General features: G+C 42.7%; 5 protein-coding genes across 11 annotated transcripts in view; 2 read left to right on the forward strand and 3 right to left on the reverse strand.

The window, feature by feature from the left end:
- LOC115166191 (glutaminase kidney isoform, mitochondrial) overlaps window positions 1-27,381 on the reverse strand; it is a 30,967-nt gene extending 3,586 nt beyond the window's left edge. Inside the window, exons 1-13 of the mRNA XM_029719964.1 lie at window positions 27,324-27,381; window positions 26,365-27,229; window positions 19,091-19,178; window positions 11,051-11,172; window positions 7,354-7,483; window positions 6,871-6,950; window positions 6,443-6,606; window positions 3,727-3,785; window positions 1,280-1,312; window positions 705-763; window positions 521-587; window positions 352-402; window positions 1-5 (exon numbers count right to left, since the gene is read on the reverse strand). The exon at window positions 1-5 is cut by the window's left edge and continues 172 nt beyond it. Of these exons, the coding sequence (XP_029575824.1) occupies window positions 1-5; window positions 352-402; window positions 521-587; window positions 705-763; window positions 1,280-1,312; window positions 3,727-3,785; window positions 6,443-6,606; window positions 6,871-6,950; window positions 7,354-7,483; window positions 11,051-11,172; window positions 19,091-19,178; window positions 26,365-26,579 (1,073 nt within the window). The 5' untranslated portion in view covers window positions 26,580-27,229; window positions 27,324-27,381. The remainder of the gene's footprint in view (window positions 6-351; window positions 403-520; window positions 588-704; window positions 764-1,279; window positions 1,313-3,726; window positions 3,786-6,442; window positions 6,607-6,870; window positions 6,951-7,353; window positions 7,484-11,050; window positions 11,173-19,090; window positions 19,179-26,364; window positions 27,230-27,323) is intronic.
- Window positions 27,382-36,719: 9,338 nt separating this feature from the next.
- On the forward strand, window positions 36,720-66,362 carry LOC115166193 (collagen alpha-1(II) chain). 2 transcript variants are annotated; one of them, XM_029719966.1, is made up of 54 exons: window positions 36,720-37,032; window positions 43,529-43,735; window positions 45,507-45,526; window positions 45,828-45,860; window positions 46,760-46,792; window positions 46,893-46,946; window positions 47,548-47,649; window positions 48,191-48,268; window positions 49,038-49,082; window positions 49,349-49,402; window positions 50,053-50,106; window positions 50,714-50,767; window positions 51,024-51,077; window positions 51,272-51,325; window positions 51,461-51,505; window positions 51,634-51,687; window positions 52,135-52,179; window positions 52,437-52,490; window positions 52,902-53,000; window positions 53,114-53,158; window positions 53,291-53,389; window positions 53,557-53,610; window positions 53,733-53,840; window positions 53,970-54,023; window positions 54,320-54,418; window positions 54,571-54,624; window positions 54,728-54,826; window positions 55,034-55,087; window positions 55,275-55,328; window positions 55,635-55,688; window positions 55,809-55,862; window positions 56,103-56,147; window positions 56,304-56,402; window positions 56,577-56,684; window positions 56,789-56,842; window positions 56,990-57,043; window positions 57,186-57,239; window positions 57,704-57,757; window positions 57,865-57,972; window positions 58,163-58,216; window positions 58,334-58,387; window positions 58,509-58,670; window positions 59,303-59,410; window positions 60,131-60,238; window positions 60,748-60,801; window positions 60,925-61,032; window positions 61,152-61,205; window positions 61,336-61,443; window positions 61,586-61,639; window positions 63,071-63,178; window positions 63,276-63,564; window positions 63,702-63,889; window positions 64,172-64,408; window positions 64,573-66,362. In XM_029719966.1, the coding sequence occupies exons 1-54, from the start codon at window positions 36,939-36,941 to the stop codon at window positions 64,717-64,719; spliced, it is 4,470 nt and encodes a 1,489-aa protein (XP_029575826.1). In that variant the 5' UTR covers window positions 36,720-36,938; the 3' UTR covers window positions 64,720-66,362. The 2 variants fall into 2 exon arrangements, with proteins under 2 accessions (XP_029575826.1, XP_029575827.1); XM_029719967.1 differs by lacking the exon at window positions 43,529-43,735.
- A 1,759-nt stretch (window positions 66,363-68,121) lies between these two features.
- On the reverse strand, window positions 68,122-77,100 carry LOC115166195 (achalasia, adrenocortical insufficiency, alacrimia). Its single transcript, XM_029719968.1, has 17 exons — window positions 77,005-77,100; window positions 76,693-76,804; window positions 75,999-76,126; window positions 75,859-75,914; window positions 72,694-72,785; window positions 72,521-72,567; window positions 72,211-72,309; window positions 70,374-70,517; window positions 70,132-70,252; window positions 69,808-69,932; window positions 69,638-69,698; window positions 69,449-69,539; window positions 69,209-69,302; window positions 69,050-69,117; window positions 68,869-68,947; window positions 68,667-68,751; window positions 68,122-68,384 (listed from the first exon to the last, which is right to left on the reverse strand). Exons 2-17 carry the CDS (start codon window positions 76,789-76,791, stop codon window positions 68,229-68,231), a joined length of 1,545 nt encoding a protein of 514 aa, XP_029575828.1. The 5' UTR covers window positions 76,792-76,804; window positions 77,005-77,100; the 3' UTR covers window positions 68,122-68,228.
- A 5,150-nt stretch (window positions 77,101-82,250) lies between these two features.
- On the forward strand, window positions 82,251-96,437 carry map3k12 (mitogen-activated protein kinase kinase kinase 12). Of its 3 annotated transcripts, none has more exons than XM_029719969.1 (14): window positions 82,252-82,523; window positions 86,092-86,654; window positions 87,694-87,877; window positions 88,111-88,302; window positions 88,681-88,839; window positions 88,935-89,093; window positions 89,304-89,412; window positions 89,648-89,757; window positions 90,155-90,271; window positions 90,551-90,685; window positions 90,867-91,578; window positions 91,683-91,750; window positions 92,909-93,206; window positions 95,295-96,437. In XM_029719969.1, exons 2-14 carry the CDS (start codon window positions 86,153-86,155, stop codon window positions 95,460-95,462), a joined length of 2,913 nt encoding a protein of 970 aa, XP_029575829.1. In that variant the 5' UTR covers window positions 82,252-82,523; window positions 86,092-86,152; the 3' UTR covers window positions 95,463-96,437. The 3 variants fall into 3 exon arrangements, with proteins under 3 accessions (XP_029575831.1, XP_029575829.1, XP_029575830.1); XM_029719970.1 differs by having other exon boundaries at window positions 86,092-86,645; XM_029719971.1 differs by lacking the exon at window positions 90,551-90,685 and having other exon boundaries at window positions 82,251-82,523.
- Window positions 96,438-96,722: 285 nt separating this feature from the next.
- On the reverse strand, window positions 96,723-121,574 carry LOC115166197 (poly(rC)-binding protein 2). Of its 4 annotated transcripts, none has more exons than XM_029719973.1 (13): window positions 121,409-121,574; window positions 120,213-120,330; window positions 108,019-108,042; window positions 107,891-107,923; window positions 107,536-107,652; window positions 107,163-107,294; window positions 106,881-107,012; window positions 106,608-106,682; window positions 105,725-105,784; window positions 98,550-98,622; window positions 98,383-98,438; window positions 98,001-98,170; window positions 96,723-97,873 (listed from the first exon to the last, which is right to left on the reverse strand). In XM_029719973.1, the coding sequence occupies exons 2-13, from the start codon at window positions 120,279-120,281 to the stop codon at window positions 97,837-97,839; spliced, it is 978 nt and encodes a 325-aa protein (XP_029575833.1). In that variant the 5' UTR covers window positions 120,282-120,330; window positions 121,409-121,574; the 3' UTR covers window positions 96,723-97,836. The 4 variants fall into 4 exon arrangements, with proteins under 4 accessions (XP_029575833.1, XP_029575836.1, XP_029575834.1 ...); XM_029719976.1 differs by having other exon boundaries at window positions 105,743-105,784; window positions 106,884-107,012; window positions 121,409-121,573; XM_029719974.1 differs by having other exon boundaries at window positions 106,884-107,012; window positions 121,409-121,573.
- Window positions 121,575-121,896: the final 322 nt, after the last annotated feature.

Here is a 121,896-nt window from a genome sequence, read left to right on the forward strand (position 1 = left end):
CACAGCTGAGAGGAAAACAGAGAATAGTTGAGACCTCTGGTTTACTGTACAGGGTAGTACTTTAGTCGAATACAGAGTGTTTCCACCAGGGACAGAAACTCGGAGATAGATTCAATCCGTAGCGCTGAAGGTCTGCGCTATAGCCCGATTGAAATTTAAAGGCAATGTTCCCGCGTTCGCAGAGACTGCATTCATGGTAAACGCTGCATATGTAGGTTCAATCGAAAATCACCTTTCAATTTCCATCGCGCTACAGCACAGACCTTCAGCGCTACGGATTGAATCTAAGCCTAGGAAAAAGCTAAAGACCTTGGATTCAACAGCAAATTTCTTTAAAAAAATTTGTCTCACCTGGAAGTAGAAGTCGAGGGCTGCAATCATATCTGCATTCTTAGGAAAGCACTGTCAGACAAAATGAGAGAGAGGCCACAGTTTTAGATCCCAATCAACATAGTCTAAGAGTTTAGGAATTGGTATAACTATTGGTAAGACTCCGTGAAGCTCAAACACCCAGACTCACTTTTTTCTCCTTCAGGTAGTAACCAATAGCAAAATTCCTATCTCCGGTCTCTTTCTCCGATTGGAAACTGTGAAGGCAAATACATATTACAAGCAGTTTATCGCACCACAAAGTGAAGTTACTGTGTGGGCTGCAATAATGGATAATTGCATTTGCATATTATAACGTTCAATTCGACACTCACGTAGCGTTGCTGAAGCCCACATACTCTGTGCCGGCCATCTTCTTTAAGTACTCCATTACCTACGATAAAAGATGTGTCAGTTGTGAGATGAAAGAATACACCGAGTGTACAAAACATTAAGAACACCTGCTCCTCCCATGACATAGACTGACCAGGTGAATCCAGTTGAAAGCTACGACCCCTTATTGATTGGGAGACATTGATTGTGTATGTGTGCCATTCAGAGGGTGAAGGAAAAGGTGCCAGGCGCACCAGTTTGTGTCAAGAACTGCAACACTGCTGGGTTTTTCATGCTTTACTGTGTCTATCAAGAATGGTCCACCACCCAAAGGACATCCAGCCAACTTGACACAACTGTGGGAAGCATTGGTGTCAACATGGGCCAGCATCCATGTGGAACGCTTTCTACAACTTGTAGAGTCCATGCCCCGACAAATTGAGGCTGTTTAGATGGCAAAAGGGGGTGCTACTCAATATTAGGAAGGTGTTCTTAATGTTTTGTACACTCAGTGTATAACATGTACATTGTTACTAATAAGACATGTCAGAAGTCTGAAATTTTAAAGGATACTCACATAATCAAACCTCTCTGCCTTGTTCGAGTTAGGCTGTAAAAAAAACAAAAACATTTTAGTACAGTGTTCTTATGCTGTAGTATTTCTGTATTGACACTATGCAGAGAGCTTTTCGGCCCCTAGGTGGCAGTGTTTGTGTATTCTGGCACCTGTCAGACAGATTCTTGGTGGGCGTGTGGGGTACATTTTGTCACGGTGTCTGTCTGTCCGCCTGTCTGTCCACGTGTGGTAATGTGATGAGTATGACATGGGCTTGCAGCTCCGAGGCAGATTATTGCCCTGCTTAGGTTTCAGGGTCCAGTGAAAAATCAGCGCCAAGTCGTTAAGTCACCAAAAAGGGCACAGACTGGTACTTCCCCTTACTGCTCTGAGCCACCCTGTCCTGAAAGGTCAGAGATGATCTGAAACATTACTGTGACTAGTTGAGTTGTCCACAAGGAATAGGTTTCTTCTGATGTGGTGCAACCCATGGCTTACTGATTAGTAATATTCTGAGGAAGTGTTTATGAGTAGTGACACGTTTTTCCACTCATAACTTCTGAGAGTTCTGCTCTCTCCGAAAGATCAACTGAAATTTGCACAACATTTATAAATCAATTGAATAAACTCTAAATAAAACGTGCTAGAGGTGCTACACTGACTTGGAAGAGTACAAGTAGTACAGTATGTGCAAACAACTATTAGCCAATTAAATCACTTTCAGCCATCTCTATCTGTTCTTGCTTCATGTACTTAAAGGCTCAGTGCAGTCAAAAAGTTGATGTTTCTGTTTTTATATATATTTCCACACTATGAGGTTGGAATAATGCTGTGAAATTGTGTACATTTTAAAAGATCGCTAAAAATTTCAGCCAGTTTTGGCCTGACTGGTGACGTCACCAGGTGGTAAATTAGTTAATAGACCAATAAGAAAGAGAGTTCCAAACCTCTCAGTCAATAACAGCTAGTTTTCAGTTTTCCCCTCCCCACTCAGACCACTCCCAGACAATCCTAGCAAACTTCTTGCGTAAGAAATTGACTCTTCGTTAAGCCCAGCCCCAACATTTCTTGATTAGCCAGGGGTGGTCTGTGTTTAATTTAATTGTTTATTAGAAACACAGTTTGAGATCATTGTGAGGGGATTTCACCATTGGTTGAATGGGGATGTGTTGTCCGAGGTTGCAACAGTAAGCAAGGGGGGCGTGGCTTAGGGAAGGGTCAATTGCCCTTTGATAAGAAGCTTTTTTTTTTTCTCTTTTTGACCATTTTAATTGAAAACAATCACGGTAAGGTACTTATTTGTTACCCAGAAATTATATGATATTGAGATAAAAACATCTGCATTGGACCTTTAAAGGACCCTATGTAGACATTTTAATTTCACTTTGTCATTATGGAGTATTGTGTGTAGATGGGTGAAAAAATAAATATTATTTAATCAACTTTGAATTCAGGCTGTAACACAACAAAATGTGGAATAAATCAAGGGTTATGAATACTTTCTGAAGGCACTGTAATTGTTACCCAGAAATGATATGATATTGAGATAACCATTAAAGAACCCTATGATTGTCAAAGACATAAAAAATAAACAAACACACCTTCTCTTCCCAGCTGTCTCATTGGCCCAACTCACCCCCGACAGTAACCCCCTCCCCCACTACTGTACGTGACCTGCATAGCCAAGAGGCATATCTCTCCAGTCAGCTGGTAAGGACAGGCAGCCAGGCAGGGAGAGAAAAACACAGTAGAATAGAGGTACATGTCTACATAAGGCAGAGGCCAGCCCTCTTTCCCCACTGCTTTAGCTGTTAGAATGAGGGCTATGCTGATTGATAGCGAGTCCGCTGGTGATAGCTTATTGACCGCTGTCCACACTATATTGAGCAATTGGGGGGGAATTGGTCAATGATTGACGGTAAAGTCTGACCGTGACACTTGGCTGTACGAGTTACGACAGTTTTCCTGATTTCTTGTATAACTGATGTTGGAGTGGATTTGGTGTATAGCAGTTTGCATTCATACAGTATATGCAAAGCAATGCTTAATCTGTGTGAATGTAATGTACTACTGATTTTGTTTCAGTTAGCGAGCAAAGAGTAGAGCTCTAATTCCAAAACCTCATGAAAATCTTATAAGAGATTATACAACGGGTGGGTCTAATCCTGAATGCTGATTGGTTAAAACCGCATTACAGCCGGTATCTATTCCACAAGTTACCACCGGCTAAATCTATGACGTTAAAATACCTATTTCCTCTGTTCAATCTGACTGCACAATCTACTGTCTCATCAGCCCAGCCAGGCAATTTATTAACTTGATCTCCACTATAAAAAGTAGCAAGACATTATCTCACATTTCTTTTAGAGTAAAACGCCTAACACCAGTGCCAATATATCCTCCAAACACCGGCTTCGAGGGCATTATCACTTAATTATAAACATCAGTGCACCCAGGAATCCCCTTACCTTGAGCAGAGAACTGATGACAATAGCCCCGGCATTCACCATAGGGTTGTGTGGTTTATCTGTCCAGAGAGAGAGAGGACAATGTTGTCACTGTCGTACACTCCACCACCACCATATAACCTAAAGATATGTCCACTAAAATAACTTCCACTAAGAAAGTTTACACATGCACGTGTGTGCCAGAGATGAACATATGTAACGGCACCTAGCCAGCTGAGAGGGAACCTGCAGATAAGATGTATTGAATTGCTTATGATCAGATGGCCTGTTTTTGCTTGTTCCTGCTCTATTGACTGTACCTACAGCTTGGTGCAATCATTGGTCAAGCTGATGGATATTTTCCCCTGTAGTTGCAGAGAGGTTGGCTCCCTTGTCTTGCCACAATTGTTTATTGAAATGTGTAATTGTTTGCTTCCACGGTGTAACATTGGAATGAACTATTTACTACCCTTACAACTGAGTTAGGTTAGATCAGGCGATAGTCAACGTTACCATTTGAGGGTTCAACGTAAGGAAGTTTTTCCCTCAGTACTCAGATGCATTCAAGTGTGGAGCATCTACATAGAAGTGGATAGAGAGACATGGGTCTTTCTATGAACTAGGGTACCACTGAGGATTTCCTACACTGGACAACTTGTTACAGTTGTTCATAAGTCATTAATAATAATTAGCTTTTTTTTTCTTGTCATTTCATTGAGATATAAGGAGGATCATGGCTTTAAAAAATATATATTTTAACCTTTATTTAACTAGGCAAGTCAGTTAAGAACAACTTCTTATTTACAATGAAGGCCTAGGAACAGTGGGTTATGACAGTGTAAGTTGTCATTATATCACATATAAGCATTAATCAGTTAAATTTGACATTGAACTTGAACCCTGTAAGAATCCTGGATCTAGCTGTCACAGTTGTTAATATAGGAGATCTCAGAAATGCATGTTATGGGGCTGAAAACAGTTTTCATGGGCACACATGTCCAAAAATAATAAATGTGTTGCGAAATCGAATCCTTCGAACCGAAAGTCACCTTACACTGAGAATTAAAACCTAAAATCGGTACTGTCATTCAAGTGGTTCTTGAGCATTTGGTGTCAAGCTGATTAGATATGCAGTGATATTTTCACACATCGTCATCTGATCTAGGAAGGAATTTTCCGAATGACAGTCAAGTGACGAACAGCTGTTGTGATAGTGCATGCGATGCAGCAACAGCCCAAGTGCTGGAGAAAAAAAAGCTGTTCGCAAGGAACGTCCAGAATATTTTGGTTCTCATTTGTTAAATTGGTGAAGACAGTTGTGCCTGGATCCACGTTGGATCTAATATCCCTAGAGAATTGAGGTTGATCATCTGTCGTCTGCTTGATTTACAACAGGGTCTCGTTAGATTTAACAGGGAAAGCATCAAGGTAATGTGTTCACGTTTTTGTGCCTTGGTTTGGACACCAAGTCTACTGTGCGCAATCGTGTAGGATAGACTATTGCGCAACACCCAAAACTAGTCCTATGGATTGTTCTGGATATAATGACAAATGACATAACCTAGTGGGTTTATTGACAAAATGATCTGGTAATGAAATAACATGACAGATACTTTTATTCATGTTACAACTGCAATTTTAAACACAGGGGCTTGAAGTTGCCTACTTGAAATTGAATTTGGAGCTCAGAAATGCAAGTACTGGAATAGGCCTTACCTTGAAAATCCGACATTTCCTCAATTTGGTGATTGAAAAGTCCTTGTAATTATTGTATCCAATTTACAAGTTCTCCTGCTCCCTTATAACTATCCGTAATTTCATTTTGTATCCGTTTTTGTGAGAGATGTGGCCACTTTCGTTTGTTTCCTGCGGCTTCAATTGAAGGGTGTCGCGCTACACTGTTGTGGTAAAACCACATGCGGTTATTATGAGAACGACAACATCTAATGTAGGATTCAATTTGACTTTCCATACAAGTCCTTCAATTAAAAAAGGAATCTGGTTTTTGGTAACTTTCTCATTATAAAAACAGCGATGGTGAGATTCAAATGGTGAGATGAATGCTACTGCTACATAAGCTACAGAAAAATCGCCAAATTTACATCCAATCTATTAAGTCAGGCAATGTCCACATTATTCTCACATATTTTAGAATGTAATAGTAGCTTGAATATCAATGCTAGGCCTATTGTCTTTTAACGCTTTTTTGTACAATTATATACACATTATACAACTGCATTACATCGAGGTCCTTGAAAATTAAAAGAAAGTGCTTGACAAAGTCTCTGAATTTGACTTGCCAATGTCTGTATGAACCCAGCTTAAACGATCCTTAGTCCTAGGCCTATGTTGTTGGATAGGTGGAGTTATGGGCCAATTTGAATATCTTCACTTTTATTCCTCTAAGTTCACATGTGGAACTGCTTAAAAACAACGCATTTAAAAAGGTTGATCCCAATGTCACACATTGGCCCCAATATTTTTTTAGAAAGATCCACGTTCTAGGTGTCTGAGTCTAGCAATACGCTCTAAGAGTCCCCATAGCAGAACCATTTTTGGTTCCAGGTAGAACCCTTTTGGGTTCAATGTATAACCCTACATACAACCCCAAATGGTTCTACCTGGAACCAAAAAGGGTTCTCCTACGAGGACAGCCGAAGAATCCTTTTAGGTTCTAGATAGCACCTTTCTAAGAGTGTAGACAGACAGGGTCAGGGTTACGGTAACAGTCTCTCACCCTCCTCATCCAGTGACAGCTGGTTGAATTTGAGTCCGCTGGGCTCTTTGCCCACGTAGCGATGCACATGCTCAGTGCCAATCTCGTGCACAGCGATGGCGTACTCCAGAGGCTTCACACATGATTGAAGACAGAATGGAACCTTGGTGTCACCTGCAGAATGTCTGCATCACGCCAGCAGGGCACAGGGGAGAGATCATGGGACAGTGAGAGGGAGGCTGAGGTGAAAGCAGATACAGAGGAGGATTCTACATGAACAGGTTAGGCAGACACTGACAAGGCAAGATGGGGGGGGGAAATGACATGCGGACTGCCTATACAATGCTCTTCATTTCAGTGACATGGGATATGTGTCTTAAGATGGAAACCAGTGGGGATAAAAGGAGACTATGTACATAGGGCAAATAACACAAATGCTGTAATCTCACCTCTGTCCATCCACGGTGCATAGTGACACCCCCCACAGATCAGGGCTGAATTTAGCCAGTTGAGGAATATAATCTGCCACCTGAGCAAAAGACACACAGAAAGGGATGGAGTGGATAAGTCACGTGTCATGTATGTCAAAGGCAGGTATGTACAGTACGTGTGTACAGTATATGCATGCATCTACGAATGTACAATGTGTGCATGCTTTATTCAGTACGTGCTTGTGAGTGAGTTTTCAGTGCGCTCTTGTCAGTGAGCTTACTTTAGCATGCGTGCGGTGATGTAACCTTTTCACAGTGTCCAAGCGAATGTTTTTTTTAATGCGCGCAAGCAAATGTTTGGTGGTGTGCTTATTTTAGCATGTCCTCATATGTGAACGTGAAGGTGTGCATGTGTACAGTATGTCAGAGAACGTTATTAACGTGGGAATGAATGTGTGTATAGTGTAGCCCACGGACCAAAGGTTTGAAAGCAGAACTCACGTGTCCGCCAACCTGCCTCTGAGTGCTGTAGTACAGCTGGTTGATGTTGGACGCAAACGCCTCAAAGTCTGGGATGATGAACTTCCTCCTGAACGCCTGGGTCAGCAGCAGGATGTTAGCACCCACACACCTGAAACACATACATAAATATCACACATATACTTTGTATACTCACTGTGGCTCAGTTGGTGGAGCGTGGTGCTTGCAAAGCTAGAGTTAAGAGTTTGATTCCTGCTGGGGTCAGCCGTACAAATGTATGCACACACACACATACTACGATCAGTCACTTTAGATAATTTTTTTAATAGTATAACTACTGTATTAGCACACAGTGTCAGTGACCTATAGCACTAATACAAGGCTGTTGACTGTTATGCGGTGTCTAGGAGTCAACAACCATGTATCACGGCTAAGTGACCTGTAACTGTGGAACAGATACACTACTGATCCTATGATGAAATCCTAATAAAAAACTGGACCCCAACTGTGACCAAATTAGACGCTGAGAATAGACAGCCTATCATATTGTAGATACACACCTGCCTTTAGCACTAGACAAAAATTGCGCTAAGTTTAGTAAGCACTGACGTGATCCCAAAGAACGGCATTGAAATTGCTCTCATAGCTGTGATGAGCTGAAAGATCCGTCGGGGCTTGTTAATACGCAACTTGGTTTAGAGTTTGGGCCACTGGGGAGGCGAATAGAAGGATCGCATCATTTATAGAAAATGGGATTTTTTTGTTGTTGTGGCTTATCGCTAGTGACCACCTCAGAGTGTTCCACAGAAGGAAAGACCAATGTCTAATCACAACACATTCTTATTCTGTTCTACATGACATTTTCTCTCTCTCTGTGTGTGTGTGTGTGTGTGTGTGTGTGTGTGTGTGTGTGTGTGTGTGTGTGTGTCTCTCTCTCTCTCTTTGGCCCTACTCTAGAAACAATACCAAGCACAATACCAAATCGCAATCTAAGATTTACAAAGGGACTGTAGATATGCAGTATTCATTCACTGGAATATAGTAATTCAATGTAAGAAGAAGTCTCCCAGACAGGACTCGGTGACCCGCTACTGTAGCAGGCCAGTGTCTGAATCATCGCTGCATTCATTAAGTTAGCTTTGCCACTTAGGAAGTAATACTGTTTGGACAGCAGTCTAGAGCCCATCAGACCTCGCTGATAAGCTGAGCTAATACAACCAGCACTGTCTGCAGTTCACCCACTGCGCTGGCCTTTCATTTGCTCCTGTCTAGCCTTAAGCCCTGCACAAATGTCATACTCTGTTCGCCAACAATTCCAGAACTATCGCTCTCTCTCTCTCTCGGCATGTGTTACGTTTACATGTGCATCAGTGAGGATCAGAGGAAGCTGTCGTCCATTAAAACGACAGACGCGGTCCATCTGTCTTCGCCTTACATTAACCGCAACAGAAACACTACTATACACCCACAATCAAAACATCCCTTCCATAACAAATCTCCACCTGTCCACTGTAGAGGTATGAAGAGCAGACAGAGAGAGTGGAAAACAATAGTCTTGGAAGTTTCTTTGGTGTGTGTGTGTGTGGTGTTTTGCCACATCAGCCAGAAGAATGAGAATACTCGATGTGGGATAGAGAGACACAATACATTATTCAAACTTTCTGAATTAAATAATCAGTGTTTACTAGTAAATACTCTCTAAACAATCTTACAAGAGAATATATATATGATAAAATGGCCAAGTAAGGATATATCCATTCCATCTTATCCCAAATCATTAGAGAAAGGAATAGAATAAAAACTTTGTCCATCCAGGATGGACATTTTTCCATTAAAAGAATCACATACACATACATTCTCACATCATACACATTTAAACCAGTCAGTCCACCATGTTGCGTATACTAACAGAGGACATTAATAAATTCACTCACAAACAGCCACTGTCCCAACTGCACTAGATAGATAAGTACATATAACGATACAATTTACTTTACATTTAGTAGTCCAACAGCACAAGGAACAAATAAATGTTTGAACACGTTCTTCTTGGCCATGGGCATACTGAAGCGCCGGCCAGAGGGTAGCCTCTCAAACTGAGGGTGTAGAAGGTGGGAGGGGTCGCCAATGATAGCCAGTGCCTTCTTTTTGGTTGCCTTGTGGAACATTTTGTTCCACAATGTGCCTGTGGTCGACCAATTACTTTGCTGGCTGTGTTTACTATGCTGGTCAGTTTGCTTTTGCCCCTCACGCTCAGATGACTACCAGACTGTCATATTGAATGTGAGGATGCTCTCTACCAAGCTGCTGTACACCCTCTCCAGAACATCCTGGCTGACCCCAAACCCATTTAATTTCCTGATTAAGAACAGGTGTTGGCTTGCTTTAAAAAATAAAAAAAATACAACCTGCATTCTCTGTAAAACTCAGATTGTTATCAAGCCACTGGTTGGTCGTTCAGAGAGAGTGGTTGGGACATTGGTAAGAATAGTAGCCCTTTTCACTCACAGATCCTGTCATCCTGTATACGGGTTGAAAACGATTTTGCCATTGATAAGCACCCAAATTGGAACCCAGTGGCTGTACAGTAAAATACTATACATGACGTCAGAGCTGAGGTTCTCCGGTTAACAGCGTTGTATGGGTTTTGACTGAGCGGTTCTAAACTTGAGCACCGCACACAACAAAAAGACTCCCCCATCCCTCCCGCTAAATTGGGCTAACTTTTGCACATTTGTTGTCGTCTGAGTGAGGGGAATGCTGTAAACGCAGAGGAGTCGATGTGTTCTGAAAGATGAGATTTCAATAAATATATCACTGATGTCACACAAGCAAACCGCACACCCATATGGGTCCAAACGTACACTTCGCATTTCTATATTTGATAACGTGTAATTTACACGATCAACGTTTATGATTGCTAGGTTTGATCCACAGTTACAAGGATGACATGCGTTACACCCTGGACAGAACGGGCCTGCATTTGTCGTACTGTGAAATTTTTTTTGCAGCAGAACACGCATTTGAACGCACGCCATTCTATGCACCAAAAAATTACAATCTGTTAGTCTGAAGTGCCTTTTAAAAGCCTAACCATGTATGATCGTATTTTATAACTTAGCTAGTCATGTTGGCAACAGAATAAACATTCAAATTATTCCCACCTGACTCAGATTGCGATTTCAAATGGACCGTTTTTTTGGATTGTGTAAACAACAACAGTAATTGTGTGACGGTGGGGACGCAGTGCTGTATTACAAATAAAAAAGTACAAGTGTGCTTGATTCAGTTCCTCAACGGCAAAGCTAGGAGAGCTCAAACAAGCACCTTCTAGTTGAAGGCTCTTTCCTCGAGTCATAAAAGTGCATTGAAATTATTAAGGAACTGTGCAAAGTTTGGAGAGGTGTGCGGCCACACCAGTTAGACCTTTTACTCAAACCCTTGTCATCTTTTCTCCTTATCTTGCAACTACTTCAAAATGTATGTTACTGAATGCATCTAAAGTATTTTGTTATTGACAAATGCTGTGAAAAGTACCGTACATGTAAAATGCACATACAATCAACAGTGTAATTTTGGGGATTCAGTCTTGTGTCCTCATCTCATAATTTCCCCATAATCTCCAAAGTGTTCCCTTTCAATTTCATGCATATTCTTATCCATATAGGCCAATTTCCACGAGTGTAAGGGGTTAACGTGAAAATAGAGCATCGCTCACTTCCTGAAGAGCGTCTGGTCCATCATGACTGTTCCGGCAGAGTCCTGCATTGACTGGCGCAGCTGACGCATACAGTCACTCAGCCTGGGATCCGATGTCAATAAACCTGTGCTCCTCAACGCCTGGAAGAAGGAGAGAGGAACATTTACAAAATGAGAGTGAGAAAGAGAGACAAAATTAGACCGAGAGAAATGAGAAGGGAGAGGGGGGGGAGAAAGGGGAATGGGATTGTGGTGAGCTGATCAACACTGACACAGCATCTCTAGGGTAGGGAGGTCCATATTTGAGCTCTCTCAGTAGACTGCTGAGCTAACCCCCATGCTGGTCCTGCAGATGCTGGGCCTAATAGAGTCGATATATATATTTGTACATAATGATAAGGACGTGTAGTACATTAAAAAGGTTAATAATAATTTAATTACTTTTATTTCGTTTTAGATAAACTGAGGATATACAGGACTACAATAATTGTTTTAGTGGGTCATATTCAATACCTGAATGGGATCCAACCCTGTTTCCCATTAAGTGAGCAGCCACAAGGGTTCAAGCAGTCCTGTAAACGACTCTGTAATGGAGGAAGGCACATACTGTACCTGCTGTATTGGAATCAGTGGTGTAGAGGTTTTTGTTGCCCACCTTTGGCGGAAAAATGCATTAAAACGGGAGCGTGACTTTTTTCCACCGCAACCAGCGATCAGAGTTTATCCACCTACTTTAGTTTTTTTCACCAGTACATCACTAATTGAAATCCCTCCCCTAAGCCAACTTCAAGTCATTCTGACATCTATATGCAACAAGTGTGCCTATTTCTGGGGCATCATATGCAGTGACAGCAGACTTGCCTCCTGGGAGGGTCCGGAAGGTTATTTTCAAGCCTGAGTGTCTGATCAATGCATTAATGAGCAACACACACACTGCTTCACTGAACTGTTGTGTTTAATTATCACATGTCAATACTTCACATCGGGCAGTGGCTTTCATGAGAGGCTGATATATTCAGACATACTGTATAGGACAGCAAGAGAAAGTACTTCAATGAAACTAGTTAAGAAACAGAATTGCTGGCCTCCCGAGTAGCACAGCGGTCTAAGGCACTGCATCGCGGTGTTGAGGCGTCACTACAGCCTGGGGTTGTAGTGACGGGCTGAGTCATTACCGTCTGTGACCGGGAGTCCCACAGACGGCGCACAATTGGCCCAGCGTCGTCCGGGTTAGGGGAGTGTTTGGGGGAGGGGAACTTTGCTTGGCTCATCTCGCTCTAGCGACTCCTTGTGGTGGGCCGGGCGCCTGCAGGCTGACATCGGTTGTCAGTTGATGGTGTATCCACCGACACACTGGTGCTGCTGGTTTCCGGGTTAAGCGAGCGGGTGTTAAGAAGCGCGGCTTGGCGGGTCATGTTTCGATGACTCGACCTTCGACTCTCCCGAGCCCGTTGGGGAATTGCAGCGATGAGACAAGATCGTAATCATGAAATTGGGGAGAAAAAAAGGGGGGGGGGGGGGGTAACCACAGCTACAGTTCAGTGACAGTCCTTTCAGATCACTGTGTGATACAGCCAACTCCTCTGCCATGTTACTGTTCCCTGTCATGCCAAACATATACAGCATAACATAACAAAACGGCTCCCTCCTCTAAACTGGCAGATCAATATAAGGTCAAAGCAGATATCATTATGTAAGAATATCAAGCATTGCACCATATTAAAATACAAGGTGGTAAGACATGTTGGTATGTGACATGCACACAAAGATAATACAGTGCTCAGAGAGGAAGAGGCAAAGCGAGAGGCTTGACTCTGCCCCAAAATCTGTCAGCACGAAAGAAAAAAACTGCGAGAAGCAGAGAAAGTGTAGCCTGACGACTCACAGTATATTCTTCCGCTGCTCTGTCGCACGCTACATACTTCAGTCGCGACTGCCATCATAAAAGTTGTTTGTGGGGATGAGGGGCACGATGGGTGTTGTACAAAACAAAGTCATTAGCGATTGGATCGTCTCTAACCAATTAGAGTATCAAAGCCAGTGACGAATTTTCAAACTGCCGCTTTACCCACGTGTGTTCTGGCTCTGGCCTAACCCATCGGGTTCTGGACCTAGACTAGCTGGCCTAGTTAACTTTAGCCACAACATTTTGGAATTTGTGTAATGTACACGAATGTGTTATGAAGAAAGAAAATGGTGTAATACGCATGAAATGCTTTGATGAAAATCGCATAATACAAACAAAAAAATTGTACTTTTCGTGTGCCTGTCACGAATTTCAAATAAGTAGTTTGTGTCTATTTCACAATAAGCTGTGATAATGTGTTGCATCCTTTCCCAGGTATTTTAAATCTTATTTCTAGCATAAAGCAAAACTAGCTGACCAAAGCACGGTAACAGATCACTTTATAGAATCGGATCCGTTTTTATTTTCTTAAAAATCTTAAGCTAACAAGGGGTAGGCCTGTGCTTTTTAAAAAAAATGAAAGGTAGGCCTATGCAATACCCTCTCATACCTCCTCAATTCGAGTCTTGGATTGAACTTAACAGCCATTCACTGACACGGAGGTAGCCTATTTAAAGAGTACATGGTGGGTGGAGGAATTATGAATATGGCAGCCTATTGCCTAATTTCATCTGTCAAACTGGTACGCCTACCTCTTAAATAGGAAGAAATAGGCTCCAACACAAAGCCCCCTTGTGGTTAGTAAAGTCTAATTAAAATGAAGACGTTGAAATGAATTATGCCTACTATAATTTGCCTACTTTCAGCACCATGAACTGTCCATTTCCCATTGATTATGCTGTAGCTGCTGCTTCAAGTTTCAGCACCATGAACTGTCCATTTCCCATTGATTATGCTGTAGCTGCTGCTTCAAGTTTCAGCACCATGAACTGTCCATTTCCCATTGATTATGCTGTAGCTGCTGCTTCAAGTTTCAGCACCACAACGTCATTTACTCTAATCTGGTTTTACTGTGAGGTCAATAACTCTGATAAATACATCATGGGCAAGAAATATTGTTTTTAATAAAAATCTATTATAGTAGTAGCAAGCTATCAAAGTTGACCTCCGGTCTTCCTCGCCTTCGCTCTCCGCTTCTCAAACAGAACATAGGCTATAAGGCTAGTCCGCTCACAAGATAATTCAGTCATTCGGAAGAAGCCTTTGACTCTCCTCCTGAACTGCCACCATAGCCCTGCACAGCACAGCCCTTGGTTAGGCAGCACAAAAAAAGGTTTGGATCAGCAAGATCAGAGCAGGGGCTCAGGGTTGGAATATCCATTGCGGTGTGTAATGCAGATTAGTTTTATTTACATCATCCCCAGCAGCTTTGTTAGAAATGCAACTTTGCTCTGTGCTTCTCCGAGCATGCACTTCATAGCCTATGGATCATTTGATTGAGAGCACACTAAAATGGCCTATAGGCGCGCTTGATATTGCGCGCCCAGTGAAGATTCAGAAATGAGAGGCGGCATCGGGCACACATCAATATATAGCCTAATAAGCAACTAATTCTAAAACACAGAGAAATCTAGAAATGTCATCGATTGAAAATGACATGTCCCTTCCCTGGACTGGATTTAAAAAAAATACTAAACATTCCCCATGACTGAAATTGAAAAAGCATGACCCTCCCCCATTTTCCTCCAGGTAACCATTCTGTATATTTGGAACCATCCCTAAGGATAATTTAGTCGCTAATGGCAGCCTGCCATACCCCGGTCGGCCTTCAACTTGAGATTCTAAATGAATGGTGGCAGCACTGAGCCGTGACTTCCTGGAGTAGCTCAAACTGCACTCTATGTCTCCATGAGACACCATCTTAAAAAGGTCCAATGCAGCCGTTATCGTAATATCAAATCATTTCTGGGTAACAATTAAGTACCTTACTGTGCTTGTTTTCAAACAAAGAATTAAAAATTGCTTCTTAGCAAAGAATTTAGCTAGGACTGTCTGGGAGTGATTCATAGTGGGTAAGAGAAAACTGAAAACTAGCTGTTATTGGCAGAGAGGTTTGGAACTTTATTTCTTATTGGTCTATTATCTAATTTTACCACCTGGTGATGTCACCAGGCAGGCCAAAACTCCATCCCACCAAAACAGGCTGAAATTTCACAGTGTGGAAATATAGGGGGCAGTATTCGGAAGTTTGGATGAATGAGGTGCCCAATGTACACTGGCTGTTACTCAGGCCCAGAAGCTAGGATATGCATATAATTGGTAGTATTGGATAGAAAACACTAAAGTTTCCAAAACTGTTAAAATAATGTCTGTGAGTATAACAGAACTGATACAGCAGGTGAAAACCCGAGGAGAATCCATCCGGGAAAATGTTGTTTTGGGCTCACCACTCATTATAATGGCTGTGTATGGGAATATAAAAGGAATACCTCCCAGATTACAGTTCCTAGGGCTTCCAGTAGATGTCAACAGTCTTTAGAAAGAGTTTCAGGCTTGTTTTTTGAAAAATGAGCTAGAATTTGTAGTTTTCTAAGTGGCTCCCATTTGGGCTGTAGTGTTTGTAGTGCGCTCTGGTGAGGGCGCGCACCTCGTTATTTATCTCCGGTAATGAACATACTATTCTCCGTGTTAAATTTGATCGTTTATTTACATATTAGGGTACCTGAGGATTGATTAGAAATGTTGTTTGACTTGTTTGGGCGAAGTTTATTGGTAACTTTCGGGATTCATTTGTATGCATTTTGAACGAGGGAAACCGGTGGATTACTGAGTCAAGTGTGCCAACTAAACAGACTTTTTTGGGATATAAAGAAGGACTTTATCGAACAAAAGGACCATTTGTTATGTAGCTGGGACCCTTGTGATTGCAACCAGAGGAAGATCTTCAAATGTAAGTGATTTATTTTATTGCTATTTCTGACTTTCGTGATGCCTCTGCTTGGTTGGAAAATGTATGTAAGGCTTTTGTGTGCTGGGCGCTGTCCTCAGATAATCGCATAGTGTGCTTTCGCCGTAAAGCCTTTTTGAAATCTGACAAAGTGGCTGGATTAACAAGAAGTTAAGCTTTTAAACGATGTATAACACTTGTATTTTCATGAATGTTTAATATTACAAATTTTTTATTTTGAATTTCGCGCTCTGCAATTTCACCGGATGTTGTCGAGGCTGGCGCTAGTGGCACGCCTATCCCAATTAAAGGTCCAATGCAGCTGTTATCTCAATATCAAATCATTTCTGGGTAACAATTAAGTACCTTACTGTGCTTGTTTTCCAAAAAATAATTAAAAATAGGTTCTTAGCAAAGAATTTAGCTAGGACTGTCTGGGAGTGGTTCATAGCGGGTAAAGGAAAAACTGAAAACTAGCTGTTATTGGCAGAGAGGTTTGGAAATGTATTTCTTATTGGTATATTAACTAATTTTACCACCTGGTGATGTCACCAGGCAGGCCAAAACTCCATCCCACCAAAACAGGCTGAAATTTCACAGTGTGGAAATGTATATAAAAACAGGAAATCACGTTTTTGACTGGACTGGGCCTTTAACCGACTTTCTTGGCTTCAAATGCACTATATGAGTCTTCGCATAGTAATGAATGGTGTCACGTGAGTGATGGCTTTGTTTATTCATATACAGTCATTGGTTAGAGCCATCTAAAAACCATTACCAGTGTTTCTTTGATTCAAAGCCATGATGATGATTCAAAGTTCATGAGACAATGGCCTGTCAAATGTCACGCCGTGCCACAACACCACCCAGTCTTTTAATAGACCCCGGTACCCTGTACTGTTCAGAGTTCATTTGAATATGCATATGAGGGGCACCAAGAAAGGCTCTGAAGGTATGAATTATGGTGTAAAAGCACTGGGAGGGGACACTGGACACAGAGTCTCTTCACACATCGTAAAATGCCAAGTTTAGCATGCATGGTGCTATGGATGACTGCGCTTGTATGACTTCTTCACCAACTGCGCTGAGACTTCTATGATGTTCTAAATCAGGGGATGGGCAACTCCAGTCCTCGGGGGCCTGATCGGTGTCACACTTTTCGCCCCCAGCTAAAACAACTAATAATGTAATTAGTTTAATCAGCTGTGTTTGCTAGGGATGGGGAAAAGTGTGACATCACTCAGTCCTCGAGGACTGGAGTTGCCCATCCCTGTTCTAAATTGTGTCGTAAAAGCCCTGGGAGGGAACACAGCAGGTGTTTCTCAGTATGCATACTTCCGCGCGCCACACTCTCATGCTCCGAGTTCGAGGAAGTTCTCTTGAGTACGTTCTGGTGAGGACAAGTGTCACGTCCTGACCATAGAGAGCTCTTATTTTTTATGGTAGAGTAGGTCAGGGCGTGACTGGGGGGGGGGGGGATTATCTAGTTCTATGTTGTTTGGTTCTAGTTTCTTTTTTCTATGTTGGGGTTTTTGTATGATCCCCTATTAGAGGCAGCTGGTTATCGTTTCTCTAATTGGGATCATATTTAAGTAGTTGTTTTTCCCACCTGTGTTTGTGGGAGATTATTTTGAGTTAGTGCATGTTGCACCACTTTCGTCACGGTTTGTGTTTTGTTTGTAGTTTGTTTGTTTTGCAAAGTTTCACATTAAAATAAAAGATGTGGAACGATACCAGCGCTGCGCTTTGGTCTCCTTCCTACGACGAACGTGACAACAAGAATGTGGAGAACGCATAGAAATGTACATTTGAGAAGCACTGCGCACTCCCCTGCTACTGCATTATCTTTGACCACTTCACACAAAATAAGACGCACTACATCTGATCTTGAGCACCGCACGCGGCGAGAAGAGACCTCCATCCCTCCCGCGAATTGGGAAACTTTTGCAAATGTTTTGTTGTCTGAGTGAGGGAAATGCTGTACATTTTGAGTAGTCTATTTATTTTTTCAAAGATGAGACGTTGATTATTATAATAAATACCGCTTTGATGTCATACAAGCCAAACGCCCATGAGTCCAAACGTGCACATCACATTTCCATATCATAAAAGCCCATGTCATACTGTATACAGTGTTTATGATCACTATGTTTGATGTACAGTTGACATGGCGTCATACCCTGGGTTGTTTTGAACAGAAATTGCCTGTTGTCTATTGTGTAAAAAAAAAAAAATTTGAATTACAAATAAAAAAAATCCCATGAGGGCCATAGTGAAAATGTGTTATATTTCCTTGCTTTCAAAATGTGCTAATAATAGTCCCATAACCATAGTTTATGGAATTATCGATGCGACCTGACTGTCTAGTGATTATTAATGAGCTGGACAGTCAAGAAACTGTATGAATATAGGCACATTATTATTTCTACACAGTTTTGATTTGGTTTTAGTCATTTTAAAGTAAATTGAGTCCCCCCCCCCAAAAATGTTTTACTTAGGCCGGATTGGACCCCCTTGATGCTCCTGATCCAAAATATTTTTAGATTTCGTTATCAACAAATGCGGCGAAAAGTACAGTAAATATAAAATGCACATAAAATCAACAGTGTCATTTTTGGATTCAGTCATGTGTCAGCTGAACTGTTGTGTCCTCCACTTTGGTCTAATAACGTTCCCACAATCTCCAAACGGTTCCCTTTCAATTGCTACAATGCTTATGCATTTCATATTTATTCTGTAAGAAACATTTCAATTTTGCCCTATCCACATAACCCTTTACACTCGTGGCAATTGGCCTAAGAGAATTCACTTCTAGCCTCATTAACAGCTACACCTGTCTGTTAGTCATAAAGTTACATAAGGCATTTCCCCAACACTTTTCAAACCTGAGCCTGGGCTTGTGACATGGTGTGATGGATTCCTGCCTTGGCTCGTCTTACACTTCCTGGGATTCCTTCGGTGTGCATTTAGCTCAAGTGAAAACAGCAAGCCCAAAGGCCACTTTAGGAACTACAATGTGTTGTGGTACAGTACATGTTGGGTCAACTTTAAAAGGACCTCACGGAAAGCCGGAGTAGTTGTCAATATGATCAATGCGCATTCCAGCAAAATAATTAATAAATAGGTTAAATTAAAAAAAACACTGTATGGGTTAGTGTTGTTTGGTGGCACACAGTGAGGGTGGATGTGATGAGATGGAGACTCACAGAGATGAACTGAGAGACAGGGATCATCTCTTTGCCCTCTGTAATGGTGTAGAAGAGAAGGTCCTCCATCCCAGAGATCAACCTGCTCCTGTGAAGACCAGACAACACAGTGCATCATGTCAATCAGTGGAGACTGCTGAGGGAAGGATGACTCATAATAACGGCTGGAATGGAGCCAATGGAATGGCATCAAACACATGGAAACCATGGAAACCATGTATTTAATACCATTCCCCTATTTCCGCTCCAGCCATTACCACGTGCCTGTCCTCCCCAATTAAGGTGCCACCAACTTCCTGTGATGTCAATACTACTGTAGGTCTGACAGAGTCATTGTTAAAGATTATCAGTGCATATATGTTGTAAACTGTGTTTTGATAGTTGACTCTCATCTGCATAACTTTTCTCAAAACATACAACGTGCAAAAGAGCACTTAACCACTAAAGACAAGTGTGTATGAACAATGTTCTATGTTTTTCTTTTCTCCCCAGCACCAGGAGAGTGTAGTAGTGTTTGTAGTGTAGGCCTAACGTACAGTAGTGTAGGCCTAACGTACAGTAGTGTAGGCCTAACGTACAGTAGTGTAGGCCTAACGTACAGTAGTGTAGGCCTAACGTACAGTAGTGTAGGCCTAATGTACAGTAGTGTAGTGTAGGCCTAATGCACAGTAGTATAGTGTAGGCCTAATGCACAGTAGTAAAGTGTAGGCCTAATGCACAGTAGTGTAGTGTAGTGATGGTCTAATGCACAGTAGTGTATTGTAGTGATGGTCTAATGCACAGTAGTGTATTGTAGTGATGGTCTAATGCACAGTAGTGTAGTGTAGTGATGGTCTAATGCACAGTAGTGTATTGTAGTGATGGTCTAATGCACAGTAGTGTATTGTAGTGATGGTCTAATGCACAGTAGTGTATTGTAGTGATGGTCTAATGCACAGTAGTGTAGTGTAGTGTAGGCCTAATGCACAGTAGTGTAGTGTAGTGTAGGCCTAATGCACAGTAGTGTAGTGTAGTGATGGTCTAATGCACAGTAGTATAGTGTAGTGTAGGCCTAATGCACAGTAGTGTATTGTAGTGATGGTCTAATGCACAGTAGTGTAGTGTAGGCCTAATGCACAGTAGTGTAGTGTAGTGATGGTCTAATGCACAGTAGTATAGTGTAGTGTAGGCCTAATGCACAGTAGTGTATTGTAGTGATGGTCTAATGCACAGTAGTGTAGTGATGGTCTAATGCACAGTAGTGTAGTGTAGTGATGGTCTAATGCACAGTAGTGTAGTGTAGTGACGGTCTAATGCACAGTAGTGTATTGTAGTGATGGTCTAATGCACAGTAGTGTAGTGAAGGTCTAATGCACTGTAGTGTAGTGAAGGTCTAATGCACAGTAGTATAGTGTAGGCCTAATGCACAGTAGTGTAGTGATGGTCTAATGCACAGTAGTGTAGTGAAGGTCTAATGCACAGTAGTATAGTGTAGGCCTAATGCACAGTAGTGTAGTGTAGTGATGGTCTAATGCACAGTAGTATAGTGTAGTGATGGTCTAATGCACAGTAGTGTAGTGAAGGTCTAATGTACAGTAGTGTAGTGAAGGTCAAATGTACAGTAGTGTAGTGAAGGTCTAATGTACAGTAGTATAGTGTAGGCCTAATGCACATTAGTATAGTGAAGGTCTAATGCACAGTAGTGTAGTGTAGTGATGGTCTAATGCACAGTAGTGTAGTGAAGGTCTAATGTACAGTAGTATAGTGTAGGTCTAATGCACAGTAGTGTAGTGTAGTGATGGTCTAATGCACAGTAGTATAGTGTAGTGAAGGTCTAATGCACAGTAGTATAGTGTAGTGTAGGCCTAATGCACAGTAGTATAGTGTAGGCCTAATGCACAGTAGTGTATTGTAGTGATGGTCTAATGCACAGTAGTGTAGTGTAGTGATGGTCTAATGCACAGTAGTGTAGTGTAGTGAAGGTCTAATGCACAGTAGTGTAGTGAAGGTCTAATGTACAGTAGTGTAGTGAAGGTCTAATGCACAGTGGTGTAGTGAAGGTCTAATGTACAGTGGTGTAGTGAAGGTCTAATGCACAGTAGTATAGTGAAGGTCTAATGTACAGTAGTATAGTGTAGGCCTAATGCACAGTAGTGTAGTGTAGTGATGGTCTAATGCACAGTAGTGTAGTGTAGTGATGGTCTAATGCACAGTAGTGTATTGTAGTGATGGTCTAATGCACAGTAGTGTATTGTAGTGATGGTCTAATGCACAGTAGTGTAGTGTAGTGTAGGCCTAATGCACAGTAGTGTAGTGTAGTGTAGGCCTAATGCACAGTAGTGTAGTGTAGGCCTAATGCACAGTAGTGTAGTGTAGTGATGGTCTAATGCACAGTAGTATAGTGTAGTGTAGGCCTAATGCACAGTAGTGTATTGTAGTGATGGTCTAATGCACAGTAGTGTAGTGTAGGCCTAATGCACAGTAGTGTAGTGATGGTCTAATGCACAGTAGTATAGTGTAGTGTAGGCCTAATGCACAGTAGTGTATTGTAGTGATGGTCTAATGCACAGTAGTGTAGTGTAGTGATGGTCTAATGCACAGTAGTGTAGTGTAGTGATGGTCTAATGCACAGTAGTGTATTGTAGTGATGGTCTAATGCACAGTAGTGTAGTGAAGGTCTAATGCACTGTAGTGTAGTGAAGGTCTAATGCACAGTAGTATAGTGTAGGCCTAATGCACAGTAGTGTAGTGATGGTCTAATGCACAGTAGTGTAGTGAAGGTCTAATGCACAGTAGTATAGTGTAGGCCTAATGCACAGTAGTGTAGTGTAGTGATGGTCTAATGCACAGTAGTATAGTGTAGTGATGGTCTAATGCACAGTAGTGTAGTGAAGGTCTAATGTACAGTAGTGTAGTGAAGGTCAAATGTACAGTAGTGTAGTGAAGGTCTAATGTACAGTAGTATAGTGTAGGCCTAATGCACAGTAGTATAGTGAAGGTCTAATGCACAGTAGTGTAGTGTAGTGAAGGTCTAATGCACGGTAGTGTAGTGTAGGTCTAATGCACAGTAGTGTAGTGTAGTGATGGTCTAATGCACAGTAGTGTAGTGAAGGTCTAATGTACAGTAGTATAGTGTAGGTCTAATGCACAGTAGTGTAGTGTAGTGATGGTCTAATGCACAGTAGTATAGTGTAGTGAAGGTCTAATGCACAGTAGTATAGTGTAGTTTAGGCCTAATGCACAGTAGTATAGTGTAGGCCTAATGCACAGTAGTGTATTGTAGTGATGGTCTAATGCACAGTAGTGTAGTGTAGTGATGGTCTAATGCACAGTAGTGTAGTGTAGTGAAGGTCTAATGCACAGTAGTGTAGTGAAGGTCTAATGTACAGTAGTGTAGTGAAGGTCTAATGCACAGTGGTGTAGTGAAGGTCTAATGTACTGTAGTGTAGTGAAGGTCTAATGCATTGTAGTGTAGTGATGGTCTAATGCACAGTAGTATAGTGTAGTGATGGTCTAATGCACAGTAGTATAGTGTAGTGAAGGTCTAATGCACAGTAGTATAGTGAAGGTCTAATGCACAGTAGTATAGTGAAGGTCTAATGCACAGTAGTATAGCGAAGGTCTAATGCACAGTAGTATAGCGAAGGTCTAATGCACAGTAGTATAGTGAAGGTCTAATGCACAGTAGTATAGTGAAGGTCTAATGCACAGTAGTGTAGTGAAGATCTAATGCACAGTAGTATAGTGAAGGTCTAATGCACAGTAGTGTAGTGAAGAACTAATGCACAGTAGTGTAGTGAAGATCTAATGCACAGTAGTATAGTGAAGGTCTAATGCACAGTAGTGTAGTGAAGAACTAATGCACAGTAGTGTAGTGAAGAACTAATGCACAATAGTGTAGTGAAGAACTAATGCACAATAGTGTAGTGAAGATTTAATGCACAGTAGTGTAGTGAAGATCTAATGCACAGTAGTGTAGTGAAGAACTAATGCACAGTAGTGTAGTGAAGATCTAATGCACAGTAGTGTAGTGAAGATCTAATGCACAGTAGTGTAGAAGTGTAGTTCATCTTAACATCTGCTTTCAAACCAATTCCACTGACTATTCAGCTCCATGTTCCTACATTTAGTCTGATTAAAGTAGTTGTTTGGATGGAGTATTATTGGGAATTTCGTTTGAAGTCCACTTTGTATGCATAACAAAATGTCTGAATCAAAAATAATAGCTTAATTTCATTTCCTGTGGACAAGCCTAATTTGAATAAAAAATCTGCAGTTATAGGGATGGTACTCCGAAATTATACCCTGACTGTACAAAACATTAGGAACAGCTGCTTTCTCCCTGACATATAGACTGACCAGGTGAATCCAGGTGAAAGCTATGATCCCTTATTGATATCACTTGTTATATCCACTTCAATCAGTGTAGATTAAGGGGAGGAGACAGGTTAAAGAAAGATTTTTAAGCCTTGACACAATTGAGACACAGTTCATGACGCCGATTTGAACTGCAACACTGCTGGGTTTTTCACGCTCAACAGTTTCCTGTGTGTATCAAGAATGGTCCACCACCCAAAGGACACCCATCCAACTTGACACAACTGTGGGAAGCATTGGAGTCAACATGGGCCAGCATCCCTGTGGAATTATTTCGACACCTTGTAGAGTCCGTGCACCGACCAATTAAGACTTTTCTGAGGGCAAAATGGGGTGCAACTCAATATTAGGAAGGTGTTCCTAATGTTTTGTACACTTAGTGGTTTACCAAGCTACCGATTACTTCACACTGGAAGAAGTTAAGCAACACTAAATCTAGAAACATATAGTTTACTTAAAGTTACTTTGAAAAAGTAGTTTACTACATCCAAACAACTTCGTGAAAAGTTATATTTAAATCTGAAACGTCATCAAATACAAATTGGAAGAATAGATCACTCTGGAGTCAGAAGTTAACATAATGTCATTTAGCCTATTAAACACAAAAACTGTTTCAAGTGAAAATTAGGCAGGTCTGATGGCGAAAAAGAAAGGAAATCTTGCCTACTTTAGCCATATTTTCTGTTATTTTTGTAAAAATGTAGTGTGTAGTTCCAGCAGTTAGATACACCACTACATGGCGAAACAAGTTCTTACCTACTGGACACACTGGTTGAATCAATGTCGCTTCCACATTATTACAATGAAATGACGTTGAACCAATTGAATTGACGTCTGTGCCCAGTGGGTAACTACTGAAAACACTACCAAGATTTGCAGTTAGTTCAACTTCCTCCACCAAGCTACAGCTACATGTATTTAAATGACTAGCTGATGGCCATGTAGTTCACTACTCCCCATCACTGAAAATCACTAACTCATTGTTATAGGGTCGTTCCATTTGGTTTCAATCCCTTTTTTTCCGCACCCCTTTTGATTTGAACAGCACTTCCCATACATATTTGCTTATGGGAGAAGCGGTAAGAAAGTGACCTGAATGCCAAAACATTTAGGTGATAAAGGTGCTCAAAGTTGACCTATTTTGCATACCCCACCCGACCATGAGACATTCATGTCTTCGTTACTGGAAAAAATAAACGGTTGAGTTTGATATCACTTAAATGCTTACAAAACAGGGTTGACAAACTATTTTAGAATTTCTTGAATTGTAATTCTTAATGACAATTATGTACTTTTTTTTAACTGATTATTTTGTTTTTCGCAAATGTTATAGCTTAGACCCTATTTGACATCATCTGAGGTGTTTGTGTTGTGCCCACCATCTGTTGAGACACAGCATGCTCTTGAATAAGGGTGCATGTCATTCAACCATAGAAATACAATTAATCGTGGAATATCATCATAAATGCAAATGTCTATTGTATTATCTATCTTTCTATGATTTCAATAGGTTTCCTATGGAGGATTGACAGTATATATATATATATATATTTAAAGTTGAAATGTACATTTCATTCCCGTTTCAGCCAACCAATCAAATGTATTTATAACGCCCTTTTTAGGTCAGCAGTTGTGACAAAGTGCTTATACAGGAACCGCGCCTAAAACCCTAGAGAGTACTCAATGGAGATGTAGAATCACAGTGGCTAGGAAAAACACCCTAGAAAGTCAGGGAACCTAGGAAGAAACCTAGAGGAACCAGGCTACGGGTGGCCAGTCCTCTTCTGGCTGTGCCGGGTGGAGATTATAAGAGTACATGGCCATTAAGGCCAGATTGTTCTTCAAGATGTTCAAACATTCATAGATGACCAGCAGGGTCAAGTAATAATCACAGTGGTTGTAGAGGGTGCAACAGGTCAGCACCTCAGGAGTAAATGTCAGTTGGCTTTTCATAGCCGAGCATTCAGAGGTCGAGACAGCAACATGACACCCACCCTGTATTCAAGAGCATGCTGTGTCTTAACCTATGATGGACACAACAAACACCGCCGATTATGTAAAATAGGGTCTAAGTTATGACATATGCGAAAATTAGATTATTTTTGATAATTTAAGTTAAAGGTTTAAAAATGACATGATTATATATATTTGTCTTATGTTTCAATAAATGATTAAATAGTTTGACAACCCTGTTTGTAAGCTTTTCAATGATATCAAACTTGACTGTTGATCTTTTCCAGTGATAAAGACATGAATGTCTCATGGTAGGTTAGTGTATGCAAAATGGGTCAACTTCGAGCACTTCCATTTTCGAAATGTTTTGGCATTCAGGTTCAAAAAGTTAGTTTCTGTCCACTTTACCATGGGCAAATATGTATAGAAAGTTTCGTTCAAATCAAAAAGGGGTGCGGTCAAAAAGTGATTGAAATTAAATGGAACGACCCTATAGGATCTCAACAGAAGAATATCATTTCACTCTTTGAGACAACTTGTCACCACTGTAGGCCAGGGTTCCCCAACTAAATTCAGATGTGGGCCGATTCTTTCTTGAGCAGATGGTCGGGGGGCTGGAACAATTATATAAATTGTTCCAGCTTGACATCAAGAAGCACAAAGATATAGTAATTGACAAAAAAATTATAATTTCAAACCTGTATTACATTAGGATACGATAACATATGTCTATATTTATGGGTGGGAATACTTGGGAAAATATTTCCTCAATTAAAATTGATATCTTGGTGATGTTAAAGTATTTTATGTCCAACAATGAAAATGTTGGACATAAGCCGCCAGTTGGGCAACCCTTCTGAGCCGCCAGTTGAGCCGAGTTGAGCCGCCAGTTGAGCAACCCTTCTGTAGGCACTGCATAGTCACATTATTCTACAGTACCAATTAGGGAAAGAGTATGTATTTACCTGCACTCTGCTTCGTCTGTGTCACTGACAGCTTGATGATGGAAGGGTTGCTGACGCTGGCTGTGTGACGCTGCGCTTGTGCATAACAGCTGAGATTGTTGCTCGATCCTGGATAAGCCATTGCCGTCGCTCCCAACCCGTGCGGAGTTGACAGCGTGTTTGAGCAGTTGTAAAACTCCCGCATTAGTAGTCCGCAGACGTTTCAGACAATGCATTATTAAAGGTGTGGATCGCAACCAAAAGAACAATACACTTAGAATATAATAAACACTGTAGAGAAATCAGATCTGTGTCCAGTGCTTCGTTCCTCAGAGGCTTTATGTCAGTTTTCATGCACGCGAGCGCACTTGAGGACTTGATACTATCGCGTGGGGGGTGGAGTTGTGACTGGCAGAAGTTGGTCGACAGATGAAATGGGCCAGTGACCAATGACAAGTGAATCCAGAACGGGAAGATGGCTGTGCTGTTACGGGATCCTTGGGACGTCCATAACCTAAACCTCAAACCTAACCTAACCTAACATAACCCCCTACCATTACCCCGACCTTTACCTAAACCCAATCTTAACTCTTACCTGGGTAGAGCTGTCAACCTCAATGGGGTGACGTCAGAGTTGTACGTCCCGAGGATACAGTTTAGATTCTTCCCCGGGAAGAGGGTGAGAAATTAACGATCCTTGGCACGCGTATGGGTATGATTTCAGTTACGTGATTCAGTGGCTAGGGGCACAGTACAAATCTAATTATAGGCTACTTTTCTGAGCAGTTTCTATGGAAAACGTTGCCAAAACCTTTAAATACCTTGCTGTAAGATGCAATATGATCTAACCTTCTTGCAACTGTTGAACAAGAAGTTGTATTATCACCTGTGAATAAATAAATAATACAATGACCTTCTTTTTTTAAATTCAACTACTTACAATTTCATGGTTACATTAGCTATGGTGAAATGAAGCATACCAATGAGCAGAGATGGCATTGGTGGATTTTCTAGTCATTTGTAGCTTGTGTAGCGACACATTGCTTTCAGAAAGTATTCTTGATTTATTCCACATTTTGTCGTGTTACAGCCTGAATTGAAAATTGATTAAATTGTTTTTCTCCCCAATCTACACACGATACCCCTCAATGACAAAGTGAAAACATGTTTTTAAACATTTTTGCACATGTAGGCTATTGAAAATGAAATACAGAAATATCTCATTTACATAAGTATTCCCAACCCTTTGCTATGACACTCCAAATTGAGCTCAGGTGCATCAAATTTTCGCTGATCATCCTAGAGACGTCACTACAACTTGACTGGAGTCCACCTGTGGCCAATTCAATTGTGTGGACTTCATTTATAAAGAAACACACCTGTCTATATAAGGTCCCACAGATGACAGTGCATGTCAGAGCAGAAACTATACCATGAAGTCCAAGGAACTGCCAGTAGATCAACGAGACAGAATTGTGATGAGGCATATATTTGGGGAAGGGTAAAAAACAATTTCTATAGTGTTGAAAGTTTCCAAGAGCACAGTGGTCTTCATCATTGGGAAATTGTAAAAATATGGAACTACCCAGACTCTGGCCGTCTGACCAAACAGGACCTTGTTAGGGAGGTGATCAAGAACACAATGACAGAACTACAGAGTTCCTTGGATGAAATGGAAACTACAGCTGTAACAATGTGTACTTTTAACAGTGGGTTAACTGCCTTGTTCAGGGGCAGACCAACAGATTTTTACCTTGTCAGCTCAGGGACTCAATCCAGCAACCTTTCGGTTACTGGCCCAACACTCTAACCGCTAGGCTACCTGCCACCCCAGGAAATGAATGGGGAAAGAATGGGGTTTTGGGATAAACGCCGAAAATAAGGTCTGAAGTTAACACACGCTTAGGAGATCTTAGATGTTTTGTTCAATGACGTAATATCAGTCAGTTAACTTAACATTTATGAATTTTGAAGCTTTCATGTGATTCATGTGCTTGTTTTGATTACATAAATGTCCCAAAAAGTGATGCTAGCTGATGAAAATCTCGTAGAACAAAACGTATAAGAACGCCCAAGCCAGTGTTTACCACAGACCTTATTCTCTGTGTTTATCCAGTTCCCCATAGGCTTTGGCCAATGAGCCATGCTGGAGTTAGTGCCTAAAAAAGACGTCATTGCTGTTACTCTATTGTTTGTTTAAAATAACAACCTGTCCCCCTATGCACTACCCTTTCAAATCCACAACCTTGAAAAACAGTAAATACACAACCGTTTTAAGATCAGTAGGGCAGTGCAGGTAGTGGTTTACCTTTCTAGGCTGAGGCAACTCGATGCTACTCCATCATAAACCTAGAAGACCTGTTCTGCTGTCTGTTTACGTCTCTGCCTGCAGGTGGCAGACTCACTCCAGATCTAGCGCCTCACATCCGGGCTGTGTCACTGTCTGTGTGTCTGTTGTATCCCATGAGAGGGCATCGCTCAGGGGTCCATCACGTGCAAGCACACTCTCTCTCTCTCGCACGCACGCACGCACGCACACACACAGGCCCAGTGTTCCTACCCACAAGCCTCTGAGTGAGGGGACAGGCTTCCTGTCTTGTTCTTCAGTCTCTGTCTGGGCAGCCTGCCCATACATCACTCCTCACCTCTCTGATCCTTCATGTGCTCAGTGCTTGTGTATAACACACTAACTGACCTTTTCTTCAGCATTATCAGCACACTGGTATAAATTAGCCTCTCCTGCTAAGGGGAAATGATTTGACTGGTTAATAAGACATTACGGGCTATTACAGTAAACATAAGATAATAGGAACCTACACAGGTGCATTTATCAACTTTTTCTCACATTTTTAAACAGTTACAATGTGTACCTTATTGGATATCTATCTCTCATGTAGTATGAAAAACCTCACTACGGAGAGGAATAAATTGGTGGATTACATTTACCAAGATTCTATCAAGAGGAGCTCACTTCAAGGCACTTCAAGGAATTCTTTCAGGAGACATGATTGTCATGCAGACAGTCAAGGCCCCCAATGGTCCCCAGACTCTCCATCCAAACGTCCTCGTAGTTGAAACGTTTCTGCACCCACCTGTATAAGGTTACGTGGGTTTTAGACTGTGTAGTCTGTACAGCTGTTGGGTAGAATGCTATAGTATCCACTTCCAAGTTGACTCTACGAGGTGACATAATATTACCTGCATTACCAAATAAACGAGGCCTCACCCGGTACTGGTGGAGCCTTTGGATTTGCCTCGCTAGGAATGTGACTGCTCCAAAGGGCCACACGCTAACCAATGGTCTCCCTACACTACCTCTCCCGGGTTGTAGCTTCTCTGTTTTCAGGAGAAAATGTTTTCCATTCCTCAGCCCATGAATGCCAGCTTTGTCCCCTCAGCCTCCATCTTGTGTGAGAAGCCCCCCATGCCCCACCCTCCCTGCCTGCACAAATTTAACTTCCCCCCCCCCGTCGTCTCACACGGGAAAAGAAATATACCGGTGCCTGCTGCTTTGATTCAGCCTCAGTAGTCTGAGAGCCTGGATAAAGCCCTGGAGCTTAGAAGAACCTACAATGGACAGTCAGTTTGAAAGACTTGGGGGTTGGAGATTCTGTATTTGGACAGGATTTTGGGTCAAAAAGTATTCTGGTGAAATATAGTGGTTAACAGACTCACCTAAAATGTCACCAAGATATCCTGCATTTAGGAGAAACTGCTATATATTTCTGTTGGGTCCAAATCTTGTCTGGGATTCCTTCAGCAGTTCAGGGCGTCTCAAAAATAGTGGTATCTACCCGGCCAGGGTTGGGGAGTAACTGATTATATGTTATTTGATTGCAAAAAAACCTAACTGTAATCAGTTACATTACCAGCTAAAATATTGTAATCAGATTACAGATACTTTAGAAAAACTTCATGATTACTTCTTGGATTACTTTTAAATTCAGAAAGGATGTTTGCGGAAATAAATAATGATGACACCTTTCTGTTTTCTCAATGACATTCAATTCAACATTGAAAAAAGGTTCAAAGTTAAGTTTGTTCCACATGAGCAAGTCTGACCACAAGTCAGAGACCACTATGATGACACACCAAATGCGTTTGATGGAACATTTTTGTCTCCTTCTAATGCCTGTTAAAGGGAAAGTAATCCAAAAGTAATGAAAAGTAATCAGGTTACGTTACTGAGTTTGGGTAATACAAAAGTTACGCTACTGATTACAATTTTGGACAAGTAACTAGTAGCTATAACGGATTAGATTTCGAAAGTAACCTACTAGTAACTGTAACAGATTACATTTAGAAAGTAACCTACCCAACCTTGTACCCAGCTAATATCATTGGACGATTTCACACAAGCACATATCTGTCACAACTTCCGCCAAAGTCGGCCCCTCTCCTTGTTCGGGCGGCGTTCGGCGGTCGACGTCACCGGCTTTCTAGCCATCGCCGCTCCATTCTTCGATTATCCATTTGTTTTGTCTTGTTCCATTCACACCTGGTTTGCATTCCCCAATCACACTACATGTATTTATTCCTCTGTTCCCCCTCATGTCTTTGTGTGAAATTGTTTGTGTGTTACGTGTTGTACGCACTAGGCTATGCGTTTGTTATTTTCCGTGTGTTTTCACGAAGCTTATTTGTATTGCTATACATTTATGTTGTGTGACATTTGTGCGCGCTATACACTTTGCCTTGTTGGCTGGAGGAGGTTTTTTGACACAGCTGCGTCCATCTGTATATCTCTCCTGCCGTAATAAAGTGTGCGCCTGTTCACAATTCTCTGCTCTCCTGCACCTGACTTCACCACAAGTACGCACACGCCTGACAATATCAGAGAGTGCACACAACCCCAGTATCACAACTACTTCATGAAGTGCTAAAGAAGAGATCAAAGAGAAGTGTTTTGTCCACAGTCCACAGTCCACAGTCCACAAAGAGAAGTGTTTTGTCCACAGTCAGGCTACTTCTCACTGGCATCTTTCTCCATTTACGCTGGTGTTCTCTGAGGAAGAGGGGGATGTTGTTTGGCGGGACTTTTCAACATATTACCACAATCATGACTACGTCGGTTGGTGGAAATACAAGTACAGGCTTTGCTGTTGGCAAAATCGTTCAAATACAGTATGAAGAAAAGTCTGCAAAAAGTTGCCGGTATGCTAAAATTGGCGGAAAAACGTCTTGGTTTGAAAGGTTTGTTTTTCTGACCCTCGCTAAACTCTCTTGGGTCTGAGAGGCATGCTTTCTACTTTGTAGGACAGAAGGTTAGAATGATGTTGGAAGAAAAGCCAATGAGGAAGGAAGTGTCTGCGACGTCTTCATTTTATGCTTTTACTATCCAAAGGGAATTGCTACTTTCCAATCTCAACATATCCTCTGCTTTCAATTTTAGATGACTTCTTAGACGTTAATTTGATATTGATCATAGCGAAAGGAACATTTTAATTGTGTGCGGAGTGGTGAAACAAAACTCCCTAATTAGAGAATTGTAGAGATTTGAGGCATCATTCATTTCGCTTCTCATTAAAGAACACGGTCCATTATCCATCTACCACCCAGCGTGAATGGAATTCTCACTCAATGCCAACTTTACTCTCTCCCACATTCCTCCCCATAATGACACAGACATACAGGCCTTACAGTGCAAACAGGCACACACGCACACACACACAAACAAGGCACACCGCTAAAGCTAAAGTAGCCAGACAGTTCTACCTTACTTCCACTGGAGGGAGTTTTTTCACCAAAACATCTTTACGCCAGAGATGTGCACTGAAATCCAAATATTCCACAGATTCTCCTCGTTCTCTTCAGCAGAAGTTAGAGTTCCTCTAGTTAAACACAGTGCAATTGTACAGCGTTGAGAAAAAAAAAGTAGATTATATTCTATCACCTTTCTGGTCCCATGGTCTCTGTGTTATCTACTATTTGGTAATCTGGGTAAACTGTCCAACTTTACAAATATTACCTCCTGCACCATTTATGAAATTAGAATAGAAAATGGATACAATAAGAAAAATATTTTATAGACTGAGAATGGCCCTGTCCTTTGCTCGACTTCCCCACGTTGAAGCAGACCCCCCCCCCCCCCCCTTCCTCTCTGTGTACTCAGCAAACCACAGCCACCCCTCCACAGTGGCCACCGTGCCGAAACCTAGACACCCTCTAGACCCATGGAGCCTCTTTGCAGTCATACAGTCCTGAATGATCAACCCCCCCAACCCCTCCATCCTCCCACCTTCCCCACCATTCCTCAACCCCCCCAGCCACCATCCTCATCAGGCAGCGATCCCCACTGCCCTGCCATCTCACAGCATTCCGTGGGCCCAGCACACAGAGGCCTATTGTGTGCTCAGGGAGACGGAGGCAGCGTACAGTCAGGGGAACGAGAGAAATGTCTAGAATGGACAGTTTTCTATCTCACGTTAAGTTCTATGGACCTTGGCTACCATTGTGGAGGTGCAGTTCAATTGATCTACTGTTGTGATCATAAGGCATGGTACGCTGAGTAATCCGGCAGAAGTTATCAGTAAAACAGAACATTCCAAATAAGTCCCCAAGATGGCCGTCTAGTAGGCATGCATTTGAGTGATGCTTTCGGCGCAGATTGCAGTTCTATGTACAGATAACTGCCAAAATAATGGAGACACTTGAGTAAATGAGGGATAGAAAATATATTGAAAGTAGGTGCTTCCACACAGGTGTGGTTCCTGAGTTAATTAAACAATTAACATCCCATCATGCTTCGGGTCATGTACAAAAATGCTGGGCAGGCCATTATTTTGGCTACCATGCCTATGCCCCAAAAGCATGACAATGCCGCCATCACAGGGCATCACAGAGTGGTCACCAAATGGTTTGATGAGCATGAAAACGATGTAAACCATCTGCCATGGCCGTCTCAGTCACCAGATCTCAACCCAAATGAACACTTATGGGAGATTCTGGGACGGCACCTGAGACAGCGTTTTCCACCACCATCAACAAAACACCAAATGATGGAATTTCTCATGGAAGAATGATGTCACATTACTCTGATAGAGTTCCAGACACCTACACCCAATTAAGACACTTTATGTTGCTATTTCCTTTATTTTGTCAGTTACCAGTATATTCCAGTTCTACAATGAGTACACCAAACATTAGGAACACCTTCCTAATATTGAGTTGCCCCCCCCAACCCCTTTTCCCCTCAGAACAGCCTCAGTTCGTCAGGGCATGGACTCTACAAGGTGTCGAAAGCATTCAACAGGGATGCTGGCCCATGTTGACTCCAACGCTTCCCACAGTTGTGTCAAGTTGCTGGATGTCCTTTGGGTGATGGACCATTCTTGACACACACAGGAAACTGCTGGCCGTGAAAAACCCAGCAGCGTTGCAGTTCTTGACACAAATCGGTGCGCCTGACACGTACTATCATACCCCGTTCAAAGGCACTTAAATATTTTGTCTTGACCATTCACCCTCAGAATGGCACACACACACAATCCATGTCTCAATTGTTTAAAGGCTTAAAAATCCTTCTTTAACCGGTCTCCTCCCCTTCATCTACACTGATTGAAGTGGATTTAACAGGTGAAATCAATAAGGGATCATAGCTTCCACCTGGATTCACCTGGTCAGTCTATGTCATTGAAAGAGCAGCTGTTCTTAATGTTTTGTACACTCAGTGTATGTACATACTGTCGGTCCTAGGATCTATCAATCTCCCATTTTCTCCTACAATGTTTCTCCTGGAAATCTGTCACAGTCAACTGATTAAAACCACCGTTGCAGTCTTTATCAACCACCTGCTTTACATGAATGGTAATGTGAGGGTGTGGGTTGTATTCTGAGAGGAAGCAAAATCGATGAATATTGTTGATGGGATATTAAGCGATAGAGGGATGCCGGTGTAGGTGGACCACCACCTATATATATAACTGCATGTATCATAAAACCCTGCTGTGAAGTACGGTAAGAAGTGATCAGTACCTCATCAGTTTCCCTAACAATTTACTAGAATTAATTTACAGTTACTGGAGTAATTACTGAATTACTACACAGGTCAAAGAGCAAGTTATTGTACAGTGGTATAATGAGATATATTGCAAGAAAAGGGCGTTTGACCATCCAATTTTCTATTCAAGCAGAATAAACATGCTTTGGGGCTATGCACATTTTGCTTTAGTCCAGCTTCTTGTTGTAACTGCCCAATAAGATTGGCCCTTAAATCAAGACACGGTCCTCTTAAACCTGTCAGATCTTCCATCTATTAATCTCCCATTTTCTGGGGCGGCAGGTAGCCTAGTGGTTAGAGTGTTGTCCTAGTAACCCAAAGGTTGCAAGATCGAATCCCGGAGCTGACAAGGTAAAAATCATTTTGTTCTGCCCCTGAACAAGGCAGTTAACCCACTGTTCCTAGGCCGTCATTGAAAATAAGAATGTGTTCTTAACTGACTTGCCTAGTTAAATAAAGGTCAAATAAAATAACCAGGCAACTTTAACCCAGTTTGACCTTGTAAATTGGAGAGGGTGTTAATGAGAAGGAGAGTGTGATGTGGTCTATTGTCTCAATAGAACATATTATTGGTTCAGCTAGGAAAGGCATGATGGTCATTTAAGACAACACTCTGACAGACATTCAGAGATCGCTAGTTGCTTTAGGAACAGATACGAGGACTGCATCGGTCAAGATTCTTCCTATGTTCTTCCAAATCAACTGATTTAGGATCAGCTTTCCCTTCCCCAATCCTAACCTTAACCAATATGCACCAAATAATAAAACTGTCCCTGGACCAGTGGTTACTGTATCTGCAGAAAGTGATCAGGGTTGTGATGGAGGGTTCAGACTCTTTCTTCCCTGTATGACAGGGCTCTCTAAAAGGTTATGGCCCCGGTGTGACTGTGCCTCTCCACTCAACAAAGACCCGCTTTCAGACCCTGTCACCTGGCCCTATCTGCCTCAGAAAGATACACGATAAAGATCATAGAGGCATTTCATCCCCTGGTTCACAACTTCTGAGCTTCACAATGAAGAGAGTCTGATATAAGTGTTGTCTTGTCTCGATCAGGAATGTTGTGGTACTGGAGAGGCAGGAAACCCTGTCAAAGCCCATTTTGTTTGCCTGGAGGGGACTGTTGGGCATCTGAACTGTTGTGACAGGTAAGTAGTATAACATTAGCAATAGCAACAAGCTCCATGTACCGGTGGACATTACTGTAATTTGAAGGGATACATTGTTGGTTTAGAATAGACAGTGCGGTGCTGCTTGCTGAGTAATTACAGTTGGTGTGTAATTTGTGTTCACAGTTACATTGAATCAAGCCAACACTATTACTGCATATGCAGGAAAGTTACTGGAAATGCCTACAACACGCCTTCAGTTTCCAGCCCCTTAATATCCATTGCAAACAGTCATGGCAGACATCTTCTTTTAGGTGGTTCTCACAGCCTCATGTCAACTGGTCTTTGCTCAAACAGACAGGCCTCTTGACGAAACTCTGACTGACCCTAAGTATGCAACGTGACCATGACATAACACTGTCATCAACTGGAGTGCTCTACACACCCAGAAGTAGCCTCAGATCCTGCAATAATTAGACACCCATAAAGCCATAATCCAAGAATCTCTGTAGAGTCAGACAGGTTTAGATTGAGTTAATCCTCAGAGACAGGCTGGCCGTTTCCCATGCCCTCAGTGCTCCCTACAGTAGTTCACACCATGGTCCACTTGGTCCACTTAAAACCCTTTGAATTGAATTGAGAGAGAGAGAGAGAGAATATTGAACTGTAGAGACTTTCTAAATATAGGCCTACAACATTTGCCAAGTGTGGGCACCTGTATAGGTGGACAGGTCGACAGCGTCATTCACTCTCAATGAGGAGATCTGTTTCCTCTTGGGGGAATCCATGGACTTCCATACAGTAACTGCATTACACAGTTGTTATAAACCCATATATAAAAGAGTTGCCTATTTTAAGTGCCAATAAAAAAAGTATATGAATAAGCATGAGGTGAATATGAATGTAGGCCTATCAGTGAAGGCCTAAATCCACTTGGCAAATGGTAAAATGGCAAATCTGTTATTGGTTATTGTAGCCTATTGAGAACATTCTGAAAAGGTCTACTTCAAGTATTGTAATGCAAAGTTGTGGTGAGTGGATATACTCCACGCTATTGTAATGGGGGTTCGAGAGAGAGAGAGAACCGATAAGTGTGATTTTTAGGTAGGCTACCTCGTCCTCGCAGCGCGTGGGAGGAATAGGAGAAAGAGGTCCCTGGGAGAATAGATTCTGGTGGTGCTGAGGGGAGGGAAATGTGGGTTGGGTTTCAAGCTTGACTGGGGGTCTGGGGGAGGTCTAGTATTTTGGAATATACGAAGATTCGTAGAAGGTACCGTGGACATAAAACCGCGGTTCTTGCTCTGACGCCGTGGGTGTTAAGTGCCGGCTAGGGCCCCGCGTTGGATTCCACTTCGATTTTGGAAGGTTGACTGCATGGTTCGGTTGTAGTCTCTGGGAACACACAAATACACTCCATTAAAAGAGAGCATCGTCTGATCCGACACCATCTTTTTCCTCACCCAAGGTCCTGCATGTCTAATATTTAGACATGTTCAGCTTTGTGGATTCACGGACTGTTCTGCTACTTGTAGCATCCCAAGTTGTTTTAATATCCATTGCCAGATGCCAGGGAGAGGATGACCGTAAGTTACATCATTCTGTTGAATTGTCTTTTGCAAAAGTTTCGATTCTTCTGATGATGCCTTTTTATCAACTTATATTTTACATTCTGCGCTTCTGTGGCACACTACCTTGGCATCTAAAGTTTCTGCGCAATTCTCACCTTCACAATGAATAGGGCAAGTGTTGGTAAAACTGCAGCAAACAAGACATGAGAATGGGATATGATTTTGTGAACCACTTGGGTACATTAGCATTGATGGAGGGGCACAAACTCATACACATATATCTGTCGGTCATTGGAGGAATTGCACAATTATGAATTAGAATTCTTGCCGATACAATTCAGAGATAAAATGTTCATTATCTGGACTGTTATACTGTACATGATATCAATTTAAGAAATTACTATTTAACTATTTAAGTATTGAATTGAACATTACCATCCTAATACTGGTTTGATATTGACATAGTTCATGGCTACATTTCGGTTAGATTGTAAGTGTTTGCAGATATAAGGGGCCTATGAAAGAGTTGACCTTCCTTTTGGGAGGATAGGTGAGGCTATCAAGGCACATCTGTGTGGGATGGAGAACCAGGTGAACAAGTGTCCGTTTGTTTCACTCCTGGATACTCACTGTGGATCCTGTCTCTGAACAAGCACACTTCAGTGTGTTCTCTCTAGCTGTGGTGCCAGCTTATTGGGCAATTTAGAAAACGTTTACTTTGGCATTTACCCCCCCCCCCTGAGAAAACATTCTGATTTCAAAAGAATAGTTGTATTGTTTAGGGTGACTATTTGTTAGACTAGGGTGATTAAGTGTAATTGTTTGTGTTTCGTGTTGTGGCTGAAATATTTGAAATGGTTAATTATATTCATAATTTAAAAAGACAGGGTCAGACACAGCTTGACCCCAGACTAGAAGGCTCAAAGGGTAGCAGGAAGTGAATGGCAGTTGGTCACTCAATAAGAGATTTTATTTTATGAAGAAACTATGGAACAAGATATGTCGCTAGAGAGATAAGCTACACCGCATTATGCAATGTGTAATGTATCATGTGCTGCTTTACAATCCCCATATTCATAGGCTTGTTCTACATAGCCTAAAATGTTTGATAAATGTCTCTTGAAGTACTCCAAAGAATAGATTTTAGGGGCCGCATGTCCATTGTGCTAGTAGTTTTAAGCATTTAGTAAGGAATTAGGGATTGTGCGTCCGTATACATATTGCCACAACTCAAGGAAAAGTTGTGGAACAACATGCCCCCAACCAACCAAACCTTTTGTAGAGAAAGCTTAAATGGCTTACTCACGTGTTATATAGTATAGTTTGGTAGCAGGTACGTGCTAATAACCACTTTCACATAAATGTTACATAAAGAAATAGCTGCATTTAGCCTAGTAGGCCCAACCTTAGACCCTGTGCATGAAAGCTACCCATTCTCAATTGTCCAATGTGTTTGAACTGGCGCCCGACACAGCTATGCGATCCAGATGGAGAATTTTAGAAGGACTCCCTGTTTACTTAAGGCAGCAGCTTGTCAATTGGGCACAGTCCCCCAGTGTGAGGGACTCATTCATACAGGTCCACTGGTCACCAGGGAGCGCAGTAGGCATACAGGTTAAATATACTAACTCCACCACGCAAAAGACCTATTTCCACTGGAAATGGCACCGTTAAATATATTGGTGGTCAGCTGCATATGATTACCTTGATCTGAATGGACGCTTTATCTTCCTTTGGAGTTCACAAATCTAGCGGTTTGAGTGCAGGAGAAATAAACCTGGGTGAGGCTTGTTGAGCTTTTATTTTTCACCAGGTAAGTTGACTGAGAACACATTCTCATTTACAGCAACGACCTGGGGAATAGTTACAGGGGATGAATGAGACAATTAGGTGGCCATGAAGGCCAGATTGGGAATTTAGCCAGGACACCAAGGTTAACACCCCTACTCCTACAATAAGTGCCATGGGATCTTTAGTGACGCAGAGAGTCAGGACACCCATTTAACATGCCATTGGAAAGTCAGCACCCTACACAGGGCAATGTCCCCAATCACTGCCCAGGAGCATTGGGATATTTCTTTTTTTAGACCACAGGAAAGGGTGCCTTCATACTGGTCCTCCAACACCACTTCCAGCAGCATCTGGTCTCCCATCCAGAAACTGACCAGGACTAATCCTGCTTAGCTTCAGAAGCCATCCAGCAGTGGGATGCATGGTGGTATGCTGCTAAGTTAAACTAAACCACAGACCGGTGGTTAGATTTTGTGAGACTGCGGCCCACAGGTAGAATCATCACCCACCCAGACCAGTACCTTGGACGATCCAGTCTGCCATACTGCCAATCCATGATGCATCGTGTTGAGATGAGTCTATTAGGCCTAATACCTGGATATGATGAACATAATGATGCCATACATCATTATAAATTATGCTGATATGCTTCTGTCTTTAATGTGGTTAATAATAAATGCTTTTGTGTGATTCTGGACATCTCTGTTCTTCTTTGATAAGGTCACTCCTACTTACTTTTAAAGAGCAGATCGGATCATGGCAAAAAGTGTTTTAGCTACTCGGCTCTGTGGCCTTGTATTTCTCTCCAGACCAGCTTGAAACTCCAGGATCCTCTTAGCTAGGAGGAGTTTAAAAGTTTGGTTGGCTCACATGCTATTGAGGAATGTGATTGTCATTAGGACTTGATGCAGTGGTACAGTTGAAGTCGGAAGTTTACATACACCTTAGCCAAATACATTTAAACTCAGTTTTTCACAATTCCTGACATTTAATCCTGGTAGAAATTCCCTATCTTAGGTCAGTTAGGATCACCACTTTATTTTAAGAATGTGAAATGTCAGAATAATAGTAGAGAGAATTATTTATTTCAGCTTTTATTTCTTTCATCACATTCCCAGTGGGTCAGAAGTTTACATACACTCAATAAGTGTTTGGTAGCATTGCCTTTAAATTGTTTAACTTGGGTCAAACGTTCCGGGTAACCTTCCACAAGCTTCCCACAATAAGTTGGGTGAATTTTGGCCCATTCCTCCTGACAGAACTGGTGTAACTGAGTCATGTTTGTAGGCCTCTCGACGCTTTTTCAGTTCTGCCCACAAATTTTCTATAGGATTAAGGTCAGGGCTTTGTGATGGCCACTCCAATACCTTGACTTTGTTGTCCTTAAGCCATTTTGCCACAACTTTGGAAGTATGCTTGGGGTCATTGTCCATTTGGAAGACCCATTTGCGACCAAGCTTTAACTTCCTGACTGATGTCTTGAGATGTTGCTTCAATATATCCACATCATTTTCCTCCCTCATGATGCCATCTATTTTGTGAAGTGCACCAGTCCCTCCTGCAGCAAAGCACCACCACAACATGATACTGCCACCCCGGTGCTTCACGTTTGGGATGGTGTTCTTCGGCTTGCAAGCCTTCCCCTTTTTCCTCCAAACATAACGATGGTCATTATGGCCAAACAGTTCTATTTTTGTTTCAACAGACCAGAGGACATTTTTCCAAAAAGTACAATCTTTGTCCCCATGTGCAGTTGCAAACCGTAGTCTGGCTTTTTAATGGCGGTTTTGGAGCAGTGGCTTCTTCCTTGCTGAGCGGCCTTTCAGATTATGTCGATATAGGACTCGTTTTACTGTGGATATAGATACTTTTGTACCCGTTTCCTCCAGCATCTTCACAAGGTCCTTTGCTGTTGTTCTGGGATAATTTGCACTTTTCGCACCAAAGTACATTCATCTCTAGGAGACAGAACGCGTCTCCTTCCTGAGCGGTATGACGGCTGCGTGGTCCCATGGTGTTTATACTTGCATACTATTGTTTGTACAGATGAACGTGGTACCTTCAGGCGTTTGGAAATCGCTCCCAAGGATGAACCAGACTTGTGGAGGTCTACAATTAATTTTCTGAGGTCTTCGCTGATTTCTTTTGATTTTCCCATGATGTCAAGCAAAGAGGCACTGAGTTTGAAGGTACTCTTTGAAATACATCCACAGGTACACCTCCAATTGATGCAAATTATGTCAATTAGTCTATCAGAAGCTTCTAAAGCCATGACATAATTTTCTGGAATGTTCCAAGCTGTTTAAAGGCACAGTCAACTTAATGTGTGTAAGCTTCTGACCCACTGGAATTGTGATACAGTGAATTATAAGTGAAATAATCTGTCTGTAAACAATTGTTGGAAAATTACTTATGTCATGCACAAAGTAGATGTCCTAACCGACTTGCCAAAACTATAGTTTGTTAACAAGAAATTTGTGGAGTGGTTGAAAAACGAGTTTTAATGACTCCAGCCTAAGTGTATGTAAACTTCCGACTTCAACTGTACATATGATAGATTTAAAAAAATCTATGACGTTTGTATATGTCTGTAATTTAAATGTATTTGCGTCTACGTCAAAACATAGAGTACGAGTCAAAAGTTTGGACAGACCTACTCATTCAAGGGTTTTTCTTTATTTTTACTATTTTCTACATTACTGAAGGCATCACAACTACAAAATAACACATATGGAATCATTTAGTAAGCAAAAAAGTGTTAAACAAATCAAAATATATTTTATATTTGAGATTCTTCAAAGTAGCCACCCTTTGCCTTGATGACAGCTTTGCACACTCTTGGCATTCTCTCAACCAGCATCACCTGGAATGCTTTTCCAACAGTCTTGAAGGAGTTCCCACATATGCTGAGCACTTGTTGGTTGCTTTTCCTTCACTCTGCGGTCCAACTCATCCCAAACCATCTCAATTGGGTGAGGTCAGGTGATTGTGGAGGCCAGGTCATCTGCTGCAGCAATCCATCCCTCTTCTCCTTGGTCAAATGGGCCTTACACAGCCTAGAGGTGTGTTGGGTCATTATCCTGTTGAAAACAAATGATAGTCCCACGCAAACCAGCTATTATGGTATATCGCTGCAGAATGCGGTGGTAGCCATGCTGGTTAAGTGTGCCTTGAATTCTAAATAAATCACCAACAGTGTCACCAGCAAAGCACCCCCACACCATCACACCTCTTCCTCCATTCTTCACGGTGGGAACCACACATGCGAAGATCATCCGTTCACCTACTTTGCGTCACACAAAGACACAGTGGTTGGAACCAAAGGTCAGATTTCCACTGGTCTAATGTCCATTGCTCGTGTTTCTTGGACCAAGCAATTCTCTTCTTATTATTGATGTCCTTTAATAGTGGTTTCTTTGCAGCAATTCGGCCATGAACACCTGATTAACACATTCTCCTTTGAACAGTTGATGTTGTGATGTGTCTGTTACTTGAACTCTGTGAAACATTTATCTGGGCTGCAATTTCTGAGGCTGGTGAACTTATCATCTGCAGCAGAGGTAACTCTAGGTCTTCCTTTCTTGTGGCGGTCCTCATGAGAGCCAGTTTGGTTTTTGATGGTTTTTGCGACTGCACTTGAAGAAACTTTCAAAGTTCTTGAAATGTTTTCACATTGACTGACCTTCATGTCTTAAAGTAATGATGGACTGTTGTTTCTCTTTACTTATTTGAGCTGTTCTTGACATAATATGGACTTGGTCTTTTACAAAATAGGGTAAAATCTGAATACCACCCCTACCTTGTCACAACACAATTGATTGGCTCAAATTAACTTGTAACAAGGCACACCTGTTAATTGAAATGCATTCCAGGTGACTACCTCATGAAGCTGGTTGAGAGAATGCCAAGAGTGTGCAAAGCTGTCATCAAGGAAAAGGGTGGCTACTTTGAAGAATCTCAAATCTAAAATATATTAGTATTTTTTTTAACACTTTTTTGCTTACTACATGATTTCATATGTGTTATTTCATAGTTTTGATGTCTTTAATATTATTCTACAATGTAACACATTTGACAAATTAAGAAAAACCCTTGAATGAGTAGGTGTGTCCAAACATTTGACTGGTACTGTATATACTTTGTATGGTGTGTCTGTGTAAGTTCTTACAGTCTGTCTGACATTTGTCTCAAATATTGTTCCACCCTGCTGCTGTCTTGGTTGGACCAGGTCTCTCTGGAAAAATAGATTTTATCGCAATGAGACTAACCTGGATAAATAAAGGTTAAATAAAATAAAAAATATGTGAAACCTGTTGATTGTCCCAAGCTGTGGGTGTAGTCGTGAGTGTGAGTGCTGTGATGCTGTGTGCTGTGCATGTGGTGTAAATGAGGCCTCATGCTAAGCTGATAACTTGTCTCTCCCCCCCTCCTCCCACCTGCCTCCACTCACCTTCACCCGTCTCACTCTGACCCCCACCCCATCTTGCACTCAATGCCCTTCCTGCTTGCCCTCCACCCTACCCTGCCATTTACACATGCGCCCCCTCATGCTTCCTCCCCCGCACCTATACACTATGATCACTGTCTTGCCCTCTTTGACGCCCACCCATCCCTATTTATCCCTCTCCTGCCACTTCTCACATCCACCACCACCCTCCACCCCGTCTCTGCCCCCTGCATGCCCCCTGCCCTCTGTACCACCTCCTGCCGGTGGTCACAGAGGCGGCAGGCAGCTGCATCCAGGATGCCCATCGCTATAACGATAAGGATGTGTGGAAGCCGGAGCCGTGTCGTATCTGTGTGTGTGACAGCGGGTCAGTGCTGTGTGACGAGATCATCTGCGAGGAGATCAGAGAGTGTGCCAACCCCATCATCCAACCTAGAGAGTGCTGCCCCATCTGCCCTGCGGACGCCAGCGCCCCCACTGGTTGTAATTTATTTATTGTCACAATCATGAATAAATTACTGTGCCCTTTTATCATGCCAACACTTTTGAATGGGGAACTAAATGGTAGTTAAGATGTTCGCTGGGCTTAACAGGTCCTCAGTAGCTTATGTTCATGACTTTGGTGTGCAGACATGAGTCTGGACAGGAGTCAGGACAGATTATGTGGCTCATAAATTGGTATTAAAGGGATTTATAAGTAGCTAGGTGTTCCCTATTCAAAAGTGTGCCCTTTTTCCCTGCTTGTTTTGGGTTGGAGACCTGCAACATCCTCTGGATAATCTCTCTCTATGGATGTACACTTCATGAGGAGTTTAATCCTACAGTTGTAGCATCTGGTTTCCACTTAAAACAACCAGGGTCAGTCTTGAAAACAAGACACTTCTAAGTTTGCTTTAACTAGTGGCGGGTGGCTAAAAAGCTATCCTGAGCTGCCAATCACTGTGTCATTTTGTCCAAATGGAAGCTCTTTTCCCACCACATCACAAAGCGATCCTATTGGGTGAAATCAGACAATGATTGACAAGACATGATAGTCCCACCCACTTTGGGGTTCTGAAGTCTCATTTCCTCCATCACTAGTGTCTACACGTGAACATTTTGACTGCTTTGCCTTCTTTATCATCACCGGTCACACTTTACTCCCATCACGTGTGGATATGATCCTGTTTCCAGTGACATACGCATGTGGGAGTCATTATTGTACGTCAATTTACCAGACTTGACCCAACCTACACTCTTCAAAAAAAGGGTTATTCGGCTGTCCCCATAGGATAACCCTTTTTTGGTTCCAGGTAGAACCCTTTTGGGTTCCATGTAGAACCCTCTTGTGGGAAGGGTTCTACCTGGAACCAAAAGTGTTCTACCTAGCACCAAAAATGGTTCTACAAAGGGTTCACCTATGGGGACAGCTGAAGAACCCTTTTAGCTTCTAGATAGCAGCTTTTGTTCTAAGAGCATACTCCCAGGCTCAACACACAGCAGATAACATATGCAAAGAGAAGAAAGGCAAACATATGATAATATAGAGTGCCAATGTACTATTACTATCAATATTCAAAAGATACATTATATTCACTTTGAACATAGAACAGTCATACTTGCTTTCCAAACAACACAAATACACCAAAGCTGCTTTCACATTTCAATCATTGTTCATGTTTTATGAATAAACAATGCGTATATATTCTGAGACATGGAATTTTCACGCATTTTTGAAAATTGTGTCTTCAAAAACGAAACATTTCCATGCGTCATGTTTTATTCTGTTAGGTATACTAAACTTTAAACTTTTGAGGAGATCTACATTTTGGTTCTAACAATCCATCTTCAAGCTATCATAATAACCATGTAATGTGCCATTTCATAGCATGATATGCTCCTCGCTAAAGCCATTTATTCAATGAACTCGGTTGTTAGCTCCAAAATACGCTATATTGACAAATATTTTTTTACACACAGAGGATTTGATCCAAACATCTGTCCCACCCCCATGCTTTGCTTGCTTTTGGCCCCATCCCCTCAACATGGAACTACAGCTAAACCTCAAACCCACTCTGGATGGGTTGTCAGGGTCTTGGAGTTTGGAGTTTGGTTTTTGGTTTCCATTGGTTTCCACAGGTGTTACTTTTAATCTGGAGTGTTCAAACACTGGAGGTTTGGCCCCCCCACACAGCTATCAGCAGTCTGAAGTTCACCCTTTTTAATGTTGTTTTCTCTCTCTCTTCCTCATCCACCTCATATGCAACATCAGAGGCGGTGATTGGTGCTAAGGTGAGACCGTGGGAAACGATGATCTGATATGCCACCCTGAAAGCTGTCATGAACCAATAACAATAACTTGGCAAAATGCAAGAATATTTTCTGTTGGACAAACAATGTGTCATTCAGACAATGCTTATCAGACTATCATCCACATGATCATCTAAACAGTGTGTAGAACCATCCACACACTCAGGCTCCAAAATACTTCAGACTTACATGATGTGAATATTATGTGTCTTTATACTGGTAAAGTCTTCATTAAGACCACAGACTTTCATTAAGACCACTGACTTTCATTTTTTCCTATTAGGGCCAGAAAGGGGAACCAGGCGAGATTGCAGATGTAAGTATGCACACTCAGATTTACTGTATAGTCAAATAATTGGGCTGGTATTCAGGGGACACGGGGGGTTTGTTATCTCATGCACTAATTTCTTCTCCGTCTTCTTCAAGCATACAGTAAATTATGAGCTGCTATATGCAAAGGCGGACACTACAGCTCACGCTCACGCAGAAAGAGATCAGAAGACTTGTTTGTCCATCAAATCAGAGCGATATAGGGATTTTTGGTCAATGAAGGCACTGACGCTCCTTTTTAGGTACCTATGCACGCCATTGCCAAGCAACAGTCAACAAGAGGCTACGGCACGTCTACTTAGAACGATAACACTTTAACACGTATTTATAATAGCCTCACTTAAAAGTCACATACATGCAGGATAGTTATCCAAGTCAGTTTGAAGTCATTATCAGGGTTGACTCTCTGGAGTGTAACGGACTATTCATTTGGCAATTTTTGTTCTTCTTCTTTTGGGGAATCATATGATTCCAAGAGAGCCAAGGCCTCCAGATGATAAGTGATTTAGCTACCATGCTTTGAACCTGGTGGTTTTAGACATCTTTTTTGTTGTTGTTGTGAAAACATGGAAGGAAGCCGACATTCCTAGGACATAATGGACCGAAACCAATCCTCTTACATCCATTTAGTAACTTTTTTTATTCATCGGTATGCAAGGCTTCTTGGGAAATGAACAAACCCTGACAAGCGGAAGATGTTTTTTCAGCTAAAGTAAATTGTCAATGGACTTCCTGCTATTTCAGGAAGGTACTTTCCCAGGTTCTTAGCAATTCAAATCAGTGCAATCCGAAACCTTATCAAAGACATCAGGGCTTTGAAAAGGCTACTTTCATCCCACTAAGTATTGAGAACTGAACAAGCTCTCTTTCTGTTCTGTTGTCCAGGTTGTAGGACCGAACGGACCAGCAGGCCCTATGGTAAACATATTCTCAAATATTTACTTGCTCATTTGTTTTATGAATAATGTACTCGTGTTTGTCAAGCATCTTGCTCATCCTAATATGTTTGTTTGCGCAGGGCCCCTCGGGCGAGCAGGGACCACGTGGAGAAGCTGGAGCTAAGGGGGATAAGGTAAGACAGTAAATCCCAGTCACCTTTGTGCAAGTAGGTTATGCTTAGGAATCCGTCTGTGGTATGGACTGAAATAAGGGCTAACCATTCAACAGCTCCAATTGTGGCCTAGTTTATCGTGTATGAGACTTTGAATTTACATCCACGATAGTAAGACGTACAGTATACGCTACCTCATTGTGGAAAATCCAATATATTCCAATTTATAAATAATACAATAAGATTGTAACGAAATAGTGGCATGCTCCGTAAAGCAGCAAATTGAAAGGTTAATTGATGCGTTCCAGTTGATTGATTGGTTAATTGGTTGATTGTTTGGGTGATGGACTGATTTGTTGATTGGTTGGTTGATTGATTAATGGATTGGTTGGTTGATTGATTCATGGATTGGTTGGTTGATTGATTCATGGATTGGTTGGTTGATTGATTGATTGCGAACAGAATTACATTCAGTAACACAGTCTCCTAAGGCAGACAACACCATCAAAGCCATGCAACAATATCGATCGCTCACTTTTCCCAATAAAAGCTGATAATACTGAACATGTTTATGTATTGAACCCGTTGTTGAATGCATTTGTCCCTCTCGCCTTTTCCCTAGGGAAATGTTGGCCCCAGAGGCAGAGATGGCGAGCCTGGAACCCCCGGGAACCCCGGACCCCCTGGCCCTCCAGGACCCAACGGACCCCCAGGTCTTGGCGGGGTATGTGGTAGAAAACAGAGGAGAGGACAGGAGAGTAGATGAGAGAGGATGTCACCACCACACATAATCTCTGTTTGTCATTTTAATGCAGAGAAGCACTCCCTGTTGATGCACTAGTAGTACAGTATCACTATATTCTCATCGTCAGATGTGTGTGTGTGTGTGTGTGTGTGTGTGTGTGTGTGTGTATTCGCACGCACACACACACACACACGTGTGTGAAAGAGACTAAGCCATTAGCCTATTTGTTCATCTATGTGTTAGTTAGTAGAATAGAGAGAGAATAGAGAGAGAAGAACGGACGACACATTGGTAAGCTACTGTACCACAGTCAATATCACCAATGTAATCCCTCCTGACAACTGCTAAGTGAATGTGCCACCATATTTTTTGTTTCCTCAGAGCCCTGGTGAGGTCATATATCCTGTATAGCAGAAATACAGGCTGTGAAAGCTTTGGTGGACACCAGGGGGCAGTGCATCTACTGTAGACACCGTCAACTCACGAACAATGTCTCTTTACCCGTGTTGTGTTTCTGCAGAACTTCGCTGCTCAGATGGCCGGTGGATTCGATGAGAAAGCTGGAGGCGCACAGATGGGAGTGATGCAAGGACCTATGGTTAGAGAACAAGAGATGTTACTGTAACGTTACATGAACTTAACGGAATCCAGAGGGGTTAAAAAGACTCAAAATGAATAATTGAAACAAATAAAATCCTAGGGGTAAGCTAAAGAGATAAATGGTATATGGTAAATGTAGGTCGGTAGTAGAATGCTGTGTTACAGACTTAAAGACAGTATTGACATCAGACTACAATCTTGTGCTGGAAATGAACCACTGAATGGAACATAATGTAGTATAGATTTTGGTATGCCAGCACATCGGTAGCTAATGCTGTCCTGTTGGTATGGGATATGAGGTATATTATAACGACAGTCGGTAACAAAGACATAGAAATGATCATGAAACATATTTTATTTATATTATCTATGGACTATGAATTGACGTATCTATGGACACGCCCTGCAGCATTTGGAAGCCTATGACCCCTTTCCCAATTCCCAAATAAGAGTCAACCTACAGTCTGTTATGCTACCCGACGACTCATTGAAATATACTGTATTTATTTTTTTCCTTCTTTTTTCTCATACGACCAGATAACCATGGCCTAAAACCTTTCTACACCACAATTCTAACTAATTATTGCACAACATCAGAAGACCCACATGCCATGTTATTTGAATTACAATGGGACATCTGACAATTCAAGTGTTTTTTTCCCCCTAAGACATGACTAAATAGCAAATACCCCAATAGTCTTTGAGCTATGAATTGCTATCAATATTATGCATTTCCTCTCATTATCTCTCTCCCTCTTCCCCTGTAGGGCCCTATGGGTCCCCGTGGTCCACCTGGCCCTTCTGGAGCCCCTGTAAGTATACACCACCTTCATAACTGTGGGCTGGACACCTCTCTAAGCCCTAGTAATAATCACAACAGAAGGAGAATGTGGACAGTGCTGTGGAATAGTGCTTGACCCTTTGACCTTGTGTATAGGATGGATAAACGAGATACATTTACGGTCTACCTGTATCCTAATATACTATGTTGATCCGTAATGTGGACACCCATACGCCTATAGAAATATGCAGATTATTAGGATGTCTTTGACTTGATGTTCCTTCTAATCAATTCCAGGGCCCACAAGGTTTCCAAGGTAACCCCGGAGAGACTGGAGAGCCAGGCCCTGCTGTGAGTAGCCAAAACTATCCCAGGGTGCACCATACATCTCTGTGCCACAACGCCAATATAGAACTATATTATGTAGAGCTTGGCAGCAGCACCAGAGCATTCTAGTATTGGCTATCTAGGGAGCCGTATTCGATTGAGGGCTATATGATTGCGTACTAACCACATGAAGTATAGAGAAATTAGTGTTTATTGCGAAAGTGTCTCATAAACCCACTCAACCCAGTTCGACCTCTAACCCCTGACCCCTAGAAGTGGTAGGAATGTCTATCCATGTGAGGATCACATGGAGCTCCGTCCCCCTCAGAGCTCAAGTGAAAATCACCAACATCATTACCCGTCATTAAAATCAAACCACTAGCAACAGGAAAATCCCCCCCTTCCTCGACATGCTGTGAATGTCAGATATAAATAGACAGGAATAGACAGGATACCTTTTTAACATGACTGCCTGCGACATAACATTTTCATTAGCGTTGGCAGTGAGAATTCAAAGACTAGGTGAAAGGCCCTGAAATCATGAAGTGAATGCGAAATTGCAATGATTTCATTTTAGTTTACTGTGGGAAGGTATCTTCTTGCACTAGTCTGTTCTTAGTCACAGCAATTAGGCCTACACATCAATGACAACAAGCTCTCTGCCCTTATGACAGGGTGCACTGGGACCCCAAGGACCCCCTGGACCTTCTGGCAAACCAGGAAGTGATGTAAGTATTGCCATCTTCAGCAACAAAACCAGAACCATGCCAGGCTTGAACCAGAACCATGCCAGGCTTGAACCAGATCCATCAGGCCTGAGCTCTGTTGTCAAAGCCATGCTCAAGTAGAGCGCGAGCTCTATCAGATGCAGAGCTCTGAACATGCTTTGTTACTTCAATTTCCTCATATGTAAATAGAGAGCATTTTCCTATGGAAAAAATAAAAAAACTCTTGCCACCTGCCCAAACTATCATTATCTTATTGAGTTAATCAGGCCAGACTCCAGTGCCCCTCGTTCCATCATGAAGAGCGGACCTTGTTTCTTCCCCCACTGTTTAAAAAACACAAGCATGATCCTCTTCGACACAGTACCACCGAAGCAGTCCACAAAGCACTTACCTACCATTTATAACTTATAATACAATTGTTTCATTGAATGTCCCTTTTGAAAATCCTAAACTCCTAGCCATTTACATTCCCACACTGAACCCCCCCCCCCACTAATTAGAATCTAAAATGTAAAACGTTAAGACATTTACTATTCAGTTGATAAACTCCTGATTTGAATCATATCTTCAATCATGATGATTAATGTCTCCCTTTCTTTATTGCTAGGGTGAGGCTGGCAAACCTGGAAAGGCTGGTGAACGTGGACCTGCAGGACCTCAGGTAAACACTGAAAGATTAGACTATAGTAGAAAGAAAATACAACTATCCATGTCCACAAGATCAGAGCACAATGCCATGGATAACCGTTCTCTAATGTACTACAGACTGAGGTTTTTATCATCAATTTCCTTTGTTACATCTTACTATATACGGATGAGTTCAATGTTCAATATCTTAAGATAGGAGTTCCTTTTACAGATGAATCCCACACAGAATCCTTTAGCATCCAACTTCCTCATTTATCTCTTTATTTCAGGGAGCTCGTGGATTCCCCGGAACTCCTGGTCTTCCCGGAATCAAAGGACACAGAGTGGGTGCTTCATCGTGCTTCATTTACAATCACAACTACCATCAGCAAGGATATTATGATGTTACACGTCCAGCATGATTAGCAACACAATAGATTAGCTAATTAGTGTTCATTAATCAGTCTAATGGGGCTGACGTAGGACTAATCGGTCCTGATGAAGTGGCTCACTGCTGTCTGTCCGTCCGTGTGTGTAGGGTCATCCTGGTCTTGATGGAGCTAAGGGAGAGGGTGGTGCTGCCGGAGCCAAGGTAAGACCTCTGGCCTAGATCTTCTATTCATCAAATCTTTGAGTTTCTATTTCTGCGTCTATTTGTCTGACTATCTGACGGACTGTCTGAGAAGCAGTCTGATTGGCTAACTGACTGACTGTCTCCTCTCTATAGGGTGAGGGTGGCGCTCCCGGAGAGAATGGCGCCCCTGGACCAATGGTAAGAGAATGTTACACCTGTGCATTACCTGAATATAAAGGGTGTATAAAGTATAAAGCTTTTATTCACCAACTGTAACTTTTCCCTGGATGTTACCAAGCTGAGTGTTCATGACTTGTCTCCTGTAGGGACCACGTGGTCTGCCCGGCGAGAGAGGCCGTCCCGGACCTTCTGGCTCTGCTGTGAGTAACAACACAGACCTTTAACACTCTCTGATTAAACTATATACTCCTGAACAATACAAGCTAGTAATACACCAAAGTTAAGTATAGCCCTGAATGATATGCCATATAGTTTCGACCATTTATGTCCCCAATACCAATCAATCCTAACCAGACCCAATCATATTCTGTACACTTGCCTACCAGACAATCCTAGCCTAAAGTTTGGGACTTTCTCTTTGGTTAATGTTGCCACCCGATAAAGACCTTCTCAATCTGGCTGTATAGCAAAATCAAAAACAGTCCAAATTATAATTACGTTAAGCCTGCCTAATGGTAGTCTCGTGAAGCCGACCTTAGGCATTTTAAGACGGAATATTAAATCACAATGGTGTAAATGTGCTCATCCATAAACACCTCATAGTCCTACCATCATCATAATGTCTCCCGTGTCTGCTCTCTCCTCAGGGTGCCCGTGGTAATGATGGCTTGCCTGGCCCTGCTGGTCCTCCTGTACGTATGAGCTCCTCATATTGGTTCCTCACTGTTTCAAAGACATATAGCTTTTATTATTGTTGTACAAGATACCATAATGCAGAAATCAATAATACACTTCACTTATTACAGCACAATCACAATTGTGCATATTTTCAAATACTTTCAAATAGCTTTGTCTGTTTCTCCCAGTCCATGTTGTATTTGTGCGGTAATAACAAAACCAGGAATTAGTGAGTTTGTGAACTCTGACCTTTGAACTGTGATTCCTACAGGGGCCTGTTGGACCTGCTGGAGCACCTGGTTTCCCTGGATCCCCTGGTTCCAAGGTTTGTACTATTTACAATTATACTATGTACAATTTGGATATACTTCATTTCTTTCTGCCATGCATCATGTCAGCCATGAACCAAATCGAAGCCTATTGGTGCGATAAAGGAATTCAATTCCCACCAATCATGGCGGTCAGACACTTCATTTCACTAGACCACGGGTGATAAACTCTGACGAGATGATCAATAATGATAACCTGCGACGAGGTGAGATTCTCACAGTCACTTTACGTCAAGGACTCAGAAGAGTCACATTGAACCGTTACTGTATGTCGGTCTATCACAGGGAGACAATGAGCTCTAATCACCATACCATTTGACTTCGTCACCGAGGGCAGTTCGATAGAACAGTTACACGGAGAACCAACTGCAGTCCTAATGGTCCTCTGAATCGCTTCCATCCTACAGGGAGAAGCTGGCCCCACTGGTGCCCGTGGAGCTGAAGGCGCACAGGGACCCCGCGGAGAGGCTGGCACACCCGGATCTCCCGGTCCCGCTGGCGCCTCTGTACGTAACACCCGGGCTCTGTGTGATACAGTCCGAAGTGCATTATCTCATACTGATTATCTCTCATAATTAAATTGATGCATTGTTTTCGTCTCTTCACTCTCTTCCTTTAGGGCAACCCTGGTACTGATGGTATCCCCGGAGCTAAAGGATCTGCTGTAAGTATACTCTTATGGTTTAGAAAGTACCCTCTACACTCATCATGAAATAAACAGTGCTCCTGGTCACCATTATCGGTCTACTACTCCGTCAGTAACGCTCAGTTGTGTTCTCTCTCTCGCCCTCTGTAGGGCGCTTCTGGTATTGCTGGTGCACCTGGTTTCCCAGGACCCCGTGGCCCCCCTGGACCTCAGGGAGCAACAGGACCTCTTGGGCCCAAGGGCCAGTCGGTAGGTCCCCCATGTTCCCCCCAAAACCTGGACACCCTAATATTATGTTGATGGTGCTTATTGGTTTTACTTAGGGGGAAACCCATGTGCTGGGAGTCATGTCATTCCTATCTCAACTGTTCTGAGGGATTTCTAGAATGATGACTTTGCCCCTGTGTTTGTTACAGGGAGACCCCGGTATTCCTGGTTTCAAAGGAGAGGCTGGACCCAAGGGAGAGCTTGTGAGTTCTGTTTTGATGGGCCATATAATATCTTAACTACACATGGATATTTTCACTTAACTGAGTTGGACTTGGAAGTATGTTTGGGATTAATCCGGCATCTTCTTGCTCACCCCCTGTAGGGCCCTGTTGGTCCCCAAGGCGGCCCTGGCCCCGCTGGCGAGGAGGGCAAAAGAGGAGCAAGAGGAGAGCCGGGTGCTGCTGGACCACTTGGACCTCCTGGCGAGAGAGTAAGGATCTGAACCATCACAGATCTCGCGGCAGTTTGTTCTGTTTTTGTTCTGTGCCATTGGGTCATATCAGTTCTTCCCACATCCTATTCCTCATCATGGAAATGTCCTCTCTGTCCTTGTTTCTAGGGAGCTCCCGGTAACCGTGGTTTCCCGGGTCAGGATGGTCTTGCTGGTGCTAAGGTGGGTCTCACAATGCTGATTTGACACTTTTACAGTTCTCAAAGCCACATCTCGTTCCTGAGAGACAGGAATGGACAGGAGTAGTTGCGAAATCACTATAACAACTAGTTCTACTAAAGGAGTCCCTAACTGTAAGAAGACGGTCATGTAGACCAATGAGTAAAAAACGAATCCAAATAAATTGTCCAATACCAGCTATGATTAATACAATTAGCTAGTCACAGTTCATAAACAATGATGTTTAAACGTGAGTGATGAAAGCAAACCATACTAATCTCTCCCCTCTTCCTCCTCAGGGAGCCCCTGGTGACCGTGGTGTTCCCGGCGTGGGTGGGCCTAAGGGAGGCACTGGTGACCCCGGCCGCGCAGGAGAGCCTGGTCTTCCCGGAGCCAGAGTGAGTAGTAGTATCTCTGGTGTCCACCACCACCACCACCACCACAACCAGCCAAAACAGTCATCGATACGAGCTGGGGCTCATCGTGGCTTTAAATCGGTGTCCATCTACATGTATAATGTTGACACTGTCATTGTGTGTGATGCTCACAGGGTCTCACTGGTCGCCCTGGAGATGCTGGTCCTCAAGGCAAAGTTGGTCCTGGTGTAAGTATGCCTCGTTAACCGTCTATCACCGTTTAGTATTTCACTCTTACCAAACATTTTGCCATACAATTAAACCTTCTCTCCTCTGTGTGTGGTACTGTAGGGTTCTGCTGGTGAGGACGGTCGCCCCGGCCCACCTGGTCCTCAGGGAGCACGTGGCCAGCCTGGTGTGATGGGATTCCCCGGACCAAAGGGAGCCAATGTAAGTGTCACAGGGGTTTCCAATAAAGTTGTGATACCCAGAGGAAAGAAATTGCCAATAGATTTGCCTCCAGCTCTAGATACAGAGTATCTGACAGTGCAGACACATGCAGTACAGTAAGTGTATGGAAATGTCCCCATTAAGTCCCCTTGCACTTGTCTTTTCTTCTTCCCTGTGACTGACCAGTGTGTTTTTTTTCTTCAACAGGGTGAGCCTGGCAAGGCAGGAGAGAAGGGTCTTGTGGGTCGTCAAGGTCTGATAGTAAGTTGATCAACTTTTCAGATGAACTTCCTGTAACCCTTGGTCTTAGCAAAGTTGAGTTCACCTCTGTGCAATTTGGGTATTTTCAGCCCCACAAAATTTCAAGGAAAGAGAACCGGATATCGATCGCCATCCCTTTGCAGCGGTGGTTCACCATGAACTGATAAATGTTTCTCTCTCTGAACAGGGTCTGTCTGGTAAAGATGGTGAGACTGGCGCTGCTGGACCTAACGGCCCTGCTGTAAGTGTTCAACCTCTGACAGACGTCGTAAAAGACAATATACAGCAGACAGTTCTTAAGGAGTGAAACTGCACCCCATAGTGATAGAATCTCTTTCTGTGATGCACCTATAACAGAATACGTGGAGCCATGGTATTTGCAAAAGCTAGCGTCTCCCTTTGAGCACTGGAGGATGCAATGGCATTCCCAAACTTCCACACAGCTCCACAGAGTGCTGTTGCTGTGTTGATCACCTGTGTTGATCATCTGTGTTGATCAGCTGTGTTGATCAGCTGTGTTGATCAGCTGTGTTTGCTCTCATCTTAGGGACCTGCTGGAGAGAGAGGAGAGCAGGGAGCTGCTGGGCCATCTGGCTTCCAGGTGAATTTACCTTACATTTCTGGAATGGCTGGAACAGGAAGGATTCTATTCCGAACAAGTTGATGTCCATTTTTGATGATGTCATAGGAAGTCACTGATTGTCCTGTTGTTGTTGTGCAGGGTCTGCCTGGACCTGCTGGCCCCCCGGGAGAGGGAGGCAAGCCTGGTGATGCGGTGAGTGTCCACTGTCACAGCAACACACCAGGTCGCCTGTCCAGGTCCCTTATTGATTGATCGATTGAACACATTAGGAACATCTAACCCTGCTACTCACATCACATTTGTCATCACACACCTCAGGCCTGTATCCTGATCATGTAATTCTAGCAAGCACAAGAACTTGCTGCATTCTCAAGGTATCATTTATCTACTGTAAACGTACGCAGCTATAATGTCTCTCTCCTCTCTCTGTAGGGTGTTCCTGGAGAGGCTGGTGCTGCTGGCGTTACGGGACCCAGAGTGAGTTTTCATTTCTACAATAAGTCTGATTTAGATGATTTTCTCACTTACTGTCATAATCATGTAGTTAGCCAACACCATCTACTTGTCAAACCTTTCTGTCTGTAGTCCTTCCTGTTTCTGCCTCTCACTTCCTGTCTCTCTGTTCCCTGATAGGGCGAGCGTGGTTTCCCTGGTGAGAGGGGCGGTGCAGGAACTCAGGGTCTGCAGGGACCTCGTGGACTTCCTGGAACTCCCGGAACCGATGGACCCAAGGTTAGGAGCCCCTCCCCTCAGCCAACCGCGTCTTCAATAAGAGTTTCCGTTGCTATTCGATACGGAGTCCTGAGCTCCTATAGTCTGGCAATCACAGTGCCACTACTGAAGAGAGAAACATCAGAAACAGTGTGATCGGCCATCTTCTAACTCCACGTTCCTCCTCTCTGACAGGGAGCCATTGGGCCAACTGGTGGTGCTGGATCTCAGGGACCCCCCGGCCTGCAGGGTATGCCAGGAGAGAGAGGAGCTGGCGGTATCCTCGGAGCCAAAGGTGACAGAGTGAGTAACAACTGTCAAAAATATCGAATCACTGTTGGAGAAAATTCGACGGCGGATTGCAAGGTTATATCATGATACATGTCATGGTTTTCTGGGTTTTGCAGGGTGACAATGGCGAGAAAGGACCTGAGGGCGCTCCTGGAAAGGACGGTTCTAGAGTGAGTACCGCCGAAGCAGAGAAAATAGCCACACTCTTCTGTGGCAACTCTGAACCAAAGGCCCGTGGAAATACAATGACCCAATGACCGAGGTTGATAATAACTCCATCTCTCTCCTTTCCATCTTTCTTCTCTCCTCCCACTCAGGGTTTGTCTGGTCCCATTGGTCCTCCTGGCCCAGCTGGTCCCAACGGCGTGAAGGTAAGAATTACCATACTGATCAAACACACCTGTTATTATGTGTACGGTCTAATATTCATTTGACAGATGGTTGTAAGGTAGTAGTGCTGGTAAACATGTGTACTGTATGGGTTTCTCACTCTTCTCTCTCCTTCCTTCTCAGGGTGAGGGTGGACCTTCTGGCCCAACTGGTGCTGCTGGTGCCCGTGGTGCTCCTGTAAGTCGGGTCTCTCCACCTCCAGTGTCATATCGTCCTTTTTTAGATTTGTATTGAATCAGCCACGTTGTCGACATGCTCAGGTTTGAAATGTACAACGTGCAAACTCACTCCCCTCCAATACAGAGAGCAGGAAGAAACTAGAGAGGAAGCAGACCCTGTCATGAGCTCTACAGATCAAAATATAAGATCACTTACTCAAAGTCACCAGATATTTTGATGTCAATATATTGTTCATTTTGATTCCAAGACCACTCACTTCCCAAGTTGCCCGGCAACAGTTATAAATAATAAAGGAAATTCCAAGTGCACTAAATCCAAGTACACTAAATCCCTCAGAATATATTTCATTCCAAAAGGTTTGATCTCTGATGAGTACAGGCTCCTCCACATCCACCTGCAGCATGACGGACAGGGCCACATACATCTGCACCTGTTTTGAGTCCATCTCTCTCTTCCTGTAGGGTGACCGTGGTGAGGGTGGTCCTCCTGGGCCTGCTGGCTTCGCTGGGCCTCCTGTGAGTAGAACCACAGCAATCACATAAGTTTCAATGAAAACATTCCTATCATCCATATAAAATGTTGGATCTTTTTTGACCTGTATCTTCCATCCACCAAACTCCAGGGTGCAGATGGTCAGCCTGGAGCCAAGGGAGAGTTTGGCGAGGCTGGACAGAAGGGAGATGGTGGTGCCCCTGGACCTCAGGGACCCTCTGGGGCCCCTGGACCTGTGGTAGGTACCCATCAAAATGCACTTTGAGATACCAAAAACCTGTATGTCCCTGAGACAGATGTCTTATGACCTAAGACATTACCATTCGGAGAAAAAGAAATTGAGTATTTGAGAACACAATTGATGCACTTCTTATTTCATTGTTCTTGTTTCTTTGTCTAATTGTGTTTATTGTTGCTTTTTGTTCCAGGGTCCCACTGGTGTTTCTGGATCTAAAGGAGCCCGTGGTGCCCAGGGTGGCGCTGTAAGTCAACAGTTCCAATGATAAGAGATTATTACCCAATAGCAAGTGAAAACATCACATGCTATGTTCTGTAATGGCTTTCACTGAAATATGGTCTTGACGCTTTCTTGTTGGTAGGGTGCTACTGGTTTCCCTGGTGCTGCTGGAAGAGTTGGATCTCCCGGTCCCAACGTGAGTATCACATCCTCACAAGTATTCCATAGACAACAGAAAGTCACCTTTTCATTCAGATTACCTGTGTATATGTGTGTGGTTGAAAAACAATGCTGCATCTCTCTGTTCCCTCTCTCAGGGTAACCCTGGCGCTGCTGGCCCCGCTGGTCCTGCTGGTAAAGACGGTCCTAAGGGAGTTCGCGGTGACGCTGGCACCCCAGGAAGACAGGGAGACGCCGGGCTGCGTGGAGTTGCCGGAGCCCCTGGCGAGAAGGGAGATGCTGGAGAAGATGGTCCCCCTGTGAGTCTTCCTCATCCACTCTTACATTAGCTAAATGATATCTCATGGAGATAATGCCACCCAGCCTCTTAAAGTAACTGTCCAGTGTTTCCAGATTTCTATGAAATCGGACCTTTAATTAGTTACAATGAGTGGAATACTTTCCTTCCAAACACTTTTTATTAAGTATGTTAAAAAGCAGCTTTTCTTGGAATGGTGTGGGCGTATACCGGTCATAAAAAAATATTCATGCGAGTAGACCACTGATTGGCCAGCTCAGCCAATGAGTCATTCTCTATGAGGAAATAGCAAGCATTTTTTAAATGGTCTGTTTACGATACAAGTTTGAGGTGGGGTTTTGGAAGTGTCTTTTCTCCAATTTATGCTTTGTCCACAAATACGAGTCCGCAACATTATTTGAGTATGAGTTAACCGAATATAAACTTTTAAAAGTGAGATTTTCACTGAACAGTTACTTTAAGCTTCATGGACGTACCTGGTAGGCCTAGTAACACCAACTCAGCCACCTTGATAGTCTATCACTTCATTTAAAATGTGCCTGATTTTCTGGAACTGGAGTTATGAACTCGATGAGCTGGAGCTGTAAAAGTCAATGTAGTAAACTTTGACCTAATTGTCTCCTCCATTTCTAGGGTCCTGATGGTCCTTCAGGTCCCCATGGTCTGGCTGGGTCTCGTGGTATTGTTGGTCTGCCTGGGCAGCGTGGAGAGAGGGGCTTCCCAGGCCTTCCTGGACCTTCTGTGAGTATCTCACCCCTGATAGTGACACACTTGGATTAGGCTATGATTAGTGAGTAAAAAAAAATTGTCACTGTATTTTCTGAATCATGAAGAGAGCTGAACTTTGAAAGCCAGGTCAGTGTTATAGAACCATTGCCCTTACTGGTCCAGTTCTAAGTTAAGGTCTCTTTATAAGATGAAATACCTAGGTATATTGATAGAAAATATGAATGACAATTGGCCTAAGAACTTTTTAAGTCCAGGCTCATATAACTCCCACTAGTCATGCACCATTGAGCGGTAACTAAACAACATATTTAGCCTAATATCATATATGGGACGCCTGGAGGGATTGCCTGTGTAATATCACAGAGTCCTGATATCCACATACATTCAATAGTGACAGATCTATACCCAGACTTCTTTCTCCTTAAAACGCTCACAAAGAAGTCGATCACTCAGTGATCAATTGGCTGTAACTGAGATGCATTCAGAACTAAGTGTTCATCATACTACTTCACATTGGGGTTTTGATGCTTTTCTTACCACCTAGGGGCTTTTAGACAGTTGCTGGTGTCCTGCTTACCATGCGGATCAATAATGAAGTCCATGAGTCCATTGACTAGTCAGTCACATGTTAGATCGTTGCAGTTATAGACATTAGATATATAATTGGACTGTGGTGACATCTTACACTTAACTCCTTGATGGTGAGTCTGATGTCCACGTTCTGTCTCCCAGGGAGAGCCCGGTAAGCAGGGAGCTTCTGGTGCTGGTGGTGACCGTGGACCGCCTGGCCCTGTGGGACCCCCTGGACTGTCTGGACCTGCAGGAGAGCCCGGAAGAGAGGTCAGAACTAAACCACAACAGCAAAGGCCACAACGACAACAACCACAACAAATATAGGCCACTGAGGCTGCACACAGCAATTACAGAGGTATAGGCCATATACACTATAGTGCCACCTGCTGGCCAATATAATTACACCTCTGGATTGAGCCACTGCAAGAACCATAGCAACGAGAGCAGCAGCATAAACAAGAACAACATTAACATAAATATCAATAATCACCACACAACAACAGCAACCTCCAAAAACAAGAACTTCCCTCCCCCACACAGTCACAATAACCACAAAGCAGAATTGTAAACAATGACCACAGCACCAACAACCACAACCAACAACGACACCAGCAACAGAAGACGTGAGCACAACTACCATAGCCAATCACAACCATCTGCATTTCTACAGCACCATTAACCCATGGATCCCAAACATTGTGTTGCTTTGGCAACTTCTTCATGACTGGAAGCAATACATTTCAATGAATGATTAAATCTCTGTCTCTACCTTACAGGGCAATGCTGGATCTGATGGACCCCCTGGTAGAGATGGATCCACTGGAGTCAAGGTGAGACACCTGCATTATACACCAATCAAACCAATCAGTCCAAACCAATCAATCCAATTGATGGATAAGATATCATATGCGCTTTGATGTCCTTATATCCTATGATCTTCTCTCCACCTGTAGGGTGAGCGTGGTAACACTGGCCCTGCTGGTGCTCCTGGTGCCCCAGGTGCTCCCGGTGCCCCCGGCCCTGTCGGCCCCCTGGGCAAGCAGGGAGACAGAGGAGAGGGAGTGAGTACCCATACAAAACTAGACGCAATATGAATGAGATACATGTCGGTGTTATGTAATTCATACTAGTTTGGTTGTTGTTAGCCTGTCTAATGGAAGAACCTCACTCTTGTTTTTAGGGTGCTCAAGGACCTGCCGGACCCGCTGGACCAGCTGGCGCTAGAGGAATGGCTGTGAGTTTCAACATCCCTCATTTTGAAACACACACACACCATTCTCTAGTAAACTATACCTACAGTAGCTGCATTGGCACACCATTTTTTTTTGCTGAGTTGATTGACACTCTCTGCCTCTCTAAATCAGGGACCCCAAGGACCCCGTGGAGACAAGGGAGAGGCTGGCGAGACAGGAGAGAGGGGACAGAAGGGACACCGTGGCTTCACTGGTCTGCAGGGTCTTCCAGGACCTCCCGTAAGTCACCCAAGTCCTCTGGCCACACTGGACCTTTTAGCCATTATACTTCTCCATCTTTATGGAACTGTATTCACGACACTTCTGCACGTGGAATAAGTTCTGTTCCCTGACTTCCAGTCGTCTTTGTCTAAACTAACAGGGCTCCGCTGGAGACCAGGGAGCTGCTGGACCTGCCGGACCTAGTGGCGCTAAAGTGAGTCCAGACGAGAGAGGACAGAACACTTATCTAATCCCTCCAGACTTATGATAAGACAAATGAATTACCCCTATACAGTAGTTATCCCTTGATATGATAATGGGGGTCAAAGACTAGTTTTTTTGTATAATCCTCCAACACCGTGATAAGACAGAGGATGAGAATGGCCACTGTGTTTTAATTAGTCTGTCCTTGATAACAGGGAAGGCTAATGCTTTTGTGATGACCACATGTTGTGGTAGAGAGGAAGACAAGACAGGAGAGGCTACTACTTAAAACATGTACCCATAAAGATTAATTACATGATAAAGAAGAGGAAAGAGATGTGAATAATTATCACCCATAGAGAGATACACTAAATATACAAAGGTATGTGGACACCCCTTCAAATTAGTGGATTTGGCTATTTCAGCCACACCCGTTGATGATAGTTGTATAAAATTGAGCGCACAGTCATCCAATCTCCATAGACAAACATTGCCATTAGAATGGTCTTACTGAAGAGCTCAGGGATTTTCAACGTGGCACCGTTATAGGAGGCCACCTTTCCAACAAGTCAGTTCATCAAATGTCTGCCCTGCTAGAGCTGCCTGGTCAACTGTAAGTGCTGTTATTGTGAAGTGGAAACGTCTAGGAGCAACAACGGCAAAGCGGTAGGCCACACAAGCTCACAGAACGGGACCGCCGAGTGCTGAAGCGCGTAGCACATAATAATCGTCTGTTTCTCGGTTACAACACTCACTACCGAGTTCCAAACTGCCTCTGGAAGCAACGTCAGCACAATAGCTGTTTGTCGAGAGCTTCATGAAATGGGTTTCCATGGCCGAGCAGCCTTTCCTGTTTCAGGAATGTCAATGCCCCCGTGCACAAAGCGAGGTCCATTCAGAAATGGTTAGTCAAGATCGGTGTGGAAGAACTTGACTGGCCTGCACAGAGCCCTGACCTCAACTCCATCTAACACCTTTGGGATGAATTGAAACGGAAACTGCGAACCAGGCCTAAGTGATAAACATCAGTGCCCCTCCTCACTGAGGCTCTTGTGGCTAAATGGAAGCAAATCCCCACAGCAATTTTCTAACATTTAGAGGAAAGTCTTCCCAGAAGAGTGGAGGCTGTTATAGCAGCAAAGGGGGGACCAACTCCATATTAATGCCCATGATTTTGGAATGAGATGTTCGACGAGCAGGTGTCCACATACTTTTGGTCATGTAGTGTAGCTGCTAGGTTTGTAATGTCCGATAAGCAGGTTGTTTTTGAATTAAAGAGTGTACACTGTAGGACAATTGAACATGAACAATGTTACATCCGGTAAAAGTTTCAAACTTACTGTGAATCCAGCCACTCTACAAAGAGACTCCCATTCATACTTGCTATGATAACATCAATGTCTATGAGCTGTGACTGACCCCACTCTATCTATCTCCTCAGGGACCCCCTGGCCCAGTCGGTCCCGCTGGTAAGGATGGATCTAATGGTACCCCTGGACCCCTCGGACCCTCTGGGCCTCGTGGTCGTTCTGGAGAGACTGGTCCTGCTGTGAGTAACGCTTGGCAACCTTTATAACATATAGCAGCAAATATGTTAGTCTTCATGTTGTCCCACCATGTAACAATCGTCTCCTCTTCTCCTTCAGGGTCCTCCTGGTAACCCCGGACCCCCTGGTCCTCCTGGTCCTCCCGGCCCTGGCATCGACATGTCTGCCTTCGCTGGCCTGTCTCAGCCTGAGAAGTCTCCGGATCCCTTGAGGTACATGAGGGCTGATGAGGCATCCAGCTCCCTGAGGCAGCACGACGTAGAGGTGGACTCCACACTCAAGTCCCTCAACTACCAGATCGAGAACCTGCGCAGCCCCGACGGTAGCCAGAAGAACCCCGCCCGCACCTGCAGAGACATCAAACTGTCCCACCCCGAGTGGAAGAGTGGTGAGTGGCGGAATGGTTTGAGGAGAGGGAGAAGAGAGAGGGAATGGAAAGGAAAGAACACAGATGTGTAGAACATGATCAGTCCAAACCATGCTAAGGTTTGAACCATTTGTCCTCTCCTTCTTCCTGTTCACCAGGTGACTACTGGGTGGATCCTAACATTGGCAGCACAGCTGACGCCATCAAAGTCTTCTGCAACATGGAGACTGGCGAGACCTGTGTGTATCCCAGCATAGCCAATGTACCGCACAAGAACTGGTGGACAAGCAAGAGCAAGGACCGCAAACACGTCTGGTTCGGAGAGACCATGAACGGAGGATTCCACGTGAGTCTCTACATGAATAATCATTTCACTGGCACGTTTGAGTGAAATATGGCTACTGCTTTAGTAGGATAACTTCATTTCAAGTAAAGCGCTTCCTCTCAGTGTTTCCTTTTATGAATTACAGACTGAACATATATTTCGGCCTTGCAGATAAGTTATAGACATCACATAAAATCCTACCATCCATAAACCTGTCTGTGACCTCCATGTGTGTTGCTGCCACCTTCCTTACCCCGTGTCTCATTTAAACCCTACGCTCTTCCTCTCTGGCTCCCTCTACAGTTCAGCTACGCTGAGGACGGTACCAACGCCGCCAGTATCCAGCTGACCTTCTTGAGGCTGCTGTCCACGGAAGCGTCTCAGAACCTCACCTACCACTGCAAGGACAGCGTGGCTTACATGGACGCGTCCACTGGCAACCTGAAGAAGGCTCTGCTGCTCCAGGGCTCCAACGACGTGGAGATCAGAGCTGAGGGCAACAGCCGCTTCACTTACAGCGTGGTGGAGGACGGCTGCAAGGTGAGGGGAATAGGCACTGTCAAGTAGGGACAGGGAAAAGATGGACATAGTAAACTAGGACCTATTGGGGAAGGCACAGTCCAGTTAGACAGTCAAATAGAATCTGTCATTGTAGCCTATGGGAATGTACAGTGTTTCAATACATAACCGTTGTCGTCCCACAGAAACACACAGGCCAGTGGGGCAAGACTGTCTTCGAGTACAAAACACAGAAGACCTCCCGTCTGCCCATCGTGGACATTGCTCCCATGGACATCGGAGGAGCGGACCAGGAGTTCGGTGTGGACGTGGGCGCAGTCTGCTTCTTGTAAAGTGGGATAAACAAGACGACAAAGAAACTAAAACATGAAAGAAATAACTATGAAACAATACACACTCCAAAACAAAAAAAGACCGGAACAAAAAAAATAAATAATTGATACTTTCTCTTACAAAGAAGTGCTCTCCAAGTTGTACTCCCTGGATGTTAGCACTGAAGGACACCAGCAATATCCGTACGTAATTCCAGCATTCCCCAGTCATGTTTCCTGTGGCCCACAGTTGGCGGGAATGAGTTTGAGCCAGAAGGAAAAGGGACCAAGCCAAGGGACGAGTGATGGAGAAACAGAAACATGACTCGATGTCACTTATTTATTGTCTAAACTTTAAAGGGGCATAGATGAGGTACAGTGGGACTGGGGGGGGGGGGGGGCTTCACCATAAGAACCGCAAACTCCTCCCACTACAGAACACCTAGAACCTCCCACACCACCTCCCTCTCCGACCTAGCTACAAATACACCATTTTGAATCAATGTAGACCAAAAAATATTTTCAGTAATTACAAGGTGCTCAAAATGTTTTTTTACCATCAAGACCAGGAGCTAAACTTTAACTGTGTATTAAAAATACTTGGTTCTATTGTTGTAAAAGTCTGTGTTTATAAACAACCAGATGCTTTTATATATATTTCCACATTATGTGTGTACATGTGTCTATATGCACACCAACACTTTTTGGAAAGTGAGGTTACATTTGGGATATGTTTTTCATTGTCCTTTACCCCTTGATTGCCCATTAGAGGAAAATGTCTTACTCAGTTGACAAACAACCCCCCAAAAAAATCGAATCAAATTTGGGAAATTAAATCAGTTTTGTTTTGTTGTAGTCATCCTGATTGTTTAAAGCTACCTCACGCTGAAAAACAAAGTGAAAACGTTGACCTTAAAAATTTTTTTGCTTTCGGGTGGAACTGAACAGCCATCTTTGCTTTGGGTTGCTGTCTTCAGAAGGTGCTATGAGTTCTAGAATTCAGTCTCTGCCATTGTTCCTCCAAACCCCCACTAGCCTCACACCACACACACACACCCCACCTTGGACGACAGGTGCAGCCAATCAAGGCAGGAAACCAAGTGGCTCTGGATATTCTCCTATGGATTCTACGTCCCACAAATAGAATCACGGGACTCCAAGGAAAGCTACCCAAAACAACCAGGGTGGCTTGTCTCTGTGTGTGTGAGGGTGTGTCATTTATTTTGTTGTTATTAATTTTATTATGATCATGATCATTTTTTTGTTTGTTTTTATTTTGTTACACTTTTAATTGATGTAAATTGGAAATAAAAAAGGAAAAACCAAGTAACAATGTAGTTGATTTTTAATTGCGTTTCTTTTGAGTAAGTACGGAAATGGCATGGGAGTTGAATGGCTTTTTTTTTGTTAACTGAACCCAGGGTCTGTATACTTTAAGGTTTTTGTTGTAGTTGTATTTCTTGGGAGTTCAGTTAACTTTTTTTTATGTTTGTGAGTGCATGGTATGTGTGTGAGTATGCGAGACTGTGTGAGTGTGTGTTTTAGCTATGAGAGAATCTCATTACACAGGAATGAAAGTACAGTCTGTAATCATTCACCGGTTTCAGGGTCGGCTTCTGTTTGTTTGAATTAATAAGCATAAATAAAGAAAAATGTGCTGAATGGAATTGTGAAGTATTTTGTTTATTAACAGTAATGTCTTACTGATGCATCAACACGTTCACATAGCTGTTTGCCGTTGTGTGCTTTCTCCACAATACCTTTCCATATCTTTCTGCTGAGAAATACAAATTAGACTGAAGACTAAACAGTGACATTCTTATTTAAATGGGAAATGATTCTTATTACAAACCTACATTGAAAATCACAAATATCATCTGTTGACCTACATCTTTTCGAATTATTTACCGAAAGCAAAGCTATACCATTAATTTCAGAGTTTTTTTCTTAAGATTGAAAACATTATTGCCAAGATAAACATAGATTAAGAGAATATACAGTAGACTTAATTACCTTAGACAGGGATCCTCAAATAGATTCAGCCGCGGGATGATTTTTTCTTGAGCGAAGTCAGGAGGCCAGAACATTATTATAAATCATTTTTAGACTGCAAATTGACCGCAAGAACCCCAAACAGATGCAGTATGACAAGAACGGAATAATTTCAAACCTTGATTCCATTTGTATTCGATCATATACACTCACTGGGCAGTTTATTAGGTACACCACCCCATTCACAAAAATGGATCGCTCCTACAGACAGTAAGTCATGTTGCTTGCAATATAAAAGCAGGCAGACAGGCATCGGGGCATTCAGCTACTGTTCGATTTAATGTTAAAATGGGCAAAACGAGTGACCTAAGGTGCGTCGGAACCAGTATCTCAGAAGTGGCCACCCTCATGGGCTTTTCACGTATGACTGTGTCGAGGGTTTACTGAGAACGGTGCGACAAACAAAAAACATCCAGTCAGCGGCAGTCCAGTTGGTGAAAACAGCTTATTGAGGGGAGGTCGAAGGAGAATGGCAGGAATCGCACAAGCTAACAGGCGGGCTACACAGAAAAATAATGGCACAGTACAACGGTGTGCAGAAGGCATCTCGGAACACACAACTCATTGATCCTTGTAACGGGAGGCTCTTGCAGGAGACGAACACACCGGGTTCCACTCCTATCAGCTAAAAACAAGAAGCGGCTCCAGTGGGCACGCCATCACCAACACTGGACAATTGAGGAGTGGAAAAACACCACCTGGAACATGACAGCGTGTTCACTTTACTTGAGTGTCCTGGTCAGTCCCCTGGCATTAATTCAATAGAAAATCTTTGGGATGAGATTGAACGGCTGTTCGCCGTATGAATGTACCGCCGTCCAATCTGCAGCATCTGCGTGATGTCATCGCGTCAGCACGGACCATCATCCCTGTGGAGCATTTCCGACACCTTATAGAATGCCCCGAAGAAGTCAGGCTGTTCTGGGGCCAAAGGGGAGTCTGACTCGTTACTAGATGGGTGTACTTACACTCACCTGCAAGTTTAATATATCTCTTTCTATTGTGCATGGGAATACTTTTGAACAGATTTGTTTATACAGTCCTTTATGTCCGTTGTCCAAAAACCTTGGTGGGATTATAATTCAGCCAGTTTTTACAAAATAGATAAATAAGATGATTGGGAGTTTGGAGGGTTTAATGGAGATTTTCATTAGACTTACTTAAAGAATCTTCAGTTGGGAAACCCTGCCTTAGAGCATGGATAGTCTTTAAGTAAGACTAATGAAAATCTCCAATAAAAGACACTCTCCAAACTCCCAATCACCTTATTTATCTCTTTTGAAAGAACGGGCTGGCGCTGCCTAGACCTTAACCCCATTCCACCAACCCCCTTGCCATGTCTTGGACTAGGAATTCAAAAAGACACAATCATTCACAATTTGCGTAACACTTTGTGCACGTTTATTTACAAAGCGTTCCAAAAAGAAAAGTATAAATTGTACTGAAATATGGTTTCTGTGTTAGTTTTGAGTGTGTGGTCAGGAGGTGAGTTCTGTGTAGAGAGTCTGGTTGTTGTAGTATGCTGGTCTGCCCTGGGACAGGGGGAGAGATGGGCTGCCTCCTAGGCCAGGCTGGGGATTCCCAGCACTCATAAAGCAGAAAGGCACATGGGTAATCTTCCCATTGGACCAACACTGTGGAGAGAGAATTCACTACAGTCACTAGGATGGGTTAAGTTATGCCTCACTACACCTGTTGCTCTAGTCACTGATGCACTACTGTACAACAACAGCCATGTAAAAGGGGAATTAGTGTGTGGGCCAGGAACCATTTTATGTTGCCCATATTGCCCATTGAAAACCGCTCTAAATTTCAAGTTTATCAGTGAACTCTAGCGTTATTAAGACCGGTTTAAGCAGCACTGTGAGACAACGTCTAAATGACTGGAGGCCCGCGAATGTAAAGAGTAGACTAACCACAGTCAGCTGGGCTCCATGCTGGTAGTTGGGGTTAAACTGCATCAGTCTGGGCTCTGTCCCGGCCTCCCCCTGAACAAAACCACTGACACACACACACACACACACAGTTTTTATCACTGAGACACACACACACACACACACACACAACTGATTACCACTGAGATACTTTCCTGGCAATGTAATATACTAGAGCACATACCATGGCAGAAGCTTAAAAGCGGGGCTGATTTGAGTCTTGAACACTGCGATCATGGCAGGGCGGCCCGCTCCAGCATCTCCTGACGGAGCCGATGAGAGGGAGGAAAGTGAGCAGAGGAGAGAAGACGTCAAACCACACAATCTGCTCAACTCGGAGAAAGAGGAGAGAGAACAAGCCTGACCTTTGACAAGCGCGGCCAGACGCTCTCCTCGGGGATCCCACGCCAACGACTGGATCTCCCCTCCGACCCTGACACATAGACAAACGCAACAATCAAATCAGCGAGGGGAATCAACAACTAGTGAAGTAAATGACTCGTTAACCCGGGGCCTTTCCTTACGTGATGTCTCCGTCTGGTGTATTTAAGGTGGTCTCGGACAGGTCAGCCACCACTGTTGCTGCCTTCGGCCCACCTGACATCATTAAGGGCACCCCTAGTGGACAAAGAGGAGAACTAACGTCAAAACAAACAACACAAGCACACAGCACAGTGTAAACAACTATAAAAAGGTTGATGTGCCTCATATTGTACATGGAATTGTGTGTGTGTGTGTGCGTGTGTGTGTGAGTGTGTGTGTACCTGGGTTGTCAGTGAAGGTCAGGGCATAGATGACAGTCTCTCCTTGCACACTGAAGAGCAGGCGACTCCCATCAGGACTCCAACAGCCAGTCTAGACAGTTACAGAGAGAAAGTTAGCCAGACACAGAGAGAGAGAGACACAGAGAGAGAGAGAGACAGAGAGAGAGAGAGTATTACCAGGTGTCTCACCTGACAGCGTCCCTTCAGACTAGGCCACCGCTCGCAAGTCCACATCCTGGTTTCCCAAACCCTGCAGCAACACAAAACACATGAACAACACACACATACAGTAATACAGAAACATCAAGCCCACCAACACTACACGAAGCATGAAGCTCTCCTGCACTGCCGTCTCTGACCTAAAGAGGCAGGAGGGCGTAGCAGCCAGCACGCGACTGCCATCGGGAGACCAGGACAGGTGCGTGACTCCTCCCCCTCCCACGCGGTGGAGAGGCACACAGCGCTCAACAGCTACGTCCCACACCTGACAGAGAGGAGGAGACGGCGAGAAAGAGAGAGACAGACAAGAGTCACAAAGCCCTTACGACGTCACAGTAAAATACTTTCACAGCCAAGTAGCAGTAGAGGCTGTGTGTGTGTGTGTGTGTGTGTGTGTGTGTGTGTGTGTGTGTGTGTGTGTGTGTGTGTGTGTGTGTGTGTGTGTGGACTGAGACGGTTCCTACCAGCATGGCAGTGTCCCTGGGGGAGGCTGACACCAGGAGAGGTCCGTTAGGTGACCATGCGACGGACGTGACGGGGGAATGGCCTGGGTGGGACAGGACCTGGGCACAGCCAGAGGAGGGCCTGTGGGAGGGAGGGAGACCCAAAAAGATTGAGAGAGAAATAGGGAGGGCAGAGGAAAAAGGAACATTCAAGACATAGAAATGACTCAATAAAGTACACAAGAGTGTGTGTGTGTGTATACCTGGTAGAGAGTGAGGTGGGGTCCACGTGCCAGACAAGCAGGCAGTTGTGACAGGCGACGGCCAGGGCAGACGCACACAGAGGCTTCCACTGCAGAGCCGCCACACTGCGCTGCAGACGGTGCTTCAGGGTGGGAGTAGTAGCACTGAGGAGAGTGTGTGTGTGAGAGAGACAGGGAGACCAAGGCAGAGAGATAGAAGAGAGACAATTTCACTCACCAACGGTACGTAAACACTGTAGGAACGGTGCCATAGTTTAAACACTGCACTAGGCTGGTCTGACAATATGATTGAGGACATACAATGCATTCGGAAAGTATGTCCCCTTGACTTTTTCCACATTGTTACGTTAATGCCTTATTCTAAAATGGATTCAATTGTTTTTTTTGTCCTCATCAATCTACACACAATACCCCATAATGACAATGTAAAAACAGGACCTTAGGCAGCAATTACAGCATCGAGTCTTCTTGGGTATGACGCTACAAGCTTGGCACACCTGTAATTGGAGAGTTTCTCCCATTCTTCTCTGCAGATCCTCTCAAGCTCTGTCAGGTTGGATGGGGAGCGTCGCTGCACAGCTTTTTTCAGGTCTCTCCAGAGATGTTCGATCGGGTTCAAATCCGAGCTCTGGCTGGGCCACTCAAGGACATTCAGAGACTTGTCCCAGAAGCCTCTCCTGCGTTGTCTTGGCTGTGTGCTTAGGGTCATTGTCTTGTTGGAAGGTGAACATTCGCCCCAGTCTGAGGTCCTGAGCAGGTTTTCATCCAAGATCTCTCTGTACTTTCCTCTGTTCATCTTTCCCTCGATTCTAACTAGTCTCCCAGTCCCTGCCACTGGAAAACATCCCCATAGCATGATGCTGCCACCACCATGCTTCACCGTAGGATGGTTCCAGGTTTCCTCCAGACATGATGCTTAGCATTCAGTCAAAAGAGTTCCATCTTGGTTTCATCAGATCAGAGAATCTTGTTTCTCATGGTCTGAGAGTCTTTGGTTGCCTTTTGGCCAACTCCAAGCGGGCTGTCATGTGCCTTTTACTGAGGAGTGGCTTCCGTCTGGCCACTACCATAAAGGCCTGATTGGAGTGCTGCAGAGATGGTTGTCCTTCTGGAAGGTTCTCCCATCTTCACAGTGGCACTCTGGACCTCCTGACCAAGGCCCTTCTCCCAAATTGCTCAGTTTGGCCGGGTGGCCAGCTCTAGGAAGAGTCTTGGTGGTTCCAAATTTCTTCCATTTAAGAATGATAGAGGCCACTGTGTTCTTGGGGACCTTCAATGCTGCAGAAATGTTTTGGTAACCTTCCCCAGATCTGTGCCTCGACACAATCCTGTCTCAGAGCTCTACGGACAATTCCTTCGATCTTATGGCTTGGTTTTTTCTCTGACATGCACTGTCAACTGTGGGACCTCATATAGACAGGTGTGTGACTTTCCAAATCATGTCCAATCAATTGAATTTACCACAGGTGGACTCCAATCAAGTTGTAGAAACATCTCAAGGATGATCAATGGAAACAGGATGCACCCGAGCTCAATTTCGAGTCTCATAGCAAAGGGTCTGAATACTTACGGAAATAAGGTATTTCAGTTTTTTTTTTTATACAGCAGCAAACATTTTCACTTTCTCATTATTGGGTATTGTACGTAGATTGATGAGGAAAATGTTTTACCTAATCACATTTTAGAATAAGGCTGTAAAGTTACAAAATGTGGAAAAAGTCAAGGGGTCTGAATACTTCCCGAATGCACGGTAGGTTTCATCCGAAGCCAGCCCATAGAGTTTGATAGTCAATGACACACAGAGAGAGAGAGAGAGGACCATTGCGACAGACTTAACCTCTTGGAGTTGTAGATCTTGATGGAATCGTCTGAAAGGGCCACAGCACACTTCTGTGTGTGTGGGTGCCAGGCAAAGCTCCGCACCGCACAGTCCGACCTGAGACACAGGGACCAAGAACAGGAGGACAATTACAGATACATATCCCACTTCAGCCATGATTTCAGAGAGTATGCATTTGTGAGCATATACCCCTAAAGTAAACAAATAGCTCATATTTGACAAGGACATACATAACATAAGTGTATATTTAAGGATCCGATTGGGGATAAATCAACAAAAAAAAAAAATAAAAAAAAAATAGTCTTACCAGTCTAGCACTTGGGAAAACTCGGCGGTCATTTCCTCGCTGCTCAACTGAAGACAAAGGGCAGATAACGACAGTCAATTTGAGAAGCCTGCAGAATCCAAACCCACCCCTGTATTGTTTGATTAGAACTGCCTGAGAATTAGCCATGTGAAACGACAGGCTGGGCCACTTACTGTGAGGTGAGGGAACAGAGAGCTGTGGAAGGAGGAAACCCAGCGTAGCAAGGCCAGGACACAGCTCGAGCTCACCCCTAGCCACTTGGGCACTGGGAACACACACACCAATTAGGAGACGGACTGAAACGCTCAAATCAACCTATAACATTGGTTTACATGTCCAGGTTAGGTTGTTGAACGTGATGGTATGAAAATGCTTTTAGAACATAAGATTTGAGAAATGTTTTATTTTTTTTAAATGTAACCTTATTTAACTAGGCAAATCAGTTAAGAACAAATTCTTATTTACAATGACGGCCTACCCCGGGCCTAACCCCGGACGACCCAATTGTGCGCCGCCCTATGGGACTCCCGATCACGGCCGGATGTAACGCAGCCCGGATTCGAACCAGGGACTGCAGTGACGCCTCTTGCACTGAGATGCAGTGCCTTAGACCGCTGTGCCACTCAGGAGCAGCCATAATCAAACAAGTGAATAAACGAAAAGCTAAAACAACCAATTTGAGATAAAAAAAAAACAAAATACTCACAACCACGTTAACAAGCCTGTATAGTCCGGTCAAAAATGCATTTGCATATGTATGAGCACATTCAACTTGGCTACATTACATGGGCAGAGGCATCAGATCTACTGTTACCCGACATTAGTAAACTAGCTAAATGCATGATGTCCACAATAACATTCAAAGCAGGCAGCTAGCATCGAATAAGCGCCTAGTGTCCATTCAAAAACCCACTTACACATGTTTTTGTGTTCATTCAGAGGGTAAGGTCTAGCTGTGTTAAACATTACAGTAGTTTTGACATGGGTAACGGATCGTACTGCGTTAGCCAGAGCTAGCCAACAGGCTAACTGCACGGTAATGCCCACAATAACTAAGTCACTTTTGCTGGCAGATCATGTACATTACGCATTAAAACGGTATTCAATATGGTTTGCAGTGAGGGACTTCAGATGTGCCAAACCTCGGAGAGGCTAGCTAGATACCTGGGCTAGAAAAACGAGTATTCAGTCAATGCAAGCTAGTTAGATGTCTGTTCTGAAAGAGTTAGCTACAGATAAGCAGGGTTGTTAACAGTGTCCACTCCTATTAAATCAATGGCAGCTAGTTGTGAGACAAATGATGCTGCCAATGTCCATAGTAAAATAACTGTAGCAAGACGTTCTGCTAACGTCACTAGATAGCAAAATATCCATCAATGATAGCTGAGCTTTCTGCGGTTTGGACTAGCTGGCTAGCTATGATAGCCCACCTTGCAGGGTGTATATGTTTGTCAATTTATCATTCATGTCACGTTACCTGACTAGTTTCTAACGAAATAGCCTTCTAAAATGGCTCTTATTTTTCTACGTTTTTATTGTTAAAATAAAAAAATAAAAAAAAACACTCAATGAGGCTACTAGCACGCATTGTAATCTGGGCTGCTTGTCAGACCAACCGTTCAAGTGATGTCATTGATGATGATACGTTATCAAGACGGCGGCATGCAGTAGTCAGCTGAGGCAACGTTTAAATGTTTTAACCTCTTATGGCTAGGGGGCAGTATTTTCACGGCTGGATAAAAAACGTACCCGATTTAATCTGATTATTAGTCCTGCCCAGAAACTAGAATATGCATATAATTATTAGCTTTGGATAGAAAACACTCCAAAGTTTCTAAAACTGTTTGAATGGTGTCTGTGAGTATAACAGAACTCATTTGGCAGGCCAAAACGCGAGAAGATTCTGTACAGGAAGTACCCTGTCTGACCATTTCTTGCCCTTCTTTGTCATCTCTATTCATTACAGAGGATCTCTGCTGTTACGTGACACTTCCTACGGCTCCAATGGGCTCTCAGAGCCCGGGAAAAACCTGAATGACGTAATTCAAAGCCCTGGCTGAAACACACGAGCGCTTTTGCTAAGTGGTCTATCAGCAGACAAAAGGCTTAGGCGAGCGCACTGGCCGCCCCCGCCTTTCTGTTTTTCCCTCTATTTACCGAAACACAGATTCCCGGTCGGAATATTATTGCTTTGTTACGAGATAAATTGCATAAAAATTGATTTTAAACAGCGGTTGACATGCTTCGAAGTACGGTAATGGAATATTTAGAATTTTTTTGTCACGAAATGTGCCATGCGCACGACCCTGATTTACCATTGGGATAGTGTCTAGAACGCACGAACAAAACGCCGCTGTTTGGATATAACGATGGATTATTTGGGACCAAACCAACATTTGTTATTGAAATAGAAGTCCTGGGAGTGCATTCTGACGAAGAACAGGAAAGGTAAGACCATTTTTCTTATAGTAAATCTGATTTTGGTGAAGGCTAAACTTGCCGGGTGTCTAAATAGCTAGCCTGTGATGGCTGGGCTATGTACTTAGAATATTGCAAAATGTGCTTGATCCGAAAAGCTATTTTAAAATCGGACATATCGAGTGCATAGAGGAGTTCTGTATCTATAATTCTTAAAATAATTATGCTTTTTGTGAACGTTTATCGTGAGTAATTTAGTAAATTGTTAGTAAATTCCCCGGAAGTTTGCGGGGGGTATGCTAGTTCTGAACGTCACATGCTAATGTAAAAAGCTGTTTTTTGATATAAATATGAACTTGATTGAACAAAACATGCATGTATTGTATAACATAATGTCCTAGGTGTGTCATCTGATGAAGATGATCAAAGGTTAGTGCTGCATTTAGCTGTCTTCTGGGTTTTTGTGACATTATATGCTAGCTTGAAAAATGGGTGTCTGATTATTTCTGGCTGGGTACTCTGCTGACATAATCTAATGTTTTGCTTTCGCTGTAAAGCCTTTTTGAAATCGAACAGTGTGGTTAGATTAACGAGAGTCTTGTCTTTAAATAGCTGTAAAATAGTCATATGTTTGAAAAATTGAAGTTTTCGGATTTTAGAGGAATTTGTATTTCGCGCCACGCCCATCATTGGATATTGGAGCAGATGTAAGAGCTTAACATACATTTGTTCTCAGCAGTTTTAGGTGTAGGAATATGCTTCTTTATCACATTTGGTTATCAAAATGACCTTGACTTACAAAAATGTTTCAGATCATCTTTAAAAAGACAAACTCTTGCATGACAGTTTCTTATCTAAAGCGCACACTGCATGTAAACACTTTCATGACAGTGGAAGAATGACGATAACATGGCACTCACCCTCTGCGCTGGAGTTGGCAATCTCATTTAGGAGTCCAGACAGGCCTGCATCACGCCTAGCAGACAGACACAGAGGTGGGGATTAGTGAACAGGGCTTCAGAATCGTGTGTGTGTGAGAGAGAGAGAGAGACAGACACACCAAGCCCCTGCACTCCTTGTGTACAGCGTCTCACAGTGGTCCCTAAAGGCTGACTTGCTGCTGCTCTCTGGCCGGCTGTGAGGCTTCAGTGACTCTCGCGGGAAGTACAGATTCAGAGCAGGTGAATCCTACAGCAAATGGAAACACATACAACATTATACATACTGTAGGTCTTGCTCTCCACACACACACACCTTTGCCTAATATTAGGTGATGACATTAAACATCCAAGCAATGCAGTGACAGAAAGTTTGTGGCAACTCGGTAAGTTACACTGTAGCTAGTGGTGACTAGTAGGTTAACAGGGGTGGGTATAATTTGTGGAACGTTCTAACAGGAATCTGTTCCAAAAACGTAAAGTACAAGGTTGCCAACAAACAACGCATACAAAGTAGCATGATCAACTCGCCACGTAGCTTATTCTTAAAGTTTGTCCATAGGTTACCAAAGTGAGGAAAGACATTTTTCGGAATAAACGTGGTGAGTGAAAAACGTTATGAAATAGCCCACTCTCTACCCGGTATCCTATTCTGCCGCTATACAACTTTGTATGCGTTGTTTGTTGGCAACCTTGTTATTTGCGACGTTTTTGGAACGGATTCCTGTAGGAACGTTCCACAAATTATACCCCCACCCTGTTAACAGTAGTAGGGGATTGACAATGATACGGTAGCCCGCCCGCCCACCCACCCACCCCAAACCAGACGGATGAATCTGTGCTGGACTCGTCGTACTGCGAAGTCTCTCCGTCGCCGGACAGCGGTGGGGGGAACAGAGCCAAAGAACACATCATAACCACATTCCTCCTGAAAAAGACACATCACATTTAGCAAGCTCAACATTCAGCCATCACATGCAGCTGCTAGCGAAGTTAGCCAGATTGCTAGCTAGTCATAAACGTTAGCTAGTAAACTTAGTTTGATTGGCAATTTATCCATGCAAGCAAGCTAGACGGAGAATTACTAAATACAATTACTCAGTTTCCCATGTAGCTGTTCTTAACTACCTTTCTTTTCCTGTAAAATGTAGCTAGGTTTGCTTCAAAACGCAGATTTACGTCCGTCAGGAAAGTTGAATAAACTACGGAGGCCTGTAAAAGGCATACAATACGGAGAATTTCCACAACGCGGACTTACTTTGCCCAATGGTGCATGCGCTGCTGTCATCTACCGGAAAAATAGCAGCATTACATCCTATTTCGCCCGCTCCAAGTAGCGCTTACTTCACGACTTTAGGCCCGCCCGGCCCAGCATGTATTTGTAGTCTACTTCTGTGCTGCTATAGCCCCTTGCTTTAGCTACTGACCTGGAGTTAGCTAAATATTTTCATAAAGAAACTGATAAAACACACAGGTGCAAAATCAAGGTGACTTACAAAGATGAGAGCCAAGAGCAAGAGAGGGAGTTGTGGACAATGTAGTGTCCACAACTAAATAATCAGAATGGAATCTGAAAGGACACGTGTCCTGAGGCACGGTGGTGTACTACATGCACATGCTAACAGAAAGGAATGGGTAAAGTATTCACTGAGTAAAGTATTTCTATACAAGTATTCACTGAGTAAAGTATTTCTATACAAGTATTCACTGAGTAAAGTATTTCTATACAACAACAAAAAAACGGATCTCTTAAACGTTTCGTTCATGTTTGTTCTATTATCTATCTATACAATAGGCCATAGATGATTTTGGCCCAATAGGCCTGGTATATGCCCATGTTCAAGAAGCTTTCCGTTTTGATTGGGTTATTTTGCCTAAAAACCTTTAGGCCTACCTATATAAATAAATACAAAACTCAGGGTCACTGCCCAGCCTGTCAAGAATGGCGAAAATTATGTTTAACATCCCCAGTGGCTCTGCAAGTGTAGAGAGGATATTCTCTGCTGCTGGCCCGCTCTCCAGGCACCATCACATGAGCCTGAAGCCACAGACTGGCCAAACCCGTGTTCCTAAAAATGAATTCTAAAAATGAATTCAAATGCACTAATAAGTCATTTTTCAATTCATTTGTATTTAATTCTAAGTAAGTCACAGCATATATACGAAATGTATAGACTATAATGATTTAATACAACAAAATGTTGAATGCTTTATGTCCCTGCCAGCCTATTGTGTCACACTCGCAAATGCTTCACAATGTATTTCTTTGTAGGCTATAGCTTTGAAATAATCTAAATAATATAGCCTAAATAATGATTTTTATGTTCCTTCTTAGACTTCCTGTCTGGCTCCTGACCTATTTGGAGTGTTTATATGCTGTTTAATATGACATGTTGTTGTTGTTACATTCACCTTTTCATGTTTATTCAAATACTTTTCATTCAAATCATATGATTTGGTTTCAATACCTTAAAACCAAATGGTAGATCCAGGTAGTCACAAAAATAGATGGGTGGTGGTTAAATTGTGATATTAATGAATGGAGAAAATATCGAGCGGAAGTTTTTTTTTCTGTGAGCACAGAGCGGTTTTTAGCAGAGACGTTGAAAAGGACCTGGAGCACCTGAGCAGTGAGGTATTTCAAACCGCTCAACTCCGCTCACATACTCTGGTTCACACTGATGCTGTTTGTTACATGGCCTGGATGAACCAAACAAATTGTAAAAACGAATTGTAGAAATGTAATGTTGGCAGTGGCGAGCTGTCATTCAGGGCAGGTGGGGCAGAGCCCCACCGGTTTTGAGCCCCACATGTTTTTTTTGCCTGTTCTGCATGTTATTTAGGCATTAATACATATCACATATCAGTTTGCAAACAATGTAAAATATATATATATATCACTGAGTTAATAAAGCTGCATACAAACATGGTCTTTTTTTTGTTTTCTTGAGTAAGGCAGCTCCAAAATGCAGGTGTTTCAGCCTAGCTCAGTGTTTTCTGTTGTGGTGGGGCAAGCCAGCAGAAAATGCAGAGAGTTGCACTGTGATTGGCTCAGTGTTCTGTCACTCATGGGGACACTACGTCACCGCCAAGTCTAATGGTAGACATAAAAAATTCTAGCCCCTTGGGTGCTGCCACAGAGTTACATTAGAAGAGCCCATCCAAGAAGGCTCAAGGTCACTGGCCACAGATAAAATGACATCAAATCACTTTTTATCTACAGTAGCTTTGATTGGACTGATCATGTCAACATCATACTTTCAAAATCTTAGCTAGCAGTCATCATCATGAATCAAGTCGACGATCTACTGGCAAATCCTTTTTCATCCTTGTCATATGAAGGGAAATAATGAAGAGAAATTATAGATAAATGTATTGGTGCTCATCGGCCATTGGACATAAACATTACACAACAAGTTGGAAATCGCAAATTCAACAATGACTGGTTGGGAAGGAATCAGTGCCTAACTGCTATTCAATGGAGTGTCCATATGGTCCAAAGTCTAAGAATAAGGGTCTCTTTTCCTAGTTTAAAATGATAAACATTCAACATTAGCCATGCTGTCAATGAAGCATGATTTGTGCCGCGCTCAAAGGAACAGTTAACTCGGAACTGCAAAATCTGACTTTGGTGAGTTCAAGACAACTGGGAACTCGGGAAAAACAAGCTACGACTGGGAAAATACGTTTTGAATTTTCATCCAACGGAATTGTAAATCGGTAATTCATGCCTCTTTCTAGAGCTAAGACCTGAAGATCACTGACATCATCCATGATTCAACCTTTTTTTTCAAGTTATAAATCCAGAGAATGGCAGACTGATAGTTTGAAGACAAAATTTGCACAAGAAGGACCGTCGTGCCACCTTCCTGTTCAAGTGAGCAAAGCACAACAACCCAGCTATTTTAGATTTTAAACTCTTCAAAGTAGCCACCCTTTGCCTTGATGACAGCTTTGCACACTCTTGGCATTCTCTCAATCAGCTTCATGAGGTAGTCACATGGAATACATTTCAATTAACAGTTGTGTCTTTCCTTCTTAATGCGTTTGAGCCAATCAGTTGTGTTGTGACAGGGTAGGAGTGGCATACAGAAGATAGTCCTATTTGGTAAAATACCAAGTCAATATGATGGCAAGAACAGCTCAAATAAGCAAAGAGAAACGACAGTCCATCATTACTTTAAGACATGAAGGTCAGTCAATGGGGAAAATTTCAAATACGTGGAAAGTGCAGTTGCAAAAACCATCAAGCGCTATGATGAAACTGGCTCTCATGAGGACCGCCACAGGGAAGGAAGACCCAGAGTTACCTCTGCTGCAGAGAATAAGTTAATTAGAGTGACCAGCCTCAGAAATTGCAGCCCAAATAAATGTAACAGACACATCTCAACATCAACTGTTCAGAGGAGACTGTGTGAATTTGGCATTCATGGTCGAATTGCTGCAAAGAAACCACTACTAAAGGACACCAATAATAAGAAGAGACTGGCTTGGGCCAAGAAACACAAGCAATGGACAATAGACCGGTGGCAATCTGTCCTTTGGTCTCATTAATCAAAATTTGAGATTTTTGGTTCCAAACGCCGTGTCCTTTTGAGAGGCAAAGTAGATGAACGGATGATCTCCGCATGTGTGGTTCCCACCGTGAAACATGGAGGAGGTGGTGTGATGGTGTGGGGGTGCTTTGCTGGTGACACTGTCTGTGATTTATTTAGAATTCAAGGCACACTTAACCAGCATGGCTACTACCGCATTCTGCAGCGATATGCCATACTATCTGGTTTGCGCTTAGTGGGACTATCATTTGTTTTTCAACAGGATAATGACTCAACAACCTTCCAGTCTTTGTAAGGCCTATTTGATCAAGGAGGAGAGTGATGAATTGCTGCAGCAGATGACCTGGCCTCCACAATCACCTGACCTCACCCAATTGAGATGGTTTGGGATGAGTTGGACTACAGAGTGAAGGAAAGGCAACCAACAAGTGCTCAGCCTATGTGGGAACTCCTTCAAGACTGTTGGAAAAGCATTCCAGGTGAAGCTGGTTGAGAGGATGCCAAGAGTGTGCAAAGCTGTCTTCAAGGCAAAAGTGGCTACTTTGAAGAATCTCAAATATAACATATATTTTGATTTGTTTAACACTTTTTTGCTTACTACATAATTCCATATGTGTTATTTCATAGTTTTGATGTCTTCACTATTATTCTACAATGTAGAAAATAGAAAAAAATCAAGGAAAAATCCTTGAATGAGTAGGTGTGTCCAAACTTTTGACTGGTACTGTGTATATATTGTCATAGGCGTCGAAAGGGACAGACCAAGGCGCAGCGGGTATAGTGTTCATCTTCTTTTATTATAGTAATAAAGTGAACACTTAAAAAATAACAAACCGACAATCAACAGTTCCGTAAGGTTCTCAGACTATACAGGAAACAACCACCCACAACCCACAGGAAAAAACAGGCTGCCTAAGTATGGCTTCCAATCAGAGACAACTAACGACACCTGCCTCTGATTGGAAACCATACTCGGCCACACAAAGAAAAACGAACATAGAAAATGAAAATTAGAACATGTCCCCTGGAAACAAACAAACCCCAAAACACACAAAAACAACACCCCCTGCCACGCCCTGACCATACTACAATGACAAATGACCCCTTCACTGGTCAGGACGTGACATATATAATCTAATTAAGATAGATCCGATGTAAGTCAATAGTGCCTAAATTAGCATTTTCCAAATCATGTCCAAATCATCTACAAATAACTTAAATCAGTTACATAGTCATTTTTTAGATACTTTAGAATGATGTGGAGATGATTTGATGGGACAATAAAAAGAGGGACCTTACATCAAAACCTCATCATAGTGAGGATATTTATAGTGAGATGTACAATGCCATTTTATTTGAATATTTGATACTTAGACTTTAACTTAATCACTAGTTAATTTAGTTAATCACTCAACACATTTTTTAAAGATAGATTTTAACATAAGTTACCCCAAAATATTTAATTAAAAAAAAAACATTTGATTAAAAAAGTGTAAACTGTAGCCACTTATTTGCCTTCATAGTTAGTTTTTCTAAGCATGACCATCATCCATATTCCAAATGTTTTACCGAACTTTGCTTTTCTTGTGTCAGCAATTGGACATCGTTCTTGGGGAGGGCTAGTCACCCCACGTTATCCTTCCGTACCTGAACCATTAATTGTGTGTGCAAAACATTTCCAAAGGCATCATCTCAAGCAAAGAACAAAGAAGTCAGTGGAACTCACATGACTCGAAGACAGTTTATGAAACGTTGCTGAAAATATGGAAACCACTGTATAATTTTGTGGGGGCGATATTCGCGCCCCCTTGTGGGTAGCTTGCAACTCCGTGACGTCAATTCAGCACTGGGAAGGAGACAGCTCCCTCCCCCAACCCAGCGCGCGACTCACGTTCCATGGTTCCCCGGTTATTGATAACACAATTTGCCCGCTGGGATTCGTTCTGATAACGTGAACTCGTGGAAAGGGACTTTCACGCAATAAAACGACTGTAAGTCCGGAGAGGAAAAACGACAATTGTTCTTAATTATCGCATGTAGCAAGCTGAACCCATCCCGTACTTGACAACGCGACATCAACCAGGCAGAAAGGTATGGGAATGTCATGCTATCAAGTGTTATAGATCAAATAGGAAATCAGGTATTATGAGATGTTCATGTAGGTTTGCCTTTGCCTCATGCAGTGTACTCTGTTCACATTGTAGCGTACCAGCACGTCAATCTAGGAGAAAATGCATAATCGCTGATTAATGCGAGAGATCATATTTGTGTAGCAGCGTGATAATCTATTACGAAATATGTTTGTGTTGGTGCCAACATTAAGTAAATCTACAGACGATGCGGCAGTTAGACTTGGCATGGATGGACTCGTACGGTTCGGGCTTTAATTCATGCACGTCGACTGTGATGCTAGTGAGTGTCATCATCACATCCTTGGTTATTTAAAGATAGATCTCCCTGCATTTGTGAGCGAAAGTGCTCCTTCCCACTGTGGCCCAGTGTTTTTCCCATTTAACGCTCTCTATTCGCTCGAGCGTCGCGATTCTCATGCGGTGGTGCAGTACAGAGTAAGGGGCTGCCGTATAATGTAAATTGGGTACATGTGGCAGTTCTCTCTCTCTCTTACTTACACACACACACACACACACACGCACGCACGCACGCACGCACGCACACACGCGCGCATGCACACGCTCACAGACGCGCGCGCGCGCACACACACACACACACACACACACCTCAATGGGTTAGTTATGCAATTTCGTCATATTCTACAGAGATACAATGCCATGACTTGTACAGTATTGTAAATGAATAGGTTGCAGCATAACACTGTCAAGCCAAGCATGTAACAGGACCGTATGTTCCATTCAATACATACAGTACCAGAAGAAACATAGTAGCTTACTCATTCTTATTGATTCCAACAGAGTACTATCCATATCCCTAATGTAACACATATATAGGCTTGCCTACCCTATGGTGACACTCCTAAGGGAATTACCCTGAGGATAAAGGTCAGGTTTATTCTGTAGTCAGTGCTATCTTCCTAGTTCATTCATAAAACTATTTCCCATTCCAGATGATTTGGCCCTGATTGACTGCCTCAATCCCGTTCATAGATTCATAAATATTAAAATGCGGTTCACTGAATAATTGAGTCTTTATTGAGGAGAAATTGCATGAAATGGTTGACTTGTTTTCACAGGAGTGTTTTTTTTTAAAGAAAGGTAGAGCAAGATTTTATTGATTCCCTGTAGTCATTTTTTTCTCTCTCTCTCTCCCTCTCTTCTCCCACAAAGTAAGGCCCATCTGTCTGATGTTTCGTCTGTTACAGACAGTCTTTCTGCTGAGTGAACAACACCTATGTAGTTGACTTGATTACAATCATTTCTACTTTACTTAAACTTAAAAAAGGTACCGAATTGTACTTAAAGGCTTCCAAACGCTTGTCACTGTAGTGGTACCTGTAAGCGAAATCCATTGTACCGTTAGTTACAGGCATATATCCTTGCAGTTTGTACACATTTCCCTTTTTAGAGTACCACCACAGTGACAAAGCCGTTTGTTCCTTTTAAGTGACAAAAATGTACCTCTTCTCTATACCAAGCTCCTCATGAGTTCACACCTCTCCGCCATCCCGCTTCGGACACCAGTGTAGCGAATTCGTGGGGGTAGCCTGGGACTCGAACCTGGGTCCAGCAACTATCAAGTCAACACGTTAACCATTACGCTAAGAGGTCCATACCTCTTGACTAGTTTGATCAGCGTTGGGTTAACGTCGCTAAAATATGAATTACAGCTTTTTATTGTCACATGCTTTTATGTAAGCCTTTATAAAGACTTCAGAACTAGCAGCAGACATGCTCAAACTTTAATTGACAACAACAATTAACAACTTTAATTAACAACCATAGACTACTTAAACTGGTACACCACTTTCAATCACAGGTGGCCAAAAATAACTAACTGAAATGCCACCCCGACTCAGCCATGCCTCCTATGATTGTACCTTTATATTCCAAATATCGGGTACAACATTTTTACATTATACTAGATTATCCCCAAATGTATCCTAAAAGGTCCAGAACAGTACCATGTGAGATTATACAGTCATTGATAAAGTATTCAGACCACTTCCAGTTTTCCACATTTTGTTACGGTACAGCCTTATTGAAAAAAATTATCTCATCGATCTACACACAATACCCCATAATGACTAAGCAAAAACAGGTTTTTAGACATTTTTGCAAATGTATTAAAAATAAAAAATACCTTATTTACATAAGTATTCAGACCCTTTGCTATGAGACTCGAAATTGAGCTCAGGTGCATTCTGTTTCGATTGACCATACTTGAGATGTTTCTACAGCTTGATTGGAGTCCACCTGTGGTTAATTCAATTGATTGGACATGATTTGGAAAGGCACACAGCTGTCTATATAAGGTCCCACAGTTGACAGTGCATGCCAGAGCAAAAACCAAGCCATGAGGTCGAAGGAATTGTCTGTAGAGCTCAGAGACAGTATTGTGTCAAGGCACAGATCTGGGGAAGTGTACCAAAACATTTCTGCAGCATTGAAGGTCCCCAAGAAGAATAGCCTCAATCATTATTAAATGGAAGAAGTTTGGAACCACCAAGACTCTTCCTAGAGCTGGCCGCCTGGCCAAACTGATCAATCGGGGGAGAAGAGCCTTGGTCAGGGAGGTGACCAAGAACCCGATGGTCACCTGTGGAGATGGGAGAACTTCCTGAAGGACAACTCCTTCTGCACTCCACCAATCTGCACTCCACCAATCAGGCCTTTGTGGTAGAGTTGCCAGATGGAAGACACTCCTCAGTAAAAGGCACATGACAGTCCGCTTGGAGTTTGCAATGACCTTCCAATGACCCTAAGCACACAGCCAACACAATGCAGGAGTTCCTTCAGGACAACTCTGAATGTCCTTGAGTGGCCCAGGCAGAGCCCGGACTTGAACCCAATCTAACATCTGATGAGAGACCTGAAAATAGCTGTTCAGTGACGCTCCCCATCCAACCTGACAGAGCTTGAGATGATCTGCATAGAAGAATGTGAGAAACTCCCCAAATACAGGTGTGCCAAGCTTGTAGCGTCATACCCAAGTAAGACTCAAGGCTGTAATCGCTGCCAAAGGTGCTTCAACAAAGTACTGAGTAAAGGGTCTGATTACTTATGTAAATGTGATATTTCAGTTTTTCATTTTTAAGACCTGACATTCTTTTTCTTCTTAAAACCTGTTTTTGAGTAATGAAGAAAAAAAAACAATTTAATCAATTTTAGAATAAGGCTGTAACGTAACAAAATGTGGAAAAAGTAAAGTGATCTGAATACTTTCAGAATGCACTGTATGAATACATAAGACATGGCAAAATGTTTATAATTACAGGAAATTAGCTCGCAAAACTGTGGTACGCCACTGACCCTAACCGTACCTTATTTTCTGAGAGTGTATGTATCATACTGACAAGGCCAAACATTCAGAAAACACTGTTTTGAATGAAAACCGAGATACAGGTATATTTCAGCACTGGACAGCTCCAAAACAGCCAAAAGAGCAGGGATTAATGGATTATGCTGATTTATAGTGATTCATTCGATTTTTTATTCCCTATTCATTTTTGTTTCTCCCCATCTAGGCCTCCCCTTCTCCCTCTGTACTCCCATCCATCCTTGGCTACTGTGTTGTGGGACCCCCTGATGAGTGGGACCTGCCTCCATGAGCCCCGCGCCCCCTCCCCCTCTCTCTCAGGCTTCAGCACCCCCATCTCAGAGCCCCCCTTCCGCAGGTTGGATGCAGACACCCCCGCCTGCACCCCAGAGACCGACCTGACCCCCACCCAGTGTGTCCTCCGCAACGTGTTGTCCATCGACACTGGTGGGGCACCAGGGGTGCCAGGCGGGGTTGAGGGGTGCCCCCACACCTGTGGCAGCAGCCCCACCCCTAGTGACGGGCCCCCGGCCCACTTTGACAACAGTGTGCTGAAGTTACACGAGCATGAGGCCTGCCAGTGTGGGGGCGGGGCAGAGGCGGGGCTTAGCTCGGAGGCTGGGGCCGTCCGTAGCCAATCAGACAACATCCGGATGCAGCAAGGAGGTGGAGGGTTCCTGGAGGGCCTGTTTGGCTGCCTGAAACCCGTCTGGACCATGATCGGGAAAGCATACTCCCCCGAACACAAGCATAACCAGGAAGGTGTGTGGAGTGAGTATAACGGCCAGTTCTTTGTCACTTCAGCACAAGGTCTTCTGTGTTTAATAACGACTTTTGTATACTTTTAGGATACTGAATACCTTAACCAATACAGAAATACATGGAGATGTCATGTAGGATACTGAATCTATTGTCAATTGAAATGTTAGTCATTCACTGTGTAAAGGTGTTGAGGTAAATCCGTAACCATGGTGATGCATTATATATCCAATAAAAAGGTTAAACTTCGAGATGCTGCTCCTCCTTGCTACTTTTCATTTTGGAGGGTATTCACTAAAATGGCTTACATTACTCTCTCTTTTTATATCTCTCACTATGCCTTCCTGCCTTCCTGCCACCATCCCCTACTCTCCACCATAATGCGGCTGATGTTACCTTTGCACTAGCCTCATTCACAGTCTGATCTACGGTAGCGGATTCACAGCTGGTTAGCGAGACAACAAGAACAGCTGCCTCTACAGCCGCAGGTCCCTTGAGACCACAAAACTTTAGTGGACCTCATGCAGAATTAATCTGCTTGTGTCTCTTATTCCGCCTACTGGCATCTGTCTTCTCACAGTGACCAAACTCTGTTATTCATCTATCTACTGTACTCTTATGACAGATTCCAGATTGAGGGTTTCCAGTTCCGAGGTAAATAGAAATACTTTAGAAAAAACAGATCCACACCACATTGTATGAGAAGGCAGCTCTTATGACAGATTATGGGAGATGAGAGATTAACTTTGGGGAGATGTGCAGCTGTTTGCCTCTACATGTCTCTCCAACTGCCATCTTACTGTACACTGCACATATTGATCCAATCGTGAGCTATGATGCTATAACGGGGAAAACACCTACTAATGTGTCGATATTAAGTACTTTTCCCATAGGAAAGTCATATATATACGTAGATGTCTTTCCCTTGTGGACCATTAAAATGCAACAGATGATGTCGTTTATATGACACATCTCAGCTGGTTTGCTTAGAGCCGTCTGCCACCCACGGCTTGTCACTTACTGCTTCCTTGTGTTGATGTTGCATTCTTAGAATCCTGGGAGGTTCCATTTGAAGAGATCTCGGACCTGCAATGGGTTGGCAGCGGGGCCCAGGGGGCGGTCTTCTTGGGGAAGTTCCACGGAGAGGATGTGGCCGTCAAGAAAGTCCGGGACATCAAGGAGACGGAGATCAAGCACCTACGCAAACTCAAGCACCCCAACATCATCACCTTCAAGTGAGAAAAACTCCCTGACCCTGACCCCGACCCCAAGAGAACAGTAGAGATGTATATGACGATAGTAGTAGAACGTATAAACATATACCCAACTGTTGGTCCGAGCTATTGTTGCCTAGACCAAGCAAACCATCAAGACTATGACATCATCAGACATTGACTCTATTTTTCTCCTCTTTCTCCTTTGTCCCTCCCTCCCTCCATTCCTTCTTCCCTCCCTCTCTGTCCCCCAGGGGTATCTGCACCCAGGCTCCCTGCTACTGTATCCTGATGGAGTACTGTGCCCAGGGCCAGCTGTACGAGGTGCTGAGAGCAGGCAGGAAGATCACCCCCTCCCTGCTCATAGACTGGGCCATGGGCATCGCCGGGGGCATGAACTACCTGCACCTCCACAAGATCATCCACAGAGACCTCAAGTCCCCCAAGTGAGTCCATGTGCTCGATATTATCAAAACCATCCACCTATGTCAGAGGTGAGCAATCAATTTGGCTCAAGGGCCACATCGCAATTTCCAAATTCAGCGGAGGGCCGTACATATTTTTTTATGACCGATTTGTTAGTCAAAACCAAGTCCGTTCAAGAGTGTCCCGGAGTGTTATTTAACCCGAAACATTATAATTCCACCCGCGGGCTGGATTGAATGGGCTCGCGGACCAAATCCGGTCGGCGGGCTGTATGTCCCCTGGCTTATAGAGATTAGAAGTCTCCAAATTGAATCAATGAGCTCTTTCGAAAAAATATTTTTCTATTTCTGGCTTAAGAACATCTACAATAATAGTGGTTTTCTTTCTATCCTTGTCAGTATGCTGATTACCCATGATGACCTAGTGAAGATCTCTGACTTCGGCACCTCCAAGGAGCTCATTGATAAGAGCATGAAGATGTCCTTCGCTGGTACTGTGGCCTGGATGGCCCCAGAGGTCATTCGGAATGAACCCGTATCGGAGAAGGTGGACATCTGGTAAGTGAAGGATTCCAACTTCTTGGCCATATAAAAGATGACCAATGCAATCCCATCTCAGTGATCACTAATATAAGGAGCGTTGTGAACTGCAGGTCGTTCGGAGTGGTGCTGTGGGAGATGCTGACCGGAGAGGTCCCCTATAAGGATGTGGACTCCTCCGCCATCATCTGGGGGGTGGGCAACAACAGCCTGAACCTCCCTATCCCCGAGAGCTGCCCAGACGGCTTCAAAATCCTCCTGAGGCAGTGCTGGTGAGTGGAGAGGGAGGGAGGGAGGGAGGGAAAGAGAGGGACGGTGGAAAAGAGGAGAGAGAGGTGAGAGGTGGCGGTGGAAATAGATAGCGGGAAATTCTGTCCTTTTAAACCTTTCCCAGATAGACTTGGCTCACGTAGAACCATATTGATTATACAGTAGATATACAAAAGTTGTCTCTGACTGAAAATATCTCCTTGGCTTTTCAGGAACTGTAAACCCAGAAATAGACCCTCTTTCCGTCAGATCCTCCTCCATCTGGATATAGCCTCAGCTGATGTACTCTCCACCCCACAGGAGACATACTTCAAGTCTCAGGTAGCCCACTCTACACTATGTCTCACACAACCTGATGAACTTATACACAAGCAAACACATTCACAGGTGACACATATGAGTGCACAAATATGTGCATGCACGTGTACACTCGCACACATACCCAGTGTGTGTGTGTGTGTGTGTGTGTGTGTGTGTGTGTGTGTGTGTGTGTGTGTGTGTGTGTGTGTGTGTGTGTGTGTGTGTGTGTGTGTGTGTGTGTGTGTGTGTGGCGCAGGCTGAGTGGCGGGAGGAGGTGAAGCAGCACTTTGAGAAGATTAAGTCTGAGGGGACCTGTCTGCACCGACTGGACGAGGAACTGATCAACCGACGCAGAGAGGAGCTAAGGTCTGTACCACGACACTCTGACAGGCAGAGTTACTCTTCTCTTTGAGATGCTGGAAGTGATGCTATGCCAGGATAGTGTAAGAGAAAACCCCCACCCACTAGGCCCAGACTTAATTCATTGAAATGACATGGACACAGCATTGATTCAACCAGTGTGTGTCCAGTGGGCAGTGCCTTGTTATGAGCTGTGAAACTATAATACAGTAATCGCATGGTCATGTCGACAGGGAGTTTCACTAACATCAAATGTCTACAGTTCCTTTTTATCCAATGCCCTTCCTTTATCTATCTTTGAAGACAGAAAAAAGAAAGAGATAGAAAATAATAGTCTCAGGGCACATTTCTTGCATCCTTTCATGCGAAGCATGATGTCATTTGTGCGCTCTTTTCTATTCAGGCACGCTCTGGACATCCGGGAGCACTATGAGAGGAAGCTGGAAAGGACCAACAACCTCTACATGGAGCTCAACGCTGTCATGCTGCAGCTGGAGCTCAAAGAGAAAGAGCTGCAGAAGTAGGTGGCTCTCTCAATCAAAGCACTTCGGTGCTTATTTAGTTGTTTAGCTAATTCTCGGATCATTTGCATAAAGAAAAGTCAAATTTATCACATGAATCATGTCAGCTATTATAGCATATAGACATACTGAACATGCAGTGTTTGAAAATGAGTTGATAAATAGTCTCTGGTAATTGGGGTTATAGAGGATACAAGTCATAGAAATAGAATATGTAGAACAGACTAGTTTCTGGATTTCTTATGCATTCAACATGAATGGTATTGATGTGTTCCTAGGAGAGAGCAGTCTTTAGATAAGAAGTACCCAGGACTGTTCAAGCACCACAGCTCCAGACAGACTAGCTCCTCCAACTCCATGGACAAACTCATCAAGAAGAGAAACGTCCCACAGAAACTGCCCTCTGGAAAGAGGTGAGAGTTCATTCAGAGAGCCAAAAGCATAGGAGACAAGCGTAGTTCTTATGTGAACCCTATAAGGAGGTGGATCATGCAAAACTAAATACTCGATTGAAACCATTATAAATAGCTGAAGATTAGTTATCCAATTATTTCACATCTGACCATCATTTCCTATTCTATTCTGTTCTCATAGGCCAGACATCCTCAAGTCAGAGGTGATCATTCCCAAGATGGATTCCTCCGTGATGCAGGTCACTATCCCCTCCTGCTCCAACAGGGGCTCCACGTCTCCCAGCCGCTCGCGTAGGGTCAAGACCCGCCACCGCAAGCCTGGCAAGGGCAGCAGCGGGGACCTTGCCGGCCTGAAGGCCGCTCAACCCTCTCCCGACGGGGACAACCCTGCCCAGGCCAACAGCTCCAGCACGGGCCCCTCCAAGCAGCTCCAGGACCCCAGCGTGGCCCTGCGGGCCCTGGGCCACGAGCAGCAGCAGAGGCAGCTGTCCTCCTCCAGCCCGGACCTCATCTGCACCACACTGGCGGCTGAGGGTCAAGGGAAAGGAGAACCCACCGTTGGGGGGCTTGAGAGGGGCGGCAGCCTGAGCGCCTCCGCAGGCCTGGGGGGGTCTGAAGGGGGCGCAGGGGGTCTGGATGACCTCACAGAGACCACCCCACGCAGCGACACGCCCAGCGAGGATGCGGCCTCGTTCCCTTTCTCTAGCAGCCCGGACTCGCCATGTGGAAGGGGGGCGGCCGCCGGGAGGGGGTCTGTGCTGGGCGCCCCACGCCTGCCCCACGATGGGGACGATAAGGAAGAGGGAGTGGGTGGTGTGAGGCTACCCCGGGGGGCATCAGGGCATCTCACCCCCTCAGCTATCCTGTACAGGGCGGCCATCGCACGCAAACAGGTACAGTCCCAATGAAAAGCTAGTCATGTTCAATATGTACTCTCTCCTTTCATCTCTGTGAATGTGTTAGCTAACCCATTCTGTTTTCCCTGCTGTGTCCACAGAGGCGTGGCGTGTCTTCAGAGGAGGAGGAGGGGGAGGTTGACAGCGAGGTGGAGTTGCCACGGAGACGGTGAGCAGTGTTGGGGAAGCTACTCGGGAAATATAGTTTACCAAGCTACCGATTACTTCACACTGGTAGAAGTTAAGCAACACTAAAGCTAGAAACGTATAGTTTACTTAATTAAAGTTACTTTGAAAAAGTAGTTCACTACTTTTTTTAAAATCTGAAACGTCATAGACTACAAATTGCAAGAACAGATCACTCTGGACTCGGATGTTAACAGAATGTGTCATTTAGCCTATTAAACACGAAAACTGTGTTTCAAGTGAGAATTACGCAGGTCTGATGCCAAAAAAGAAAGAAAATTCTTGCCTACCCATATTTTATTTTAGCAAAAAAGGTAGTGTGTAATTCCAGTAGTTAGCTACACTGCTATACGTCAAAAGTAATGAAAGCACTACCAAGATTAGAATGTAGTTCAACTACCACCAAGCAACTGCAAAATGTAGTTAAATCACTAGTTGTATTATATGTAGTTCACTACTCCCCAACACTGAAGGTGAGTACAGCATGTTGCTGTACTCCAGTGCCCAAAAAACAGATATAAATGTCTTCTTTTCTCATCTTTGATATCTCCACTAAATGGTTATGTGATATGATTTTAGGAGTCATAGTGTTAGGTACCGTTATATAAAAATAACATTTGTAAAATATTACTATTCTAATCAGAGATTTTGTGTAGCAGGTATAGGTGGTTATTCAATGAATATTCAATATGACTGTTCAGTATGATTGTTCAGTATGACTGTTCTGTATGACTGTTCAATATGACTGTTCAGTATGACTATTTAATATGACTGTTCAGTATGACTATTTAATATGACTGTTCAGTATGACTGTTCTGTATGACTGTTCTGTATGACTGTTCAGTATGACTATTTAATATGACTGTTCAGTATGACTGTTCTGTATGACTGTTCTGTATGACTGTTCAGTATGACTATTTAATATGACTGTTCAGTATGACTATTTAATATGACTGTTCAGTATGACTGTTCTGTATGACTGTTCAGTATGACTATTAAATATGACTTTCAAATGTTTCTATTCAATATGACTATTAAATATGACTATTCAATATTAATCAAATGAATGAATCAAAACTGAAACGAAACTGGATTCCTCTCTTCTTTTATCTCCCTCTTCTCCCTCGTTCATCCTCCCCAGACGTCCGACCAGCATCACCAAGTGCCAGTTGGTGTCTACCTTCAGCTCGGAGAACCTCTCTGTGTCGGATGGCGAAGAGGGTCACACCACCGACCACTCCCACAGCGGCACGCCGGACGTCGTCAGCACCAACACGGACGACCGTCTGGGCGACCGCAGCGATGACCTCCTGTCGCAGGGGTCAGAGATCCCAGCAGACAACACTGACCCGGTGCAGGCCTCTGGCGGGCTGTCTGAGAGGGAGGGAGCCCTGGGCCAGGTCAAAGCCCTGCTGGACGCTTCACAGAATCCTAATGAGGTAACACAATTCTCTCTCTCTGATACTGGATATACGGTGCATTCGGAAAGTATTCAGACCCCTTGACTTTTTAGAAGTTTTTGCAAACGTATTAAATAGAAATAACTGAAATATCACGTTCACATAAGTATTCAGACCCTTTGCTTGGTACTTTGTTGAGTACTTTGTTGAAGCACCTTTGGCAGTGATTACAGCCTCGAGTCCTCTTGGGTATGACGCTACAAGCTTGACACACCTGTATTTGGGGAGTTTCTCCCATTCTTCTCTGCAGATACTCTCAAGATCTGTCAGGTTGGATGGGTGAGCGTCGCTGCACAGCTATTTTCAGGTCTCGCCAGAGATATTCCAGAGAAGTCCGGGCTCTGGCTGGGCCACTCAAGGACATTCAGAGACTTGTCCCAAAGCCACTCCTGCGTTCTCTTGGCTGTGTGCTTAGGGTCGTTGTCCTGTTGGAAAGAGAACCTTCGCCCCAGTCTGAGGTCCAGAGCAGTCTGGAGCACGTTTAGGGATGGTGCCACGTTTCCTCCAGACGTGGCACTTGGCATTTAGTCTAAAAAGTTCAATCTTGGTTTCATCAGACCAGAGAATCTTGTTTCTCATGGTCTGAGAGTCTTTAGGTGCCTTTTGGCAAACTTCAAGCGGGCTGTCATGTGACTTTTACAGAGGAGTGGCTTCCATCTGGCCACTCTACCATAAAGGACTGATTGGTGGAGTGCTACAGAGATGGTTGTCCTTCTGGAAGGTTCTCCCATCTCCACAGAGGAACTCTGGAGCTCTGCTAGAGTGCCCATAGGGTTCTTGGTCACCTCCCTGACAAAGGCCCTTCTACCCCGATTGCTCAGTTTGGCCGGGCGGCCAGCTCTAGGAAGAGTCTTGGTGGTTCCAAACTTCTTCCATTTAAGAATGATGGAGGCCACTGTGTTCTTGGGGACCTTCAATGCTGCAGAATTTTTTTTGGGCACCCTTCCCCAGATCTGTGCCTCGACACAATCCTGTCTCAGAGCTCTATGGACAATTCCTTCGACCTCATGGCTTAGTTTTTGCTCTGACATGCACTGTCAACTGTGGGACATTATATAGACAGGTGTGTGACTTTCCAAATCATGTCCAATCAAATGAATTTACCACAGGTGGACTCCAATGAAATTGTAGAAACATCTCAAGGATGATCATTGGAAACAGGATGCACCTGAGCTCAATTTCGAGTCTCATAGCAAAGGGTCTGAATACATATGTAAATAAGGTCTTTATTTAGGGTTTTATATATTTGCAAAAAATATTAAAAACCTGTTTTCGCTTTGTAATTATGGGGTAATGTGTGTAGATTGATTAGGAAAAAAAGTAAATTTAATCCATTTTAGAATAAGACTAACGTAACAAAATGTGGAAAAGGTCATGGGGTCTGAATACTTTCTGAATGCACTGTATACCTTGTGTTATTTTTAATTACAGTGAAGAAAAATATAAACGCAACATGCAACAATTTGTTACAGTTTATATGAGGAAATCTGTCAATTTAAATAAATTCATTAGGCACTAATGAATGGATTTCACATGACTGGGAGTAGAGATATTCATCTGTTGGTCACATATACCTTCAAAGAAACGGGCCTCAGGATCTCATCACGGTATTTCTGAGCATTGAAATAGTCAACGATAAAATGTAATTGTGTTCGTTGTGCATAGCTTATGCCTTACACCATAATCCCACTGCCACCATGGGGCACTCTGTTCACAATGTTGACAACAACAAACTACTCGCCCACATGACGCCAGATACGTGGTCTGTAGTTGGCAAAGGAGAAATGCTCACTAACAGGGATGTAAACAAATTTGTGACCATAATTAGAGAGGAATAAGCTTTTTGTGCACATGGAAAATGATATTTTATTTCAGCTCATGTAACATGGGACCAACACTTTACATGTTGCGTTTATATTTTTGTTCAGTGTAGTTTCTGTTCCCCACCACTAGTTCTAATCTCCACTACTTCCATGGATGAGAACCATTAACACCTCCCATAACTCTGAGGTTTCAGTTGTTATCTTCAACCTCTAGTATAATGTTTCTCTTCTCTCTCTACCTCAGAGTCGGGCCCTGTGCGACGACTCGGACTGCGACAGCGCTGAGCTTGACCAGTCAGGAAGTGGGGAGCCCAGTCGTCCACCCAGCGCTGGGGCCTGGCCACCTCCATCAGGGTATCCCTCTGGGCCCCAACAAGGGTCTCCTCAGGGGCCCCAGACAGGGCCTCCATAGAGCCAACACACTGGACACTATAGAACTACAGCTACCTTACAGTAAACAACCATCACAGAGCCTACCTACGCCAGTATCTAAAGCAGGACTTCACTGAATGTGATGAGTGGTCACATCAACTGAGCTCAGGCTATGACAAGTTAACTACCAGTGTCTCGTGCAGCAATTTGGGTTTGTTAGTTAGCATATCTTCATAAGATAACACAGATGATTTGTTATAAACTGACAGCAGTTGTTAGGACAGCTTGTGATATGACTTGTTTAGATTTCATTTTATAGAGAGTTTAGGTCAAGTGTTAATACAGGTACCTTTAGACACTGCTCCAGTTCAGCAAAAAACCCGTGCACACCGACAGACATGCGCACACACTGTCCCCTTGCCAACTGGTACTTTACCATCACAGCTCTTGGAGGAGCCTAATGTCCAATTCACTCATTTCTCCCATGCAAATAAATAAATGTAGATATTCACATATCACATTACAAAAATAATATATTTTACATGCAAGATAAGAACTGATGTATAAAAAATAAAGCAGTATGCAGCCCAATTAACAAATGCATGACTACACGTTTATATTAAGTTTTGGATGTGTCCGTTTTATATTTTGTGAGAAGGTTTACACTTTTTTACCCTGAAAGTATTAATTTCCATAAGATTTTTTGTTAATGAATTGAGGTTGGCACTTAAAAGGTTATGTCAAAGGTGAATGAATAGCTCAGTAAAATGTTTGAACTTTCATGGATAGGTCCCTCAGCTGGTAATGTTAAAGTCATACTTTTATCTTAACTCTCCTACCACAGAGTTTTGAATACACAACCCTTTAAAAGATCAGAGATACTAGCCAGAACCAAGATAGAATACTGCTCTCTGGTGGTAGTAGTGGAATAGTAAGTATCCTTTGAATTTCAAAAGGTTTTGTTTTTATACAGCATTGCACATTGTACTGTAACATAGGAATTATATCAAAATACGAGCAAAAAAATAAATACTGTATTGGTAAATCTTCTGAGGTGTGACTGGTGTGTTCTATTGTGAACATGTAAACTTCTTATAGAACTTAGGTGAGGCCCCTGTATGACAAAAGTAAAATACAGTTGAAAAAGAAAACCAAACTGAAATGTGCAGTATAACTGCTTTGTTCCATTCTCAGTCAGTGGGCTCAGGCAGTTGTTTTAATCCCATTTAATTTCTACATTAGTAGTAGGAAAGTTCGTCGTATTTTTACCCCAGGAAAAATGACAGCTTACATCCAGGGGTAGTTTTAGCATTTCACATATTTTTATTTACGTATTGAAGTTCTTCAACAATTCAGTTGCACCCAAATCTACAATAGTTTGAAAACGTGAGTTTCTTCATCCTGCAAAGAATAATAAAAAATAAAATCTGATCCAGGCAAAGGAGATAGCAGGAAACTAGTGTTAATTTTAGAATCTTCCTTCTAGTTATTTTTAAATGAATACCTCAAGTCGTATCATATAAAGACACACAATAATTGTTTTGTTTTGCCCCTTGCAGCACCCTCCCACCCCTGCAGTTAAAAAAAATATTTTCTCTATTCAAAACAAATATTCCAACATGATCAATTTTTATCTTCTTAATAATTTCAGAGAAAAGAAATTCATCCCTCTGGCCCGATGTCTCTGGGTTACCATGCCCCACCCACCCTATCAGAATCCAGTACACAATAACAACACTCAAATGTCCTGAATAAGGAAAAAATTTAAACGGATGAAAACAGGAATGACAAAATAATTATACAGCAAATAAAAGAGGTGACAGAATTCAGTTAAAAACACTCCTCATAGAGACGTTTCAGAGACGTTCAGAGACGTTTCAATTAATTCCTGATCTTGTCTTTCGTTACATCTTAAGAGTACATCATTTACACCCCACGTATACCCATACCCACAATGCCTCATTTAGGAAGTTCAGCTTTAAAGAATGGTAAAGATCAGTGAATTCTAACAGGAGGACTGGTGTGTATTAAATAAACAATAAATACAAATCATCAAATACAGGGAAGGAACAGTCCACAACAGCTTGTTATTATTGGGTCTTTTTTTTCTTCTTTTTTTTTTTAACATTTTCTAAGAAAAATCTGACATAAAAAAACATATTCCTTTTCAGATTTTTCCAAAATGTTTCTTCCCCGGCTATTAAGGTCAAAACATAAATACACCAAAAAAATATCTTTAAAAAACTATATGCAAAGGGAATTTAACATAATAAATAAATAAAATACCTTGATGTAATTACAGCTGAGTAGGTAGGTGTTTAACCAAAGGATTGGTTTTTGCATTAACTTTAGCGTGGGACCTCTCGGTAAAAAGTAGGGGGGGTTACGTCAGGTGCTGATGAAGATCCTCCAGGTTAGTTGGCTGCCAGTCCAGTAGCTTCAGATGACAGCCTACAGCAACATAAAAAAACAAGAGGAGATTCAAAAACTAGCCTTAAATGCAAGCCGCTTTGATTTCCTAGTCATATTAGTCCTCTTACTCTGAACCATGACCATATTCCAGCGTGTTGACCCTCACCTGGCGTTGATCAGGTACTCAGCCAGGCTGATGCTGGCAGGGGAGCCGGTGATGGTCACCTGCCTGTCAGAAGAGCCCTCCACTGGGTTGGCGATCTTGATCTGAGCCCCGGACATCTGGCGGATCTCATTGATCTTAGCCCCCTGACGGCCAATGATGCAGCCAATCAACTGAGGCCAAGGAAGGCAAGAGAGAAAGTTTCAGAATACAAGACATTTCAACCACTTATCAGGAGTGTAATGGATTTTAAACAAAAAACCCAGATAAGACAAATATGCTACAACTAACGCTAAACAAATTCCTGAATGATTTACATGAATCTTGGGCTGAAGTATTGAGAACAAGTAAGGAAGAGAATTCCAGAGTGGACGGGGCCACTTACATCGTTCGGAATGGTCAACTCATGGGAACCAGTTTGTGCAGAAGCATCCATCCCAGCTAAAGAGAGAAAACACAAGTCAGATCCTACAAAAGAAAAAATGTTGCACACAATGCAACATAGAAATAAATAAAATGCTTCCCGTCTCTATTCTTCCTCTGTTGACCTACCCTGGAAACCCTGGTTGTTGGGAGCGATGGGGAAAGGGCTCTGCTGCATGGCGAGCTGGTGGAGTTTAGTAAGCTGTGGAGAGAGAGAGATGGATACATGGAGAGGGAGAGATGGAGAGGAAGAGAGAGGAGGGTTGATGAAAGGAGAAAGACAGGAACTATAAGCCAGGAGATACACATGGTTCTGTTCTGCATTAACACACATATACACTACATGACCAAAAGTATGTGGACACCTGCTCGTCAAACATCTCATTCCAAAATCATGGGCATTAATATAGTTGGTCCCCCCTTTGCTGCTATAACAGCCTCCACTCTTCTGGGAAGGCTTTCCACTAGATAAGTGGTTCATTCAACCTCCAGCTGCATAACCCCTCTAGCACCAGGGTCAGCACTCTCAAATGTTTTTTTTTGCCATCATTGTAAGCCTGCCCCACACACACACACACAAAAAAAACAATACATTTATTAAACATAAGAATGAGTGTGAGTTTGTCACTTCCCACAATCCAGGTTGTGACAAAGACCTCTTATAGGACCAGGCCACAAATAATAAATAATTTTGCTCTTTATTTAGCCATCTTACATATAAAACCTTATTTGTTCATCAAAAATTGTGAATAACTCATTGGTTAATGAGAAGGGTGTGCTTGAAAGGATGCACATAACTCTGCAATGTCGGGTTGTATTGTATCTCAGTCTTAAATAATTTTCCACACAGTCTGTGCCTGTATTTAGTTTCATGCTAGTGAGGGCCGAGAATCCACTCTCACATAGGTACGTGGTTGCAAAGGTCATCAGTGTCTTAACAGCGTGATTTGCCAAGGCAAGAAACTCAGAGCAGCCCTATCCAGAAATCTGGCTGTGGCTTCAGAACCGCTTGTTGCAATTTCAATGAGGCCCTCTTGTTCAGATATTGGTAAGTAGACTGGAGGCAGGGCATGAAAGCGATAACGAATCCAGTTGTTTGTGTCGTCCGTTTCGGGAAAGTACCTGTGTATTTGCGCACCCAGCTCACTCAGGTGCTTCACTATATCACATGACATTATCCATAAGCTTGAGTTCATTTGCACACAAAAAAAAATCATACAATGATGGAAAGACCTGTGTGTTGTCCTTGTTAATGCAGACAGAAAAGAGCTTCTTAATCAGCCTGAATTTTGTCACGCATATTGAAAATAGTTGTGAGAGTCCCTATAATCCTAGATTCAGATCATTCAGGCGAGAAAAAACATCACCCAGATAGGCCAGTCGTGTGAGAAACTAGTCATCATGCAAGCGGTCAGACAAGTGAAAATTGTCAGTAAAAGAAAATTAAGTTCGTCTCTCAATTTAAAAAAGTGTCAATACTTGATAACAATTGATAACCAGCGCACTTCTGTATGTTGTAAAAGTGTTACATGGTCGCTGCCCATATCATTGCATAGTGCAGAAAATACACGAGAGTTCAGGGGCCTTGCTTTAACAAGTTAACCATTTTCACTGTAGTGTCCAAAACATCTTCCAAGCTGTCAGGCATTCCCTTGGCAACAAGAGCCTCTCAGTGGATGCTGCAGAGTATCCAAGTGGCATCGGGAGCAACTGCTTGCATGCACATTACCACTCCACTATGTCTCCCTGTCATGGCTTTTGCGCCATCATTACAGATACCAACACATCTTGACCACCAAAGTCCATTTGATGTCAGAAAGCTGTCCAGTACTTTAAAAATATCCTCTCATGTTGTCCTGGTTTCCAGAAGAGGATATCTTCCTTAATTGACCCCCCATAAACGTAACGGACATATACCAGGAGCTGTGCCAGGCCCGCCACGTATGTTGACTCATCCAGCTGTAACGCTTGTATGCGAAGCAGAAATTGTTTCAAAACATCTCCTGCCATGTCACTGATGCGTCGTGAAACAGTGTTGTTTGATGAAGGCACTGTCTGTATAGTTTTTGGCCTTTCCCCCCAGCATTGTCCCAGCTGTATCAGCAGCAGCAGGAAGAATCAAGTCTTCCACAATAGTATGGGCTTGCCTGTCCTAGCCACTCAGTAGCTCACCATATAAGATGCTTTTAGTCCCTTCTTATTAATGGTATCTGTTGCTTTTCTAATTCTTACTACTCGAAAGTCATCTTTATTTTTGATCAAAAAACTCCTGTGGCTTATTTTTCAAATTGTCATGTTTAGTTTCTAAATGTCTGCGCGAGAGTGAAGGAAGGTTTCCCGCGAGAGAGTAACGGTTAATGTGATTGGATGTTAATTATTTGACTAGGCTACCTGTATTTGACATTGGGTTGTTATTTCGCTGAATGGTTTCATTTTATTTTTAGCAATGAAATGAGGCTACTCGGGCGAGAACAAAACCTCACCCAAATGTGTTAAGATTTCCCTTCACTGGAACTAAGGGGCCTAGCCCAAACCATGAAAAACAGCCCCAGACCATTATTCCTCCACCACCAAACTTTACAGTTGACACTATGCATAGGGGCAGGCAGCGTTCTCCTGGCATCCGCCAAACCCAGATTAGTCCGTTGGATTGCCAGATCGTGATTCCTCACTCAAGAAAATGCGTTTCCACTGCTTCAGAGTCCAATGGCGGAGAGCTTAACAGGTGGCATCCTATGACGGTGCCAGGGTTGAAAGTCACTGAGCTCTTCAGTAAGGCCATACTACTACCAATGTTGGTCTATGGCGATTGAATGGCTGTGTGCTCGATTTTATACACCTGTCAGCAACGGGTATGGCTGAACTAGCAGAATCAACTTATTTGAAGGGGTGTCCATATATTTGTGTGTGTGATACATAAATATTTATAAATTGGGTGGGTCGAGCCTGGAATACTGATTGGCTGACAGCCATGGTATATCAGACGCATCCCATGGGTATGACAAAAATACTGCCTTAAATTATGTTGGTAACCAGTTTATAATAGCAATAAGGCACCTCGGGGGTTTGTGGTATATGGCCAAAATACCACGGCTAAGGGATATTTCCAGGCACTCCGCCTTGCGCATAAGAACAGCCCTTAGTTGTGGCATATTGGCCAAATACAACACCCCCTCTGGCCTTATTGCTTAAACACACACGTCAAAAGTTTGGAAACACCTACTCATTAAAGGGTTTTCCTTTATTTTTTTTACAATTTTCTACATTGTAGAATAATAGTGAAGACATCAAAACTATGAAATAACACATGGAATCATGTAATGAAAAAAAGTGTTAAATCAAAATATATTTTATATTTGAGATTCACACTCTTGGCAATTCTCTCAACCAGCTTCACGAGGAATGCTTTCCAAACAGTTTTGAAGAAGTTCCCACATATGCTGAGCACTAGTTGGCTGCTTTTCCTTCACTCTGCGGTCCAACTCATCCCAAACCATCTCAAAATGGGTTGAGGTCGGCTGATTGTCACTTCTTGGTCAAATAGTCCTTACACAGCCTGGAGGTGTGTTGGGTCACTGTCCTGTTGAAAAACAAATTATAGTCCCAAGTGCAAACCAGATGGGATGGCGTCTCGCTGCAGAATGCTGTGGTAGCCATGCTGGTTAAGTGTGGCTTGAATTGTGGCTTGAATTCTAAATAAATCACAGAAAGTGTCACTAGTAAAGCACACCATCACACCTCCATGCAGAGAGCACCTACTCCGCGTTTCACAAAAACAGGGCAGGTGGATAATATACATTTTTTTTAAATTAAATCAAATATGGACTCATCAGACCAAAAGGATAGATTTCCACAGACCTAATGTCCATTGCGCTTGTTTCTTGGCCCAAGCAAGTCTCATCTTCATATTCGTATACTTTAGTAGTGGTTTCTTTGCCGCAATTCGACCATAAAGTCCTGATTCACGCAGTCTCCTCTGAACAGTTGATGTTGAGATGTGTCTGTTACTTGAACTCTGTGAAGCATTTATTTGGGCTGCAATTTCTGAGGCTGGTAACTAATAAACGTATCCTGTGCAGCAGAGGTAATTCTGGGTCTTCCTTTCCTGAGGCGGTCCTCATGAGAGCCAGTTCCATTACAGCGCTTGATGGTTTTTGCGACTGCACTTGAAGAAACTTTCAAAGTTCTTAAAATGTTTTCGCATTGACTGACCTTCATGTCTTAAAGTAATGATGGACTGTCATTTCTCTTTGCTTATTTGAGCTGTTCTTGCCATAATATGGATTTGGTCTTTTACCAAATATCTGCTGTATACCAACCCTACCTTGTTACAACACAACTGATTGGCTCAAACGCATTAAGGAAAGAAAGAAATTCCACAAATTAACTTTTAACAAGGCACACCTGTTCATTGAAATGTATTCCATGTGACTACCTCATGAAGCTGGTTGAGCAAATGCCAAGAGTGTGCAAAGCTGTCATCGAGGCAAAGGGTGGCTACTTTGAAGAATGTCAAATATAAAACTGATTGGTTTAACACCTTTTTGGTTACTACATGATTCCATGTGTTATTTCATAGTTTTGATGTCTTCACTATTACTCTACAATGTAGAAAATAGTGAAAATAAAGAAAAACCCTTAAACGAGTAGGTGTCCAAACCTTTGAATGATACATACACTATACCAAACATTAGGAACACATTCCTAATATTGCCCTCTGAAAAGCCTCAATTTGCCGGGACATGGCTCTACAAGGCGTCGAAAGCGGTTCACAAGGATGCTGGCCCATGACTCCAATGCTTCCCAATGGCTGGATGTCCTTTGGGTGATTGACCATTCTTGATGCAAAACGGGAAACTGTTGAGCGTGAAAAACAGCGCTGTACTTCTTGACATAAACCGGTGCGCCTGGCACCTACTACCGTACCCCGTTTTAAAGGCACTTCAATCTTTTGTCTTGCCGATTCACCCTCAATGGCACACATACACAATCTCAACTGTCTCAAGGCTTAAACATCCTTCTTTAACCGGTCTCATTACCTTCATCTACATTGATTGATATGGGATCATGGTTTCACCTGGTCAGTCTATGTTATGGAAAGAGCAGGTGTTAATGTTTTGTATAATCAGCGTCGGAAGTTTACATACACTTAGGTTAGAGTCATTAAAACACATTTTTTTCAACCACTCCACAAATTTCTTGTAAACAAACTATAGTTTTGGCAAGTCGGTTAGGACATCTACTTTGCGCATGACACAAGTCCTTTTCCCAACAATTGTTTACAGACAGATTATTTCACTTATAATTCACTGTATCACAACTCCAGTGGGTCAGACGTTTACGTACACTAAGTTGACTGTGCCTTTAAACAGCTTGGAAAATTCCAGCAAATGATGTCATGCTTTAGAAGCTTCTGATAGGCTAATTGACATTATTTGAGTCAATTGGAGGTGTACTTGTGGATGTATTTCAAGGCCTACCTTCAAACTCAGTGCCACTTTGCTTGACATCATGGGAAAATCAAAAGAAATCAGCCAAGACCTCACAAAAAAAATCTGAGACCTCCACAAGTCTGGTTCATTCTTGGGAGCAATTTCCAAACACCTGAAGCTCCCACATTCATCTGTATAAACAATAGTACGTAAGTATAAACACCATGGGACCACGCAGCTGTCATACCGCTCAGGAAGGAGATGCGTTCTGTCTCCTGGAGATTAACGTACTTTGGTGCGAAAAGTGCAAATAAATCCCAGAACAACATCAAAGGACCTTGTGAAGATGCTGGAGGAAACGCGTACAAAAGTATCTATATCCACAGTAAAACGAGTCCTATATCGGCATAACCTGAAAGGCTGCTCAGCAAGGAAAAAGACACTGCTCCAAAACCGCCATTAAAAAGCCAGACTACAATCTGCATCTGCACATGGGGACAAAGATCATACTTTTTGGAGAAATGTCCTCTGGTCTGATGAAACAAAAATAGAACTGTTTGGCCGTAATGACCATTGTTATGTTTGGAGGAAAAAGGGGAGGCTTGCAAGCCGAAGAACACCATCCCAACCGTGAAGCACGGGGGTGGGCAGCATCATGTTGTGGGGGTGCTTTGTTGGCAGGAGGGACTGGTGCACCTCACAAAATAGATGGCATCATGAGGGAGGAAAATTATGTGGACATATTGAAGCAACATCTCAAGACATCAGTCAGGAAGTTAAAGCTTGGTCGCAAATGGGTCTTCCAAATGAACAATGACCCCAAGCATACTTCCAAAGTTGTGGCAAAACGGCTTAAGGACAACAAAGTCAAGGTATTGGAATGGCCATCACAAAGCCCTGACCTCAATCCTATAGAACATTTGTGGGCAGAACTGAAAAAGTGTGTGGGAGCATGGAGGCCTACAAACCTGACTCAGTTACACCAGCTCTGTCAGGAGGAATGGGCCAAAATTCACCCAGCTTATTGTGGGAAGCTTGTGGAAGGCTACCTGTGAAGTTTGACCCAAGTTAAACAATTTAAAGGCAATGCTACCAAATACTAATTGAGTGTATGTAAACTTCTGACCCACTGGGAATGTGATGAAAGAAATAAAAGCTGAAAAAAAAAAAAAAAATCACTCTACTATTATTCTGACATTTCACATTCTTAAAATAATGTGGTGATCCTAACTGACCTAAAACGGAATTTGTACTAGGATTAAAATGTCAGGAATTGTGAAAAACGTTTAAATGTATTTGGCTAAGGTGTATGTAAACTTCCAACTTCAACTGTATATAGCCATACCATTAGGGATGCACATAAAAATCTGTCCAACACCGATAAATTATTTGTGGCTCAGATTTAACACTGAAATATATGGACAAAATACTGGCTATGAAATCATCCTATACTGATATATTTCTTTAGGCAATTATCAACCGATACAAAGGCTGAAATACTGTGCAGCCCTACTTCCCAGCAACAGTCAAAAATGTGCAGTCCCAAAGAAATTGTGCACGTCAACACGAAACAATAGATTGATTGACAGTTAAGGCTAGCATCACAAACAAATTTGACAAAGCCCAATTTTAGAATATCTCCCAACCATAATCAAGGCTGCAAAGAAATTAAACAATACACATGGCAACAAACAAAAAAATGTAAAAGTACCAGTAGGCCTTAGCAATGCATCACTGCAGTGCATTTACTGATTGAAACTTAAAAATGGAAGTAGAGTGGTTGGGGGGAAGAAAGAAGGTACAGCATGTAATAGAGGGTGGGTGCCATGACTACCCAGGAGGGTTGATGTGTAGATATATGGGCTCACTTACAGAATGACCTTCACTTACGTCAGGCTGTGGAATGGCGTGCTGTCCTTGGACAGCGTATGCCTGCAATGAGAGAAAAACACTTAAGAGGGTGCATGGGAAATGGGCACAAAAAGCACACTCACAGGCTGTAGTATCCTGGAGACCCATGGCTGCGTTTAGACAGGCAGCTCAATTATGATCTTTTGGGCACTAATTGGGCTTTTGACCAATCAGATCGGCTCTGACAAAGATCTGATGTGATTGGTCTAAAGACCAATTAGTGGGGGAAAAAATATCCGAATTGGGCTACTGTCTAAATGCAGCCATGTCCTTGGATGACTGGAATGAGAACGCTATGGGGTAATTCAGACAACACCATACACAACAAGGATATGGACACATGGGTGACGCATATAGCCTAGTGGTTAGAGCGTTGGGCCAGTAACCGAAAGGTTTCTAGATCGAATCCATGAGCTGACAAGGTAAAAGACTGTCGTTCTGCCCCTGAACAAGGCAGTTAACACACTGTTCCTAGGCTGTTATTGTAAATAAGAATTTGTTCTTAACTGACTTGCCTAGTTAAATAAAAAATATGCACCCTCCAGCTAGTATTCAACCTATCTGACAGCTCAGCTACTCTACAACTACTGGAGGGGATTTCTCTCCCCTAACATAGAAACTCTGGAGGCCATTTGGCAATGGTGCTGACATCTGCACAGTGCAGAATAACACACTACTGAAATGTAGAAACAGACTTAAAAATGCAGTGTTATTCCACTTCCCTTAAACAACTGACAATGCTACCATTTTTTTTTAAAGGGACACTTAATTAGAAAACAACTGACATATGATTTACAGAGTAATTAGTTGATTAATTACAGATGAATGAGGTTGGTTTATTTACCTGACCTCCCGCAAATATGACAGGAGAGCCTGAGGGTTTGGGCCTGTAAGGGATGGTTACACCCTTAGGCGGAGACTGAGGAGAGAAACAAAATCAACCATTAAGAACTGGAAAATCTACATAAGCGGTAGTTATTTTGAAGACACCTCAATGTAGGACTAATATATATATATATATATATATTAAAATAAAAATCAGGAAGCTAAGCAACATCTCTGATGAAATAGAAAGACAAGACAAAAAGGGGGCAGTGCGCAATGGTTCCCATACTACTACCTCGAGCATGACGACACAGATCTGCTTGACACACTCGATGATGGACTGGGGGGTCCCTGCAATGGTGATGGCACGCTCTGTGGAGTTAGGCAGCATGTCCCCTGCCACCTGTACCTGAGCTCCTGTCGACTGGAGAAAGAGAGACAGGTAGGAGGGAGGGTCAACATTAAGTGTTCAGAGTTGTCTTTAGAATATCTGGTGGCACAGTTCATCTAGAGACCGGGGGTGATCATTTCTAATTAGCATAATAACATACTTGTGTGGGTGTACTGTACGTACCTCTCTGATCTCTTTGATCTTGCAGCCGCCCTTGCCGATGAGGGAGCCACACTGGCTGGCAGGCACAACGATGCGCAGGGTGACTGGCGGTTTGCTGGTGGCCGTGCTGTTAGTCATCGAGCTGCTGATGTCCTGTAGGGAATCGAACGGAAAAACAAGATACACCGCTGAGGATGGCTTCAGTCCCAAGGCTAGGACTTACAGATTTTTTTCAGGATCTTTACTACGCAAAATCTGAATTGCTACGTATCTTACTCTAAAATGGTGTACTGTTCATGGGTGCGCAAAAAATATTTCAGTTTCTTAGTAATAGGTTTCCAGCCTGATTGAAATGTTCTATGGCTTATTTAAAATCTGTAGTTAAGAGTCAAACCTCCTCCAGCTTCTCGATGATCATGGAGAAGGCTTTAAAGATGGCTGTGGTGGGGCCTGCCAGGGTGATGATCCTCTCTGGGCAGTTCCCCTCAGAGATGTTGATACGAGCACCACTCTGCACAAGACAAACAGTCACGTGGACATGACATGTTATTCATGTGTTTGCTTATTAAAATCTTACTCTAAATCTTACTCTAAAATATTAAGACAATATATTTAATTGCATTTACACATTCAGCCCTGGCCTGATTTTGGTTGCATGAGTCATCAGAATCAGTACAAAATGTCTAGAATTGGCCACTTCTCTCAAACTCCTTTCAATACGTCAATCCATGCAATGACGGACAACTCACCTCCTCTCTCATCTTCTTCACAGACTCTCCTTTCTGCACAGAAAGCACAATGTTTAAACAACAGTCACAGCCATGAATGAAAAGTGCAAAGCCGAACACAGTGAGAAACATCAGGAAGGCACACTCACCTTGCCAATAATGCTTCCAACTTCCTGCAGACAAGAAAACCATAACACATTAAAATCAGTAATCCATATATATTCACTTTACAAAAGCTTTACTCAAGATTGAAATAACCCCATTTTGTAGTATTTTCTATTATAGGCAAGTCATCCATGTAGTGTGCAAGGTAAGGTTTATGCTAGTCCCGGGTGACCGACTCAAGACAGTGGCTGTAGCAAAAGATTAGGTTTATATTAGTCTCGCGTTGCCATACCTCCAAAATCACGTTGTCGTCATGCCACCGTTGAAGGTCTACAGAATTTATTGCAAACATTTGATGTTTTTGAAGATTTTGATTGGACGTTACATTTCAAGAAGCTCCCGAGTGGCGCAGCGGGTCTAAGACACTGCATCTCAGTGCTAGAGGCGTCACTAGACCCTGGTTCGATTCCAGGCTGTATCACAACCTGCAATGATTGGGACTCCCGTAGGGTGGCGGACAATAGGCCCAGCGTCGTCCGGGTTAGGGTTTGGCCGTCATTGTAAATAAGAATTTATTCTTAACCGACTTGCGTAGTTAAAGAAAAGTTTCAAAATAGAAATAAAAAAACCCTCACACGCCCGTAGAAGGGGTGATGTGTGTTATGTGCGTCACCGTTTTCCGCCCGGGTAGTTGTTGCCTACGCTAGTGCTTGTTTTAAAGTTATCAAGGGTGGCCGATTGTCTGCGATTTATATTTATTGAAATTTCAAGTGGATTGTGCTCTGGTGACAGACCTTTTCCGCCATTCGTCCACATGGCGGCTGAACGTATTCAATAAACAAATACATGTAAAATAATAATGTTTTACCACGTATTATTAGCTAAGCTAGCTGGCGACAGTAGGCCACTTTGTAGGCTAACTCAACTGAGCTGCTAGCTTGCTAACTTTACACAGTGTTTAGCTAAGTGAATTAAAATGTAATCAGCTAGCTAACCGTCTCCAATTGCATTTGTAGATAAAAATACATAGAAGAGGGTGAAATTACAGCTCCAGCTGTCAGAAAAGGGAGATTGTAGGCTACTGGATAGGGCAGGTCATTTTGTGGAGACATTATGGAAAGATTCTCCAGTTCCAGTCCCTAGGGGGGAAACCTTTGAGGACAGAGAGATAATAGCGACATAACATTCAGGGTTGTCTAATTTGAGTAGAATGAAGCCCGTTTCTTTGTCATGTTTTCGGTTGGATGTACAGGGCCCAGCCCAGCAATAACACACCTGACTCAACTTATCAAATCTAATTATGTGATAATCAATTGTGCTATTGCTGGGATGGAATAGATGTCTGCTCACCCAGGATCAGTGGAGCAAACACACGGCCACCGCTGGTATGGAGTTTTTTTTGTTCACCTGAAATGAGGCTTTAGTCATAATCCCAATAAAGAGGGGAGGGGGTTCTGTCTGTAATGCGTCCATGTTACATTCTCAAATGAAAATGTAAAAACATTCATATATATCGTGCATCCCTAATAAATATCGGAATCAGCCGATATTAGCTAAAAATGCCAACGTCGGTATCGGCCCGATGTCTAGTTTGACGCCGATGTGAAAAACCGATGTCAAAGCTGACATGCATACCTATATAAACGTAGGTAGACGACGTAAAGACGCCACGTAAAATGTAGCGCTACACGTGCAACACAGCATTCCTAACCTAGCCCACAATGTCTGCTATGTGGATCAAGCCGTCAACAAGTCGAGCAGTCATTTGAAAGAGTAAGAACATTTCAGCGAGACAACTCAAAGGCAAAATCCATTAAAACGGCAAGTTAAAGGGATTCATTGCCCTTGACAATCAACCGTTCTCTGTCGTGGGTGACGTTGGCTTTCGCGACTGGTCGAGCACCAGTACACACTAACGTTACCAAGTGCGCTATTGTTCAGATGATGCCCTACCGGAGTTACACAGTAATAGCGTCACTGCTATTAGCTTCACGACATTAACTCACTGCCAACTGTGTAGGGCAAACTTAACATGTGTAAATATTTGTATGAACATAAGATTCAACAACTGAGACATAACCTTAACAAGTTCCACAGACGTGGCTAACAGAAATGGAATAATGTGTCCCTGAACAAAGGGGGGGGGGGTCAAAATCAAAAGTAACAGTCAATGCAGCTGGTGGCCACACCAGATACTAAGTACTGCAGTGCATCTCCTCCTCATGGACTGCACCAGATGTGCCAGTTCTTGAGATTTTACCCCCTCTTCCATCAAGGCACCTGCAAGTTACCGGACATTTCTGGGGGGGAATGGCCCTAGCCCTCACCCTCCGATCCAACAGGTCCCAGGCGTGCTCAATGGGATTGAGATCCGGGCTCTTTGCTGGCCATGGCAGAACACTGACATTCCTGCCTTGCAGGAAATCACGCACAGAACGAGCAGTATGGCTGGTGGCATTGTCATGCTGGAGGGTCATGTCAGGATGAGCCTGCAGAAAGGGTATCACATGAGGGAGAAGGATGTCTTCCCTGTAACGCACAGCGTTGAGATTGCCTGCAATGACAACAAGCTCAGTCCGATGATGCTGTGACACACCGCCCCAGACCATGACGGACCCTCCACCTCGATCCCGCTCCTGGAGTACAGGCCTCGGTGTAACGCTCATTCCTTGGACGATAATTCGTAAAAAAACGCGTTTATCTTTGAAAGACAGGGTCCTGAAAAGGGGACGTTTATTTTTTTTGTTGCTGAGTTTACTATGGAACGCCGTTTGGGTCTTTGCGTGCCAAAAAAGACACGTCAAATAACAATATTTGACAATAACACTATTTGACGCATTAAATAAGCTTTTAATTCGACACATCAAATAACAGTTCTATTATAGAATGTTGTGTGTTCTGAATTTCAACGTGCAAGCCAAGCGCCACCACTACTATCAGTAGCACTGTCAAAGCTGTACAAAAAAAGTCTGCAAACAAGCAAACACCGGCCACGAACGATGTGTTTACAATACTGTGTCGGTAATAAAGCATTATTTGTTTGACCGCAACTTCTGGGGTACCTAGCTAGCACCAATACAACCAGCCTGAAAACAATAACCAGTAGAAACGGCAGTCATTTTCACCATTCTTAGCCATGATTTAGGAATCCTTGTGAGTAATTATTAGCTAGGTAGCCACTTGTTGTTCGCCTATTGAAATTGATCTTCAGTTCATGAAAAATAAAAAGCTAACCAGCTACTTAATTAACCCTGTTGCCCAAAGCTAACGTTATAAACAGCCAGCTAGCTTCATCTGGTTAGTGAGGCTCGACCTGACCGGGTTATGTGTTGTGAAGCTAGCCACAATAAGGATTAGGCACAATAGTGGCATTTGCGGTTGGCTTTCAAAATAAAAGCACCTCTTTGAAAGTGATGCAGAAGGTTACAAATTGGTGGAATTATGCCATATTTAGACGAGATAATGTTAAACAAGGTTGGAATGTGAAGCAATGAAATGGGGTATCAGTCTACTCGGTGACACCCACAGAACACAACTGTGAAGAGTTTACGCAAATTTTAGCATTGTAGCTCTTATCGCGGGACTGTGACTGTGTGAAATCACCTCCCAAGTCAGCCTATTGTGTGTATTGGACATTCATATTGCACTGTACAGCTTTACCTAAGGATTGGGGATCAATGATATGGGGTAACAATCTTCTCAATACCCAATATATCCTCCCCACCACCCCAGTATTGTTTTTCCTCAGAATTAGTGTTCAAAACACTTAGGTTGAAAATAAATGTGGCTCAAGTCACAGCTGTTTCAGAGTCCCGCAATAAGAGCTACGATGCCAATGTTCTCTGGGTGTTACTGAGTAGACTGATACCCCATGTCATTGATCCACAATCCATAGGTAAGGCTGTGCAGTGAAATAAGTATGGCCCCAATGCAATTCAAAAGTATAATACATCCAGTATGATTTCAACAAATGATTGTCTTTTGTTGACTTTATATAATATTCCAGCCTCGTTTAGCATGATCTATTCAATTATGGCATAATTCTACTATTTGTATTCATTTGCATCACTGTCAATGGCATACTTTTATTTTGAAGGCTAACCGCAAAGTCCACTATTGTGGCTAATCCTTATTGTGGCTAGTTTCCGACCACCATGAATCAAATAACAACTGTCTTATAAATTAGGGTTATTTTAGATGACACCTAGCTATATAATTAGCTAGCTAACGATAGCTACTGAAACAGATTGTCGTTTTGCCATGTTTTTGGGGAAGAACATTGTTTGCATCCATGAGCTAGATAGCTTTTGTTTATGACCAGCACTGTAGGTGCGCGAGACAACTTTACCAGCATCATAGCATACGTATCGATGAATTGTTGTGACATGAAATACGAGTGATAGTGTAATCAATGTGTAATAACTACGTGAAAAATGTATGAACGCCTTAAATTATGTGACGTGCATATTCAAGACACGCAAAGACCCGAACGGCATTCCATAGAAATCCTGGCTGAGAATTAAACGACTGAACAACAAAACAGCACAGCAAGAAACTGAAAGAAATAGGTTTTGATTATGTTTTACTGGTAATGGGGACATACGTAAATGCCACCCAAAAAACATTTTTGGTCAGTGTGGTGTGTGTAACCTTTATTTAACTAGGCAAGTCAGTTAATTGAGAACAAATTCTTATTTACAGTGACGGCCCGGACGACGCTGGGCCAACTGTGCGCCGCCCTATGGGACTCCCAATCCCGGCCGGATGTGATAGAGCCTGGATTCAAACCAGGGACTGTAGTGACGCATCTGGAAAAGAGATGCAGTGCCTTAGACTGCTGCGTCCATGTGTGTGTTACCTATTTAACTGTACTAGAATGCTTAAAATGCCGCAATTGTTTTTTTTAGGAAAATATTTTTTGGCAAGGGAAATATTGGGTATCGGCTAAAAATGTAATATCAGTGCATCACTCGTTCAAGGGTTTTTTATTTTTACTATATTGTAGAATAATAATGAAGACAAACTATGAAATAGCACATATGGAATAATCTAGTAACCAAAAAGCATTAAACAAATCAAAATATATATTTTACATTTGAGATTCTTCAAAGTAGCCAGACTTTGCCAAGAGTGTGCAAAGCTGTCAAAGGCATTCTCTCAACCAGTTTCATGAGGTAGTCACCTGGAATACATTTCAATTAACAGGTGTACCTTGTTAAAAGTTAATTTGTGGAATTTCCTTCTTAATGTGTTTGATCCAATCAGTTGTGATGTGACAAGGTAGGGGTGGTATACAGAAGATAGCCCTATATAGACCAAGTCCATATTATGGCAAGAACAGCTCAAATAAGCAAAGAGAAACGACAGTCCATCATTTAAGACGAAGGTCAGTCAATGGGGAAAATCTCAAGAACTTTGAAAGTTTCTTCAAGTCCAGTCGCAAAAACCATCAAGCGCTATGATGAAACTGGCTCTCATGAGGACCGCCACAGGAAAATAAGACCCAGAGTTACCACTGCTGCAGAGGATAAGTTCATTAGACTTAACTGCACCTCAGAAATTGCAGCCCAAATAAATGCTTCACCGAGTTCAAGTAACAGACACATCAACATCAACTGTTAAGAGGATACTGCGTGAATCAGGCCTTCATGGTCAAATTGCTGCAAAGAAACCACCACTAAAGGATACCAATAAGAAGAAGAGACTTGCTTGGGCCAAGAAACACGAGCAATGGACATTAGACTGGTGGAAATCTGTCCTTTGGTCTGATGAGTCCAAATTTGAGATGTTTTAATACAACTGCCGTGTCTTTGAGACGCAGAGTAGGTGAATGGATGATATCCGCTTCACGGGTTCCCACCGTGAAGCACGGAGGAGGAGGTGTGATGGTGCTTTGCTGGTGACACGGTCGGTGATTTATTTAGAATTCAAGATACACTTAACCAGCATAGCATTCTGCAGTGATACGCCATCCCATCTGGTTTACGCTTAGTGGGACTATCATTTGCTTTTCAACAGGACACCTCCAGGTTGTGTAAGGGTTATTTGACCAAGGAGGAGAGTGATGAGTGCTGCATCAGATGACCTGGCCGAACTCAACCCAATTGAGATGGTTTGGGATGAGCTGGACTGCAGAGTGAAGGAAAAGCAGCCAACAAGTGCTCAGCATATGTGGTAACTCCTTCAAGACTGTTGGAAAAGCATTCCAGGTGAAGCTGGTTGAGAGAATGCCAAGAGTGTGCAAAGCTGTCATCAAGGCAAAGAGTGGCTACTTTGAAGAGTCTCAAATATAAAATATATTCTGATTTGTTTAACACTTTTTTATTACTACATGATTCCATAGTTTTGCTGTCTTCGCTATTATTCTACAATGTGGAAAATAGTAAAAATAAAAACCCTTGAATGAGTACGTGTCCAAACTTTTGACTGGTACTGTGTGTACAAATGCATTTCTCTGGGCTATAGTAGTAAAGGCCACATTTTTGGCCCAGAGAAATGCATCGAATAACACATTCATAAATGGCAAAAAGACAGTGAAAATAAATCATAAGAAACAAGGTTTTGAAGTGTGTCTGTCCTATATCTGGGAGATAGAAGAAAGTTCAGGATAGATAGATTTTTAAAAAACTTATTTAACCTCTCTGGCGCATGTGGGACGAACTCGTCCCACCTACGTAACAGCCACTGAAATCCAGTGGCGCGATTTTTGAATCGTTAGAAATACTATTACTTCAATTTCTCAAACATATGACTATTTTACAGCTATTTAAAGACAAGAATCTCGTTAATCTAACCCCACTGTCCGATTTCAAAAAGGCTTTACAACGAAAGCAAAACATTAGATTATGTCAGCAGAGTGCCCAGCCAGAAATAATCAGACACCCATTTTTCAAGCTAGCATATCATGTCACATAAACCCAAACCACAGCTAAATGCAGCACTAACCTTTTATGATCTTCATCAGATGACACACCTAGGACATTGTGTTATACAATACATGCATGTCTGTTCAATCAAGTTCATATTTATATCAAAAAACAGCTTTTTACATTAGCATGTGACGTTCAGAAAAAGCATAACCCCCGCAAACATCCGGGGAATTTACTAACAGTTTGCTAAATTACTCACGATAAACGTTCACAAAAAGCATAACAATTATTTTAAGAATTATAGATACATTACTCCTCTATGCACTCGATATGTCCGATTTTAAAATAGCTTTTCGGATGAAGCACATTTTGCAATAATCTAAGTACATAGCCCGGCATCACAGGGCTAGCTATTTAGACACCCACCCAGGTCAGCCTCCACCAAAATCACATTTCCTATAAGAAAATTGTTCTTACCTTGCTTGTTCTTCGTCAGAATACACTGCCAGGACTTCTACTTCAATAACAAAATGTTGGTTTGGTCCCAAATAATCCATCGTTATATCCAAACAGCGACGTTTTGTTCGTGAGTTCTAGACACTATCAGAATGCAACATCACGGTCTCGCGCATTGGCGTGACAAAAAATGTCTAAATATTCCATTACCGTACTTCGAAGCATGTCAACCGCTGTTTAAAACCAATTTTTATGCCATTTATCTCGTAGAAAAGTGATAATATTCCGACCGGGAATATGCATTGAGCCTAAACAGCCGAATAAAATTTCTCCTCAGGAGCGAATCGTGCACGCGCCTCATTCAAAGGTCCTCTGAGCCGCCACTTGCCAAAGGCGATAATGTGTTTCAGCCTGAGGCTGCCTCGTCAACCTTCAGGTATTTCCCGGGTTCTGAGAGCCTATCGGAGCCCTGGGAATTGTCACGTTACAGCTAAGATCCTTACTTTTCAATAAACAGATGCAAGACGTACGACTCCTTGTCAGACAGGGTACTTCCTGCTTGAAACCTTGTCAGGTTTTTGCCTGCCATAGGAGTTCTGTTATACTCACAGACACCATTCAAACAGTTTTAGAAAATTCAGAGTGTTTTCTATCCAAACCTGAACAATAATATGCATATTCTAGCTTCTGAGTTGGTGTAGGAGGCAGTTAAAAATGGGCACATATTTTTTCCAAAATTCTCAATACTGCCCCCTATCCCAAACAGGTTAACCCCTTTTTGGGTAGGCCAAAACGACCTTCATACTTCCATTTTTTTTTTTTTGCTGGTACTGGTTACCTTCAGACAAGTCCTGTGACACTTGCAAAACGGAGAACACCATCGGGTTTGTGAGAATCTGCCTTTCCACAGTCAGGTCACATTAGTTTGTAGCCCAAACGGTTCTAACGCTACAAACAGAAGTTGGCACGTCGACCGATTAATCGGAATGGCCGATTAATTAGGGCCGATTTCAAGTTTTCATAACAGCCGGTAATTGGCATTTTTGGACACCGATTATGGCCGATTACATTGCACTCCACGAGGAGACTGCGTGGCAGGCTGACTATCTGCTATGTGAGTGCAGCAAGGAGCCAAGGTAAGGCATTAAACTTATCTTATAAAAACAATCAATCTTAACATAAATCACTAGTTAACTACACATGGTTGATGATATTACTAGTTTATCTAGCTTGTCCTGCGTTGCATATAATCGATGCGATGCCTGGTAATTTATCGTTGAATCACAGCCTACTTCGCCAAACAGGTGATTTAACAAGCGCATTCGTGAAAAAAAAGCACTGTCGTTGCATCAATGTGTACCTAACCATAAACACCAAAGCCTTTCTTAAAATAAATACACAAGTATATGTTTTTAAATTGTGTCACTTCTCTTGCGTTCTGTGCAAGCAGAGTCAGGGTGCAGCAGTTTGGGCCGCCTGGATCCTTGCAAACTGTGTGAAGACCATTTCTTCCTAACAAAGACCATAATTCATTTGCCAGAATATGACATAACATTGAAGGTTGTGCAATGTAACAGCAATATTTAGACTTAGGGATGCCACCCGTTAGATAAAATACGGAACGGTTCCGTATTTCACTGAAAGAATAAACGTCTTGTTTTCGAAATGATAGTTTCCGGATTTGACCATATTAATGACCTAAGGCTCGTATTTCTGTGTGTTATTATATTATAATTAAGTCTATGATTTGATAGAGCAGTCTGACTGAGCAGTGGTTGGCAGCAGCAGGCTCGTAAGCATTCATTCAAACTTTCCTGCATTTGCCAGCAGCTCTTCGCTGTGCTTCAAGCATTGCGCTATTTATGACTTCAAGCCGATCAACTCCCGAGATTAGGCTGGCAATACTAAAGTACCTATTAGAACTAGAGGTCGGCCGATTATGATTTTTCAACGACGATACCGATTATTGGCAGTCCAAAAAAGCCGATACCGATTAATCGGCCGATTTTTCTTTGCAATTTATTTGTAATAATGACAATTACAACAATACTGAATGAACACTTATTTTAACAATATAACATCAATAAAATCAATTTAGCCTCAAATAAATTATGAAACATGTTCAATTTGGTTGAAATAATGCAAAAACAAAGTGTTGGAGAAGAAAGTAAAAGTGCAATATGTGCCATGTAAGAAAGCTAACGTTTAAGTTCCTTGCTCAGAACATGAGAACATATGAAAGCTGGTGGTTCCTTTTAACATGAGTCTTCAATATTCCCAGGTAAGAAGTTTTAGGTTGTAGTTATTATAGGAATTATAGGACTATTTCTCTCTATACGATTTGTATTTCATATACCTTTGACTATTGGATGTTCTTATAGGCACTTTAGTATTGCCAGTGTAACAGTATAGCTTCCGTCCCTCTCCTCGCTCCTTCCTGGGCTCGAACCAGGAACACATCGACAACAACTCAGTCAGACTGCTCTATGAAATCATAGACTTAATTATAACATAACACACAGAAATATGAGCCTTAGGTCATTAATATGGTCGAATCCGGAAACTATCACGTTTATTCTTTCAGTGAAATACAGAACCGTTCCGTATTTTATCTAACGGGTGGCATCCATAGTCTAAATATTCCTGTTACATTGCACAACCTTCAATGTTATGTCATAATTACGTAAAATTCTGGCAAATTAGTTCGCAACGAGCCAGGAGGCCCAAACTGTTGCATATACCCTGACTCTGCGTGCAATGAACGCAAGAGAAGTGACACAATTTCACCTGGTTAATATTGCCTGCCAACCTGGATTTCTTTTAGCTAAATATGCAGGTTTAAAAATACACACTTCTGTGTATTGATTTTAAGAAAGGCATTGATGTTTATGGTTAGGTACATTCGTGCAACGATTGTGCTTTTTTCGCAAATGCGCTTTTGTTAAATCATCCCCCGTTTGGCGAAGTCGGCTGTCTTTGTTAGGAAGAAATAGTCTTCACAGTTCGCAACAAGCCAGGCTGCCCAAACTGCTGCATATACCCTGACTCTGTTGCAAGAGAAGTGACACATTTTCCCTAGTTAAAAGAAATTCATGTTAGCAGGCAATATTAACTAAATATGCAGGTTTAAAAATATATACTTGTGTATTGATTTTAAGAAAGGCATTGATGTTTATGGTTAGGTACACGTTGGAGCAACGTGTACCTAAGCGATTATATGCAACACAGGACAGGCTAGATAAACTAGTAATATCATCAACCATGTGTAGTTAACTAGTGTTTATGATTGATTGATTGTTTTTTTTATAAGATAAGTTTAATGCTAGCTAGCAACTTACCTTGGCTTCTTACTGCATTCGCGTAACAGGCAGGCTCTTCGTGAAGTGCAATGTAAAGCAGGTGGTTAGAGCGTTAGACTAGTTAACCGTAAGGTTGCCAGATTGAATCCCCGAGCCGACAAATTAAAAATCTGTCGTTCTGCCCCTAAACAAGGCAGTTAACCCACCGTTCCTAGGCCATCATTGAAAATAAGAACGTGTTCTTAACTGACTTGCCTAGTTAAATAAAAGGTGTAAAAAAAAAGTATAATAAAAAAATTCTGCCAAATCGGTGTCCAAAAATACCGACTTCCAATTGTTATGAAAACTTGAAATCGGCCCTAATTAAATCGGTCAACCTCTAATTAGAACATCCAATAGTCAAAGGTATATGAAATACAACTGGTATAGAGAGCATCGTCCTATAATAACTACAACCTATATCTTCTTACCTGGGAATATTGAAGACTCATGTTAAAAGGAACCACCAGCTTTCATATGTTCTGAGCAAGAAACTTAAACGTTAGCTTTTTTACATGGCACATATTGCACTTTTACTTTCTTCTCCAACACTTTGTTTTTGCATTATTTAAACCAAATTGAACACGTTTCATTATTTATTTGAGACTAAATTGATTTTATTGATGTATTATATTAAGTGAAAATAAGTGTTCATTCAGTATATAATATATAAATATATATAAATATATATATATATATATACACACATACATACATATACATACATATAAATAAAATATCGGCCGATTAATCGGTATCGGAGTTGAAAATTCATAATCAGTCGACCTCTAACATCAACAATACCGACTTCAGACGAGTCCTCTGACACTCGTAGGGGTCATAGAGCTAAACGGAGAACACCATCGTGATTGCAGTTGTTCCCATAGATGGAGCAACCATGTACAGTCGATGTATCACTGACCCTGGATAAGGTTTCGACTCTGCTAACACAACTAACCTTTTAGGTCAATAATATGCCGTTTTTATGAAAAAGTAGTTGGCTTCATAATCTTAAGAGGAATTTAACTAGCTAGCTTACAAGGTTAACTGACTTTTCTCAAAACTAACCCCATTGTGGCCAGCTACTTATTGTCCCTCATGCTAGCCTTTACAGCCATATATCACTTCAGAAAAGTCCATAGTAAATATACTGATATGGCCATTGTAGAACATTTCTCCGCTCTGGTTGCAGCTTTAGCTCATCTCGAAATAACAAAAATGCTTAGAAAACCAGCGTGCTGCAAATGTTCAAAAATGTTTTGTGACCAGTGCTTGTTTTGTTTATATTTTTAGTCCTCACGTACTGTTGCTCCTACGGTACTAATCTGGTGCGCACCTTTGGAGCTCCGCCCAAGCATGGCATTTCATTAGTTTGACGTGTTGCGAGGAGTCTGATACACCGGGTTCCGGCCCGTCTAGCCGATTTTTGCAATGGAACTTCCACAGGCTTCCACAGGAAGCCTGGTTCATGACGATGCTATGTTTATGCTGACTACACAGTAATGAATGAGGTGTGAATGGAAACACCAGTGTAATGGTCATAACTCTTATCGTCCATCTCCTGTGCACACTCACCTTTCCATGCATAAGGAGTCTAATGGTTAGGGTGACATTGAGCCCTCCTTCAATCACACCGGTGTCCATAGTTGTTGTAGTGTCTGAAGTCTATATTCGCCAAGAAGTAGTATTTGGTCTTCAAGACAAGAGGGAGCAGAGAGAAAAAAAACACAAGTATTAAGTTACAGATGGCAAACAACTGATGAAAAAAATCTATTCAAGCAAGAAACCAACCAGTACTACTGACTTACATTTTTACAAGTAGTAATTTACCATTTAACAGATTCCAGAGCAACTTGCAGTTAGTCCATTCATCTTACAATAGCTAGGTGAGACAACCACATTTCAGTCATAATAAGTACATTTTACAAGATTTAGCTAATTTACTTATATTGGTTATGCTAAAAACAGTGAAACTAGCTCCTGAGAGTGCTAACCAGGGCATAGTTTCCTTAAAAGCATCCTAAGACTAAGTTCATCGAATAAGTGAATCCCATTGCTGAACTTGATTCATTACACCCAAGGTCCACTAACTCTGCTCATATTGCAGTGTATTGATTCAGATATAGTGGAGCTAATGATTATGCAGCGAGGAAACCAGACGTAGCTACTATTTATTATTTACACCATGAAAATACATAACACCGATTTAACAAAGCTAACGTTTGCTTACTAGTTAGCTAGTACTAGTCTGTAACTGCTAGACAGCGTAACGCTAACAAATTACTTAAGCATAGCTAAAAAATTGTACGTTCATTATTTTTGGATAACCAGATTGCTCGTTATAGCGGAAATAAATTGTAAAAAAAAGCCAACTGACGTTAGTTAGTTCCAGTTGCCTGTATGTAGTATGATAATTAGTTAGCTAACGTTAGCTTGCCTGCTAGCAGCATTGCTAGCTAGTAACATTGGCTAGTTGCCTAAAGTTTGAAAACCTAAAGTTGATGAACCAATGAATGAAAAACGGTCCCTACTCAGTCTTGGTAGAATATGGATAGCTTCATCAATATTACTGCTCAATAGCTAGCTAGAAACGGATAGTAGCAGCTAACGTAGCTAATCAAATCAGAATGAGCGCAATGCTAGCCAGCTAGCCTAGCATGTGACGATAATCCGCTATTCTGAATGCTGCGGCCTAGGTCCTGAATCATTCAGGCGCAGTTAGCTCTGTCCTTCACACTCCAAAGAAAATTCAGTAGTTAGGGCAGCCTTACCTGACAGTCCCGTGAGGTGTGTTTAGGGGGAGGGTAGGGTAGAAGGGGAGAGGTTCGGGAGGGAATTTTAAAAGGATTCGGGGAAGAGGGAAGAGACGCTGCTACTTGATCGGGCTCCACTCTCCTGCTTAGCACAAAAGACAACAAAATGAAAATCGTTCAACTTTCACCTTTAACCCGATCCTCCCCCACGATTTAACCCCGCCCACTAAAAACCTTGGCCCTCGTCATAATATTGCTCAGTTGGCAAACACACTGAGGTAATGGGCACAGTCCCACACATTGGTGCTGATAAATAGATAGGTTTTTACAAGCCATTTTTGAAAATATAAAATATAGATTTTGGCTGTGCTGAGTGACTATATGACGGCCATATGAACAACAAGAAACACATTTAGCTAAGAAATATATTTTGTACTTTTCTTGCATTTTTTGGTATCTTATTATTTTGTTGTGAATCAACAGTAAAGAAGGGTCTTACGTTTGTG

This window comes from Salmo trutta, chromosome 28 (assembly GCF_901001165.1).
Source record: "Salmo trutta chromosome 28, fSalTru1.1, whole genome shotgun sequence".
NCBI lineage: Eukaryota > Metazoa > Chordata > Actinopteri > Salmoniformes > Salmonidae > Salmo > Salmo trutta.

Bases quoted from the DNA above. Each gene is read 5' to 3' on its own strand.
- LOC115166193 (XM_029719966.1), top strand. From the start codon at position 36,939: ATGTTCAGCTTTGTGGATTCACGGACTGTTCTGCTACTTGTAGCATCC. The intron at 51,506-51,633 runs GTAAGAGAATGT...TGTCTCCTGTAG, and splicing joins ATGGCGCCCCTGGACCAATG to GGACCACGTGGTCTGCCCGG. The intron at 61,206-61,335 runs GTGAGTTTCAAC...TCTCTAAATCAG, and splicing joins CTGGCGCTAGAGGAATGGCT to GGACCCCAAGGACCCCGTGG.
- LOC115166197 (XM_029719973.1), bottom strand. From the start codon at position 120,281: ATGGACACCGGTGTGATTGAAGGAGGGCTCAATGTCACCCTAACCATT. The intron at 107,924-108,018 runs GTGAGTGTGCCT...CTTTCTGTGCAG, and splicing joins TTGGAAGCATTATTGGCAAG to AAAGGAGAGTCTGTGAAGAA. The intron at 97,874-98,000 runs GTGAGGGTCAAC...ATGTTGCTGTAG, and splicing joins GAGTACCTGATCAACGCCAG to GCTGTCATCTGAAGCTACTG.
- LOC115166195 (XM_029719968.1), bottom strand. From the start codon at position 76,791: ATGATGTGTTCTTTGGCTCTGTTCCCCCCACCGCTGTCCGGCGACGGA. The intron at 69,933-70,131 runs GTAGGAACCGTC...CCTCTCTGTCAG, and splicing joins CCAGGGACACTGCCATGCTG to GTGTGGGACGTAGCTGTTGA. The intron at 68,385-68,666 runs GTTAGTCTACTC...CTCTCTCCACAG, and splicing joins ATGGAGCCCAGCTGACTGTG to TGTTGGTCCAATGGGAAGAT.
- map3k12 (XM_029719969.1), top strand. From the start codon at position 86,153: ATGAGTGGGACCTGCCTCCATGAGCCCCGCGCCCCCTCCCCCTCTCTC. The intron at 89,413-89,647 runs GTAGCCCACTCT...TGTGTGGCGCAG, and splicing joins AGACATACTTCAAGTCTCAG to GCTGAGTGGCGGGAGGAGGT. The intron at 89,758-90,154 runs GTCTGTACCACG...TTTTCTATTCAG, and splicing joins CGACGCAGAGAGGAGCTAAG to GCACGCTCTGGACATCCGGG.